Source organism: Electrona antarctica (genome assembly GCF_951216825.1).
Source record: "Electrona antarctica genome assembly, chromosome: 12".
Classification (NCBI taxonomy): Eukaryota; Metazoa; Chordata; class Actinopteri; order Myctophiformes; family Myctophidae; genus Electrona; species Electrona antarctica.
Window position 1 is genome coordinate 23057324 of NC_136793.1, and position 143483 is coordinate 23200806.

A 143483-nucleotide genomic window follows, 5' to 3' on the forward strand; every position below is an offset into this window, starting at 1 on the left:
AATCTGTATGACAAAAGTCTTGACCATGAAACCATCTAAAAGCTGAACTAGCCTACCGATATATATTTTTGGGGGGCTGAGGACTGCATACGACAGTAGAATCCAGTTCACATTTCTGAAATACATGCAGGAACTATTCCTGTTCTAACCATAACACTTTAGAATGGCTGGGTTCAGTGGGTTAGTTTTGAAGGGAGAGAAGATGTCTCCCTCCCAGCAGAAAGGACCACCCACTTTCACGCGTTTTAGAGACCATTGCTCCTCCACAGCACGAGGGGGAGCCAGCTTCTCCTCAGCGCCTCTCCATTGACAACAGCAACAACAACAACAACCGGGTTGGCAGTTAGGAAACCAAGGGAACATTGTCAAAACAGTTCTAAGATTCTAGGTGCTCTAGTCTATAACAGGTAAGCAGTTTATGAAAGGATTATGGAGTCGTTAGAATACCATGCAAACACGCTACCCGGCGTTATTTGGGGGAGCTGGTTAGTATAGTTAGCCATTGAAGTGTAATCCGTTGACAGGTGTATTTATTTGTCAGTGTAACGTTAGTCCTATATTATCTCTCTAAACAGACAGGATCCTTATGTTTGTGTGTGGTGTGCCAGACGTTTTGTGTTCGTTATTAGCATAACAAAGTTATAAACCTTTACTTGGGAATGGGATACTACTGTGATCATGTGATGGGATACTAGTTGTGTGTGTGTGTGTTTGTGTGTGTGTTATAAATAATATAATTATTAGGGATGCTCCGATCAGGTTTTTTGGGACCGATAGAGATCACTGATTGTTTTTCTCATGATCCGCCGATACCGATACGGATACTGATCTTGTGAAATGCTGCAAATTTATAATATTTCCAAAATGATTATATGTCAAAACCCACGTCAAAACTGTTCCTGTGTGTGGAGAGTTAGGGGAGAATGTTTAGGCAGGTCACAAAAATGCATCTGATTGATATTTATTCCACTTAAATAGTGTAAAAGATCAGTTAAATTGCCGTTCACATATAGGGTAAATGCCGATTACCGATCAGAGTGAATATCGGCCGATGTGGCCGATCACCGATCGCTGGCCGATTATCGGAGCATCTCTAATAATTATAGAACATTCAACTTTTACTGCAAATATCAAGATTATAAAGAAAAGTAATACATTGCTGTATGTTCACAATTTGTGATATTGTCTGTATCTTTCTGCTAGATCTAAAATGATCCAAGACAGTGCACAGATTCGACGGCGTGGTGCCCAGGACTTCAAAGCGTATTATGACTACGCCTGTGCCAGACAGGACTCTGTACCGCTCCCAGCAGTAAATGTGAATCTGACTAAAGGCATACTGGACCTCAGTGGTGACAGAGTCAAAGTGACAGACTGGCTGCCCATACTCGGCTCTATCTCTATCAACAAACACCTGCACCACATTGCAATCCACAGCACATACCAAGCTGCTCTAAATGCTGGAGACGTAGGTAAGGAAGGAACGACAACAATAAACTAAAAATGTATTTGTTTTACGATTTATATTTATATCATAATTGCTATCAGCCGTGTTAACTGTTAAGTGGTCAGATGGGTGTTCCTCGTGCATTTTCAGAGCATGTTTATTTTCAGTTGCATTGTACAAAAAGGAAAATGGTTTGTGACTTACTTGGCCATCTCTTCCTCTCAGATAGCAGGTGCTACAAGTCCAGCTACAGGAAGAAGATCCCTGCTATCTGCTGCAAGGACACGATACTGAAGTTGTGTAAGGCACTAAGAGATTGTCTTGCTGTCTCTCCCAGCCTTAAGACTCTGCAGCTTAATGGACTTCCACTGAGAGAAAGGGACCTCATCACTTTAACAAAGGTACAACATAGGCTAAGTACTAAGTAGAGTAGCAATAAAGCTTGACTGACACTGTGCTGATTCATCACGGTCTCTTCTCTGTTCTATTCCTTTATATTCTGTCTAGGGTTTGGGAAAAAGTAATTCCTTGGAAAACCTGTCTCTGGCTAACTGTCCAATTGGTGATGATGGGTTAGAGGGTATGTGTATTTAGTTTGTACTTTGTATAACTTTTCTCTTCATTGTAACAACTGTGCAAGTCTCTAAACAGTGAGTTATTGTTACACTACAGTATCCAAGGTTGTTTTCTGTCTAACTTTTAGTGATTTGCCAAAGTGTGAAGTACTCTGCAAGTATTAAGACAGTGGATTTTACGGGATGTAATCTCACCTGGAGAGGGGCTGAGCACATGGCCAACATAATCAAGGTATAATATCTTGCAACTAAAGCTAAAATGTATATTTAAAAATATATTACTTTTTGTATGAACAATTTCGCAATAGTTACATTTCTCCAAGGCAGCATAGTGTATGCTGAGACTGGAAAGAAATCACAGCCTCTTTCTGCTCTTTCTGTGAATGCCATAGAGATGAGAATGGTACTGTCGCCATCTAGTGGCATGTTTGAATGTGGACCTAAAGGTGCTGTAACTAAGTGTTTTGTTCAAATATTTAAATGTGTATTCTGATAGTACTTACTTTTTGCTATAGTGTTTGTTCAGTCTCTCCAGCTCTTTATTAAACAGAAAAGACATTTTCCGGTGGGACACTTATTTCATCCAGTCAGGAGAGAGAAACTCCTGTTACCAAACTAACACTATAGTGATGATTAGGAATATAGAGCTATTTAACAGGTATTTTAACAAACAAATATCATTTACAGCACCGTTAAAAACAGAAGAGACTATTAAATGTGGACTCATGCTCTTATGATGTTCACTGAACAATTTGATAATAATTATTTTTGATTAACATTGACACGTGTGGCATTATTCAAAACGTTTTGTGTACATGAATTTCCCCCAAATTCCAGTCTCTTCATTCGATGTGGTGTTTTCCTGCTGTCCCTAATGTTTTTGCAATCGCATTCCCACCTGCAGCACCAGGGAATGCGGCGGCATGGTGAAGGGTGGGCTCAGTCGCTGAGGTATCGCCAACCACAATTTGAGGGAATGGCAGGTCTCCGGCGAGTCACCCTCAACTGTAACCTTCTCATAGGGGACCTGGGGGCTGCAGCCCTTGCACACGAACTGGCTGAGGACCTTTGGGTTAAAGGTGTGTGTGTGTGTGTGTGTGTGTGTGTGTGTGTGTGTGTGTGTGTGTGTGTGTGTGTGTGTGTGTGTGTGTGTGTGTGTGTGTGTGTGTGTGTGTGTGTGTGTGTGTGTGTGTGGTGTGGTGTGGTGTGGTGTGGTGTGGTGTGTGTGTGACACTATTGCCAAATTTGCCACCAGTCTGTGTACATGGCTTATCATATATTATTATGTATCCAACAGCTGTGGACCTACAGAAGTGTGGTCTGTCCAACAAGGGAGCTCAGTGTCTATTGGAGTCCTTGAAGACTAACTCTACTCTGTGTGTGCTGGATATCAGAAGTAACCCTTTAGTCGGTGAGGAGCCACACGCCAGAATTCACTGGGGTTTCTTTTCTCAGGATGCTCAAGCTAATACAATGTGTCCAGTCCATATCAAATAATGGTCAACAAACCATTCCAGTAGATTGTTTGTCTATGTGTTGTTTTGTTCTCCTGCCTCCAACAGACAAGGTGCTCATAAAAACTATAATAGAGAAGATCCTGATGAACGCTGATGGACAGTCATCAGAGGTAATCTTTTGTGGTTAATGTTCAAGCAAACATTGTGAACGTGAATGAGGAGGTCTGTTCATGTAAATGTGTTTTGTAGACATACTGAATTAATGATTCACAGTTTTAGTTTTTTTTCTCTTTTATTTATTTTTCATAGCGTGAATGTTGACTGTTCTTTATTGCAGTACAACTGGATCAAACCACCCACCCACAAAGAGTCACCGAAACCTGCTGGCCCTAAAAGAAGACCGTTGTCCAATTCAGCCAGAGGGAAAGCTGCATTCAGGATAGGTAAATATATATATATATATTGTATATTCAACATACCTGTATATAATGTACAATCATAATTGTCCAATTTTATTCATAGGAACATCATAGAATTGTAGCAGTCATAATGCTAAATCACAACACATAACAGTGTAATTACAATTATAACTGCTGCATGATTTAATCCATTTGTAGTGGTGTGCCCTTTTGCTAGAATTTGACAATGATAAGTACTAAACCCTTTTGGACAACTAATTATTGGGTCAAAAACTATTTTGAACAACACTTGTTGAAAGAGTTGTGTGAAGTATAAATTAGCCTTTAAACTCATGGTATAGTACTGGAGTGAAAGATTGTACATTCCAAGCTCTTTCTAGATAAAAAAAAAACAACAACATTTTGAAAAGATACTTTATAGCAAGATAGTGTAATGTCAGCTTCCAAGTGGACGTGCATCCAGTTTTGGCACTGACTAACTCCATAGCCTGCACGATTATAGTCGGGGTACAGAAGCTAGCACTCTGCAGGAAGGCAGCTGAGCCTCTGGCTTCAGCAGGAGTATTGAGGACGGCTACGATACTGTGGCCTGAACACAGATTGGCTAATTGAATTAGTGAGAGGAGAGACACTGAACCTTTGTGGAACGCATTGATAGATAGGCTTATCGTCGGACTTAAAGGGGTATTCCACTCATTTTCAACATTTTACTATGTCATTAATATACCTTAGAGCTGTTGTGTGGAAATAATAAAAACGTCCCCACATTCTGTGTTTGCTAGAACTAGAGGTCTGAAAAAAATCATTAACATGGTGAAACACATCTTGATGATGTCATCAAGATGTGTTTCACCATGTTAATGATTTTTTCCATAATTACAGTTCTAGGAAACACAGAATGGGGGGACTTTTTTATTATTTCCACACAACAGCTCTAAGGTATATTAATGACATAGTAAAATGTTGACTGTTTACTTTTACAATTCTGTGTTAAATCCATGTTTATTTTCTCACTGATTTCTGTTTTTAACCATCCATGGTCCTGTCCTAGCCCCTCGGAGAGGGACCTCAGCTGGCAGGTGGAGTCCAGGAGTTGTCCAGCAACAGAGGCCCCCATGTCGCTCCAGAGGTGTGCCTTGGCGCACTGCTGCACGTTCCCAACGCCAGAGGTGAGGACATACACTGATCAGTTCAGTCAAAGGGATTCATATATTTGCAGCATAGTGTTCGATTCAGGCTGATCTAAATGAAGCAAAAACATCAAGAAAAGAAAAACACATCATTATAATTATTATATAATACCAATATAAAGTATGCTGTCAACATTTTATGTTCAACTTGATCATAAATGTTGATAAATGTGTTTATTTATTAAATGTACTAAAGTTACCTTTTAGGAACTCTAATCCTAGCTTTAAAATGATTTACTAACCTTTTTGTTTTACTTAATTTGCAAGTGACTGTAATGTTGACATATCTAATGTATGGCAACATTCCCATGCCAAAAAAATAAATTTGGCCCTGAGGCCTTTCATCAGGTTGTCTAAAACCTAAGACAACTCCATGAAGGTTTCGGGACCGAAACTTTGTGTAAACAAATTATTGCATTTGAAGACTATGTGACTATTTTCTTCTAAGTTTGTCAACCCTAGCTTGGTGTTCTCTGGTGTATTTTTTGTTTTATATTATGAAGGTGTGCAAAAGTCTTGCTTGTGATGTTGAACATTCCAAATTCCCATGCCAAAACACTGTCATAATTTAAATTGGGAAGACAATTAACTCCCAAATCTCCCGTGGAGTGTGTACGTATGTGCTTAAGTAGAACAAAGTAGTCTGAAATGTAGTTTTGTTTCAGTGGTCTGTCTCCTGGTCTTACCATGGTGGAGCAGAGCTTTCAGGTATGGAAAAGCTTTTTGTTCTACTTTGCTTTATCTGAGTTGTGAACAGAATGTCCACCATTGCCTACACATGATGAACATTAATATGGTCTGACATCCAGATCTGCTGCCACTACTAATTGCATGGATCAACGTCGCCACGACTGATTTCAGTCATTTGGATTCCGGGGAAGCCAGCATGTCTTCTATGAAAGCATGTTGTGCAGAGAAAATAGTCTACACGCTATCAAGCTCTCAATGTGTCGCAGATGCTTTGAGAGCTTGTAGATAGGTTATTTCATATACAAGCAAAGGTTAAAGCCTCAATCTGTGATTTCTTCACCTGGTTGGTAGTATGCAGAACAGCAGGAACAGTATTACTAAAAACATCATAATTTAATTTGACATATTGTGTTATTTGGTCAGGAGTCAATGCTAGTGTGGAGGGCTCCTTTCATACTGTTTCACAAATCGCACAGTAGGACTTTATTTGGCTTTAGTTAAATCCATGTAATTGTGTGTTGAGTTGAGTTATTTGTATCATTCTCTATAGTGTTGAAGCATTCATAGTCTTACTGCACAACACTACTATACAGTAAAACACTACTATACGGTCTTCAACAGGGTGCAGCCTCTGTGAAAGTTACCTTGGAATCGGAGTTGGACGAAGAGGAGGAAGAGGAGGAGGTAGAGGAGGTGGTGGTTGAAGTTGAGCCAACTCCATCTGCTGTCAGCCTTCGACGTATGCAGGTAAGATCTGTGTGTGAACAGGACTGTTATTACTGGTTATTTCGGATCTTGCCATTTACTTTTATACTGGTTTAAATTAAACTCACGCACGCACAGACTACACACACCGATTTTGACCCGTTTCAAGCATTCACATTGTGTGTGCGTGTGCGTGTGTGTGTCTCTGACTCCTGCAGATGGAGCTAGAGGATTGTCGTATGAGACTGGCGGAAGAGCGCAGAGCCAGACTGAAAGCTGAGTCCAGCGTCATGGAGGTACTGATACTCTTCCAGAGTTTTCACATTGCTACTGCAGCAGTGTTAGCTGATCTCAGTGGTTGGTATTAAACTGAGGACCAGTTGATAGCAGCATCAGACAAAGTCAAGTATTTGAGTGTGGCGTGCTTGATTTACTTTGTGAGTTTCGCAGTCTTATGCACACCTGATCGTCTCAGAGACGGGTGCGTAGGCAGGGATCAACACAGAATAATCATGAAGTGACCCACAGTCCACACACCGTCTGCACTTGCCCAATAGGAACACTTTTATTCAAGTGTAGTTTACTCTTCTTCAAAGGTCTAGTTTTGACCAAAACGTTTGCATAATAGTGCTGACAGTGTTCGGGTCACTTTATTCTAATTCATGACTTTAAAATGTGTTCAGCCAGCTCCAGCCAATATTCTGAAAGGAGTTTCATGTTGTCAAACATTGGAAATGCAACATAACTTAACTGCACCAAATGTATTTAGCACCGAGTAGTGACAGATTTAAAACCATTCAATACCCTATTTTGCTGACATAGAAACTGCCCATGTATGACAAAGAAAAGGCTGCCAAATAAAGGTGTCAAATAAAAATGACACATCTCAATGACATTATATGCTTAACAATAGATCCTGTTTTAAGTTCACAGTGTTTCTCAGTGTTGTCATAATGTTCTGCTGTAAAGAACATGGACGCCACATAATGTATGTGACATCTCTGCTTATCTTGTAAACAACAGATCATTTTTACTCATGAGTTCCTAAGCCTAAGGAATCCCTTCTGACCATGTGTGACAGGCCTTCCTATGTGTCAGACTTCATCAAAAATTGTGACTAACCAGCAGAGCTACTGTAGAGATTTATTAGTCAAATGTTAGAAAACTTCTAAAGTGTAAAAAGAAATTCAGTGTATAATCCCATGTTATGCTATGTATTTATTGTAAGTATGTAATCATATTAGGGGAGTGAAATTATGCTAATACAGTACATGTACAGTACATGTACTCAAATGTGTTCCTGTTGAATTCCAGCCAGTGATATAGGCAGTTTTCTACTATTGATTTGTATCCAACCTTGAAGATGTTGTGATCTACTATTGATTTTATCCGACCTTGAAGATGTTGTGATCTACTATTGATTTTATCCGACCTTATTGTATTATATTATATTATATTGTGATAACCAGGAGACAAATGGGGTTGGGTGTTTAAACATTGACTCCAATTTATGTCCTGCTGGCAAATGTTCAAATATGACATTCTCTCCTAACACTGCTGCATCATTGTGCCTCGTTGCCTATGTCCTAAGCTAAGCTAATCAGAATGGTTGTTACATTCCAAAGTCAGTTTCTGCCTAAGTCAAAGAGATGACTTGGGCTGATGGGCCCTCATTTATCAATGTAGTATAAAATCTGCCTCAAATTTGAGTGTCTGTTTTGGAGTACACTGACGTCGGCACGGCATTTTATTTATGAAGTGATCGCAAACAGCTGATCCTTCCTTAATTTCGTTCCGAGCGTTAATAAATGTGACGGCTGAAATCAATCTGGCACGCCCTATGAAATCAAGCCTTGCCCTTGTTTTTGCGACATGAACAACTGCAATACGATCAAACAACGTATTAAAAGTCTTTATTCATTTAATATACAACAAGATATATTGGTGAACGAAAACCTGAACCTGTGAACCATGAATTAAATAACAATTATGTTCTGCGTGGAGTTTGCATGTTCTCCCCATGTCCCCTAGGGTAGGTACCCTCACAAAAAACATGCAGTAATCCTGGTCTCTAAACTGCCTCCCCCTGGCCAGCCGGGGCGCCTGATGGAGGGGAAAGGAACTGGTTGGAATAACGTGTTCCTTCCATGCGCTACGTCCAACCAGGGAAACTCCCCCCTATCATGTGTAAAGGAGCAACTTGGACGATCAGGCATGAAGGAAGCATGAGTTCAAGTCCGTTGCTCTCCCTATGTCCCCCATATATGGGGACTAGGTTGGCAGAGGGTGTGTAGAGCCTAGGATCACATTAGATAATTGAGGGTGAAAAATGGGTGAAAAATGGGTTACAAAATCGTGGGATAAAAAAAAACAATTATGATCTCACATATGTCATTGGAAATGAGTTTGGACGTGCACAGCCTGTGACAACCGCGCATACACTCGCTGCTGTTTTGCTGCATCTCCTCCTGTCCTGTCTGTCTCTATGGTCCGTGACACCGTGACCATGCACGTTTATGACAGTCTATATTAGATTTCCTGCTGCAGTGGCTGGGCTGTCAATGAATGCGCAGCCTAAACCTTATGTGGTACAGTGGTAGCCTACTGGTGGTGGTGGGCTGGCTGGGTTAGCCTTCCTATAGATGCGGATGCGGTCCCCACTTGCACTGGCTCGGCATTCGAGCGACGCGTCGGGTTTATCTTTAAACGAGGACGAGACGAGCTGCTAGGAGATTGCACATATCGTAACTCGAAAAAGACATGGGCCTGCAGTAGATTGCAGTAGCCTACCCATTGGGAGACTTGACTCTAGCTGCCTGCAGCACTGCAGTCTCTCCCAGCACAGGCAGCGCAAATCCTCGCATGTATCAGGCCTATGCGCTAATTTTAATTGGCTTAAGCATCTAACTTGCAACATTGTTTTTAATTGCTTGTACACTTGGAAATATGATAAATATCCTACCAATTTTATTAGCCTTTACAAAATACATTATTTTCACATATGTATTAGTTTTATATACATTTTAGAAGTGAAAACATATGTTTTAGATGCCTGTGACAGCCTGTCAGCTGGTCAGACGATGCTGCTCCGCTTTTCTACAACAGAAAAACGGGTGAGGATATTTGGCCGGGCGCAGGTTCAAGTTCAAGTTCATGCGGGAATGATAAATGCTGATAAACGTTGATAAATGAGGGCCAAAGTGTTTTAAGAATGTAACAAGCAATCTGAGGACAGGCAATAAGGCAAGGTGAAGCTGGGCAGATATAAATAAAGGCAGATAAAATATCATAAGATAAAATATGAGTCAATATCTTTGACTAGTATAGGCCTAATAAAAAATTAAAACATTGACACAAGTAGAACTTTGAGAGCAAGCAAGAGATCACATTTACAATCTTTTCTTCTTTCCTGTTCAGTATGAGATGGCGAATGCACGTCTTCGCAGCGTCAATCTTTCTATGTCTGAGGCGCTTGTGGCCCCTAACTATCGGTCAGTGGCAACTGCCTCCAGTGCCCTTGAGGACGAGGCAGTCCTGGATAGTATTGAGAACTCATTTACCAAGTTCCACGCCTTCCTGGACCTCCTGAAGGATGCTGGGTAGGTAATATTATAAGACAATAGAAACACATCTTTCCTCAAAACCTTAAACTTACCTGTTGCTTTAATACTTGCAACAGCACCTAACCTTTTAGAATTTAAAAGAACCCCAGGTTCACCTCTAGGCACATCCCTGTTTCTGTGTGTGGCATATGCTAGGGAGAACCCCTTTTTCATTCCTTAAACAGCCTCAATAAGTTCCTGTATTGCCGTGTATAGCTGGGTGGCTATAGCTGAATGGTTCCTGCTTTTCCATGAGCAAGACACTTAACCCCTAACTGCTCTCTCTGAGCAGCCTTCAGCTGGCTGAAGCTGAAACAGAGATTTCCCCACCAAAGGTCTCCCCTTTCTATCTTTATAATTTAGTTCAGTGGCCATCAACATCAGCTGATCCAGACTCGGACAAGGAGAGTTCAAAAATGAAAGGGTCTTTTTGTTTTTGTCAGTCTCAAAACGAAACTCAGCCGATGAAGTATAGATGTGAGGGCGACAGCTGACCATGCCCGGAAACACAGATGTCATTGTGTTACTCACTCAGACTGTGCCAGTTGGCATATCCATAGATATGCCATATCCACACATATGCCAACTGGTCCAAACTGGAACATAGTGGATAGAGGTGAAATTAAAATGAAAGTGACCTATTTCTAATGAGCAACAAGAGCAAACTTGAATACTGATGGCAATTGAGCTCATGCTGTCCTCCCAGAGGCCATTATGTTTGGTCATGGGTCAAGTATTGGTCAATACTACCCATTTAATGAGTTAATTTGCCGACCAAATTTTGGTCGGCAAATGCGGAAGTGCAATGTTAAACCCCAGCAGCGCTAAATGCATGGGCCCTCCTGCAGTTCCAGCTCTGACCACTATGTCTTGCGGCTTCAACGTTGGCCAGCCATTCTGGGGGCTTGGTCTATACTTGGCTCCCTCGTTTTTTCTCTATACCAAATCTCTTCACCGAAAGTAGCCAATCTACAAGCTTCAGTGTTGCAATGTGATGCATTGTAAGCCTGTTGATAGGCTATTTTTGCAAAATGTTTGCCTGTTTTCGAATGTTTATCTATTATAACATGCCCAGAACAAGGCATTAGCAAGATAAGTGAATGCAAATGACATATATGCTAGTCGGGGCCAAACGAACGTCTTATAAGGAGCATCATTTGCAACCCACCCAGAGCAATCAATGGGATAGTGTGCACAACTCTGATTTGAAGTGGAATTGCAATACTTAATGGTTTAATCTTAGATTAAATGTACGTACAGTATTATGTAGTTACGTACAGATAATTCACTTCAAAGTCAGGTTTTTGAAAAATATTGATTTGCGAAGGATAAATGCATATTTATCGGCCATTTTTTGTGTGTGGTTACAGAAACCTATACGTTTCTAGCTTTAGCTACACCATTGTGTAAATGGATCAATTTGACTCTTTATTGAATTACTATTTTAGAGATCCAGCAATGAGCTGGATTTGGCCATAACACTGGTAATCAAGTTGAATGGGCAGATTTGATTTCTACAGTAGAAACCTTGTTGATCCCCGAGTGAACCAGCACACCCCTCAATCCCCCACTTATTTTGGCAAGCATGGCTGCATGTTTGGTGGTGTTTGGATTGGAACGGTTAGTTAGTGGTTACTGTCATTTTCACCCTACTATTTTGACCATACTAGTGTTCCAGTTTGGGAATTTTCAAACATGGATATGTTCTGCTTCTGCTGTCTGTGTTTTGTAAGCTACCGGTCAGCCGTCCTCCTAAAATATATTTCCCAGCAGTAGCTTCATTATCTAAAGCCCCTTCAGTTAAGTTTTGTTTTGAGACATTTTCACATTTTCGTTAATTGGGCAACAGGCTTTCCCAGCAGTAGCTTCATTATCAAAAGGCCCTTCAGTTAAGTTTTGTTTTGAGACACTTTCACTTTCTCGTTAAGGGCCTTTCTCTGCCCCACCCCGGTCCCATTGTTTACATTGTGTTTAGGATCCAAGATGGCCGCAGCACCAGGAGGGGGTGAGGAAGAGGGGAGCGGGGCAGGGTCGACATATGCCCTTACTGGGCTGCATTCACACATTCAAGACACATGTCTTGTGTTTTGTATGTGTTTTAATGGCCGCTCCAATGCATTTCCAGTGGAAGCTCAATGGTTTGACCAAACATTTGTTTGATGGGGGGAGGGGGGCAGAACACATCCATCAAAGCTGTGTTCAGACACAAGACAGGTGTGTTGAATGTGTGAACGCAGCCCAGTAAGAGCATATGTCGACCCCGCCCCGCTCCCCTCTGCCCCACCCCCTCCTGGTGCTGCGGCCATCTTGGATCCTAAACACATTATAAACAATGGGAGCGAGGCGGGGCCGAGAAAGGCGAGAGAAAGTGGTCACCGAACGCCGAACGCAGCCCAGTAAGCCCAGTAATCGGAAGGATCCAGCTCCTTTTGACATCATGACCAAGTGTCCTTGAGTAAGACGCTGAACCCCTAACTGCTGGACACTGTGTTATTTAACTGCTAGTCAATAACTTTGTATTAAATGTATTTGTTTATATTTATTTATTTCATAGGGAAAGAGCATGTTAATGAACATCAAATATAAGCAAAAATGCTACTACCTATGTTAGGCAGGTAACAAAAACAGACATTACAAGTGGTATACTGTATAAACATAATTCAAACACACAATACATGTATACACAAATAGAAAACAAAATGCATTGTATAACATGTATTACAGGTTAAAAGTGATTACTGTTTTGGTTTGCTTTGAGCAGATGGTTCTTTCTTAACACATTGAGAGCCCACGCAAAACTGCCCAAAATCACTTTCACCTAGAAAATCCATTCACATTTTTTATAATTCAGCTGACTGTGGAGACACATGCTGGAACTTTTTCCTTTGAAATGTTTTATAGTTTCTGAGTTATTTAATTTAAACGCCAAATGCATTCTCAATGGCGAAAACACAAACTTTGGCACCACGTGTTAAAAAAAAAAAAAAAAAAGTGTTTTGATTTTTCGGATTTTTTTTAATAAAAAAAAATAAAAATGTATATATATATATTTTTTTTTCAAAGACGTCCACAGACGTCTTGGGCTATGCACGTGCGGTAATACCCAGGACGTCCACAGACGTTTTGGGCACAAAATGTGTTAAAAGTGACACATGTTGTACTGTACTGTAGGGCACTTCTCTTATTGCAAGTGGTTATTAATTACTTACTTACATTATACTTATGGTACATTATTTCCAAACATGACGCCTGATAGTCTCCTCTAGTGGTGGTCCTGGTGCCAATGCTACTGCCAGCCTACATTTAAACTTCGCCATAATAATATAATAATAATATTTCTTCCAGAATGTGACAGTGATTTGCAAAATTAATGTACTAATGATGAAACATTGAACTTTACAGGGCCTTAACAGGGCCTTGCTCTAGAGCAGGGGCTTCCCAAACTGGCGGTCAGGAATTTAACAACATGATATCATTGGTGTTATAAGCCAGGTCACCTGTCCTCCTAAAATATATTTCCCATCAGTAGCTTCATTATAAAAAGCTCCTTCAGTTAAGTTTTGTTTTGAGACACTATCACTTTCTCGTTAATTCAGGTATCATTTCGATACTCAAAAGCCCCTTTCGTTTTCTCTCCCATCGTCTGGATTGGTTGAGTGTCTGGGCTGATCAGTTGATAGCTATTAACATGGGACATCGGTACAGTTTTGTTTTGAGACAATTTCACTTTCTCGTTAGTTGGGCAGCAGGCCAGGGGCTCAGGAGAGAGAGTGGGCACCTCAGAATCTGAAGGATCCAGCTCCTTTTGACATCATGACAAAGTGTCCTAGATTAAGAGACAGAAGTGACAGAACCTCTAACTGCTCCCTGGGTGCTGTTCAATACCTTTTTTTTTTAAATTAAATTTATTTGTTTATATAAACACCCCAGGGGGGTCCCCAAATTATTTTGGGGGGACCCCAGATGATTAGCTTAATGTGCAACATTGTTTTCTCATCAGAGTATACAAACTTTGTGTCAGGGTACAGTATCTGCACATTTCTAAAGCGACAATTTAATTACTTTTAAGACCTTTTTAATGCCTCTAAAATGAAGAGGGAAAAAGAGACCATTAGGCTACTGCATCAAAAGTAACCAACAAACGGGATGCACACACAGATCCGACACACCAAAGGTCGGACATGCGGAAACAACGGTCGGACAAGCGGTCGAACATGCGCTGCTCCCGTGCTTGTAGTTAAGGTTAGGTTAGGGTTTGAGGTAGGTTGTTGGACGTTGGTCTAATGACAGTCGGACCAATAGTATGTTGGAACTAAAGCCCCAACAAACTATACTAGACCTGAGGCCGATTGTAAAAATGCCTTCTAAATCCTGACCTAAGTTTTTGAAAAACTTAGGTCAGGAAAAATGTAACTGACTGATTTTTAAGACTTTGCTATTTAACTCACTTTCTCTAATAGATGAACATTCTCATAAAAAAAACAACAACATCCAATTGATTCTTTGTTCCTTCTAGACTAGGTCAGCTAGCCTCCATCGCTGGGATTGACCAATCAGACTTCAGCTCTCTGGGGAAACCTCAGCTCTCCTCTTCCACTGTACAACCTCTGGCGCCTGTAGATGACAGAGGTTTTCAGAATATTGAGGCAGAAGCAGATGCTGCATATACAGTAAGTCTATTGGAATGTTTAGCAAACGAGCAATATAAATGTATGTCATATCGCTATTGGTTGAATGCTTGATGTAATCTCTTAGCTCTGTGTCCTCAGTACAAGTGAGTAAATAGTCAAGATGTCCAAGGTCAGCATGTCCCCGGTTCGATATTGTGTGTCATTTGCTGTTTCATTTCCATACTAGCACGCCACATTTCTTGTCTATATCCACTATGTTAAGTAAAAGCTCACAGCGGTATATCTTGCACCCAGGTTGGTAATCCCCAGCTTGCTGCCTCAAGGGACCCAGCTGCCAGCCTTGACCACAGACCACCAGTCTCGCCCCGGGGCTTCTCGCCTGCGGATAAACCAACTGAGCTGCCTCTCAGCCAGCCTAGTGGACCTGCTATAGACCCCCATGTGGATCTGGAGGGTGGTGGACAGGGGCCCGATGAGTACTCTAAACCTGAAGTGCAGCATGACTCTGGGTCAGAGCGCAGTTTCCGTAGCCACAAATCTTACGGCAGTGGATCCCATAGCAACAAAAGTTTCCTTGTAAGTAGCTCTCATGGAAAGGCATCTAAACCAATCTCCCTCGGACACAGTAACAGCAACTCCCACCATAGCAACGGTTCCCATGGATCCAGCTTCAAGAACCGCAATGTTTACAGCTCCATCCACAGTGACGGGTCCCTCAGTGATTTGTCCGTCAGGTCAAGCGTAAGTGACATCATGAGTGAGAAGGCAGCGTCAGTGGCCTCCTCGGGGTCAAAGGGGAGTGGTGTTAGAAGGCGACGTACGGCAGGGTGTTCAGGGTCAGAGGGGTCAGAGGTGAAAGCTTACATGGGGCTGGACACTATGGCACAGATCAGATCTCTGGGCAGTCTGGGTGGACAGTCAGACGATGACCGATCCTTCTGATTAGCTGACCAAGGGAAATATTAACCAACCTGATGTCAACTCTTTCTGCCTCCTTTTCTCCTGACTCAAGTTCCCTGTATAGTTGTTTGTGGAGTCAACAACCTTGTTGACTTAATAGTTCCATCCTATGAAAGCATTTCCCTTTGTTTTTTCTTGTTTTGTTCTTTGACGTTCTAAAAGCTGAGTGGTTAGTGGTCATGAGGTTTTAGTAAAGGCCAACCCAACAGTGAAATAGGTTAGCCAAAGTTCTTTTTGTAAAAACAAACAAACAAAAAAACAAAACAATACTACTCTTGCTGAGAATAACGCTAATTTATTTTCATGTTACATTTTTGGTACAAGTTTTACAATTAGTTTTTATGGGAGTTTTTTTAATGTATTTTTCGTTTTTGTTGAGACGTTGAATGACAAATTATTTTCGTAATTTTTGTACAAAGTATGTTTCTATTCCTTTTTTATAACTCCCACCTTCCCCCAAATGTATTTTTGCAATAAACATTTAAACGTTACTTCTATTTAGTCTAATGGGGCTCCATTGTACTGCCAGTGCTGTGAAATGTTACATGTTGTTTTGAGCTTTCAGAGATGAGTTGTAACCAGGAATGTCTGTTGGATAGACAGTGTTTTCTTGGCCTGTAGACATTGGTAAGTACTCACATTTTTGAGTGGTGCACACTGCTCCAATGACTGGCTGCATGTGATTGGCTATTTTCAAATGGCCAAAATGTATATACAGCTGAAGTGGTTAATGTATGTTTTGCAATAATCTATATCAACAAAGTAACTAGTAACTAGTTTTCAAATCACTGTAGTGGAGAAAAAGTGTAATATTTGCCTGTAAAAGTACTGAAAATTGGAAACACTCCAGTATAGTAAAAACATCTCAAAAGTTAAGTACAGTACAAGTTAAGTAAGTACATCTACTTAGTTACTTTACACCATTGCCTGTAGAGAGGGAAGTCTCATCATGGACTCTTTCAATGTGTGTGTGTGTGTGTGTGTGTGTGTGTGTGTGTGTGTGTGTGTGTGTGTGTGTGTGTGTGTGTGTGTGTGTGTGTGTGTGTGTGTGTGTGTGTGTGTGTGTGTGTGTGTGTGTGTGTGTGTGTGTGTGTGTGTGTGTGTGTGTGTGTGTGTGTGTGTGTGTGTGTGTGTGTGTGTGTGTGTGTGTGTGGGCACACACATAAACAGGTTACACTTACTAAGCAGATTTGTTCAAAGGTAGCAGTTTGCATCCTCCTATCACATTTAATCACAAAATCCAGACTGCCCTAGTTTAAGAATAGTAACAGACTACAGAGTATCCCCAAGGGGGATCCGTGTTTATGTTTACTGCATATTCTTGTTTACTATCTTTTCTGGTGCCGTTGTGTCCCTGAGTGACACAAGGTAATGGGAACGAGGCAAGATTTGTAGTTGTCAGTCGGACCTTGGAAGAAGTGTTCCGACTGAAGACAAAACACCAGCCAGTAAAAAACCAAAACTATTTAGTCTCTACAACGGTGGCAACAAGTATAGATCATGAACCATGTGGTCATCTCCAGTGTCTACTTCTGATTCACTTAAGAATGCTGACAGTGCTGCTAGTAATCATTTTGTGTATACATCAATGATCTCTGGTGTCGAGCCTACTCTGTCAAAGTTAGGATATGTGACGATCCTAATGTAGAGATCCTGGGCATGACTTTAAGACCATTTTACCTGCCCCGCGAATTTGGTTGCATTCTACTGTTTGTCGTTTATGTGCCCCCAAAAGGGCCAGGAAGAGCTAAACAAGCAGCAAAAACCATTGCTGACTGTGTACATGAACTTCAACTGCAGTACCCAGAGGCACCAGCCATCGTGCTTGGAGATCTGAACCAGTGTTATTTGGACACTGTGTTGCCTGGATTCGAACAATATGTAAAGGATGCAACAAGGGAAAATAACATTCTGGACAAGTGCTATGTGAACATTGCAAATGCTTTTGTAGCCAAGGTTGGGCCACCTATAGAGACCTCTGATCATAATGTTGTGTGCTTAACTCCAGTTTACAAGTCAAAACTAAAGAGGGGGAAGCTGGAAAAGAAAATAGTTAGGACATGGACAAACGAAAGCAGGGAACAACTAAAAGCATGCCTGGACTTGACCGACTGGGAGACTTTTGGAAATGGTTCATTGGATGAAATCACTATGGTCACAAATGATTACATTAATTTCTGTGTCGATTTGGTTGTTCCGAAAAAGGAGATAAAAATCTACCCAAATAATAAATCATATGTGACCAAGGATATAAAAGAGGTAATAAATGAAAGGAAAACAGCCTTCATAAACAAAGATCTTAGTGCACTGAAAGTAACAGAAAAAAAGCTAAAAAACAAAATGAGGCAGGCAAAATTGGCACATGGCCAGCGTCTAGAGAATGTGTTCAGGACTAATAATCATAAAAAGGTATGGGACACAATGAAATCTATGACAGGAATGTCAGCCCCAACCAAACCTATCACGACAGACAATGAACCTGGCCTTGCTGACGACCTAAACACTTTCTTTGCCAGATTCGAATCACTGGACAATTCTTATAAGTGCACTGATATACTTAAGGCTATAACACCTGCCCCCTCAGACAGAATCATCATCACAGAGGAGGATGTCAGGAAAGTGTTCCAGTGTACTAACACAAGGAAAGCCAGTGGGCCGGATGAGTGCAGTGCCTTCCTCCTTAAGAATTTTGCATCTGAGTTGGCTCCAGTGTGGCAACCAATATTTCAAACCTCTGTAGACACACACACAATTCCTCTGTCTTGGAAAACCTCACATATAAAGCCATTACCCAAAATCCAATGTCCAAAAGAACATAAGGATTATAGACCCATAGCCCTCACTTCAGTGATTATGAAATCACTCGAAAGAATACTTTTACAACATCTTGTTAGTATAACCAAAGATAAATTCGACCCCTGTCAGTTTGCTTATAAAAAGGGTTGCGGCACAGAGGATGCGGTTGTCACACTGGTCCACCTAATTACGAAACACCTAGATAAGTCAAATAAGAATTATGCAAGGGTGCTGTTCTTAGACTTCTCTTCAGCTTTCAATACAATACAGTCTGACATACTAGTGTCAAAGATGGTACAGTTGGAACTGAATCCATACTTAATTCACTGGTATGCTTCCTTTCTTACTAACAGAGTACAGAGGGTGAAAGTGAACACAAGCCTCTCTTCAGCATTAACTACAAATGTTGGGGCCCCCCAGGGGTGTGTAAGCTCAGCTGTACTTTTCACCCTTTATACTGACAGCTGTCGTACTGAGGAATGTCTGTCTGATTGTCGCACCGACACACTAGATCAGTACATTCTAAAGTACTCAGATGATACAACTTTAATTTCTCTTCTAGATAGTTCCAGTGATCCTGGACTGCACCAACACAGAGTAAATAAAGTGGTTGAATGGAGTGATAACAACGCTCTCATCATTAACACAAAAAAGACAGAAGAGATTATTTTTGGTGCACCTCTAGAGACACACAGATCCCCCATCACTATTCATAGTGAACAGATCAACCAGGTATGTTCATATAAATATCTAGGAGTAGAAATAGATCACCTACTGTCGTGGAAAGATCAGACTGAATCAGTGTGTAAGAAAACAAAGCAAAGAATCTATTTCCTTCGCCGTTTAAGATCCTTTGGTGCTAGTAGACGGATTCTTCTTTTGTTTTTCACTTCTGTTATTATGAGTGTTCTTCAGTACTGTAGTACCACCTGGTATGGATGCTTGTCTGTAGCCTTAAAGTCACAGATGCTGCAACAACTAAACATTTGTTCAAAGATTGTTGGACAACCACTTCAGAGGCTCTATACAGCCACATATGATAACAGCATCCTAAGGTTAGCAAGGAATATTACCTCTAATACTAGCCATGTCTTGTATGGAGAGTATAGGTTGCTGCCTTCAGGAAGGAGATATGGTGTTCCAGCATACAATAAGGTCAGACTGAAGAGGTCTTTTGTCCATCAATCAACTCTGAGGCTTAATCAGGATTTTGGCCAGAACTAGACTGAGCTGTGGACATTGCTTTCTGCCCTTATGTTCTCTATGTATGTAACTGTATTTTATTTCTTTTTTTTTTGTCCTGTGTTATGTCAAATGTGTATATGTATTGCATACAAGGCCGCTGGGTCGCAAAACGAATTTCAGTGCGAACTGACAATAAAGTAATATATCATATCATATCATTTTACCAGTTTGCTCAGCATGTTAATAGATTTTCCAGCTCTACAGTTATTACAGAATTCAGTGGAGAAAAAGGGGAACAGTTACATCATCATGGAATAGCTACAGTACATGCTATCTGCCTTAGTAGTTGTGTTGAAAGTGGGGACAATGCAATGTGTGCAAATGAAGTATATGGCTAAAATTAGAATTACTCAAATAAGTAATTTTGTAAGAGAAGGGAGCTTTCTTCTCACTCCCATGTTTGAGCAAGGATTAGAGAATGGACAAATTAGAGTACCTGGTTGGATGAGGGTAAAACATAATAAATAGTTTATAGTTGAAGGCCAGGCTCAATGGTATTGAGCCAAGCCATTGAATGGTATTCAATGGCTTGAATGCTAACTTGATGAGCTGGATCTGGTCCTCACAAGGAAATAAAAGCAGTGTGCTATCCCCTCAAGCACCCCAGCTCGTGGGACTTTTGACCAAACTTAAACTATATATACAGGGTACAGTAGCTTGTGTTTGTGTGTACAATGCACATTTGTGTTCAATATATATTATTTATTTTTTCTTTCTTTGACTTACAAACTTCTGCTTTTCTCCTTGGATATTGTATCATAAATGTTATATTTTTAGGTAGGCTATGTCATCACCTCCTCCCCCCATGATTTTTGGGTAGGTGGGACAGCCTTCTTTCAACTTAACAGAAAATAATGATGTCTAGTAATGAAAAGAATGCTTTGGTCTTTAATTGACGAAGGTCTCTGGTAAAACCAGAACCTAGGGTAAAAAATCACACCTGTGTGAAGTGAGGGCACTCTTATCATTGTACATCATCATGACGTAACGTGTCGATTTGCTCGTCCACATATGACGTACATTCTCCATTCATTGTCTATAGGAATTTAATGTTTGTATGGGACAAAAATAGCCAATTTGCTCGTCCACATATGATGTAAATTCTCCATTCATTATCAATTGGAATTTAATGTTTAAGACGAAAATCTACACTAATAGCTGAATATAGGAGGGGCTAAATAAAGTAAAACGGTTATTGGATGAGGTTTAGAATGAAGAGACTGCAGGAAGAAAGCAAAGGTGACATTGGTTAATGTTTATATCTGTTAAGCTTCTACTATTAGAGTACGCACAAAAGTCATGCAGTGTTGATAATTCTGTATAGTATATACAGATGATAATGTATGGGACTGACCCCAGTCAATGTATAGTATGCAGGCAGCCTATATAGGCAAACTACTGTGGATAGCAAGGCATTGAAGTTTGCCGTTAAGTCTGTGTCAATTGATTTCCACTTCAAGTTTTACTTTGTAGTTCATAGCAATCTGTGCCCCAACCAGAACAAAGGAAGGGCTTAAGTAAAGATCATAAATCTTTAAATTTATATTTTACGAGTATTGTCACAGCTGGTTGTATTAAAGATATGATACTGGTGGGGGTGGGGGGGCAACATTACATTCTGTGAGGAAGAGTGGGCTGAGAAATCCAGGACGGGTTGAATATTACAAAATACAAGCAGCAGAACTGTTTACATTTAACCTGTTTAGCAAGCTGACAAAGCATGAACAACAACTTTTTTTATCACTTTGCTTCATGACGGGATCCAAGGAACAATAAAGCCTGGCTGCTTTAATTATATAGCATTCCTTTAACGTGGAATCTTTCAGTAGCTTTTTGATCCTGTGGCTGAATTTTATGGTTTTCATTTGAATGTTGCAGTGAATTGTGTCCATATGTTGCCCAGAAAAGCCAGGGTAATGCCTTAGGATAACTAAATAAAATCAAATGGGACATTATAGTACACTAGGAACAAACTTAGTTTCACAGCTGAAATGTACCACCAGGTATGAAAAATATTTCATGGCATTGATGCCTGGGATTGATTTAAATGATACAATGTCAAGAATAAGAATAAAATGTCTTAAATTGCATTACATAAGAGCATTTATCTATAATATCAAACTTGTAGCTAAATTTTGTTTTGTTTTTTTACTGTGGAGGGACTACACACTACAGCAATGACATAGCATTTTATGATTTCACTGTTTTGTTTTGGTGTTTTGAAGGCATGCAATTTCACTGGGGGGCATTTTATAAGCTTCTCCCTTCTGCTTTACTTCGATAACGACAGTAAGAGAGACACATGAAAGGCGTACAGAGAGGGAAGGAATGAGCCACAGGAAACAATCCTGGAGTCCAACTGATGGGCATACTGTATGCTGAAGAAGGCATTTTGCACCAATGTGGTTTGGGCCCTATTAAACTATCACATTAACTGAATCTAGGCTAAATTGCTTACTTTGAGATGTTTACTGCTTACCCAGTAAATTTGTCTCAGTGATTTAAAACTTGTCTCCCAGTGACTGTGGCATATTATCACCATCGCCTCTTATAAAAAGGGGAAATGTAGAAGTAAGCCCATGCTGTGCCTTCATGACTTTTGCCCATCATGGCCAGTATTATAACTGGCCATGGGCTGGCATGGTTACAACCTGAAAAAGGTTTATATGACACACACTGTTCTTTCATCAAAGGGAACTGGCAATGTTCTGATGACGCATATTTGTTTTTTGGTCAATAAGTGCAAAACAAACTGGAGCCCTTATCTCAGCGGAAATGTAAATGTCCCAGGAAAAGGTACAAGACCAGTGCAGTGTGGAGTAGCAGTGCGAAACCATGGTCAACCCTGACCGACGGACGCCTATGATGACACTGACAGGTCAAGTAAATAGTGTATTAGTTGCCTTCATCTGATTTTAAAACACAAGTTCGAAACCGGCCCCCGTAAAATCTGAAATCCCCCCCACCCCCCCTTTTTCCTCTCACTGTTTAAGTTTATTTTCCCTTTTACCTCCTTTATCATGAATTCCTGCTCTGTTCTTTGGCTATATAGAAGTGTCTATTTGTATGTCTCTAAATGTTTTGATGAATTGAACAAGGTGGACCCTCTTGTAAACAAGTGTAATGCTTTATTGGGTCATCCACTCACAGTTAACAGTCTTTGTATTGAGTTGTGCTTGAAATGTACTGTAATTCTGCACACTGTTAATAAATATTTCAATCAATCAATCAAAGTTGCCACATTCCTGCAGGTAGTTGCAGTACTATTAGATCATTGGGTTGTGACACCAGTGTTTCTAAAAAAAGATATGATTATTTAAATGTTCACTTATTTAACACATTTTGCACTTGAAGTTAATTCTTAAAGATACATTAGATGATTAGACTGAACTCATTCATTGTGATATTTGGCCCTTGGACTTGTAACATATTAGGAGTATACCCAACTCCTGATCTTTGTGTTTGCATTATCCTCATTTAAAGTATAATAAAGTATAACAGGAGGAACGGAGTAAAGTATAAAGTTGAAATGCTCTATCCATTGTCTATAGAGAGTATGCGCATGCTTAAAGTGAATGGCACATCGAGTGGCAAAGCAACAGGCAAAGTGAGTTTAACATTGTTTAATGTTATTTAATGCAATCAGATATGACTTTTCTGTGTGGATGTATGGGCTGTCAAGGCCAGAAAGTAGTTTTTTGCCACTCAGTAGGCGTTCCCGCATAACTTCCTGGTTTGATGATGATGTCACGCGCATACCCTCTATTGACTCGATCATGGTAATTAAGGTCATTACACACACATTTTTCTTACCCATACAGTATACACAGTTTACACACACTATTAGCCAATAGTTGCTTGCCAGTCTGTTGACAAGCAAGTGCAAGGTGGACAAACATAATGGGCTAATAACTGGTACCATAATACTACTAATAGCACATCATAAAACCATAATGTATTGATTGGTCAAGATAACGTATGCTGAAAAAACAAGATTTTTTGCACGTACACTTCCATGTAATCCCAACAGCTCCCTCCTCACAAACACACTCCATTGTTATTGATCAACCAATATGACTGCATGACATTAAGTTGGCATGCTAAACTGGTGCCATGCTCTGCCATAAAAGTCTTGCTTGTCTGCATTGCCATCATTATGGTACACATCATTATCCACCATCCAATGATGAATCAACATATGTTGATTCTACATCAATAAACTACTCAAGAAGATCCAGGACAAAATGTATTTTAAAAGTTTATTATTATTATTATTACCATTATTATTATTATTATTAAGTTTAGTTCATACAGATTCCTCGATCAATGGTTATTAACCAATGTTGGGTACTGTTCTGTGTAAAATATATTATTATTTTTAAACCATAAGGGACACAGACATAACTAGAAATGCACTCTATCGAGATGCCAATTTGCGCCTTGCACACAAGTAGACCATGTATGTATGGCCTTACTCCATATTTGGGCATGCCTGACAATGAACTCCATATATGGGCATAAAAGGGGCACAGACATTATATCTGGGTGGGGCATTCATTTCCAACTTGCATCGTTCCAAGTAGGCCAGTGCCCCAAAGGGCACCGCTCTAGTATAAATAAAGAAAGCAACTGGAAACATTGGTTATGACATAGGTAAAAGTGTTTAATGGTCTACAGTCAGGGCCAGATTTGTCATTTGACATATCATAGAAATCATGCATGCAAATTACATTCCTATAGTAGGTGCTATGTTGCAAAACTACAAAGTATATAAATACAGCTATAATTAAAACAAAGGGCCAAAATCCTGAGCAAAAGTAAGAGCTGTGCCCTAAAGACATGTCTGCATAGAAAACTAAATCTCCCCTCCCCCAGACTCGTCTAATAACAATTGCATTCAAACAATTGGAATGACATTAAAGTAGCCTGCCGATTAAAACACTTGTCAAAGCCCTATCAACAGAATAGTTCGCAAATAAATTACAGGCATAGCATTTACAAAAAATAACACATCTATAAAGCTTTAACTTTTTGTCAAAATAATGCAAAAAAGAAGCTCACTTTCATCCGCTGTTACATTTCATCACAATCTTCAACAGGTGTTAAGACAAATTTCGAGTGGCATGAATCAACAGTAAATAAGGCTATAAAAGTGCTCCATAGACTGTTTATCACAGAATGCTTTTCCTCTCTAAAGTGGCTTTTATGTGACTGAAGAGAAATACTATAAAGTAACATTTCCCCTCTGAAATTCTAACACCCTTCCCTTCAACTACAGGCGTAACAGTACAGAAGTGTGGTTGTACAGGTCATGGAAACACAGGAATGTTGTTATTGGAAAAGGGTCTCCTCTGGCCCAACAAACAAAGGGCAGATTCAATCCGTGGCCGAGCCTATTCATGCATTCGTCCTGTGCTCATCAGTATTTGCCAAGCTCGCACTGGGCAGTGATAAAGCCATTCTAATTACTGGCATGTCCTTTTGAACTGGCCTGCTCCTGATTTTAAATGGGTTGCTTAGTCATAGTACAGGTCCACATTTCGCCTCCTCTGCAGTTTCCCTTACTCTCAATTTACAACATTGTCACTTTAGATGTAAGCCATCTTCTGCTTCCTTCAGTGGGCTTAGTTGTTCTCCTGTGACGATGTGATCGCCTATGGAAATAGTAAAAGAAACGAAAAAACAGTTAACACCTAGCACCATGACTCTGTTCATTTACTGTACTAATTTGCATGCACTCCTGTTCGTTATGCCAGCACTGCAAGTGTACATAGAAAAACACACGCACGCGCACGCACGCACGCACGCACACACGCACGCACGCACGCACACACACACACACACAATGAACTTCAATAACACTATTAGAGCGTAGAAGTGATGTGTGTTGAGGTAAGCAGGTGGAGTTCATTATGTACTAATACTATCTTATCTTATCTCTTGTGTTGTAATATGATGCGCAAACTAGACGTAACTGTGGTCAAGGTATACTTATGCAATTGGTAGATTTCTGATAAGGCCAGTGCTGTTGGCACATGACCAATCTACAGTAGGCGTTTTCAACTGCAAAAGGGCACCTTAGTCCAAGAATACAAAAACAAAAATTAGACCTACTGTAACATCCTACATTCTAAAAAACATAAGATAAGAAATGCTCCATGTATTAAGTCATTTGCCTTGTGGAATGTTATGTTCCAGTTGAAACATCTGGCAACAACTGGAAACAGATTCCCAGCATGAGTATGAAATGGAAACTTTCCATTTGTCCAGTAAATGTTCACTGTGTCTTAAAATACTCTAGGGGGGCTACCAAATTTGCTTATAGAGCAGTGCTTAATGAGGTTGGAAAGACTTAATGATAACCACAGATTTCCTGGCATAATAAAGCCTTTTTAAAGTTTTTATGCTGAAGTTATTATTTCAGCATATATTATTGTTCATATTGAGTTAGATTAAAGGTTTGGCTTTAGCATGGATAAAGTAAGCTAATTTAAAGTTTAGAATAACTAGATGATTTTGCTTTATCAATGCAAAGTTGATTGGGTGAATAGACTCAACTCCAGCTTCTTATCTCAGCTTACCTCTAAACATTAACTTTAAACACTGAAGATTGCTGTGAAATGTACAATTTCATGTCAGCCAATGAAAGCTGTGGCATAATGTTTTACAACTTTAAAAAATACTTTGCCTTTGTTACTACTGTCTGAAACTATCAAGATAAGCTCACTGTCATATAGTCTGAAGCCACATTTATTTTTAGTTCCATGCCTGTGTTGTGCGCTACAAAGTACATCAAGCTCTTAAATACATTCTCATTTGAGAAAAGGTTAATGAATTAAAGGTCCCTGCACATTTCTGCGTTTTCGGACCTGAATATTGGAACGAATCTCAGAGCCGCTGTTTTTTCCACCGTCTTTCCAAAAACGCACCAGTTTGCAATGACCTAATCTGAAAAACGCATCAGTGTGCAAGCTCCTTAAATGACAGGTGATATAGGTGATTTGATCAATTCAATGTGCTCTTAAGTCTGTCTCAGCTTTTAGCCTGCACTCTCCACACTATGGACTTTTGAACAGAGAGACTTGTCAAGTGGCTATGTGAAAAGAGTTTATGATTTGCACGGGATATCATCAATTGCATCACTTGTCCCCTTAAAGATGAAATTTGATTATACATCATGTCATATCTATTCTGTACTCAGCCATGAAACCTATGTACCTATGTTTAAACTACATAGGTACATTAGTCCGACCCATACTAACCCCATCCCAAACCCTAACCATAACCACACGTGGAAGCCACAGGGTGAGTCTTAACCGGCCACGTAGTCGGACTAACGGGATGTCGGACTAATGTGCAATATAATGTGTAATACTGCAGGAAATATCTCCAACATGATCGGCACTCAGAGAAGCTTGTTAAATCACAACAACCTGTTCAAAACTTAAGTCAAGCCAAATTACTACTAGTAGTGTTTGGAGCCCACTTTCCTAAGACAGCATGAGAACAGAAGAAATAACAAGGTCGAACATATCCAACGTCTTAATGCTGTTTTCGGTTGTCTACAACGATGGATTTAGGAGGTCAGTTAACATGTTGGAGCCAGGTGTTACATAAGGGAGGGAGGTTAGTGGTTGATTGTGTTAATGCTCAGGTCATCTAGAGTTTCTGACTTCATCACTTCGGTTTGCTCCATGACTGTGCCGTTATGATATATTTTGTCCTCTTGGTAAAAAGCAATGCACCCTGCTGAGCATGATAATTTATAGTGCAGCAATTTGCGGGCGGACTGTACCATTATCACAAAAGGTCGGCATCCACTGAACAATACAATTCGAATAAACTTTGAGATATGCACAATACTTTAATTAATATTGGTAATTATTTCCATATACCTAATCATAGCAGATATTTTACAAAGAAATTGGTTATGCTTTAATTAAATGAGAGTCGTTGTTTATCTCACACATTAAGGACTAATCCTCTTTGTGCCCAATTCCTTTCACCACATTCTCACTAAAACATTTCCTTCTGTGGGATTCTATTACATGGCATTTCACCCCCAATGTTTTATATATTGTGATAGATATTGTAACTTGGACTTCTTATTACGATATTAACATGTTGTGAGTATTCTATATATCATTTGTTACATACATAAGGAAGATGGACGAACACGGAAGTAGGGTGCTTATGACCTATCTCTACTACGACTGTGGGTAATCCTAAATTGGCCCCTTGAGTTTTGAAGTAGAGAGAATGTCTGTGACTGGTAAAATTTCACAAAGGTTTCTTACAAATGGAGTCCTTTCTCCATATTTGCTCCAGAAGGTCATCTTGACGGTGTTCTTGTGTCCTGTCCGCTGGTCAAAGGTCTGGCAGTTCTCGAACGGGGGACTGTACAGGTGCAAACTGGCGGCGCAATCTGTATGGCTGGCATTTTCCACCCGATGCAAGCCCATGGAGTCTAAGACACACACACACACACACACACACACACACACACACACACACACACACACACACACACACACACACACACACACACACACACACACACACACACACACACACACACACACACACGCACACATTTATACACTGCAAATGCTACAGGAATGTAAAGTATTGACATGTCGAATAGCTGTGAGATGGGGGTCAGGGGCTTCGGGTCAACAGTCAGTTACTGACCATGCCCTCACCAAAGACAACACTAGGGTTCTGTCAGCTTTGGGCTAAATAGTTGGTCATCCAAACCTGAAGAATACAAGACAACTCACCCCGGTGCTTGCCCGTTTTTCCTCCCGGAATTTTCCCCAGTGAGGGGGATAACTTTGTAATATGCTATTGGCTGTTTGTATTCTTTTTGGACAAATATAAAAAGATACTCCTGTGGAAAGGCTATATTATTTTACTTATATTGACCCTATAAACAATTTAGTATTATTTAGTATATGTAAGATTTTTCCCACTCAAATGGTACCTCGTCAGATAATCCCCACATAGCCTACAACAACTTCTGTGAACAGACTTCACTGTAGTAGCTTTTCATAAATTATATTTGTACTTAGGCTGTCTGCTGCCGTGAAAGTTTATAGTTAGATAAATTCAAAGTCCAGCCGTCTGCTGTCCAGCCTCTCCCACCCCTCACTGGGGAAAATTCCGGGAGGAAAACAGAAAAGGGGTGAGTTGTCTTGTTACCAACCTGAATACCTTTCAATGCATTGGATCAGTGACGACGACTACGTGGGGGCTGCGGGGCTCGAGCCCCCTTGATGATTTTAGGGGATTTCTAGTTTTTCTACATTCCTAACACCTCGGCCAGTCTGGGGGCGGGGGCGTGCCCCTACGAAGATTATAAGAACATTTCGTCCCTGCATTGGATAGATTAGTGGCTGAGAACGTCAGTGGTAGTAAGTACCAAGTATTCATTGCTAGAACCGTGACTGGACTGGATTCAATTCCTGTTTTAATTTTAGAGCAATTCTGCACATGTACGTCTTGAGAGACAGATCAATTGAAGCCAGTTGTTTCCTATGGCCAAATCAGAACCAATTCAGAATTCTCACATGATCTGCAGCACTTTTCAAAGGTGTCATTGAGATTTCATTTGAATCTGAACAACTTTGTATTGAAAACAGCCTTGGATTCTGACTTTTGTTTTTTGTGTGGCGGTTGTGATGGGCCGGGTTGGGCCAAATATCAGGGACAAATTTTGACGCAGTATACAGCCCTGTTCTAAGTCCATGTACAAAAATAACAAAGTGTTGAGTCTGACCCTGTTGCCATGGATGTTAACTCGACTTTAGGAACCTCTGTGCACTATTAGTCCGTATTTTTCAATAGATTTGTGTTTTAATGTTGTTTGTGCCTGAGTGCCATTATTTTATTTCCTCGTCTACATCCTGTTTACATCGAGTGACGAGTGTAATACCGGCTTTCACCTGATGCAACCCTCCACTACCTCCCATCTATTATTACATGTCAGAGAATTCCACGCACAATGCAAATAAGCACAATGAAAAATTTAGTGCAGCTTTGTGCACAGTTCTGGTCGCCTAGTCATAGACCATGATGTATGCAGAGTATGCAGAAGTGCCGGTTACGCCTGTGCTTTCTGGCCATGATACATCACTGACGTTACCTCTGTGTCTTCAACCCAGCTGGGTGGGTTTGCGACTGCTGGCCTTTCCTGCAAGCAGCAGTTTGTTGCTCCGTGTTGAAAGTGAAAGTAAAATTTGAGTCCTATTCTGTATCGCATCGAACAAGGGAAAGCAATAACACCACGGACCCACTTGGATTATCTCTGTCTCTCTCTCTTATTAAAAGAAAACAACACGGAACAACACGGTCAGTGGCCAAATACACAACGTCTACCTTCGTTCAATATGTACGGTTTGTGTGTGGGTCTCACTCGGACACACGATATTCATGGTAAAACAACAACAACACAGACCACGTGGTGTAAGACGTGAGCGCACCACAGACGCGCAAGATTCTAGTTGAGGTACGTATATAGGGAACTTCCGACAGAATCCGACATCGGTTAAAACCCATATGTATTGAGAATTACGGACTGATACAGTGCACACAGGTTCCGAATGTCAAGTTCACATCTGTGGCTACAGGGTCAGCAACTCAACACTTTTTTGTGCGGATGTCCAGTGACTGTTAAGCCCTAACCACACCAACGGGTCACCATGCAACTCCTTGGGTCAAAACGAGGAGTTAACGCTAAAACCGTCTCGACCCTTTGGTGTGGTTTGGGCCATTGAATTCCATGCGTTGAATCACTAGGGTAAATGTGGGTCAACGTGCAACAAGACATATCACACCACAGGGACAACGCTAAAACCGCCTTGACCCTTTGGTGTAGTTAGGGCTTTAGAGGGGTAGATACAAGACTATCATAGATATACTGTAGATACGAAAGCAAAAGTCGGACTTGATAAAATACAATACATCTATGATAGTCTTGATCCAAGGCTAATTGAAAAACAACAATTGAAACAAGTGTTGCATCATACCCCCCCCCCCCCCCCCCCCACACACACACACACTCACCAAACAGGGAAACAAATACAATGTTTTAGTTTCTCACCGTTGATGTAAGCCACAGAGTTTTCCTGTAGGATTCTCTGTGATTTCTGCACCATGTTGTTTTCATGCTCGGGCCACTCAAAAAGCGTCTCTTTCAGTTGGCCCTGCAGCAGCTTCATGAAACAGTGGGAGTCTGTGTGGTCATGGATACTACTGCAAAGTGTACAACACACACATGCACGCAGGCACGCACGCACGCACGCACGCAGGCACGCAGGCACGCACGCACGCAGGCACGCACGCACGCAGGCACGCACGCACGCACACACGCACGCACACACACACACACACACACACACACACACACACACACACACACACACACACACACACACACACACACACACACACACACACACACACACACACACACACAGTGATACAGTGTCAGAGCTTGTGCTTTACCTGAGTTTCCCTCTGGGGATTAATACAGGTTCATTCTAAGGCATCTCACCTTACAGCATTGTTGCTGTTAAGAAATGCATTGATATCCAGATCTGTAGTCTAGGTTTTTTCAGATGGTATACCATAATTATTCCCTGTGCGACATGCACACGTATATAGGCTATGCACGTTGTCAATGGATGAAATGATTTGCAGATAATACAAACTTTTCCCAAAGACTTTGGCACAGTATTATAGCATATAACAGTAGACTACAACATAGTGGATATCAGTCTAAAGATTAGGTATTTTCAAGATTATGTAAGCATGTTTGTATTAGTCTGACAGACAGGAAACCTGGCTAATTTTATGTCTGGCTGGCCCTTTTTCAAACAAGACAGGCCAGGCCATGCACAAATGCAACTGGAAGGTTATCAACCATGCTCAGAACCATTCTTTGTGGGATCATGTCTTAAAGGGCCTTTAAGACATGATCATCTGCAGGCATTTTGCAGGTACTACTACTTTATGTCTTAATAACAACAATAACCAATACAAAACTACTAGTGACCAATATACTCTGTTCAAATCATTTTAATTAGGGTTTTGTGTCAACATCAACATCTCACCTGCCATGACCCTCTCCCCAGCACAGAATCATGAGATTGAACTTCCCATTCCCTTCATCCACCAAGTTCCTTGTGTACCTGCAAAACACAAAGATTTCTATAATAATGCAGCATATAGTGCAGTTTACAGTAAGGGAAAACAAAAACTGTGTGTACAGAAAATACAATTTAAAGCACAGGGACCTCCATATATCCATGTCTACTTCAAGATGTAACACTATTTCAAGCTTAATACATTTATAATGAATTGTGATGAGTGAGAATCTTGAAGTCACATTAGCTAAACAAAGTAACCCAGGTTGTGGAAGAACACATAAGAATAGCTCTGCCTCTTTGGAACGTTTTCAGGTAGCCAGAACTACCAGGATATTTCTAAGTAATTGCTTCCCCCCCCACCGCCCCCCCCTTTTTCCCCTCACTGTATATGTTTCTTTTCCCTTTTTACCTCCATTATGATGAATTCCTGTACTGTTCTTTGTCTATATAGAAGTGTCTATTTGTACGTCTCTAAATGTTTTGATGAATTGAACATGGTGGACCCTGTTGTAAACAAGTGTAATGCTTAATTGGGTCGTCCACTCACAGTTAACAGCCTTTGTATTGAGTTTGTGCTTGAAATGTACTGTAATTCTGCAAACTGCAAATGTCTAACACATTACATGTAATAACAAGTCATGTGTAAAGATACTGACTGAGAGTATAAGGAAAAGCTGTTAGGCCTACTATAAATAATAACAATCAAAAGGAAATATCCAAATATCTATTAAAAACGTGTAATCCCTGCTTGTATTATTTGGTCACAAAATTGTTTAAATTACCCTACACTTTTAATTCCTGCATCTATAGTAGGCGCCCAATTATTGTTTTTCTCGCATTACTTAATTCATTGCATTAATTGGCGGGTTCCCTTCGTCCACTGCATTTGCGTGTTTGTATCATCACATCAGTTTCGTACTCTAAAAACAATTATTTTCGAGCCGAGCCCGCTGCAGCTCCCTGGAGGGCGATAATCCCAGCACATCAGCGGGTGTGTCTGTCTCTAAATGCTGATTGGATAACCCAGTCAGTCAGTCAGCCACCCACCTTCCTCTGTACTCCTCCTCTCTCATCAAAACACTTGGATTGGTGAAGCAAGCGAGGTTGTTTTTTTTCTTTCGAATTTTTGAAAAACATTTTGCAAAGTAGCCTACCACACTTTACAGAAAAAATAAATGTGCATAAACACCACGACTGAAATGCTGGGATTTGGTGTTGTGGAATGGAATGTAGCTAAATTATCAACTAAGTTTTACACAGAATTTGCTAGGCATGGCTTGGAATATTAATTATGTAAACAACAACAACATTATGCAACATCAAGATCTTAATAAATCAAACATGATACGTTCACACACACCATTAAAAACATTATCTCATGGAGTCTACTATCTAACAAATGAATGAACAGAAGACATGTAGACATGCATATTTCAAGAATTTTACATAGGTTTATTAAGTGGAATGCGTGCAACAGTTTGCGATTGCATAGACAGAATAAGTTTATTTTATTCATTTTCACGGTAATAGTTAAAGACCTATAGCCTATACAATTAGAAATCCCAAAGTGGATTTTATAATCACTGATCAACCATGCAATGTGAGCTAGACTTAATTAAAATTAAAAGTGTTTACCTGTACTGGTCGGATTTGGCGTATTTCTTCCATTCCTGTGGCTTGCTCTCATATGATTCCATTACGTGCTGAACCTCTTCGACATTTACATTGTCACTTTCAAAAATAGCATGCAAAATCTTGATCAGGTCATCCAGAGTTTCTGGCTTCATCACTTCGGTATGCTCCATGACTGCGCCGTTCTGATGTATTTTGTCCTCTTGGTAAAAGAAAAAAAGCTTATGCACCCTAGAGCGTGGTATACTTTTATAGCGCAGCAATTTGGGGGCGAACTTGTGTTGGACTGTACCATTATGACAAAACGTGCTCGCCCACCAAACAATATAATTCTAATAAACTTTGAGTTATGATTGCACAATACTTTAAACAATGTTGGTAATTAATTCCATACCTAATCATAGCCAAAAAAAATCTGTTGTTTTAAATGAAATGGGTTGTTTATATTTCACACATTAAGAACTTGGACTAATCCTCTGTGCCCAATTCCTTCCACCCATAGCTTCCAGCCTTCCACCACGTTGTCACTACAGCGTCACTACAACATTCCCTCCCTGTGGGATTCTATTACTTTGCCATTTCACTCACAATAGAGCTGCTGCTTCGTTTTGTGCTCCTTCATACACTGAATCGGACAATAGAGTAGCCTAGCCTATATGTTGGCCCTGAGCCACAACAACAATAGTAGCAGTTTCAACAATGAAAGAAAGACCATAGAAAATAGAGATAAGAATAGAATGCAGCTGTTTAGAGATAGTTAGGCCTAGTCGACCTCTCATATTAAAAGAGTGTCCATTAAGGATTGTTTAAAAGTCACATTAGGCCTACTAAGGAATGCTTGTCAATGTCTTACATTTAAATTACAATTTAGGCATTTAGCATAATAATCCACTAAATCCAGAGAGATTTACAGTCAGCAAGAACATGTAGGCTACATTTTAGTATAGTGCTATATCTGGCATTGCAGGAAAATAAATATAGTAAATGACCATATAGTTCTGTGGAAGAGGATGTGTTTTAATATACATAAAGTGGTTATCCATAAAAATGATTAAGATATGAGTCTTGGTTGAGTGGTTTTGTTAAAAAACTGTTGAGATAGTCAAGCCCAGCCTACAAGTTCTGTTTTTATTTGGCAAGTTGGTGCCAGGTTTTGGTCTGGGCTGCCACATCATCAGTACCAGATGTACTTTTGCTCCACCTTGTGGCTGATTTCCATTGGGACATCTTTCACTGTAGTAATTATGGATGAGATGGACCCTAAACAAAACAAAAAAGAAAACATTCTATTCATTCTATTTTGTAATGATATCGTGATATTTCTCACTCAAAACAAAAAACAGAAAACAATATATCTCTCCCAAGCAGGTTCTTTGAAAGGTATGAGGGAAAAAAACTACTCTCTCTCTCTCTCTCTCTCTCTCTCTCTCTCTTCCCTTTTTACCTCCATTATGATGAATTCCTGTTCTGTTCTTTGTCTATATAGAAGTGTCTATTTGTACGTATCTAAATGTTTTGATGAATTGAACATGGTGGACCCTATTGTAAACAAGTGTAATGTTTAATTGGGTCGTCCACTCACAGTTAACAGCCTTTGTATTGAGTTTGTGCTTGAAATGTACTGTAATTCTGCAAACTGTATACATATTTCAATCAATCAATCAAAACTCTCAATTCAATTCAATTCAATTCAATTCAATTCAATTCAATTCAATTCAATTCAATTCAATTCAATTCAATTCAATTCAATTCAATTCAATTCAATTCAAAGGAGCTTTATTGGCATGAGAAAACGTACGTTTACATTGCCAAAGCAGAAGTGGAACAAGACAATCAAAACAGAACAATGTATTTACAAATAAATATTGGATATAAATAGGAATTAAATAAAGGTGTAAACAGAGCTGTGTTATATTAGCACTTTGGGTAATACTATCTTGTGAAACTATAAAAAGCATTTTCTGTCAGAGATAGTTATACAATATACATCCATATAGAATACGTTAGCTTTATACTTGATAAACAGTGTACACATATGGTTTGTATTCCTTAAGGTGCTTGTATTCCATTTTACATCCTTCTCCTGTCACAGCAGCTCACAAATCTCACTGCTGTGTTTGCACATTGTTGTACTTCACCCAACAGATATGGGAGTTTTTTGTCATTAGTCATGTTTTCAAACTCTCTTTGGGTGATTGTAATCCGTGGAAAGTATATGTCTCTGATGTCTTGGTACAGTGGACAGACGGTTAGGAAGTGTAGCTCAGTCTCTACCTCGTTTTGTGTGCAGTGGGTGCACAGTCTGCTTTTCTCAATCGCAAGACTGTGTTCACTGAGTCTATATCGAGTTAATGTTTTCCTTAGTTTTGGGTGAGTTACTGTGCTCAAGTATTCTAGCCTGGCTAATAAGCCAGACTAATATCACACAACACTGTCGCGGTAGGTAGGCAACTTCTTTTTGCCAACGGCTGATTCGGTCTGGTTTATTAACCAGGCTACAAGTATTCTGCTACTGTGTATTCTCTGTTTAGAGCTAAATAATAGCATTCCATTTTGCTCTGGTTTTGAGTAGATCTTTTCCAGTGTGTGAAATAGCTTTCTCTCTCTCTCTCTCTCTCTCTCTCTCACACACACACACACACGCACACGCACACGCACACACACACACAGACACACGCACACACACACACACACACACACACACACACACACACACGCACACGCACACGCACACACACACGCACACACGCACACACACACACACACACACACACACACACACACGCACACACACACACACACACACGCACACACTTTTCAGGAAGCTTGCTTCGCATTCTTCTCAGCCGTTCAGTTTGTTCCAGTGCGGCAGCTGTAGATGGTGGAAATGAATGGTCGTTTGACGTGGAGGATTGTTTCCGAGGACAGAGGATGGAGCAGTAGCCTGTAGCTCGGAGCTAACTGACCGTATTAATCCTCAAATCGAGATCTGGTACCGAATTCCAGATAGATTTGGGTTCACGGGGGTTGACATACACCAGTCTTTAATAGACTGATCCCGTTGTGCTTCCCCGCCTCCATCCGACTACAATCATCATGATAAAAGCCATTCTAATATTCAACAACCATGGGAAACCAAGGCTTTCTAAATTCTACGAGTACTATGTGAGTAACATTGAGATTATGTGTTTCAGCCACGCATGTTTATGCGATATTACACGCGCGTAATCTGGATTGATACCGTGATACGCCGAATCGCCGATATTAGATTAGCTAAAACATTCTGTAATGTTTTTGGTCTCTAGAGTAAGCTTACATGTACATCAATCACATACACTAATAGTAATACCATATGTAATCAATTGAACAAGCTTTTATATAAAAAAGAAGCAATCTGAGACATTGCATGGGTAGAACTTTATTGCATCCATGGTGTGCATATTTTTGCATGGCGTCATTGATACTATTGTATAAGATGTCAGTCTCCACCGCACAGTCCATTCAGCGATGAATAATTAAACATGTGCAAGACAAAGCTGGCCTATATTATTTCCTAGACGGCGCGTGCAGACGTTTCATTTTTTTGTTGTTGCTCTGCTCAGTAGAATATGAAGTTGAGAGCTATCATGCAGACATGCATATCAGTGCAGTCAGTTCAGTCTGTTTATGTCACATGACTTAATGATGCCCTTGTGATTGACTCGTGGTTCCACATTGATTCAACGATATGCGGATCCTACGTACCGTATATTTATATAATACCTGTTGTGTAAAAAGAAAAAAATCGAATGAATCTTATGTTACATAATGGATCTACCGTATCTTGCCTGGTAATTGGCTGCGTTGGTTTATTTTTGTAATTGGAATTATTGCCCCGGCGTCCTTACAGTACCACAGGGAGTGTTACTTTATTTGTAGCTGACAGGAAATGTACCCAGCTGTTCTCTAGCAACTGAATTACACCGACGATGTCAATATAGAAATTAATTTATTTTTAAATTGGCCTGCCTACATCTATAGTACCTACCCACCACCTGGGGGCTTTGTGGTGAAACCTGATGGATATCAGACATACAGTATGACATGTGTGAAGTATGATTCATTTCACACATGTATTAGTATTACAGTCCAGATATAGGGTACTGACACTGTATGTATTATAATTCAGGTTTAGGTATTTCTATTGATTACTTTTTGATTGATCAAAAAGGCTAATTGTGAAGCACATAATTAACTGCTACTAAATAATTGTGGCACCCCTAAGGTGTAAGTCTGTGGTTTCCCACATTGTCGCACATGCATACATTGTCTGTATGTGTATAGACAGAATCAAGGATGCTTCTGTGCTTTTTGCAGGTTCTATCGATCTATCTATCTATCGCACGCATTCACACACACAGTCACACAATATGCACTCACTTACCTATTACCCAAGAGGAGAATTAGCAAGAGAGGCCAACTTTGCTTACTTCCTGTATCTGCGTGAGGTGGGCGGTAACATTATTAGGAGACAGGAAGAATGTTGGAGTCTATTCATTTCCAATGGGAGAGTGAACGTGAACACAGCTTCTGAACCATTCCTTAACTCCATGGTCACTGAACTAAATACTGGACCAAATCATCACAAGGCACACAATATTGACAAGATATTCATAGTAAAATGGCTTCTTTTAGCGAGACAAAACAGGAGAAAATCTACTTTGTTAATGACATTTCTTTATCCCAGCAACAAACTCTCGCGAGATTTGAGATGAGTCCGGAAGCCTCTCTCTGTCCATCTGCAATTTCACGGACAACACATAGGGGGCTCTGACCCCATATTTAAGATGATAATATGTGAATATTATAATGTGAAATGAATGGACATATTTAAAACGATTAGAAATGATCCTTATGTGCCCAAATTAGAGCTGGCATACTTGGTCTGCATATTGAGACAGGCAGATATGTAGGCACGGTTGAGGAGGATAGATTATGTAGTCTGTGTGATCTAAAGGACATTTTTATTGTCCATTCTACAACTTCTACAATTCTTGGAGGACTTCGAGAAACTAAAACGACTATTTCAAAAGTACACCTTGTCAGTTGTTTTCAATGTACTTTGTTAAATGACTTGTCAGTGTTGTTGTCTTCTTCTTCTATCGGGTTTCATGGCGGTCGGCAAACCTAAATGGTGCATTACTGCCACCTACTAGACTGAGTGTGGAAACAGTGTTGTTGTCAGGGGTGGAGGTCGGGGAGAAGCAAACCACGCCTACTATATTTAGGAGACCATTTGTAGGCTTTGTGTACCATTTCGCCTCTAGTGGCTCCAATGAAGTTGGCCCATCTTCATACATAAACCATCTTTGCTATTACTGACTCCGAGGCAAGATAACACCCTTTGGGTGCGTTCGGAAATGCGCACCGGGAGCGCACTTGCCTATAGGGCAGGAGGAGTTTCGCTCAGAACAGGTTATTCTGGTTGCCATTTTCCTGCCTACCAGTAGGCTAGTAGGCTATAGTAGTAGGCTGCTGCTTAATTATCAAATAATTAAATACATGCTGTATGGTTTCTTTGATTTGGGTGTCAGCTGACAAAATAACAACCTTCAGCAACATTCCCAAACAGCTCTGCTCTATACCTTTCCTCAAACGAGCATGACAGTGTAATTACCATATAGTTATACGATATATTATACCAAATAAGCCAAAATCCTACCGAACGCGTCACTACGCTCTCCCCCTATTAGTTTGCATTGCACAGTGCGCTCAGTGCGTTGGATAATTAAATGCAGATGCATAGTACATGATTTTAAACAGATGTATTGTTTGTACTCAATCCCCTGTGTATTGTTTTCAATCCTGTGTAATGATAGGCGTTGTACAAATTATCTGACAGCAGCTTGCCTCATAAATATATGGTTACAGTGAGGTGTGCGACAACCTGTATTACTAGGCTAGTTTTCACATATATAGTCTCTGACTCAATAACTCTACTGGCACTGGCAGTGGACAGTTTGTTTAAATACGACAAGGGTAATGGGAAGGATAAAGGATATGGCTTTCCTCCTTCTAAAACAAAGCCTTAGAAACCCTTAGAAGCCAAGTTGCTGTCACATGTTGGCTCACTTTTTCTACTTTACATTGGTTGGATTCTATCACAACATCTATATATTCTGTTTGTCTGTTGTTCTATTGTTCTCATTCTGGCCAGGGGGGAATAAATGCTCCACTGTCGAATGAGGTGTATATTGTTGTATCATGCCTTCTCCTGCCTATTGTCCTCATCCATTCCACAGAGCGAAGACACAGAACAACAAATCATCAGGGAAACATTCCACCTGGTCTCGAAGAGAGACGAGAATGTCTGCAACTTCCTAGAAGGAGGAATGTAAGTGTTGGGGATATGTACGTTTTATCAGGCCTGTCCGGTGCATCCTCATCACTGAAAAAGTATGTTTTCTGTAGTGGTTCAGCCTGACTAAAATCTTAAGAGGGAGGCTTAGGCTGCAATTTACAGTGTTCTGAGAATATTATGGCATTATTTCTTACAGTAGACTTTACATTCTGTGATGCAGCATCAAAGAGTTTTAAAAAGTATCTAAGGAAATTGGCATCAATGGCAGTAGTAGTTTGATATTCATTTATCATTAATGAATATGGTCCCAGGTGTTAGATTACCAGCAAAACTATCCGTCCTCTCTCTCGCTCCGTCTGTACTCTGTACACCTGATACACTGCAGTAATTAATTAGGTGTTAGTACAAACTCTGTCTAAAGCATTTAATTTAACATAATGATAACACCACAGCCACATTATTTGTAATACAAGGTAACACAAATTATAGCTTGGTGACATGTCCATGGTCCAAGTGGAAAAATGTCAGCGACTTCATTATGGTATGACACACCTGCCTTTAGAAGTATGCTACTGTAAGTACTGGTTTCTTTAAAACCACCTTCAGAAAGCTACACAGGGTGCTGAAAGAACTTTGTCTTCTTTGAGTTTTCCTGTTTGCTTGTTTGGTGTTCTGCTTGTTTGTTTGCGTGCAACGTACAAGGTTCAAGGTTGTACTTTATTGTTACATCTTGTGTACAGGTACGTAAGAGTAAAACTTATTCCTTACAGACAATGCAACAGCATATAGATAGCATAACATTCAAACAACAAAACACAGCAAGCACAGCAAACAGAGGGATAGAATGAGTGCAAGAAAGAGCATTCAAAAAGTAAAAATAAAATAAAATGGTATTATGTACATGTGCATGTTTTCCCTTAGCAAAAGTTAGGTAAACTTTATGTGAACAGCTTCACTGTGGGAAAGCACCTTCTGCAAGTGGACTGTGTGATAAGACTAAGGCCAGTGTGGTCTTATCGTACCTAGTCCTAAATAGGTTAGTCAGGGGTGATGTCTCCATACCTCAACCGTGTTACCATATCATGTGCCCTATCTTTACACGTGAATATGCTGTGACTGAAAACATTCTGTTGTTTAGGCCTATCTAAGTATCTCTGGATGTTTTTGTCTGTGCCTTGGCTATAAAACACGCTGCCTATGTTAGGTAATGCACTGCGTAGACTCCTGATAACGCTGTCATGTCTGTCACGATCATGAAATCTTACTTGAATAACCATTCATTCAGGGCAGTTATAAGAATTAACTTAAAATTCAAATAAATATAGTCCATATCTATATATGTATAGAGGGTATGCATGCTTAATGTGAATGGCAAATCGAGTGGCAAAGCAACATGCAAAGTGAGTTTAACATTGTTTAACATTGTTTAATGCAATCAGATAGGACTTTTCTGTTTGGATGCATGGGTTGTCAAGGCCAGAAAGTAGTTTTTTGACACTCAGTAGGCATTCCTGCGTAACTTCCGGGTTTGATGATGATGTCACGCGCATACCCTCTATTACAAAATTGTGGAAATAGCCAATCTACAAGCTCACAATGAGTCACATCACATATTTCAACATGGAAACGATTCGGATTCTGATGATATTATGAAGAACAAAACATACTCTCCCCATGGCATGCCTTCGACTGGTGGAGACAATAATTTTGATCAAATAATTGTGATTGTGTAATAAATGTGACAGGCCTAATGGGTTATTGTTTGGGGGATTCATTTTCACAGCTTCTTACATTCTTCTTACATTCTACTTTACGGAACAACTTAAATTGACTTGATAGTTTATAGTTCATCCATCCATCTTCAAGTGTGAAGATATAATCCCCCCCATCTGGTCCTTGGTCTCCCACAGGGTCTCCCAGTGGGACATGCAGCAATATAGTGTTATAGCAAAATAACTTTTATGTTTTTGTGCACTTTTTAGTTTTTACCTCTACTCTATCTTATCTATTACTTTAGGTTAATTGGTGGCTCTGAGAACAAGTTGATCTACAGACACTACGCCACACTGTACTTCGTGTTTTGTGTAGACTCCTCGGAGAGCGAACTGGGAATATTAGACCTAATCCAGGTAAGAGGTCCAGCAGTTATTGTATGTTATGATTATTTATTTGGCATGGACATCACAATCACATTGCATATTGCACAATAACACTATAGTTTAAAATCCAATCAAGTACAAAAAAATAATATATCGTTGCTGTCCAGAGGATACCTCATTACTCCAAAATGTTGATTTTTCAGGAAATGAAAAATGTAAATTTTTAAGGAAATGAAGAAAACCTTATATTTTTTAAACAATGCAATACTGTCTCATAAAAGTTGGTGTTGTGACTTTAGATATTGTCAATTACTTGCATGAGAAGGAGAGAGGTGGCGGAGTTTATTGGGAGTTAGCTCTTTTAGCAGACAGTTTGAGGGTCCAATGGAGTTAAGAGGTTTTGTCCAATGAGTTTACTACTTTCCATTGGTTAAATATTTTCGAAACAACACACAGACGTAAAGGGTGTTCAATAGCATTGATTTATGGAGAAAAACAAAAACCTCAAAAATTGAGTTATGAGGTTTCCTCCGGACAGCAACGATATACTATTAATATTTTACAACATCAAAATCACACCCATTACATTAACTTGTGAAACAAAACAAGATTAGACATAATCATTCAGGTAACCAGTCAGAAACTATACATGTTAGCACCATTGATTTAATTTCAACCATAGTTTGAGTCCTCTGTAAAACACATTACCATCCGTATATATTACTATATACGCTCCTGGCTGGTGACTCCTCATGCATCGGAGGAGGCATGTGGTTGTCAGGGTTGCCAAGTCCGCTTGTTTCCCACCAATGTTGGCTCGTTTTTTTCCAGAGTTGCGTTCTTTTTCCATTTCGGGTTGCAGGTTTTTGGGCTTGTTTAAAAAAATCGGTGGCTTGTTTTGAATATCAAACAAGCCAACATTTCTTTGATGTATAAATACCCATAGGTTTGGGGGAGTGTGAATCACATTGAGTGACAGAATCAGCCTGGTGTCTCTACTATTTGTGTAATAGTATAATAAATGACCAAAACATTCATATGGTAATTATAGACATACATATTATTCATAATGATGAATGCATGAAATTTGTATTTATTAGTATTATATGGCTATATTATATTATTATGTTTCTCTCGCCAAGAGTTGGCTTGTTTTGGGCTTGTTTTTGGAGGTGGGTTGGCTTATTTCTCTCACAAGAGTTGGCAACACTGGTGGTTGTTCACAGTTCACACCTTCCCCAGACAAATAGTGGAGCCTGGCAGCAACAGAGACTGTCAATGCAGTGCTCAATGGAAAATTGACATTGAGTGAATTGTAAAATATTATAGCTAATAAAAAGGTACCTTCTTTGTAAAGTCTACTGTGATCAAAACAATGACTTATATGCAATTTATCCATTTACAGGTATTTGTGGAAACGCTGGACAAATGTTTCGAGAATGTCTGTGAACTTGACTTAATTTTCCACGTAGACAAGGTAGGTAATTCCATTTTATTTAGACCTTCCCTGTGAGCAATTGTGATGAACAGATCGGTTGTGAAATGTTCTGAATTCAGGAACCCGCCCGGTTGGAGTGTAGCAAGTAATAGTGTAATTGTGTATCTACAGTATATTTGGTATAAAGCTAAACATAGCCTGGCTTGTGTTACCAGATAACTCACATTAGCAGAATATTACTACACTGACTGCATTGGGTTGTTGTATATTAAGATGTATCTATGGTGCAACCATAACATTGAAAGTTAACAAGAAGTTCACTTCACTTGAAATAAAAACTAAAACTGAACTTTGTTCGTCGTTTGTGTATACCTGATTGCCTTTTTCTTTAGCCTTTTTTTCTTCTAAAAAGTATATTTTCAACTGCATTCTTTACCTTCTTTGCTGATTTGGCAGGTCCACAACATTCTGGCAGAGATGGTGATGGGTGGCATGGTGTTGGAGACTAACATGAATGAAATCATAACACAGGTGGATGCCCAGAACAAGATGGAGAAATCAGAGGTAAGTGTGACCAAGTGTGGTCCATCATATATGTATGACCTCATGGTATTGTATATGCAGGCATGTGTGAATGCTGCATCCTGCATGCTATTCTCCAGTGCCCGTGTGGATGCACCTGAACCCACTCTTGACTGTTTGTGCCTTCTCTGACCCTACCTCTTGCTACCGCACTGCTGACTGCTCTCAGCACAGAATACACAATATCCAATGCTATTGTCTCCCTTGTACACTGGAAAGTCCTTATAAGAGGAAACAAATTTAACCAACATTTGTACAGTCTCTGATTTACAAATGTATAAATTAACACTCAGGATTTTACTGTGTACTGCTCAGTGTATATACTGTACATAGTTTACAGTATCAATGTCACCAAGTTGTCATTTCTGTGGTGGGTGCATTCGCCCATATGTTATCCAATGCCTCTGGAATCTCGATCAAAAGTCTCCCGATCACAGTCTTATATTTTATACATTGTCCAATGTCCATCTCACTTTGACATGTTATGGGCTTGGAAGTGGGTTGTATGTTTCTTTTGTGAGATGGTAATGTTGTAATTGCTAGCAAATATGGTAATCTAATATAAATATATCTAAATATTATGTTAATTCAATAAGCCTTCAGTTTCATGGTCAACCAGACCACAAATGTGATTTTTAACATCAATGAGCTGATATCTCGCTGTGGAGTCGACCATGCATTAGATATGTGGTACTGTATCTAAACTAAAGAAGGATGTCGCTTTGCTTTCCATACAGCTTCTGTTAGTGGATAAGTCTTGAATTCATTACCATTTGTTTCTGAGCATCCAGTGCTCAGAAACACTGTAACAGCCAGAGACAATTTCATGAAGTCATTTCTATTTTTCATACTATGGATTTTGAAAACCAAAAAGCGTAGCTGTGCTGATGAATTGGCGCTTTTTGTTTCTTTCTTTATTTTTATTTTTGCTATTTACTAACAATGTTAGCACTCTTGAATTGTGGGCTTAGTATAGAAATGGTGAACTACAGTATAACCACTAATCGGTTTGGGGGTTAATACCGCTTTCTCAGTGACTATCCTATGCATCGAAAGGAAGCCACAACGTCGTAACACGTGTAATTGTTTCTTTCAGGGTTAATTTTCTTGGCCTGTCTAATGTTAAAAGTGCTGAACATAAGGGTTAACTCGTGAGAATGATGAATGATCAAAGTATCTTTGATTTCCTAACTGGCTCATTTATGACCAACGCATCTGCTCAGTTTTCAACATGAATGACTACAGAAACTGTACACTGCAGAGTAGTGGAGCATCTGAGCTGTCCTGTGTGTTTCTTCTTTTTTCTGTCTTTTTTTCTTTTTTTAATAAACATAACCTCCTCTATGATCGACATGGTGTAAGACAAGGCTTTTATTGTTCAACAAAACATCAGAACTGCTCTGTCTCTTTCCTCTTGAACCTACCCTAGACCGCAATGTGTGCTTTACAACTCACTGATGCTAATTCCAAGTTCCAAGATGTTGACCAATTTTAGAGCAATCATGCAATACATAATAATAAATATAGCTGTTCTTCCCATTTAGTGAGGACTGATATTTAATATTTGTTAATGAACATAAATTAACTTTTTCATAGTTCAAATTGTGGTTGAAGAGTGTTAAGATCACATATCTTTTCTATAAGTGCGGTTTATGGTAGGTTCCATCACTACTTCTGTGGAGAAAAACTGTGATTATTTTTATCTGCTTTTTTTAACATTCCTCATTCCTCTCTTTTTTCCTGACCCTTTCTAGTTCTTTCCATTCTTCTCTCTTTTTGCAGACGTTTATCTTTCAGTCTACCAGACAGGACAGGTAGACACAGGTACTGCTAAATTTACAACCGAGTACTGTAACTTCAACTAAGTTTACTCCCTCCCCCTGAGCGGCTGAGCCTTACTGTTGTACAGTATCCTACCACGTAATGGCAAAACAATGTCACTAACATATTAGGAATCTTTCAGGTCAGACCCAAAAATGTATCTCAATGCTTTTGTTCCATCAAATATTAACATTTTTCATGACCAGTGTTAAAAAAATAGTTGGAAAACACATACTTAAATGGTACAACAACTAGATGTAGACATACAGTATGTACTATGTACTAACTCATATGTACTAACTAGGTAGACCTATTTACGGTGTTGAACCAACAGTGTTTCCAAAGTCGTGCCTTGGTGTAGCAATTGAGAAAAACCTGAACGCTATTATCTGCTAGTTCAGCAATGTATTAAGTCAGTTTGCTGCAGTTGTTTTTACTTAATTATCACTTCCTGTGCTATGCATTGCCATTTGTTTACCATAGTTAATCGCATCGGTAGGCAAAACATGCTCAGAACTTCCAATATTTTCACCGTTGTGATGTTTTTTGTCATATAATTAATTATATTACAGCTATTGGCCAAATATTACAGCTGGACTTTTTTCTTCTTCCTGTGATTACACAAAAGTTGCACATGAGATTATGTCTGAGACAGTGATTTCTATTGCGCTATTTTACTGACTGATAAGCTGCATAATGTACTACATCTAATGGTGGTAGCATTAAGAACCGGTCATCTCTAACCTGAGAAGAAATTGTGAAGCTCCCCACTTTAGAATGAACTACATGAGCAATGTGATCCTAAACCAGCGTAGGCTCAAGGATTACAGAGCCTTATTGTCAATTTTATACCAAGCAGCCCTAAATAATATATAGGTGCTCTGACTTTATATACAGTAGAGAACCAGAGACCTGTTGCAATGTGTTACAGGTGTTAGCATGGTGTGATTGTTTACACAGCCATGAGTCAGTCTGCGCTTTACCGGAAAATCTCACCAAGAAGCAAAAGGGAAACCCATTAACCTCAGTCTGACACTTGAACATTGAGCCCATGTGCAGGATCAACATCCACATCACAGTGGTCTCTCTGTCTAACTCCACTCACTAGATACAGGATTCAGTGAGAGGAATTCCCAAAACACAGAGAGTCTATTGAAATACACAAGGGGAAAATAACTCATGCCGATAAATGAAGATCATGTGCCTTTTCTCCCTTTTTTTTGTCATTGTATAGACCAGCAATTGTATATCGTCAGAAATATGGCCCACTGCCAGAGCTACCATGAATTGGTTGTGGTATGTCCACACATCTAATTAGTTTTCTTACAATCGTGTGTTAAACGAGAACACCGGAAACTACTGTACACAGCTCCCTGGATTAAGCTACCTACTTATCATTTTTGGGTCTGTCTGCTAAAGATTCATGTGGGAGATCTCTAACTGCAGTGATTCTCAAATGTCCTCTTATTTTAGGCAACAAGTAAAACAAATCGTCTAATTGTATTAACTGTACAGAAAAATACCAATGGGCTTCATTGGAAATCCTATACGTGTGTAATACGTTGAGATTCACTGTGTTAGAGTGAGCTACCTCCATTGTCCCTCAGAATAGATGTCCTGTTGTAGCGCAGTGTTAGGCATTCAAACTTCTCATTGTTAGAAGTTAACACCTAAACATAGTTACTTGTGTCCCTGCAGTAAACGTATGTGTACTGTAGACGGCTAAATTGTAGAAGAATTTCATTCTAGTAGGTTAGTGACCCATTCCACCCCACTAGAGGTCTATTAATGTTCTAATCAATGAAGAATGCAAGCCTAAATATCTTTCCTTATCTTTTTGCCATTGAGGTTTTCTGAATCTATACAAACATTCTATGCTGTCTATCTAAAACATCATTTCCCTTTCCACACTCAAACCCATTTTTTCTGCTTTACCCGGTTCTCTCCATTTTTACCCCCATCGGTCCTCAAGAGTCCAGTGGGTTCCAAGCAATGTTCCATATGCCTTTTGATAAAAGGTCCACTACTCCTGAATACGCCAACAATAATAATGTCCTTGATTCATAATTGGCTCTGGTTGTGATGCAAACCATTATAGAAGCCAAATGCATGTGCATACAAAGCTACATAGGCATCTGAATGTACATTTGCACATCGTCTCTTCTAGTAGTTGTCGATGCTTTTGCATTATGTCAGTTGTTGATTGTTATCTGTTTAGTATGTTTGATGTGTTGTGTGCGTGCGTGCATCTGTCCAATGTGAACGTCACATCTGCCTTGTGTGATTCATGACATACGTAATTTAAGTGTGATGTACTGCATGTTTGTTTGACTGTTCATGTGACCCTTGGTAACCCCGCTTGTGTGTTTTGTTTCGTGTGTGTCTGTATAGGCCGGTATTGCAGGAGCACCTGCTCGTGCTGTATCAGCCGTTAAGAACATGAACCTCCCGGAAATGCCCAGAAACATCAACATTGGTGACATCAGCATAAAAGTGCCAAACTTACCCTCCTTCAAATAGTGGCAGCAAGATTCTGAACCTGCAGACGTCAGCCAATGTTTACTGCGATGCAATCTGTTTACCAAAACCTGCAAAGACAAAGTTTTGTCAAAAGTATTTAATCTCAATGGTACTGTGTGAAGTAAAACTCCTTCCTTTTTGGGCGTTCTCTCTCTTCTTCCTGTTTTGAAATGAATGTCTTACATGTGTCTTTTTTCTGTTTGAGAGAAAAATATTAGTATTTATTTTTCAGTGGTACATTCCTCGTGCCTCAGCTGGAGGCATGCCCTTAACGTTGAGCTGCTACAGTGCAGACCTGGCTCAGTTTTGAATGGAAATCCTTTCAGTTCGAGTGTTTAGGTTGTGAATTTCTGGACAGGTTGATTGGTTCTGATGCACCAGGCAAGAGCAATGATTGGCGTGTAAGTGAATCCATTTCAACAAGCAATTTGAAACTGGTCTGCTTACAGTGTTGGAAAGTCATCCCTACAAGTGGTTTGTGAAAGGTATACCTACGATGCAGGAAATTGTGTTCTAGCAAATATGCTGTTTGATGAAATTATATATGCTGAAATTGTATTTTTTTTCCTTTCTTATCTGTATGCAAAACAAATATTTTAAAAGAATGTCTTATAAAATTATTTTCTTTTGATTTTAATCTGTATCTGTTCCTCCTTTTGCAACATATAATAAAGTATTGAATGTTTGTGTGGGGTCTATTGTCCGTTTATTGGATGATGCCCTACATTATGATGTCTACATTATATAAGCTATATTTGAGACATATTTCCTATGCACATAATATGAACCTGAATGACAGAATAGCCTACGCAGCATTTATTTTATTCTGCATATCAGATATTGGAATGGAATATGTTCATATTGTCTAAAGAACTAAACACAGAATATCTGTCTGGTCAAGCAGTAGATGTACGATTTGGCATTTGTTAGTAATATGATTATGTCTAAAAAGTCATTGCCGCAAATTGGCGTGACAAGTGTCAAAGTGCTCATTATGCGCAGCTTTTGTGCAGCCATGACTCCGGGTATTTTTTTTTTTTTACAGAAGCATTTTTTTTAATTCATTCACAACAATTAATAATAATGATATGCTGATAGACTCGCGTCACCAAGCTTTACATTTACAGTTTAGAGTGCACTGACTGCTTAGTCTTTAGAACGTCTACTTACTATATCCGGTAAATTACACTTACGTGCACTGCGCCCAAGCAGGCACTGTTCTTTTGGCAAATCTAGTGAGCAAATATAAGACTTCCGGTGGACGATCTCTTCAAAATAAGAGTACCCTCTAGAGTATTGAAAAAAAGTTTAATTTGCACATTAAAACTACAAATGAAGCATTTAAATGATGCTATATGATGCTATAAGACACACATTATGTTTCTGTGTAAAAAATAAGTAATTAAAAAGTTATCTAAATGGATAAATGCTATTCACTGGAGTGCATGGACTTTATAAAGTGGACACTGGACAAAAATCCCTGCTATGTATCGACTAGTGTGACATATGCACATGTCCGGGGAGACCTCCTCTACAACACCACACTGTCCGCTAAGCAGCAGAGGTGTAAAACAAAAATTGGCACGCCATACAGCGAGGTGAAACATAAAAGAATGTCCCATTTCCAGACTAAAGTCACCTAAAGTGGACACTGGACAAAAATCCCTGCTATGTATCGACTAGTGTGACATACGCACATGTCCGGGGAGACCTCCTCTACAACACCACACTGTCCGCTAAGCAGCAGAGGTGTAAAACAAAAATTGGCACGCCATACAGCGAGGTGAAACATAAAAAAATGTCCCATTTCTAGACTAAAGTCAACTAAAGTGGACACTGGACAAAAATCCCTGCTATGTATCGACTAGTGTGACATACGCACATGTCCGGGGAGACCTCCTCTACAACACCACACTGTCCGCTAAGCAGCAGAGGTGTAAAACAAAAATTGGCACGCCATACAGCGAGGTGAAAGGTCAAAAACTATCCCATTTCCAGACTAAAGTCAACTAAAGTGGACACTGGACAAAAATCCCTGCTATGTATCGACTAGTGTGACATACGCACATGTCCGGGGAGACCTCCTCTACAACACCACACTGTCCGCTAAGCAGCAGAGGTGTAAAACAAAAATTGGCACGCCATACAGCGAGGTGAAACATAAAAAAATGTCCCATTTCCAGACTAAAGTCAACTAAAGTGGACACTGGACAAAAATCCCTGCTATGTATCGACTAGTGTGACATACGCACATGTCCGTGGAGACCTCCTCTACAACACCACACTGTCCGCTAAGCAGCAGAGGTGTAAAACAAAAATTGGCACGCCATACAGCGAGGTGAAACATAAAAAATGTCCATTTCCAGACTAAAGTGGACACTGGACAAAAATCCCTGCTATGTATCGACTAGTGTGACATACGCACATGTCCGGGGAGACCTCCTCTACAACACCACACTGTCCGCTAAGCAGCAGAGGTGTAAAACAAAAATTGGCACGCCATACAGCGAGGTGAAAGGTCAAAAACTATCCCATTTCCAGACTAAAGTTAACTAAAGTGGACACTGGACAAAAATCCCTGCTATGTATCGACTAGTGTGACATATGCACATGTCCGGGGAGACCTCCTCTACAACACCACACTGTCCGCTAAGCAGCAGAGGTGTAAAACAAAAATTGGCACGCCATACAGCGAGGTGAAAGGTCAAAAACTATCCCATTTCCAGACTAAAGTCAACTAAAGTGGACACTGGACAAAAATCCCTGCTATGTATCGACTAGTGTGACATACGCACATGTCCGGGGAAACCTCCTCTACAACACCACACTGTCCGCTAAGCAGCAGAGGTGTAAAACAAAAATTGGCACGCCATACAGTGAGGTGAAAGGTCAAAAACTATCCCATTTCCAGACTAAAGTCAACTAAAGTGGACACTGGACAAAAATCCCTGCTATGTATCGACTAGTGTGACATACGCACATGTCCGGGGAGACCTCCTCTACAACACCACACTGTCCGCTAAGCAGCAGAGGTGTATGGCGTGCCAATTTTTGTTTTACACCTCTGCTGCTTAGCGGACAGTGTGGTGTTGTAGAGGAGGTCTCCCCGGACATGTGCATATGTCACACTAGTCGATACATAGCAGGGATTTTTGTCCAGTGTCCACTTTAGTTGACTTTAGTCTGGAAATGGGATATTTTTTTACCTTTCACCTCGCTGTATGGTGTGCCAATTACATTTTTACACCTCTGGTGCTTCGCGGACAGTGTGGTGTTGTAGAGGAGGTCTCCCCGGACATGTGCGTATGTCACACTAGTCGATACATAGCAGGGATTTTTGTCCAGTGTCCACTTTATAAAGTCCATGCACTCCAGTGAATGGATTTGGGCACTCCAGTGCATGGACTTGGGCATTTATCCATTTAGATAACTTTTTTACGTTATTTAATTACTTATTTTTACACAGAAACATAATGTGTGTCTTCACAATAACTGTAATGTAATAACAATACTAATAATGTAATGTAATAATTATTTAATTAACCACGCTTTTATTCTGAAAGCAACCGGATGTCTTAAATTTGCTAGCTCTCAAACAGGAAGTTCTAGATTTGCCAAAAGAACGGAGCTTGCTGCAAGCACACAACTCGTTTCCATATCCGCTCCAGACCGGATCTTCAGGCAGAAGAATACAAAGCGAGTACATTAAATGAGCGTATGTTTTACGCAGCTTTGACGCTCACGTGCATTGTCTTGTGACAGCAACAGGAAATACTGTCTGTAGCTTTATGAGGATGCTCTGACAAAATTAAACATTGTTTTAAAGTAACTGAAGACACTAAGTGGCAACAATGGCAGCTGTTATTAAAGAAACACAAAGGTAGGATGAAAATGAATCGCATATTCTACACTCTACAGCTAGCTCCACGTCAATGACAGCACTCTAGTATGCTATATTGCAGGACTGCATAGTGTAACTGTAACATCCATCCTGCATAGTTTTTCTCTTTCTCCTGTTATCGGTTTGTAGGCTATATATATAATACTTGGGACCCAAATCTGAGTCGCTACTCGCAGGTCTTGGTGGCCAACTGGCCATTCTCTCTTAAAAAGCATTAGCCCTGACTGTATTGAGTTGTACTTGAAATGTACTGTAATTCTGCAAACTGTTAATAAATCAATCAATCAATCATGTGAACCATGGCTAAAAAAAGCATCTGGAAAAGCCCTTAGCTCGCTGATAAACTATCATTAGTTACACCTGGGCAAAACTGAACCCATTCTTTTTGTGTCCAGAATTAACCTCTAAAGCCAAAGACGAAATTACCTACCTGGGTTGTATTTTAGAGGACAATCTTTCCAGTGAAACAAAGGCAACAAAAAGTAATCAGAGGAAAGTCAACCAAAGAACAAGATTTTTTTGCAGGGTTGGTCAGTAGGAATACACTGAGGGCACACAAAGGCATTACAAAATAAGCCCAGACCTCTCAAAAAAACTGGTCAGGTTTTCTTGGCCAGTCACACCTAGAACTCACCTAACCCCTGCTCATTATGCTAGGGTGGGATGGCTCAACTAATTGTGAACCAGGGACCACCACCCTGACTAAGAATCAACCTGGGGACCACTATTGTGTTGGGTGGGGATATGGGGTAAGATTTTTTTGTCAGGTGAAACCTTTATACTCTATGGGTGAAACCTGACTAGTGAAAGCTCATGAAATGTAGATGACATCCAGTGTAAGCACACCTAAGATTCCATGCGCAGACAAAATAAACTGTCTGCCGCTGCTGCCAGACTTACTAAAGAGCCGCGGACGTTTTCGGCTGTCGGACATCTTCTTTTCCGGGTTTTTAGACAGCTGGTGGATGGAAATTAAGCTCCACCTCCGCGGACGACTGCTGCGACGGCCAGATTCCCGGAAACGCTCTCCTCCGCGGCAGTCATCCGCGGAGGTGTAGCTTCTTTTCCATCCACCAGCTGTCTAAAAACTCGGAAAAGAAGCTGCGGACAGCTTCTTCTGTCCGCGGCTGTCGGCCGTTTTCCGCTTAGGTGTGGAAACACTGCTTCTGGGTTTTTAGACAGCTGGTGGATGGAAATGAAGCTCCACCCACGCGGCAGATTGGCCAGATTCCCGAAAAAGCTTGCCCCAGCGGCATTCATGCCGCGTGGGTGGAGCTTCATTTCCATCCACCAGCTGTCTAAAAACCCGGAAGAGACGCCGGCAGACAGCTTCTTTTGGCCATGCATGGAAGTTCAGGTGTGCCCAGGCTGTGTGTCAGATTCATCACCCTAGTCATACTGACGTGGTGACATTTTGTTGACAAAGTTGTAAATGTCAACAGTATGTATATCCATAACATAAGCAAGCAGCACGCTAGCAGACAATACACGTCTAGTATCATTTTATTATTATTATTTTCACAATTACATTACCTGATCATCTTCTTAATTAAATACACTTAATTAAATACACTTAATTAAATACACTCATTACATGAAACTCTATACCGTCATATGCATACATCTGTCGCACAAATTATCAAAACATTAGAAAGTAGCTGGCGTATCTGTGTATCAGATTGTGAAAATGTAATAATAATAACAATAATAATAATACAATGAGTGAAAGACAGAACTAGTGTATTATTGACCTGAAATATGCTAGTGGTCCAGAGCTCAGAAAAGGTAAGGAACCACTGATCTATTCTTATCCCTCGGTTACCATAATTCCATTCTTACTTTATCCAACCTTCCATATTAATCACATGTTATATGAACTGATACTTATTGTATAGAGTCGAGCACACACATGCAATATATATTTCCTAATAATGATGACTGAACTTCCCCTTCTTGACATTCAAACTCTCCTTTTCTGTGGAATTTCTTCACCTCCAACTTCCAAGTAAATTACAACATTGAGGCCTCATCATAGGGCACCAGGTCATTTAATTTCTCAAGAAAAAAATAAAGAAAATGAAAAAACTTCACTTTCCTATGGCCAACAGTTGAAAACCTCTGTTGCATATGATTGTATGTCTTTAAATGTCTTGATGAATTGAATACACAGGGCCACAAAGGAAACAAGCCCTTAGGGCTTTTTGTGTTGATGATTGATTGATTTTAGCATCATTGTATAATCGTACCACTGTACTATTTGCTGACTGTTAATAAAGTATTCAATCAATCTAATTCTAGCATTTGACATGATAAGCCTGGACCTCAGAGTAGCATAATTAATACACCAGAGTGGCAATACAATACATTATTTATTATATACAATATTTTATGTGTCTCTAGGCAGTGGTGTTATCTGTTGCGTTGGGATTCATGTAGCTAAACAATGTTTAATCCAAACAGTATAAAAGAAGCAGTGACGTTCATCAACACGATTGATGTGAACAAGCTCTCCAGACTCATCTCCCGCATCATTCAGAAGCTTCATCTGAAGGTGTGTTATTATGCGTCTTCAAAAACACAACTTTTTCAGAAATGGTAGTATCATGAATATAACCCAGACCAAAAATATATTTGTAAAGAAAGGTAGGCTAAGTGATATATTTTTGTTAAAACTAAACGTTTTTTGTTAAAATATGAAAGCACTATTCTGATAGTAATCATTGCTATATAGTTATCATTGCATACATAATTAGGTAATTAGGTAGGTGACACATTTTCAGCCAATCAGCTTAATTGATCAGCTAAATTCTTTATAGGTGGTGTTCCAGTTCCCATTTTGTCTGCTCATTTCTTTGTGTCATTACTTTCACTTGTTTGATCTGTATCCTGACTGAGTTTTCTATCCTGATTGGATAAAATTGGTATCCCAACCTGAAAATATATTTTCTGTTTAATGAAGAGCTGGAGAGACATGGAGACTCCTGTTACTGAACAAAAACTCTATAGCAATATGTACCATCCGAATATAGAGCTATTTAACATTTATTTTAACCAAAGAAAATCACGTACCCAACCTTTAACTGAAAAGTATGCTTTAAAATGTTGTTCTCGTTGTTGACATTTTGAGCTGGTCATGCCAGCATCTTTACTTGAACTGAATGTAAACCAAGCAAAAGCAACCTATTTTAAAATGTATGCTTAATCTTCTTCCAGGGTGAGCGTGTGTTCAGTGAGGAGGAAGAGAATAAACTGCAGACTGCTCTATCTTTGGACAAACAAGCTCTGAATCTAGTCCTGGAGACATCAGCCTTTATCCTGGAACAGGTAAGGAGGGTCTGCATTTCTATAGCGCTTTTTTCTAAAGAGCTTTGCAATGTGTGTGTTGAGCACACACACATTTGTCATACAAATAATTGCTATTAACGATTTAATTGTTTTTGGCATTGCATATTGGAACATAAAGAATGAATAATACATTTCTGTTTGCCTGGTAATACATAAATAGTGTAGATTGCTGATCAACAAGCTTATAATGCGTCATGAAGCATAACCCGAGCACACAGCAATAATCAGAAGAGGGAATTATGCTGCTGTAAGGAAAATATTGAAATTTGATGGGGCCAGTGGCCACCTGGTGTCACTGTTGTGTTTTGTATTGTATTTTGAAGGTTTGACTGCAGTTCTGAGGAGCTGAATGTTATACCACCTCACACTTGCCAGGTGCCACACAGTCACATTTCTATTTAAAGGATTTTTACATTCTATAGACAATTAGACATACACACTATCATCATCATCATCACACACAAACAAACAACCAATCATTTCCCCACCTTATTCCTACACAACCATTATCCATGTTTGTGGGAAATATCTTTTGCAAGACAAAAACAATTTGGCCCAGTGACAGCTATCCATGTTGTAATTGGTTTCAAGACAGGAAAAGTCCAACAGTGGTCTTATCTTGTAGTATTTAAATGACCCATGATATCCCAAACTGGAGTAGATTGTATATCAGCAGTAATAAGAGCCCCTAGAGAGCAATGGATTCTTGGATGGATTTTTAAATCTTTAATATGATATATAGCAGATTACAAGAAAAGCAAAAATGATAACAATAAGGTTCTTGATCTTATTGGCATCCCCATGGACTGCTTTGTTCTGTCCTACCAGTGATAATACACTCTCCTCTCCTCTCCTGTATTGTCTCCAGGCAGTGTATCATAATGTGAAGCCGGCATCTCTTCAACAGCAGCTAGAGGCAGTGCATCTGAGTCCAGACAAAGCAGAAGTGTTCTCCCAGACTTGGGCCACTGCTGGCCCTGAGATGGTGGAGAGGCTAAGGCAGAACATCTTTGCCCCAAAGAAGGTGAGGCTGATAAGCATACACTATAAAATCTTGTCTTAATAGGGTGTGTGTTATTTTTGAACACAATGAGTGCCACCTGGTGGACAAAAGGGAAGGAGCTTGGGGCCACCGGATCAGAGTCTGTTTTAGTATGACTCCTGAATGTAGTGCCTGGTGCTGGGAGTCTGGTGCAACGCACAGGTCCTGGGCCTGGTGAGAGCAGGAGTGGACCTGGTTGAGACGTAGGAGGGGCCCGGACATGAGTCAACCCACAGAGCCTAGTCCTTCCACGTGCCAGAATTTGGTTCTCCCAGTCCCGGCAGAGTAGTTCCGGAGCAAGGGATTGTGCGGCCTTGCTCATTCCCTGATGGACTGATCGAGGGTAGCTACTGGGACGTAAAACGTGGATTTGGATTTTGGGGGGGGGGGGGGGGGGGGGTTCTCTCTCTTGATTGGATGCAATCGGTATTCCGACATGAAAATGTATTTTCTGTTTACTAAAGACCTGAGGATCAGGTGTGCGACTCTCTACCACTGACAGCCGTGTACACATCGGACAGGCTACAACCGATTTCCGTTCACAGATGCTTATCGACCGATGGCCTTTCTTAAAGGGCCATTCACACTAGGGTTTAATATTCTTCCCGGATTTTGCTCATTTTAAATCCCAGGAATTTCCCAACCTTTTCCCGGGAATTCCCGGGTAGCCCGGGAAAAGGTTGAGAAGTGGGGGAAAAAGTGCCCCCTAAAATGCATTTATGTAGCTACTGTACATCCAATAAATTGATCTTTGCGTCTATATTTGAATATCAATCAAATCAAAGCCAATTGCGCACTGCATCGACATACCCTGCTGTCACCATGCATAGCCAGTTTCAGGAGGAAAGGCACAATGGGCCTCATGCGCCAATAAGTTCCTAACTTTTCCTCTTACATTTCTTCCTAAGTGAATTCCTAAGAGAAGTCCAGTCAGATTCATGAAACGTTCTTAAGTAGGCAGAATTGTTCATAAGCATGTTCTTATGATGATGAATCAAAATCATCGTAACTTGAAGGGGTGTGCCAGTTCGTTCAAATTATCATAGGTAGACGCCCCATATATCCTAATTAGCATCCTAATTACCATAGGGAACCACCCCACCAATCCCATATAAGGCATTGGGAATTCACTTTCCTACCTGTGTTCACCCAGGTGGGTGTGGTTTTGCATGACTCCATGGCCTTGCCTGCAGTCACACCCATAGACATATATACATAGACGCCTCATTTGCCGCTGCAGTTCATTGGAGCGACGTGTATCCCAATGAAGGCGGAAGTGCAGTGCTGAAGGCTTTTTTTTTTTAAACAAATCTTTATAACAGTCATGACAATATACATTACAAGACAAGACAAGACAAACAAACAAACACAAACAACAACGTTATTAACAATACAACATCAGAGCTAGGGGGGATTAGATTACTAACAGAAAACATTAAAGAGTGAACACAAAGCAACAGTTCTCCGCAACTTTCTTATTTAGAAGTGCTGAAGGCATTTGCTGAAGGCGACTGCGTCGCTGCCCAAGTTACGTCACTCATGTGACTCCCCATGTCTCTCGCTGTCACTCAAGTGACTACTGGCCAATCACAGCACGTATTTTCCGGGACTTATGTTACGCACGTGGAAGCTTGACAAGCTTCCGCTTTGCTTCCGCTATTCTTCGCAAGGAATGTCGGGAAAATAGTGCCTTAAATTTTGACACACGCCTCAGAGCCGGAAGGGGCGTCTATGTATATATGTCTATGGTCACACCTGTGTGTGATTGCAGCACACAGAAATCACAGGACCTCACACATAGAAATAAAGTTGAGTGAAGTCAAGAATACCTAAACTAAAGTCTAAAGATGGTGGAACACCAAACTCCAAACATTAAAAATCAATGATACTGTGGAGGTACTGAACTGAACAGAAATTTTCATATTTTCAATATTTTCAATATTCATGAATGTATTTTATTATTTATCTCACAATAGTCAACTTGGGGGGGGGTAATGGCGGGTGGGGTGGGGGTTATGTGGTGGGTATGGTGCATTTGTTTGGGTTGGGTTGTAAACTCTAAACCAGTGATTCTCAAACATTTTCATGTCAAGGACCCCCAAATTGACATGCATTCTGCAGACCCCCATATGAAAATATTTTCTGCTAGGGAAATGCTTTGAAGATTTATCAAAAAAAAAATCAGAAAATAGCCGATCTAGGGATCGATTGAGGGATCCCAAAACCTTCTTAAAAATGTCCTAAGAACGGTTGGCGCATGAGGCCCAATGTACTACTCATGTTCCGTTGGCTGAACAAAGTTCCAACCTTCTCATGGTTCCATTTCCAGGACAGGAGTCTGATTAAGTATATCTCCATTTAGTTTTCTGTCCAAGTAGTCTCCGTTCAAAAAGTTTACCTTTTTCATTCATCTTATTCGTGCAATGTTCCAAAACAGAGCTACAGCTGTATATCGTTGTGACAACTGACAACTTTAAATAGGCTATTCAATATCTAATACTGTAAGTTTACGGTTTACATCAATCAGCTTCATGATGGCTTGTTCCAATGTTTAACGTGTGTCGGGTCGGCTACCCCCCAAAAAACAGACATACAAGCTGTCGACACGCCGTTTCAATGCGTGTTGACAGCTTGCAGATCTGTTATTTTTCAGGCATTTCATTCATTAATGTGGCTCCAAAAATACCGTAATGTGTGTGTGTGTGTGTGAGTGAGATTGATCAACGGGCTGACGACATTGCAGACCGGAAAATAGCAACCGGGATTAAACCCTAATTCACACTGAGTACTATAATTATAAAAATATAGTTTTAAAAATTGTGGACAGCAGAGTTCCCACCAACTATAAAAGAAAATGTGAATGATATAGTTATAGTTATCCCGTAGTTATAGTGCTCAGTGTGAACGGCCCTTAACTTTTTCTGCCATCTACGAACATATTCGGACCCCCTATGGTACAGCAGGCGCCAACTACGAACATGTTTGTAGATCCCTGTATACTCCATATACAGGGGTGTTACTAGCGCTACGCAGACAACGTGACTGCGTTGGGGCCCAGAGGCAAGGGGGGCACATGGTCGCCCACCTGTGCCGTCTGTAAAATAAAACTAGAATTGGTTGCCAGCTGTCTGAGGCTGACACATCTGCGGACAAGTGAAACCTGTCTAGACCTGCCCGGTCACACAAATACCAATTATGCCGAATGTTTTGTTTTGTCTTTATTCCGAATTTCTCCTGTCAGTTGTGGGGTGTCTCTGGCTGCCTTTTCTGAACCTGTGCCTGAGCAGAGCTCAGATTGCGAACAAAAGTTCCCGTTAAAACTTTACGTGCGAGGCCTGGGCCGTGGCTCAGCGGTCCAGGCACCTTGGCTGGTAATCCCATCTGGTAGTGTGCCGCGGGTTCGACTCCCGATCCCGACGGCCTTTACTGCATGTCACCCCCCCATCTCGCTCCCCATTTCCTGTCAGCCTACTGTGATTCTATCTCTCTACAAAAAAATAAAATAAAGGCGAAAGCCACAAAAAATATCTTAAAAAAAAAAAAACTTTAGGTGTGAGTGCATTATGATCCTTAAGTCACGTCTCCCCATGCTGCATGTTCATCATCAGTGCTCGTGTAAGTCTAAAAATCTTGTTCTTCAAAGTGGCCGATGCGATGCCAAGTCATATCGTGAGAAACGAGTAATTTCATTCAAGTCAAATAAACTGCCTCAAGCTTGCGTTCGATTCATTTTGGTCAGTTTGTGTGCAAGCGTACTTATTGTCAGATCTTGTATCTCCAAGTTGTGAGTTTACCCTCAATTATTGCTTACTTACTAATTGCCTGCCATGTTCTTGTTTTGTTCTCTGTGTATTATGTTCCATCTTAGACTTCATTAGGCTTGCTGCAGTGCAACTGCTTCTGAAGGTTCATCGATGGTCGGTGTATAGTATGTGATGGTTTTAGGTCCACATTTAGGATGTTTGAACCCACTAGTAGTAAGTCCTCATAGCAGCCTTAAGCCCTAACCACACCAAAGGGTCAAGACTGTTTTAGCGTTGTCCCTGCGGTCTTGTTGCACGTTGATCCACATTGACCCACGTTGACCCTAGTGATTCAACACATTGAATTCAATGGCCCAAACCACACCAAAGGGTCTAGATGGTTTTAGCATTAACTCCTTGCAACCGTTTAGACTAGAGTCTAAACGGTTGCAACTCCTATGGGTCTAAACTTTAGACCCATAGGAGTTGCATGGTGACCCTTTGAGGCTTGCTGTGTTTTGCTACAGACTAAAGTTTTGACAACTCAACTTCAAACAGTAGTAGTGGTATTGTGGCGCCTGCTTTTTGTAACTGCTAACTTTTGCTTAGAGTAGTTGAATTAGAATTCAATTGTCACTTTTTATTTTATGTTAGGTAAGTAAAAGCAAAATTCTAAAAGAACCTAAACAAAAGAAGGTCATTAATAAAACACATTTTACTTTCCAACACTATGTCACAATCCTTCTTCCCCCAGACTAAAGGTACTAGTAAAACAATTTATTCCAGGTAGTAAGGGGGATCAGTGATACTCATTGTGATTAAGTATGCATCGTGTTATCATTTTGATCATTTTGAATCATATAATCCCACAGAGATGCCTTACCTTAGTCATGGCCACCGAATGCTGTGTCCTTCTTGTGGAAGGAATTCAAACACCCAGAGCCACAGACTGAGTTAGCATGCTATAGACAAACTGCCTCACATTTTCACAGTTTCATTCTTTCTGTTCAGTTGCTACTTGCTAATCAAAACATATACAATACTATTAATTCTGCTGGACTGTTTTCTGTTTGACAGACACTCATTTCTAAATTAATGTAATTCAGCATTCCATCAAAACCATTTTGTACAAAAAAGCTGCAGTTCTAAGGTCTTCAAGCTGCAGCTAAAGTTGTTGTAAATAATGTGTTACAATCCCTTCCTGGTAGTCTGGTACCTGTCTACCGATGCATGGTTTATTAATACAGCCTCTCTCGCATCATAAAACACTTAACTGCCTTACCTCAGCTCAGTGCTTCTAATCTATCGGTGCTACAGCTGACTGGTGTGGAAGCACATGGTAAATCAGCCTGCCAGTCAGTAAATCGGCAAGGAATACTTGTAGCCTACACATATCTTAGCCACAGTAAGCAGCAATTAATGCTGATTCACAAGTTTAGACATGAAGCTGTTATTTCTCAGCAATGCCTCTGCCTTGTGTTCACTTTGAGTAATTATTTTGGACAATGGCTATTGGGGTTGTAGCTTAAGAAATCTTGCGTGCGTCCATCAGAGGCGTATCTACAATAAGGCGAGGGCAGGCGTCCGCCTGTCCAAATCCATTTCTGGCCTGGCCAAAATCCATACAATGAGAAAAAAAGAAGACAAAAACAAGACCTGAGAACTATTAATGGACAGTTGATTGGCCGTTGCGGTAGAACGCGACCCTCAATCACCCATTGGAATGTAAATGCATGCCTTTCAGCCTTTGTATCCTACTCGTCTGGCAGGTATATCTCTTTGAAAACCTTTAGTGCTACGATTGTGCGTGGGGAGACGACAATTAACACATGATCTTGCCTGCCCAAAACGTAATTCCTGGATACGCCACTGGCGTCCATGTGTGTACTAGTTGGGCTTGTTGGACCAAATGTCCCACGTCTGTGGCTCAGTAGGTAGAGCAGGTCGTCCAATGATCCGTGGGTCGGCGGTTCGAATCCCAGCTCCTCCTGTCAAAGTATCCTTGGGCAAGACACCGAACCTTACATTGCCTCCAATGACTCGGTTGGTGCTAGCTTGCCACCATTGGTGTGTGAACGTGGAAAGTGAGGATGCAGGTGTCGACTTCACCTCCATGTATGAATGAATGAACCATTGTATAGTGCTAGTACTTAGAAAAGCGCTATAAAAATGCAATTCATTATTTGTTAATGCATCAATATCAACAAGCTGAAAATAGTCCTTTGAAGTTCAATGGAGAAGTGGCGCCCTGTTCTATTCGCTTCCTTAAGCTATTAGGGTTAGGGTTAAAAATGGAAAAAAACAGTTGAAAATGGCATTGTTAAAATTGGCGTCGTAAAAATGTGATGTCCTCTCAAGTAAGGTGTGTGTGTGTGTGTGTGTGTGTGTGTGTGTGTGTGTGTGTGTGTGTGTGTGTGTGTGTGTGTGTGTGTGTGTGTGTGTGTGTGTGTGTGTGTGTGTGTGTGTGTGTGTGTGTGTGTGTGTGTGTGTGTGTGTGTGTGTGTGTGTGTGTGTGTGTGTGTGTGTGTGTGTGTGTGTGTGTGTGTGTGTGTGTGTGTGTGTGTGTGTGTGTGTGTGTGTGTGTGTGTGTGTGTGTGTGTTCGTGTGTTCGTTCCAGCTGGAGCATGTTGGTTGGCAGTTGAACCTGCAGATGGCCCAGTCTAGTCGAGCCAAGCTGAAGTCTCCCAGCGCCGTCCTTCAGCTGGGACTTTCCACTGAAGATTCTGAGGTATGCACACACACACACACACACACACTGATCTGGCCAGAACGGACTTGGCAGACGCTTAGTTGTTAGCAACTCTATCCAGAGATGTCTTTAGTGTTTTATGCTTCCTGGAAGGAGCGCTCCGGTCCTTCACTTCATGCTGCAGTCCAACCCCTCCAGTGGTGTATCTATCTGTTGATGTGTAGGTGAACACTGGTCCAGAGTCCTGTCCAGAGACCTGTTATCCAAAGCCCCAGGGCCCTCTACTCTCTGCAGCCAGGGCACTATTGGACTAGTTGTGTGTGTTTGAAGGGCTTTATTCTATTCGCTACCTTTTAAATACTAGGGATTCTGGCCAATACGCGGCCTTCACATACTGTGTAGACTAGAGTGTGGAGCTGTTTGCGCCCGATGCCATGACTACACATTGAGGTTAGACAACACAATCTGCGTAGCTGCATTGGGAACTCCTTATGGTTATGACAACTCCGTATTTATCCGTACCCCCACCCCCCTTTACACCATATACGCCTCCGTCACTGGTGGAAAGACAAAAAAAGAAACAAACTGCATTTGAGACAAGAACCCCCTAGAGGCTCAGCATGGTATTAAAAGAGGTTAAAAGAAAAAACAGCTTATGCAACAAACAATTTCCTTGGACCCAACTGTATTGTATTCCTCTCCACCCCCCCCCCCCCCCCCCCTACACAGATTATGAATAGCAACCAGGACGTGTGTTTTTTAGCATAGATAATACAGAGAGTTATCTCAGGCAACTGACTAGTCTTCCATGGAAGATTTTCATCACCAACCATACTGTAGATCAGGGTTCCCCAATTAATTTTCCTCGAGGGCCATATTTTGACTAGGGTACCAGGCTGGGGGCCGAGTCCGCACGCGTGAGGTCGAGGTCTTGCCCTGAAAATTCATTTTCAGGGCAGGACCCCATTTGAAAAGGATGCCCAGTTTGACATGCATAGGCTACTGACCCCCATTTAATGCCATTTATATCTAGGACCCCCCCTCCGCGGGCCGCAAATGGCCCGTGGGCCGCCTATTGGGGAACCCTGCTGTAGATGCCTGTCTACAACGTTTAGCATATTAGCACTTTGCCCACAGACGGGGCCAACTCAGACATGCAATATAATTTTGGAATGACACATTTAAATGAATGCCGTCCCCAAGTTTGGCCTGTAGGCTTAAGCTAGAGAAAACCTTTATCTTTTTGTGCATGTCAGTGGGAGGATATTCTTGGTTGTTTTTTACCACTATGTTCTCTTCAGGCTAATGACAGAGGAATTAATTAATTGAAATCCACATACATGATCCCCCTGGTGGGCGGAGATGGAGATAGCTGGTGGGGGCTCCTAAACGTCTGGTTTATCGTGCAGCGAGAGCAGCTACAGTTCACCAACAAATCATTTTACCAAACACAGTGGAGGTACCTTTGGTAAACAGCAGGGGTCATTGTTGCCTCACAGGAGGAACTGGCTCTCAGAGCTAGTAGACAGAAGAACTGGAGAGAAAAACAATCTGATTTATCTTTGTATTCAGAGAGTTTGAAATTACCAAGAGGTTTTCCTTTCCATCTGAGTTTCATGATTAGTTAAGTTTGCTTTCTGTCACAACTGTTTGTGAATTGCACAGTGCATGGTGCGCTGTTATTTCCAGAATGCCAAAACATTGTGATGACTGAGAAGTAAATAAATCCATAATAGCAATGAAAAACAACTGCCCGTGTTGGTCTCATTACAATGCAGAGTCATCACACCATCTCTGCTAAGTTGGATAAGAGCGGAAAAAGGAGAGGAAGGAAAAAGAGGGAAAAGGAGGCAACCAAAGTGCAAGTTGAAAGAAGAATAAGGAAAGGAAACGAGGAGAGAAAGGCGACATGGTGCCATCTCTATTCTGTATATTTTTGATTGTGTGGAACCCAAGCAGAAAGGAGTCTCTCCCATCTGACCATCCTCCTGCTTCCTTAACACTCTCCCTCAGGTGGATGAGAGACAATACTTCCTTCATTAAATCGTATGGGACGTATCGCTACAGCATGTTAGAGGAGATCTATTCTTATTTAGTTATCTCGTTCTATTCCTTTTGACCTTTCATCAAAAACTTCTCCCAATTTAAGGTGGGCCCACACTACAGGAGTTTTAAAATCCTAACCAATTTTGAAAATGGGTTGCATCATCAACATAATGATAATCTTATAAGATTGTTTTCTCTATTACTATGAAAACGTGAAACTTTAGTTAGTCTGTCACCCCCAGGCATGACCATATATGGTCATGCCTGCCTCGTGACATCACGTGACATCAGGGATGGAGATCCCTGATGACATCAATATTAAGCTCATATATGGGATTGCCCATATATGGAGATCCCTGATGTCATCAATATTGGCCAGCAACTCTACATCTGACCTCAAACCCATAGATCTCCATATATGGAGCTGACCTGTTCTGACATTCCATATGTTGATCCTTCCCCATCCATCCTTCCTTCCTCTTCGATGTCTCCCTTTTGACTGATAACTGTCCATTTAAACTCTAGACGGGCCTGCCCCAAAGTTATTAGTGCAGCCGTGCCCGGCAGCCGTAGAGTTCTCAACAGGCCGGGAAATGAAGGCCCGGCCTTACCTGGGCCCTCATCAAACCCTGTACACTCAAGACACTGCCCCCACTGCCACCCTTAGATCTCCATATATGGAGCTAAAGGCTCTGTAGAGTGGACCTATCATTTGCTATTTACCACTGCAGAAGCAAGCCTAAATAAGCCAGAGATGGTCATATTGCCTGTCACACATTTGAACTAGATACCTGTAGCCCCGGCCAATCCAGTCGGGGGCCTAATTGAAGTATTCAGTCAAACACTGAGTGTCTATTTCTAGCTATTTCTAAGGTTGGTTCTTGAACAGGATGGATGAGATATCAATCTTGAGCCTTGTCGTGGCAACAATACCTATTGTCAATCTTAACTCTCAATTCCTATACCAATCGATCAACTCCAAAGCAAAGCTAGCGCAAAGATTCCCTGTGTTTTTGAGGGGCGCTAGCACCTCCTATGTCCATCTTTTGGACAATTGTGATTGGCCGGAATGTGTTGATTTATTGTGATGATTTCATTGGTTGAGCACGGAATGTGATGTGTATGATGATAAGACCGCCCCTCACTTCACATGGGTGTGATTATTTTTGTCGTCCGAGCTTTGACTGGCGGCTCCAGTGTTGCCAGATTCTGTCAGTGAAACAAGTGAACAGGACTGTGATCGACCAGCTTCACAGCTTGAGCCCTGTTACATCGGCTATTTCTTTTAAAAAATAATCAAAAAATAAGTTGAAAGTAAGCCCAAATACGCAATTACACTTCAGAAACGAGCCCAAACAAAAGCAAACAACAACTATGAATATTTGCAAGCGACTTTACAGGAAAACAAGCCCAAAGTCGCTTATAATGAGCATACCTGGCAACACTGGCAGGTTGTTGCAGACCAGCGCTGCAAACTACTGCCGCCTCCTGGTGTTTATAGAGTTATGTTATAGTCTGTTTGGTGGAGAGTCACCTTAAGATTATCGTGCCTAACTGCAACGTAGCACCTCATCTCAAGTGATCACATGCTGAAGCAGATGTAAACAATGGAGCTGGGTAAACTTGCTGTGGCAAAGGACAAACGATTGTAATGCGTCTGGGAAGACAGAAACATTGTATTGTTGAGTTGAGTTCTTGCAACATATTGACAAGCCTCAGCATTCCAACAGGTTGTTTCGACCGGTCGCCATATCAAAAGCCTTCTCATTCACTTCACGTTTGTCTCATTGTAGAATTGTCTCTCTCAGTCGCTTGCCACTCCTGCCCTCTGACTCGGACAGTAGTGATGTAATCATCCAGACAAACAGGTTTTGGATCTTTGAAGCCCTCACAGTACAGGACAATCTGGCCAGATTGTCTGTTAAAATCAGCCTCGAACAGGGCATGACCCCCTATTGTCGGGAGGGGCGTTTCTAATCTCGCCAATTTATCCTAGGCTGTAGTGTTAGTTCAGCATTAGTCTTTCTGTCAATGACCAAGTCTCCTTGTACTGTAGTTCCTTACGGCTGCTGATCCCTACTGGTTGGTCTTAAGGAGAGTGCCAGTGAGCACATATGTCTCCTCCAATACATGTGATACCCCTTGCCCGCTCCTTTTCACTCGACAGAAAAGAGTTTCACTGGGAGCATGCAATGCGTGCGGTGGTACACGCTATTCCCTGACCTGAATGTAGGAGTCACTAGTGCAGCAACAGAGTCTAGTCTCTGTGTTGGGGTGGGCAGGAACTTTTCTCCTGCACCACCCGAGCGCCCCCTTGGAGGAGATTATAAGGAGACCATGCCATGTGAAGCGTGCACGCTTGCTTCTTTAGCAGAACACATTTCCATTTTTTGCCGTTACAATTTAATTTCTCTTCCTTTTCAAACTTTCCATTTTCCACCCCAGGTGTCTGAACCAAGAATACAGAATGGGAATTAAAGGATCAATACACCTGTGTTTCCCCAACCATGCAATAGGTTTACGGGAGCTGCTGCTCTCCCTGAATTCATTTTTATATTGGTTCCATTGAAGAGTCATGGTGTATTTAGTTTTTCTGCCGTTGCACCATTTTGTGCCTCTTCACACTTGAAGAAAAAACTGAAAAATGCTGTGAGGGAATACTGCAGTGAGTGCACACAGAACAGTAAATATCCTCAACCCCAGCCCTTAATGGGATGAGAATGACCTATATTAACCTTTGGCAACAGACGTGAGACAGCCCTCTTTTAAGTGCAGAAGTACAGTATACAACGTGTCTGCGTGCATCACACAAGGGACCCTGTCTCCTGGTTTACAATATAGCCACTTCTGCCCAAAGTAGCAGATCTATAAACTCACAACGCATAAATCAGGCTTACTGTATAATGATTAGCCACTGCGATAGGCTCCCGTATCCTTCCTATCGGCGTCTATTGAGGAAGATGAGATTGAGATGCAGTAGAAAAAGAGCATGGATCTGAGGAACCAGTAGGGGTAAAATGGATGAAGAGTTGATTGATTGAATACTTTATTAACAGTACAGCAAGTACAATTACGCAAGCAATATTAAAAGGATAACGACAAAATCCCAGAGGGCTAGTTTCCGTTGTGGTCCTAAGAAGAGGAAATAGTCGTTAAGGGAGGAGGTGCAGGACAATTAGGGCAGAGGGACTTCACTGTTCATTGTGGGACATTATATACCCCATTACATAGGGTCCATTCTCACTGTATTAAATTAAAAACACAGATGATTTTACTGTTTACAGTATGGGGGCGTTCCATTAGCACAGACGAACACAGGATGCATTCACAATGACATGCAGAGCGTGGCGAGATGGCATATCCAGTCCACTATCCACAGACGAAGCATAAAACTGTGTGCTGTGTAGAATTTTGAGACTGTGTTTCTGTTTGCTGCACCTGTCAGATGGAATGACAGAAACCTTACTTTGCCCACAAATTAGCAGATTGTAGCCGTTTCCAGTTCTATGCTCTGCCTTCCCAAGCAGAACAACAACACAGACTGTGGCAGTCCGCCTTATGCCTTTAAACGGTGCACTGTCTTTTCTTATTTTGGCTTTTGGGCATGTATTAAGTTGAGCTAAAATGAAGAATGTGTTTTAACCCTTTTAGAGCATACCCCCAGTCATATCTGGCACCTATTTAACAACATATGCCCAAAAAAATAATTCCATTTATTTACTTTTAATCCGATCTTGATTACTTCCTGTACAACTAAATATGACACTTGCTTACAAATGGTAGGTTCCATTTGTACACTCTGAGTTACAAATGGAGGCTTTTTCTTTTCGCCCATAAACCATGTATAATCACCACCATCGCTGCATTGTACTTTTTGTGGTATATCGGCTCCGATATGTCCAAATATGGGCATGCCCATGATGTATGGGCATGATGAAAGAGGGGATCTCCATATGGTGGCATAATAAAAGGGAGACAGACAGACAGACAGACACACAGACAGACAGGTTCAACGGGTACTCTTGACAAGGGGTATTACAAAACCACACATTCAACGGGCACCAGTAAAATGTTCCTAAATTAAGCATCTTTGTCATAGGCCGCTGCTGCTGCTGTTCATTGGAGTGTGATGCGTCATTGCAGCCGCCATATTTTGTATGGACAGCCATGCCTCCTTCAAGCCATTGAAGCAGGAGATCTCTTCACAATTAAAATGGATGGTCAGATTGGGCTGAAACTTTGCTCAAATATGGAAACGTCACAGACTGGCCACAGGAAGTCTGAGAGCTATACGCCGTTATTTGTCTTGTTTGTAGTCTATGGCTACAACAACATGCTAACACGATTGACGCTTCTAGTGAACATTTGTCAGTAACCGTTGCAGCGATTTAAAAAAAGGGGTTTCAACTATTTGACCAATACCTCATCAAATACAATTTTGGTGCCTCAAACCTGGATCATCACACTCACAAGGACCATATACTGTCCTTAACTGGCTGAGCTACATGATCAGTTTTAAATCAATACTGATAATGTGAGTAATTACAAATGGGAAATGGAACAAAATTGCTATATCCTCAGACTCTGCAGTAGAATGACTTTAGTAAATATTTTCACTTCTGCTTGCCTTCATTGACTTTTAGTGTCCTGAATGTTTAATGATGCAGCCTGTGTCTAAAAGAAACCCGTATGATACTGGCATGCACTGGACCTTGAGGACTGATGACAAGGCATAATGAGTTGTAGCCAATGAGGAATTAATTCCTACAAGCATCCATCTTGCATTATAGTGCCACCCGGTTTGGCAAATAATGATGTGAACTACACTTGTGTACACTGTACAGACAAACCTTTTGCCTTATTTATACTTGGTTGTGCATTGCCAATCTATAAGCTCACAATGAGGTATGTGGTCTCTACTAGCAATCTATAAGCTCACAATGAGGTATGTGGTCTCTACTAGCAATCTCCTCTGTGTGTACAAAATGGACGAACACCTTGAAGCACTCGATGTATTGTTGATTCTCTCAGTTCCCCTCTTTATGTCAGTCAGTGTCATTCTGTTTGAGTCCTTCAATAGCCTGCTATCTCTCTCTCTCTCTCTCTCTCTCTCTCTCTCTCTCTCTCTCTCTCTCTCTCTGCTGTGCAGTTACAGTTTTGCCCTCTCTCTTCTCTGTCCTATAACATAAAACGGAGTGGCTGTTCCGTCCCTAAGGGACACTGACATTCATAATGCAGTACATCAATATCAGTATTTATTATAGACATGCTAGCCTCAAAAGCCCAAGATAATGACTACTGGGATAATGTTTGCCCATCTATGGGCCGGGGCCAGACATCAAAGAACGTCCTCAGTTGATAGTCTCAGACAAGCTTGATAACAGTTGATGAGGCCCTTTCTAGTTTTGAATTGCAATCAAGATAAAATTGACTCCGAATGATTATTTTTTTAACAGGAAGATAAAGTAATTTATGTTCCTTTGATCGAACAGGCATTACTGTTAGTACTAGTAATACAAATATGGAGACTTGAAGAAAACTTGTTCCTATGGAAGTCATTGGAGAGAGTTGGGGGGGGGGGGTGTTATACTTTGATACCCAGATGGATATCATGCAAACCTGTCAATGTGTGCGCATCACATCACCCTGGGTGCTGTTACTGTGTCTGTGGCGACAGGTTGGCATGTGAGAGTTGCTATCAATGGTGCAGCACCAGATCTCGCTAATGATATTCAGTGACAGTCGTGTCCCTCCTGTTCAGAGAAATGTGTTCACGTTGCCAACATAGACAACAGACCATCCAGTGTATATAGTCTTAGACAGAGTTTGTATAGTACTGTATGTTTGGGTTATGGCTGTGTCATTCATGCTGGTGTGAACCATAACTTTATCTGGCTTTAGGCACCACCTTGTCTGCTGACCTGAGTTCCATATACCTGCCACTGTGACAGATGGCTGCACTGTTGGTGGTGTTCATCTAAATGTGTCACTGAATTATCTGTGAGATCAGTGTGTAAAGTACAACTTGTTTGACACGGTTTCATTCGGATCCCTCCACCTCCGCATTGTTTCTCCTCCTGGTGTCTTTTCCACAGATCCTAAAAATATATAACACCAAATATAAACGCCATCTTCCTTTCCCCTCATTTGTGACTTATTCATGAGAGAATGTTCCATTTGGTTGGGTGCGATTTCCATGTCAACTTGTCCCCAGCTATATAGTGTAGACTTTGAAGGCAACTAATTCCAGTTAGCAGAGACCTGCTTTTTTTCTCTTTAGTTTTTTGTTATCAAAGCATCAGACATGAAAGTCTTCTTTTCTTGTTATTCTAATTTATTTTCTCTGTTCTGGCTTTCGGCTTCTGTGCTGTAATCACTGAGGAGCAGAAGCTCCTTGTTTGAGCACACAGATGCACACATGTATGCATGCCTGTGTACACACACGCACGCACGCACGCGTGCACACACACACACACACACACACACACACACACACACACACACACACACACACACACACACACACACACCACGTGCGGCTATTGAGCCCTCCCAACGAAGGCTGCGACCTCATTTACCAACACCAGGATATGAAGACTGCAATTAAACTCCACATTGTGACTTGTGCGAGGAGGTGCTGTGATCAGCGCCTCCCCAAACACTTCCCTGCTCCCCTCTTCCTCACGTGTCTCTGCCGACTCCGAGCCAGCATCACAAACAGCCGGGGAATCTTTGAACACGAGCAAAGCCTTACTGCAAAGTTACATAAAGCCCTTCTCATTCTCCTTTCTTCTCTTCGTAGGCCTCTGTGCTGTCATGCAGCCCTGATAAACAAGGCTTCCAAAGCAGATCAAATCTTTTTTGGTGCTTTTTTCACCCGCGGAATTACATGGCCAGATCAATATATCGGGGGAGCTCCGATGTGAACGAGGCGGGCGGTTAAATCCCTCACATGGTGCCACCCACTGGTCTGACAGGACAAAGACTGCTCTGTTTCAAATTCTCAATTCGCCTTTGCTGTACATGGCCCGAGATGCTTTGTTGCATTGTGCACCCATCTATTTAAGGGTCTCTCTCTCCCTCTCTCTTTTTCTCCCTCTCTCCTGTGGGATTTTGGATCCCATTCATTGAGAGGTTATTGTTTAGTCCTTATCCGTTCCTTGGGATGGGCCCCGGGAGGCAGGATGGCTGGCTGTTGGTCCTCTGCACATTCTCTCTCTCTCGCTCTCGCTCTCGCTCTCTCTCTCTCTCTCTCTCTCTCTCTCTCTCTCTCTGTCTTCTCTGTGTGTGTCTCTGTCTCTCTCTCTCTCTTCGCCCCCTCTCTCTCTTCCTTCTCTGGGTCTTTGCGACTCCTCTTCTCATTCTGTGCCATACAATGATGTCATGGCTTTTATTTGCTCCAAGCGTAGCCTACCTATTGAACCCCCCCCCTCTCTCTAGCTCTCTCTCACTCACTCTCTTCTCTTCTCTCCAGCTCTCTCTCCCCCTCTCTCTCTCTCTCTCTCTCTCTCTCTCTCTCTATTCCCCTTCCTTGTTTTCTTCAGTCCATTCTCTCCTAGATTCCTTTGCCTTTCAAAAGGCGCCTGGGGGATTTGGGGATGTTTGGATGTTGTTTAGCACACCCACGGTACATGTTTGACACCCAGATAGGGAAGCCATCAGCCTGGCAGATACAAATCCCCCCCCCCCCCCCCCCCCCATTTAAATTCCATTGAGTTAACATCTCCCCCTGTTTTTATGCTCAAATCTCCTGATCCTGTGATCAGCTTTTGTTTATTTTATTTAGCTCATTCTGTTTCACACCGTTTGTGAGTAACCCCCCCCCCCCCACACACACACACACACACACACGCACACACACACACACACACACACACACACACACACATCATTGTTGTTTAATGTATGTTTACTGTACAGTATGTAGTTTTTCTTCAGACCAGATCTTTTTTGCTGATATTTTGTAGCTTGGCATTGCATTGCCTGTTGGCTGATCTATGCAGGAGAGTGAAATGTATTTCAGCTGAAACAAGGCTCACTGATTACAGCGCAGTAGAGCCAAATCACTTCCATTCATTTCATTCCTCCGCAGGTCAGCTGTTAGCTTCAAATGAAAAAAATAAATAAATGCATTCTCCACCATAAAAGGGAAATGAATAAACAGAGATCTGCGTTAATGGAGACATATTCAATGCTGTGGGCATTTATTCATGAGATGTTCAGCTGGGTTAATGCCATTTTGTTTAAGACATCCCACATTTCATGCTGTGCAGAATTGTTTTTCTCTGCTTGTATTGCCCTGTGATGATATACATGTAATGTAATCATATATCCTCTAATGGTAGTGAGAGCTGAGAGGGATACTCCGCTCATCCTCTCATCATTTATCAATGGAGTGTAAATTCTGCCTTAAATTCGAGCATTTATCAAGTGATCGTAAATACTGGCGTAGATTTGATCTGAGCTTTGATAAATGTCACGGGTGAAACCTAACGTCATTTAAATAACACGCCCTTAAATATTTCTTGAAATGCCCTGATTTTACGACATGAACAACTAGAATACGAGCAAACAACATATCTGGAAAGCCAATAAGAAAAGAGTTTCCAAACACCTCCCGCCTTGCTGCCTGGTATGTCTATCCCCCTTAGGCAAGTTAAGCATTGATCTAACTAACTTGTAATTGTAATTGCTTGTATATATTCTACCAATTTCATGTCTTTACAAAATATATATTTTTCACATTATTTATTCGTTTTATTATAGCTAAACATTTTACATAATGTTTAGATGCCTGTGACAACCTGTCAGCTGGTCAGACAATGTTGCTCCGCTTGTCTATATGACGGAAAACCGGCATACAACAGCTCAAGACCAGATGTGAGTTTTCGCGTGGCGTACGTCAAAGTTCAAAGTCATGCTGTAATGATAAATGCCAAAAATTGCGGTGATTTCGATGTACGCCCATTTTTGGGTGTAAATCGCGTTGATAAATGAGGCTCTTAGAGTGTATGGTTCCATTGGTCCAATTGACGTGATGTGTTTATCAAAATCTGATACGATTTGATTATTAATTATTATAATAATCATGCTCTGAGAATGCTCTGATTGACTACCTGATTGATTGATTGATTCTTTATTTAAGTGTCATGCTTCCGAAGAAGCCCAGCCCATATGGACTTACAGGACACTTTTTACAGTTTACATGAACAATTACAATAAACCGACATGACGGTTTGCAAACAATGATCAATTGAATACCAAACTGACACTCCTTACGAGCAGATTACATAATATATAACATAAAATAAAATACACCATTAGGCCTGTGACAGGAGACACATGTACCTACTTGAAGAGCTGGGATTGTCTTCTACTCCAGGCTCTAGAAACAAACTGGGCTGTCCTAAATACTTCATAATTAAATAACCAGTCTAACTTCTGTCCATCATCTTCCCAGAATAGATCAGGATTTCTTTGTTGCATTACCTCAAACAGTGGAACCCTCAAATCATCATACAGGGTACAATAAAACATAAAATGAAATTCATTTAACACATCATTTAGGTCACATACAATGCATAATCTATTCTATTCCGCTGAAAACCGCCCTACCTCAATAGCCAGAGGCAGGATACCAGTTCTCAGCTGGGCACACAATGACCGCTGGTTTCTGGTCAGAAAGGATTTGACATACAGTTCAGTACCAAAACACTGCTTCATCTGGACATAATGATCTAAGTTTTGGTTTAGACCATATGTCATTTGACCATTTATCTTTGTAAATACTAAATAGTTTTTGTTTCAACCTATTGATATTACCACAAAGCATATTTTGAAAGATATACGACAGATCTGCCTCTCTAAAAATTGAAAAAACCTCCTTCATCCAGGGGCCATTGTGTGCCTTATCCCAATTGAATACCTTTTTTGTTAACCTATCTTCTGGCAGATTAATAAGACGGTTCCACAAGCGGATCACTTCTCCCTTTTGCCTAGTCTCCATCGGTTCCCAACCCATGTCTCCCTGGATTGCAAAAGAAGGGGCAAATGCATGTACCCCAAGGAAACACCTTATGGCTCTATTCTGGATAGAATTAACATTCTTATCATCCTTAAAACCCCAAACACCAGCTGCATACGTGAGTATTGGACAGACACATGCATCATAGAGCTGTGAGTATGTGGAATAACCTAGATCTTTACAAAATTTCATTTTACTAATTATTGACAGCTCTACCAGCAGAGTCCGCCAATGTTCCAATTCCAAGATCATAGGACATGAATTCATCCAGCATAAAACCCAAGTACTTATATGCTTCAGTATAGTCCAGAGGCAGAGTACCAAATGAGAAATTCAGAGAAGATCTTTCTGTACCTTTTTTTTCTAAAGTGCATAACCTGAGTTTTACTCTGGTTAATCATAAGCCTCCATTTTGAGCACCAGGATTGAACAATATCCAGCATCTTCTGTAGAGCGTCTCCGGACTCTGCCAGGAGGACTATGTCATCTGCATAAAGTAAACAGCTTACAGCAACATCATCCAACATTACCCCTACACCTGAATGTTTGATTTCTTGGACTAGATCGTTAACGAAGATAGCAAATAAAGTGGGAGATAAAACATCTCCCTGTTTCACCCCAAATGGTGTTGAAAACCAACCAGTAGTGAAATCATTCACTTGAACAGATGCTACTGGAACCTGATATAATGATTTAATAGCTTGATAAAATCTACCATCAACACCACTCTGGATTAGTTTAAAGAAAAGCAAATCTCTATTGACCCAATCAAAAGCCTTCTGAAAGTCTATAAAACATGAATAAGTAGATTTTCCCTCTTCAATTCTTGTTCTAATTACTGTGGTAACAGTATATATGTGATCAATGTAGGCCCTATGCTTCCTGAATCCATTCTGCTCATCAGCCAGTGTATCAGATACCTCCAAATAATAGGAGAGCCTGCTGTTCAGGATACTTGAATATAGTTTGTAAACCGTACTCATGAGACTAATACCCCTATAATTTAAAGGGACCCTTGGGTCATTCTTAGCAGACTTAGGAATGGGTTTAATGATAGACTTATACCAACGGGAGGGGATAATACTATATTTGAAACATCTGAAATAAACTAAACAAAATACTCTATCTTGGGAGTTTTAATAACTTCATTATAAAGGCCCTCTACTCCAGCTGCTTTTCCCTTTTTTGCTTTATCAATGGCCCTCATAACTTCTTCTAAGGTAAGATTACCATTTAAGGGTTGGTTTACAACATATCTATCCTGATCCATCGCCCTCTCAAGAACATCTTTGGAGTTACTGATGCTGGCCAGAAAGCTCTCATCAAAGATGGGTGGGATACAGTGCCCTGAATACAAATTAGCAAATTCGCTTTCCCACATTTTCAGAACACTTTCAGTCCTATCCTCCAAGTCACCATTAGGTAATCTTACCTCCATAGGTATTTTAACAGTTTTCTTAGGGCCCAATCGGTTGATTTCACTCCAGAATTTTTGAGGATTGTTGGACTGAAGCTGTTCCAAATGCATTGCTTGACCTCTATTAAATCTCCGCTTAAAGAAACGTAATCTTTTATCAAAAATATGCTGACATCTTTTAAACTCATCCCTTAAATGCCTTTTCTGCAATATTTCAGCCTTTCTTACATCAGCCCATAATGCTTTCAATTCATGATTCCAAAAGGATTTTCCTTTAGGCTGACGTTCTAGATTTTTACCTGCGGTAGTAGGGGTCTTGGTGGAAGAGTGTCTATCCATCTCCGCATACAGCACACTACACAATGATTTGTAGCAGAGATCCACATCCTCCTGATTACTCCGACACGCCTCTATGTTACTTATTCATTATTATAATAATCATGCTCTGAGAATGCTCTGATTGACTACCATGTTAAGTGGTCAGGTGGGTGTGCTGACTGGGCTCCAAACACTTTTCAGATTGTCAACTGAGCCCTTATCCAGAAAAGGTTGGGAACTGCTGCGCTAGAGCCAACCTTAGGCCAAACTCACTAGCACATAATGTAAGTCATCTCAGTCAAAATCGAATGGGCAGAATGCCTTGAAACTTGCTGAGTGCATTCATGGTTCCTGGAAGATGAACTATAGGGTTAATTTACCCTGTCCACAGACAACAGACCTTCAGTGATAAAGCATGGGGAGCTTTCTCACACCTATTAACAATTGTCAGCAGCATTTCAGCAAACATATTGCTGTAGTTTAAGAATACTGTCTCCTCCTCCAGTGTGGTGTGTTTGCTCCACAGGAGCACATACTGTAGCACCATAGCCACCAGTAAACAAAATTCCTACATTTTGGCCTCAGCCAGAGCTGCTAACTACATCTCCTTAACCCATTCAGAACGGGAACCTCAACCCCTTTTGGTGTTTTACACCTTGTGGACGGGAATCCCTTTTGGGATCCCTTTTTCTTGTTGCTATGTACAGGATATAGCAAAATAAAAATTTCGAAACGTTTGAATAAATATTAGAAATCTTTCAGAATGTCAGTATTTAGAAGGCATTTAGTTAAGTTAAGTAAATCTGTTGTTGTGTATATTCATTACATTTGGAGTTGACCTCCCATCTGTTGGATGCAATGTATCTGTTGAAGGGCTTATGCTGTGTCAGGTCAGGTTTTATCTTCCATAAACACTACTGTAAACTGGAGGTCTCTCTCTTTTTCTCTCACTTACTCACACATGTCACTCACACATGCCCCCCTACCCAGTTTCTCACTCCGTGTGGATGCCACAGTGTCTACATACCATAGGGCACAGGCTGGCTACCTTGGCAATCTTCTAGGGTTGCCACATACTGGAGAGGAGGACTGCTACAGTTATGAATGCAACCACCACCCGTCCCCCTCTCCCATGCCCACTTACTTGTACACACACACACACACACACACACACACACACACACACACACACACACACACACACACACACACACACACACACACACACACACACACACACACACACACACACACACACACACACACACACACACACACACAGAGAGAGAAAGAGCCCCAGTGCCAGGGCCCATACATTAAAATGCACACTGTTTCAAAATGGGCGTCTTCTTGGCCGAAAGCTCTTGAATGCCACTTATCCAGAAACCTGGCACATTGCTACTTTAGTTAGGGCAGAAACACTCTACAAGACTTCAGCCAGCTTTAGCACTAATTAAGTTGCCACATACCCTTAAACATTGGGGCAAAAGTCCTGTATCACCACTTTTCCCAGAGGCTTTCTCAGACTCAACTCCTAAGCACACGCTTTGCCTAAAATGTCTGGGAAAGTATTATGAAACCAGTTATCTTGGAGTCTGCGACAAGGTTGTTAACCTGGTAGTTTAGTGATTGAGATGCAACGCAGGCTTAAATGTGACATTACCTGTGTCTCCTGACTTGAAAATATTTCAGATATTTCACTATTTAGATTGAAACAATTTAGACCTTTAAACTTATAAAATATTTTAACCACCCTTAAATACTGTTAACCCCTAGAAAACAATGCATAAATGTAAGTATTAACATAACCGAACAAATCATAATTTAAGGCATAGAGCATCGGGTTTCTCTGCCATTTCAAATGTCAAATTTCAGTACTATCAAATTAAGGAAGTCTTGCTTCCCTGACTGGCTCCAGGATACTTTGATACTGAAAGTTTGACGGGGGAGGTAAATTCTGTGCTTGATCAGTTTGACAACTCCTGTAGCGTGGGTCCACTTGTTGCTCTCCCATTTTGCTATACTACATGGCTTCTATTTCCAGCTTCACTCTGGCATACAGCTAGTCTGTGCTATTCATCTGCAGCACACTGTCTGTTCTCCCCAACTCCATTAGAAGGCAGACACAACTCCTCTCCTTGGCAGCGGTGGCTGGTATATGACTCGCCGCCTTCTCTATCTTTGTATCAGACAACGCTAGCTAGAGGATACCACCATAATCGTCTTGTTTTGGCTCATGCTCACACAATGCCCGACGTACGTACCCGTGTTCCTCTGCCTGTTTATCTTGGCGTGTGGGTGGATTGTCTCCAAATTTCTTCCTGCTCTGCAGTGTCTAACCTCTTGATTTAAAAGCACATATAGGTATTGCGCATATAGTGTACTGTACATAAAACTGGATCGAGTGCTGTCATCAGTGACAGTTTGAAAAATATCCCAGCTGGGGTTACCAAGATGGCCAGGAATGCTCTCTGATTTGGAATCGACAAATACAGAGATGTCCATACATGGCCATAAAAGGGACAAGGTCTGACAGACACACATATCTCCATGTATGGGTATATCGGTCAGATCTGCGGTGGCACGTAGGTGTCGAACTGTATATGTGAGGGTCACGTAGTGGCCCGAACTTCTATTATATAACAACCCCCCAGGGTAAACCCTAAGGGAAAGCAGAGCCCAATGGTGCTTGGGTGTTGGTGGGAGCAAAGTGGATTTGATAAACTTGAGGTTGCCTGAACTAGCTCACATACGCATCTTTGATGAAAAGCTGATCCTTCGGCTTTTCTTTATCTCCTCATCTCCACAATCACACATTTTTCTAATTTATTTCACCCAATCTGTTGGCTTTGCTCTACTTTATTAATTTACTTACCCATTTTTTAGGTCTTTCATGTGTTTCTCACTGTCCCCACCATCGTCACCATTCCGCCCTCCTTCCATCTGGTTCATTTTGGGTGAGAGTTAAAGACAGACATCACGTTGAGCACACGGTAGTGTGTGACACATTATGCTGTTAAAAGTGCCACGTGTGTCTGATGCCATCAAGCCCTTGCAGTATTTTAATAAGAGGCCACGTGCATGTCCCAACAATGACAGTAATGGAGATAGAAATCAAGGCAAATGACACCAGATGCAATCTAGCACTTATGATGGATTTCTTAAATTTGTCCCGTTACAGTGAATGAATTGAATTAATGTGCTTTCTGTCACATGAAAAGAAAAAGCCCATGTGATGCCGGTAAGAGCAAGAAAATGAGTCGGACTATTGCCGTTGTTGGCCAACAGCTCCATTGTTCTGTACAGTCCTCTTTAAGTGGAAGTCTACAGAAAGCCTGTCTATCAACAAGTACAAGGATATACTAAACTGAGCTTGTCTAGCAGGATCCTCATAATGTAGGCCAGATATCCATCAATTGACAGACATACAGGCACACACACACAATCTTCCTGTCTGGCAATATTCAGTGTCTGAGAGAGACACAAATGGACGTGTAAGAAAAGGGAGGCTTATGTTAGGAAATGTCCATGCAACTTTCTTACCCATCGCGTGCGTGCGTGTGTGTGCGTGCGTGCGTGTGCGTGTGTGTGTGTGTGTGTGTGTGTCATTCACACCTTGTAATACTTGTTAGTGGTTGCGGGTCTGAGCTAGCCCGCTATAGGAGGAATAGAGGGATTCGTGTTTTTGCCATGCGAGGCGAAGACTCAGTCCTTTGTTTGGAACCTGCATCATGAATTATAGATACAGGAAGCAACAGACATGATGCTTTTTAGGCACTGTCTGCAGAATACGCTTAAATGCATAGACGAGCGGATCGGATGTGTCCTAAACTGTATGTAAATGCAAACCAATTCACCAACAAATGCAGACCTAAATACAGCTAAAGGCATACACACTGCTGTCTACAAGCACATGCAAGCAAACGCACACAAACGCGTGTGTGTGTGTGTGTGTGTGTGTGTGTGTGTGTGTGTGTGTGTGTGTGTGTGTGTGTGTGTGTGTGTGTGTGTGTGTGTGTGTGTGTGTGTGTGTGTGTGTGTGTGCGTGTGCGCACACATATGAGAGGACGTGTGCTGCGTATCGGGCAAGCTCGATATAATCTTAATTACAATCCTGTGTGTGATATATGTTGTAGTGTGTGCATGTTTAAACTAATCTTATAAGAGAATCTTATAATAATAATAAGATTATCGTGTGGTGTAGGATGCTCCAGATTTTAAAAGTCTTTGTCTGTAGTCTGGGCCAAACTTTAGTCTACCAGAAATTTGTGATGAGAGGTGAAAAAGCAGTGCTATTCGGAAGCACCACCCTTTCCAGTCATTAATACAAAAGAATTGTCATTCCTCATATATATTATAATATTCAACACTCAGCACTCATTCATCATAAATTGCTTACATAGCGCAGTGCATTGAACTGTGTCACTAATTCTTCCACTACTGCAACATTTATTTTTGAATTGAGTTCCATTTCCACCATCAACATCTGCAGTTTGAGTAATGGCAGGCGTTGCTCGCTGTGGCGTTGTCACACCATTCGCTGGCGGTGATTCCGTTTTTGCACTGCGACTGTTTTCTCCAAGTGATATGGGAGGTGAGCCACGAAGAACGCAGGAGTAAGCAGTACGTATCATCTCCTTGTCAGAGCCTCCGCCACACTAGAACTCCATTACACGGCTAATAATAGAGACCCGTCTCATCGTTTGCCCAATCCCAGATCATACAGGGACCCAGAGACAGACCGAGGGAACGGCAACGACAGTAAATGACTAGAGAGACGGACAGACGGATGAATAGAGAGAGACAGAGGCTGATGCCTGAGGTCTAAAAGCAACACGTTGCCATGCATTTTTGACTGGCACCTGGCATGGAAAAATATAAACAATGTCTTCTATACATGTGTATATCTGTACGCATTCTGGCTATGCTTTTGACATGTGTATGTACCAGAGTTTTTAGATTTCAGAGCTATGTACTATACAGTACACAGTTTTTAATTGATTGATTGGTTGACATCTTTATGGACAAAATGCGTATGCAACTATGCATATACTTACTGTAAATGTGTACATATCTGCCACAAGAATTAGACAGCTTAATGTGATCCATTGACTGTTGGGTGGGCAATTGGCAGATATTTGTTACAGAAAGAACTGAGCAATTATAAATATATTTCTAGTACAATTTCAATGTACAAGACAACTAAAGTTACAAAGAAAACATGGGTGAATGGAACCTGTCACAACTCACTTCATTTATGGTATTAGGTCCGGCTGCTATTCAGCCAGCTCTTTATGGAGGGCGGCTGTGGCTCAGGAGGTAGAGCAGGTCATCCAATGATCCCTGGGTTGGCGGTTCGAATCCCGGCTCCACCTGTCCACATGTCGAAGTGTCCTTGGGCAAGACACTGAACCGAACCCTACATTGCCTCCAATGAGTTGGTCGGTGTGAGCTTGCCACCATTGGTGTGTGTGAATGTGGGAAGTGAGGACGCTGGCGTCGACTGTTCACCACTTCACCTCCCAATGTACTGTATGAATGAATGAACCATTGTAAAGCGATTTGCGCACTTGGAAAAGCGCTATAAAAATGCAAAAAAATGCAATTCATTAAAAGTTAACAATAGAGCTAATGGACTTGGAGTTTGTCACCCATTCCACATAACTGCAGCAGAGTATAAAACACGAGTAATTTCCCATATGGTACAAAGTATGTGGAAGCTCCCTCTGGTGGAAAATACCATGTGTTAATTTAACTCTGAGCAGGTACGAAGTTGTACACTCTTGTAGTTAATCGGTTAAAGTCGGGAAAGGGAAAGCATCTGTGTCATTTTACATTTTAGCTGGGGTCCGCGGCCATATATATATACAGGGGTCCTTGACATGAAAGTACTCATTTAGAAGGCATTTGTAGAACCGGCCTCAGGTCTTAATTTGTTAACGCAGATGATTTTAGTGTGTATGTTCCCTACTTGTGTCCGCTGGGATCGGATATAGTCCAGCACCAGAGTATTGTGGTCTATTGATAGTCTGTAGTAATCTGGGAACCCATAAAAAAATGGGGTAGGTCTAAATAATGCCCCCCCCCCAAAAAAAAAACCCAGTGAAAACGCTTTGTTGTTAAATCTCGGGGAGGTGTGTCTTGAAAACTAAGGCCTTTTTTGAAGACTTGGTGCTAGACTAATCAGAGATGGATTTCAATAACACAGGAAAAGGGGAGTGGAGATTTGAGCAGATTTATTCTATCAAGCCCATCTCTCCTCATATCAATGCCAGATTGCATCTGATCCCCATGAAGCCTCGGAGGCAGGCTTGATATCGAGGTAGCACAGATAAGCTAGGTGGCGACACAGATATTTGTTTGGTCAAAACAAAACCTCCCATATTGAAAGATGATTACCGGTGGATAAATGGAACGAGGGAAAAGCACTTGTTTTGTTGCCTTTGTTGTGGGTATTGTTGTGACTTCAGAGGGTAGATCTTGACGTGAAAGGGGCAGATTGTTTTGTAAAGATGTTTGAAGTTTTGAGGGAATTTGTTATGAAATTGGAGACGCCAGACTGCATAGCAGCGTTTTGTTCTATACTGTATAGTTTAAATTTAATCTAATATAGCCTGTTTCCATGAATGACCTTTGACAGATACTTGTTTCATTGTTTGTAGACTTGCATGCTGTCATAATTGTTCTGCACAGTCTCTCTGCTCTGAGTTCACAATAAGATACACAAAACCACGTGTACACTGTCATTTATGTCAGTCTAACTTTTTTGTTATCCTTGCTCATGCATGCATCAACAAACACACCGTCTTCAACGCCCTCTGGTTTCATATTCTCTTTGCTGTGTTTTGCAACCCTGTGAATACACTGTGTGCCTAGTTTTGTCTGTTGAAAGGGACTGTGTGCGTGCACCGTGCGTGCATGCGTGTGTGTTTGCGCTCACAAAATTCCAAAAAGCATGTATCTGCATGAGAGCGCCCTGACACGTCCCGTATGCGTTTCTATCTGTGTGCGCGTGCGTGAGAGAAGCACGTTGCTCAGAAAGTTTCTCTTTGGGTATAAATAATACAGAGAGCCGAAAGCCCAAAGTTAAAGCAGTCAAACCACCAGTCTGCTCGTTGATGGTGTGGTCCTTTTAAACATTGAAAACCAATTAGCTAGGTCAGGGGCTCAGGGCCCAGAGCCAACACCACCTCACTGTCTGTCACCGGCTTCAAACAACACAAAACAACACATGCACGCACGCACGCACGCACGCACGCACGCACGCACGCACGCACGCTCACACACACACACACACACACACACACACACACACACACACACACACACACACACACACACACACACACACACACACTGACAAGCAGACATCCACGCAGACAGTGTCGATTTAGCAGGAGCCCATATACCTGCTAACAGATCATAACAATAATACAACAACATTAAGTTGATATATATATTTTTAAATAGATAATGCCTAGTCCTATAGTGGCAATGGGTTGGGAGTCTGGGTTTATAGCAATAAGGCATAACATGTATACTTGTGCAATAATGTGAACAATCTGTACAGGAATGATTACAGTTCCAGTAACATTCTTTCGTATTGTTCATTATATTTTGGGTTATAGCAGAGTAGAAGGACTTCAGGATTTGCTTTGATAGCTTGAATTTCCAATGCTCATTCTCTGCACTGGTATGTGTAGGACTAATGCCATTCTTCAGAGAAGTCCACGATCATCTCTTTGGATTTCCTGACTTTCAAGAAGAAGCTGTGTTGGCATCATTGCGATAATTCTAGCACCTCATCTACGTAGGCCCTCTCATCATCATTTGATATCAGTGAGTCCCATCACCACTGTACGTGCTATCAACAATCTGACAATAGTGTTGGAGCTATTTCTGGTCAAACAGTCATGGGTGCAGAGAGTACAGCAGAGGGCTCAGTACACATCCCATGCTGGACTCTGATGCTGAAGGTGATGGTGTTAGTGTGTGACTGCCCACCCTGACTACCTGTGGTCTGGCATTAAAAAACACAATCCATGCCACCTGTTACAATAGAAATGCTGGTTTTACTGCTTAAAACGTAACCTGACGTTCCTGGCACAGATTGTGTTAAGGAACTCCAGTACACAAGCACACATCACGGCGTTCAGACCACTCATCCAGTTTGCTAGCCAGCTTGGTGGGGACTATGATGTTTGAAGACTGAGCTGTACTCAATAAATACCAACCTGGCATATACTGTATCTCTCCTCTTTGTTTTTGTCTAGGTGGGAGAGGTTGGTATGCATTACCATCTCCCAACTAAACACTGTGCACATTCACGGAAGTAACACCTTTGTGGAAGAGTTTCTCTGTTGTCCTCATCTGTCCTCTGTGCACTCGTTATGACAGAGACATCACAGTTGCCAGTGTGACTGTTTGTGTCGCATAACAACTACGATCAAAAGATCTTTATTCCGTCAAGTGATGCTGGGAGTCTGCCTCACCAACAACAACGGGCCTTAACGTGGTTGTCAGGGCTGCTGATGTAGCAAGGTAAGGTCTTGAGCCTTCTGACAGCTAGAGCAAGAACAAAGCTCAATTATGCAAACTCTGCATGTGCAGGTTGGGAGGGGGGTTAAAGGAGTATAATAGTAACACACTCTTGCGTGCTGTGCATGCAATTGCACCTAGAATGCAGGTTGTAGGCCAGTAGGTTGCGTGATCCTGGCCCGATCTTCAATTCAATTTATCCCCCGAGCAAGCAGGCAGGCTTTATTAGCTCAAAAAACATCTTTCAGTGCTTTAACTATATCCACAAGCCTGTCCCCATTTGACCAGTCAGTTAGCTAAAATAATGTGCCAATCTTGTCAAGGTGTCCTGCCTGGCTCTTTTCAATAATTCAGACCCAAATTTGCAGCAGGGGCAATTGAGGTTCGTTCAACAGCTTGCTGTACAGCGGAATGAGCCTTTTAATTAGAGTGACAGGCATTCGCTGCCTGTTTGGTGCTAAATGTCATTAGCTGCGCAGCCAAATACCATGTGTTGTTGGAGGCTAAAGCGGTGTCTGCCGGATTGGAAGTGGCAGCGTACACTATGGCTGACCTGAGAAGGAGGGAACATGATTCCAACTGGAATGTGCACTCAGTACTGCCAGGATCACTTTGCATAGTGTACTGACTCATGCTTAATTCATGCAACGTCGTATGACGGTGTTGCACAGCAAAAATAGCAGCTACGAGCTCACAATATTTGTAGATCGGCTATAATTTAGGCACGTGACACTGGCCGCAAGTGGCGCAACGAGTATTTTTACTGCTCTTGCGCACTCTCTCCCTTTTATCTCATTCATTTCTTGCATTGTTTCTTCACATAAGAAAACACACCGATTCTAATGAAGCAAGACATTCTGAGCACCTATATATTCCTACATCCTCTGCTGCTTAACTAACGCTGTTTTTTGTTTTCCTGGAGCTAATTAGAGACACGCACGCACGCACACACACACACACACACACACACACACACACACACACAGACACACACACACACACACACACACACACTGACGCACATACTGAATACGTGCACTCTTAATACCACGGAGAGGTGTAATTACAAAGTCTAATTCCTGTATCATTTTGCATTATTTATGAAGTAGTGATGTTGGTGTTGCACTGACCTTCTTCTAATGATGCTTCAGTCTATACACACGCGTGTTCACACACACACACACGCACGCACACACGCGTGACACGCGCGCTCACGCACACTCACTCACACTCTCTCTCTCTATTTTTCTTTCTCTCTCTCTCTTTATTCGCAACTGTTTTCGGTATATCTGGCCTGATCTCAAGAGCAACTTGTAAAAGCCATCCAAGTTGCTCCCAGCTGTGTATTGGTTGTATATGTATATGGCAGCTTGAAGGTTGTATTCATTACAGTCTGAATAATGCATTGTTGAAGGCCAACTAAGTGTTATTGCTGCGTTAAGCACAAGTTGCTTTTAAAAAGTGCATAAGCTGTTGGCAAGTTTTCTGGCACTAATATTAGCATTGTAAATTTAGATATGAATGGCGATGGATTAGCTTTTCAGATTTCTAACCGTGCAAACAAAAGCTTTTGGTTATTAAATTAGTATGCTCTGCATCAGGGGCATATGAAGTCATTCATGGTGATGCCTGTAACCATCATCAACAATGAAGGTGTACAGTATGTTCACCAGCCTCTGCACAATGTTCTCACCTGTCACCTTGTCTCTCTGAACACTCAAACTGGTAGATGTGAAGTGTAGGAAGAAATTGTCTATACCAGGGGTGGGCAACTGGCGGCCCGGGGGCCACATGCGGCCCCCACCTTCACTTAATGTGGCCCTCAGGTTAATGTCAGAATACTGATATAATATTGGTTTCAGCTGTTTACAATTCCACAACATGCAAACATGACCCGCTTTAATTACTTCAGTCTAAATTAGTAGCTCATTGCTCAACACAAGAAATTACATAAAAATGTAAATTTTCAGGATTCCAATTCAAAAATAGAAAAAGATTATTCAATGTTTCAAGCAAAAATCGCTGATCTACAAGCTCAAGACGTATATATGGCCCTATAGGGAGTGAGTGTGTGGAAATATAGTGGCCCTCTCCATCGTCAAAGTTGCCCACCCCTGGTCTATACCCACTGTCAGCCAGTAGGATGGAGATGAGGAATGTCCAGGTACTGCCTATGTCAGGGGTGTTCAACCAGATTAGGCAGCGGGCCACAATTGTAAAATGAGTTGAAGTCGGGGGCCGCCCACAAGACCATGTTCCTTGGCATGGAAGTGTCTTTGTGAGAATATTGGAGGCAGGCTGGCATGGTGAAGTGTTTACAGTGTTTATTAAGGACATGTTTTTGCTTTCTTTCTGAGCATCCAGCTGATAAGGGCACACGCTCTTATGATGGAGACTGAGAGTTAGACCTTGAGGATGAATGAATCATATTGTGTTAACCTTGTAACCTATAAGCAAACCACTCTAAACTCAGAAATAGCTAAAAAAAAGAAATAAAAAAAGAAAACTGAACGACTTGAATTATTATGAAAGCACAGAGAAGTACACAACATTTATTTATTTTACGTAGATGGCTGCTGCATGCTTGGCTCCTTGAGCAAGACGCTGAACACATATTTAGTGTTGTGTTCATAATGGATGACCCATCACATTTCCGGGTATATAAAATAAAATGCTTGATAGCACCCATAAAGCTAAGCTACCACTGGTGAAATGCTATCACATATTTTCTAACTCTACACATGTATACCTTCACAAAAATCACTATGAGCATTATTCCCCCAGATGGTACCGACCAACCTCCCTGGCCCACGGTCTAAAGGTAGGCGGGACATGAAAAGGGTGAAATGGACCCGTGGCTTCTGATTGGTCTGTGCCTGGTGCGGGTTGGGGAAAAAACACCAGTTTGACGTTGTATCAATGCACACCGCGCAGCTACTGCTGTTGCCCTGCAACGTCCCCTTGACTGAACTCACTTCACACAGCCGTCAGTTTTTTTGTACTACTGCATCTGACAGTGGACTACTGAATCTACTGAGTAAACGTTTACTTTTTACCGTAGGTTTAGTCTCGAACTGGCGCTATTTATTTCAGCAGTGAGAAGCATGGATAGAGTGGCGCTGGCTGATGACGTATCAGCAACAACGTGGCTACGTAACAGGTGAAATGCAAGTTTGCTGCCTGCTGGCCAGACTGAGTAGCGAAGTGACAAAACAAATCCACGGAACGCAACGAATCAGGCTGGAACCCAGGCTAAAAGTTATGGCTGAAAGAGCCGAGTGTGGACAATGGCTTTTTCCCAAACTTTATTTCACAACATAGCCACATTCAAAAAGCAAGTAACAACTAAAAGCATGAACATGTTTTTTTTTATTTTTTATAGTTTTCTTTCTTTTAGCATGTACCTACAAGACGAACAAGAAAGTCTCATCAACTTGGAGTGCCACTTTGACAGCTGCTGTCAGATATGTTAATCCTATGACCTCATTCAGTTCTGTCTCACATTTCTTTTGATGACATCACTGACTCATAACCTAGTTGGCAGTGGCACATTGGAGGTGTTGCATGCCTTCGTATTTAACCCTATACATAGTTGACCCACATCACCCAGGGCTCTGTACTACTGCTGGTCCCATGAGGATGGTGGTACAGTTGGGTGCCACCGATATTGTCCCTTATCATTTGACCCATTTAGGCCTGACCTCAACATTTAAAAAAATCCTTCTAAATCCTCCAGTTTTCTGAAATAAATATTTTCACCATTTTTCAAAAATAGCAGACCTACAAGCTCGTAGCGCGCCACTCGGTGGCGCGCTATGAGCTTGTAGATCTGCTATTTTTCAATAGCTAAATTATAACAATGTTTAAAACACCAAAAGGGGTTCCCGCCCAAAATGGGTTAACTGTCCTTTTGCGCAGATCACGCAAACCTCAGCAAAAAGAAAAGGACAATATCGATGGCCTCCAACTGTACGTGGTGGTATATCATTCTCACTTCAGTGCAGCTTAAATGTGATTAAATATATTCATTCATGTACAGTTTACTTACATTCTCCTTATTTTCTTTTCACGTCCTCCAATCCCCACCCCTACTGTACACAACACGCACGCATGCACCGGCACCCCTCAGGTTTCTAACCCCAACCCAAACAGGATAGCCAGAGGACATTTTCCTGTCATAGCATGTTATGTTCACCAGTCACCGCAGCTGTGTGTGTGTGTGTGTGTGTGTGTGTGTGTGTGTGTGTGTGTGTGTGTGTGTGCGTGTGCGTGTGCGCATTGTCATTAGTCATTGTCATTAGTCTTACAATAGATGTAATGTTCTAAAGTTTCCAACACACTACGGGTGACATTTCTTTCCCGTGACATGGCTCCGAAATCTTTCTCCGGTGTTGCCGATACTCGGTTTAAGCCGCTATGCAATAATAAACATACCACTACAATGTACTCTAATGTTTGAATAACAACAATAGTCGTTGGCTGAGCAATGGTTGGGAAGGAAGAATGAAAACACAAATACAATGATTCATACAAGAACTTGGTGATGGCTTGATATGCCGTCTGCGTCAATATTTATGTGACTTCGAAAGACATTAACCAGTTTTCTTTAAGAGAGCATCACTGGATGCCTGCCACCATCTTATGATCACTTCTCGCCTAAAAATAAACTGCTTGGCGGTAATGAAATTCATGTGAATCCCTCTCACCGCCTGGTTAGGATTTGGATGTGTTTAGCCTCTTATTTAAATAAGCTGTCAGTTTGTTGTGAGCTTCACCCAGACTCTATTTACTGTGCCGCTTTCTCGTGACACTTTGCATAAAGCATTTTACAATTATGTCCATTAAGCACAATTTTTCTTTCTGCTGAAGTCCTGTTGGAATATTACTCGAGTCGCCACCAAGCTTTTGTTTGGAGCTGATAAACATGCGCGTGTGCGCGTGTGTTCACTTTCGCATGCCTGCTTGAGTGTGTATGTCGGCTTCATTGTGACTGCTAAGGGAGTGATAGGAGAGAACAGGGTTTGACAGCAGCTTCTCTTCAGACAGGCCCAGAGACCTGGGAAGCCTTGATAAGACGCCTAGGCTCTGAAGCCTTTAAGCAGACACATCGCCGTGGAGAGCAGAGTGGAGAAATAGGACGGCGTGGAAGAGCAGACGAAGACGAAGAGCAGAGGGTGGAAAAAAATCCTCCTTCGCCTTTGGGCAATTACTCCCGACGAGGCAGTCCCCACCACACACCCCTCGGTGCCATTACGTCAAAACCTCCCAATCCATTTAGTCACAGCTGCGATGGAAGAAACACTCAAAGGGAGACAATTACACATGCACACACTTTTCCGAGGTTCCTCCTCATCTGTGACGCTTTTGAAACTTTTTCACTAATTCTGTCCACAGGCGACCGACGGTCTTGCCATCGGCTGTGGCGTATAAGATGTCTCCAACTCCAGACAACCATGCCATTGAATATCTCGGTGTCGTCTCGTGGAGTTTGGGTGCTTACAGTGTCAGGCTGAGGTGTTAGATTACACCCATGCGACATGGGAATACAAGTTGTCAACACATGAACTAGTTTGACTTTTAAACTGTAATGCTGTAGCGCCACATGGATAAATGGACAAACTGAACTCTGGAATTACATCCACATCCACCAGGGTTGACTGAAATCACCCATTTTCTTCTCCAGCAGGGGAAGTCCTCAGTGTCTCACTCTGAGACAAGTCAAAGCATTGCAGAAACACAACTCATGCATATCTGGCGGCATCTTGGCAGCAGTGGATTCAAGATTCCTCTCAAACTGTCATAACTTGAATACAAAGACAAGGTGTGTGTGTGTGTGTGTGTGTGTGTGTGTGTGTGTGTGTGTGTGTGTGTGTGTGTGTGTGTGTGTGTGTGTGTGTGTGTGTGTGTGTGTGTGTGTGTGTGTGTGTGTGTGTGTGTGTGTGTGCATTGATGTTTAAGGGTGCTATAGCTGGGTTTGAAGACAGAATGGGGTTAAAGGGGTACAATGCATGTGTGCACATATGCTTGTATTTGTGCATGCATTCATGCGTGCCTATAGAGGAATGGTAAAGGAGTGTATTTGGTTGGCTATACAGAGGATAGCCTGTATGATTTCTGGTCTAGAGGGTGGGTGCCAGTCGAAAACAGGCGGTGGATCCTATTGGTTTCACCGATCTGAGCACCTGCCTCCACCCCCTCCTCCCCTCCCCGGTAGAAAACAGCGGAGAACACTGACGTCACCAAATTTGGAGGGACGCGCCTCTTATTATTGGTTATTGGTTAGCGAGATACAAGGAAGTGGGCTTACTATGCCAGGTTTTCCGATGCGATTCTCAAGGCTTTCATTTTTGAGCCGAATAAATCTGCGTACCAAGACTATACAGAGGAGGACAGACATTGGATCTGTTTTGAATGATGCGTTCATAAGATACTAAAGGGTGGTGGGAAAGCTGGGAAATCAAGTTGACACCTGAAGCTTCTGTTCCACGGTTGACATCCTCTTTGCTTCAGCTCCATAAAGTACAATCACTTTTTTTTCCCAGTGTTTTTTAATTTTTTGAAGAATGTCAAGAGCGCGAGCGCACAATCTACTTTGGGCTGGGACGGAATCAGGAGGAATTATGCCCGATTTATACTTTCTTGTGCATCGTGTCGCACACCGGAAATAGACGATCCACTTACAATAAGTCGCTTGTGAGTTTGTGAGTTTGTAGCATGGCATTGGCACACCACAAAGTATAATGAGGTTTTTAGGTCTCTGAAGTTATTTTGCCACGGTAGGGTTATTACTTCAGGCCTGCATCGCTTTAGTGCACACAGATATGACTTTATTGTAATTTGTGGCTCATCTTGTTTGCTGTGACACACCACACTCGTTGCTCGTGTTGCACTGCATTGCAGAGGGACGGGTGATAATGGCACACTTATCATGAAAACACACTCAAAAGCATCGTAATTCAGTCATTGTAAATTTGTAATACAAGTACAACTTACAGACAACTACTGTATGTCTACTACCTTTAGCTTGCTCAATGATTGATCTGCACCACATATATTGTACATCAAACAGGGCTGATTTTCAACTGTGACTGAGCTTCACGGCACAGGATAAGTTCATAATACTGTCTCAATGCTCTCACCATCAACAGGAGGCTAGGTCTGGTCTGAATTGCACATCCATTATTTTCCCTTCTATTATCTTTAAACATGAAAGAGTTAGAGTAATATTAAATATGTGTTTGTTCATTCATCCAAGGAGTGTTGGAACCATTTATAATTCATGCGCATGTTACATTGGGTGCGAGTTGATAAGCAAAATAAATGAACCGTAGACAAATGACAGTGTAAATATTTACCCTGTCATTTGTTGACTAGGGTCCCTGCTTTCGCACACAAGTGAAGTGTAATATTTGACACTGTAAATGATCACATATGTACATATGTGACTATTTAAACTCTCGTTGTTGGCTAGGATTCATGCCATTTACTCTGATTTCATACATGTAGAGGCCTAAGTGAAGTGCAAGATTTGATTAAAGGGGAATTCCGGCAATTAAAGGAGTACCCGTTTTCATTTAAAGGTGTAGGGAAACGAAAATGGTGGGCATTTTGAAGTTTCATGAAACGCTGGCTCTGAAGTTTCTGAACCAATCAGAGCGTTGCATCCCTTCAGGCGATGGGACGGTAGCTAGGGACGGTAGCTATGCTACACGCAGGGCGCATGGAGTGTTTGTTTACAAGTCAGATAGTCGGTCAGCTGTACCAGTTTACTGATATGTGGCTTATTTCTACCCTATAATGTTTTCAGATACATATTTTAGCGTGATGATTAAGTTGAAACCGAGTAATGCACTGTCTGGATGTTATCTTGAATGGGAATAAAAACGGAGGATTTCTGTAATCAGTAGCAGCTGTGTTGGACAGTGTTGGACGGACGCGCAGATATGGGGAATAAAACGGGTGAGCTTCATTTTTATTGGCTTTTATCGATGTGAGCCTCGACACGTCATCACGCAGTACGTTTTCGTTTTCAGGAAGTAATTAAAATTCGATTTTTATGGACTTTTGATATAAAAATACACAAAACACCCCAAAACTCCATTTAAAGGGCAATCCGCTACAACAGGCATTGGTCTCAATTCCTTCCTGGACTACATACTGTCTGAGCAAGACAGCCCTCCCCCTCTCCACAAAGAGGAGCAGTGCACCAAAGCAGTATGGTCATTGTAGGAATTCAGCATTCCAGTCAAACCCTAGTCAAACACACAGACTACATTATTTTTCTGGCCATAGGGGGCCAAATTGTGCTACTGTCATCTATGCAAATACTAACATTGAGTGACTGCAGTTTCCAACGGTGAAATGTCCCTTTAAAGAGCATATTCCTGTAAAACAGAGAAACTTTGACCAAATAAAGTTTCATCCTGGTGTAAAAGAACTATTTTTTATTTTTTTTAAGCTGACGGGCTGCAGTGCGCCTGGGTTCATGGCATTGTGTTTAACACAGGCTATAGAAGGAATCACACCTCATTAGCCTACAGCACCGTGTTCACACTCTGAGGGGCTCCAGGCCAAAGTCACCCCAGTCTGTGTAGGTAATGACCCTGCCAACCTTTAGATAATCATCTCCCCACTGCAGGAGCCCAGGAAGTGGAGAGAGCAGGTGTCAGTGGAGATCAGTTATAGACTGAGGAGAAAAGGAGGGCACAGTATTTGACTAACAGCCAGAGAACTACAGTATATTATTTAACTATAGCAGCAGGACGGTGATGAAACGTGGAAGTTCATGTGCAACCTTTCCATATCGGTCTCCTATATCTGGGAGATTCCATTGGAAGGTAATTTAACTAATTAGGCCTCACGCATAGTTTAGAACAGTTTTTAAAGCTGTTCTGGGATCAGTTGGGATACCAGAGGAAGGAGGTTGGAGGAGATGAAAAGTTCAAATCTCCTTTGTTGTACTCTATCTTGCTAGTGCTGCTAGTGCAGTGGAAGGTAGCCTCACCAATAGAGTTTTAATTAATTGGTTGGACAATTCTAAAGGTTAAAAATAATACAGTATGTGGAATGTAATACTTAAGTAATACGTAAGTAACTCTTAACTTCTGTTCTTCTTTTTTTCCTATATATTTTTTATCCCACGATTTTGTAACCCATTTTTCACCCCTGTGTCAATTATCTAATGTGATCCTGGGCTCTACACACCCTCCGCCAACCTAGTCCCCATATATGGGGGACATGGGGAGAGCAACGGACTTGAACTCATGCTTCCTTCATGCCTGAGTGTCCAGGTTTCTCCTTTACACCTGACAGGGTGGAGTTTCCCTGGTTGGACGTAGCGCGGAAGGAACACGTTATTCCAAACAGTTCCTTTCCCTCCCATCAGGCGCCCCGGCTGGCAGTTTAGAGACCAGGATTACTGCATGTTTTTTTGTGAGGGTACCTACCCTAGGGGACACGGGGAGAACATGCAAACTCCACACAGAAAGGCCCTTTCACCAACCCCGCCTCGGGTATGGGCACTGATGACGCGGAGGAGGAAACACGCCGCCAGCACCCACAGCTTCCCGAGCGGGAATCGAACCCAGGACCTTCTAGCTGTGAGGTGACAGCACTACCAACTGTGCCACCGTGCCCCCTTAACTTCTGTTCTTAAAAATGTGGGTGAATGGTAACTCACACTATAAGACTGCGTCCTAATTAGGCTGTCCACAAATGGACAGATGGCGGCCATATAGATGAATCTAGAATAGACCTCCTGGGAAACAGAAGGTTCACATCCCGGCACTGGCTTATTGGTCAAAGTGTCCCTGAGTAAGACACTTAACCCCTACCTGCACCCACTGCTCCTGTTGGGTTAAATGCAGAGGACACATTTCACCGTATATGCAAATATACAGTGGCAAATATCCCAAAGGAGTGGGGACCAATTTATTATCATGATATTATCACCCACAGCCACTGTAAAAAGTTAGCCGCGGCTAATTAGATGTTCCCATGCCGGTGCACCTGTGCCTACCTTTCTTCCTGAACTTTGTGTTTTGAATATGGATGAACAGAAGGCTACCGGAACCACCTTATCACAGAAAACAGGGTTGAATAAACATGAACTTGCTCACGGTTGCCCATTCAAAGCTCTGCACATGGTTTAGCGAAGCACAGCGGGTCTAAGGGGCTGACTGGAGATATAGTGGCCTTTGGGGAGTTTGCTCTGGCCTACAGGTCATTGTATTGTTCACAACACTGTCCCACTGAGCCTGCTTCCTTTTTTTAGCATGGGGCTAATTAGGAATAGGGGAAGTTGGCCTTTCCTGATGTGGGTGGTACTCGGGTCATTAAAAACAAGAACCAGTCCGGGCCAGACCAACTCCCCTAGCCTCCCTTGACAACACTAATGAAATTCAGTGACACCTCTCGTGTGTGTGTGCGTGTGCGTGTGCGTGCGTGTGTGTGTGTGTGTGTGTGTGTGTGTTTTGGGGGGCATTTAGGATGTCATGATAGCAAATTTTATGCCGTGCATCGATTTTATCTTCCACCAAATTGAGTCCATCTCCAATGCCGCAACCCCTACTTATCTTTAACTTGTGTCTCTGCCTGCCTTTCAGACTGTGAAATGGAGAGTGGTAATTTTGCCCTTCTTCTCTCTGTATGTTAATGAAGCACTAATCTGTTCCTGAGCGAGTGCCTTAATGAGGGCGACGTGCCCCTCGCTCTGCCGACTAGCTCCTGCGTTAAGTCACCATTATGGAAAATAGTTTGGCACCGCGTATCGTCCTGGGACGAGGCTGAAATGTATGCCTTATTTCCACTTTTAAAGCTTTCTTCTCCCTCCTTAACAAGGCTGGGTCGCTCCTCTGAGAGCGCGAGCGGCAGATAAACAAACATGGTAATGACTAGCGCAGGGAGAGAGAGTCTTCGCACGGTTTGAGGTCTGCCGCTCTTCAGATGCCAGAACGTTGGATGGGCTAAATAGGCCACACAGGACACAGATTGTTGGGGAACGGGAGCGTAGCATGGGCTCAGCATCAAAACCCACCCACTAGTTCAGATGCACACTAAAGGGGGGGGGGGGAGTATTTGGGGCTCGTTTCTCAGGTGCTGTAGTATATCCTGTAGTATTCCCTCGTGCTGTAGAATGTAAATGCTGACATGCATACATTATGTGTGCGAGAAATTGAATTAATTGGGGATTAATGATATTATTTTCTGCTAAATTAGCCTGTTCCATTGAAGGTGTCATATCCCCCTATGCGTAACGCCTGCTGATGACGATCACACTTGGCTGTATGTAGAGAACTACCCTAACCAGATTAAAACCAGGAACAGATGCAGCTTTAAGCTGTATGTGTTTCAAAGACTTGTATCAAAGGATATTATGGCTTTATTCATTTTGCATGTATCTAGGCCAGCCCCAGCCCCTGCCACTCCCACAGACCACATATGAAGGCTGCTGTGGTGGGTGACTATGAAATGGATTAACTATTCCCCCTCTCTTCTGTCATGAAGTGAAAATTCTTGTCTTTGGCATTCCAACTCTAACTCCCTCACTAAATTCACTCACCCCCTGTCTCTTCTCTTCTCTTCTCTTCTCTTCTCTTCTCTTCTCTTCTCTTCTCTTCTCTTCTCTTCTCTTCTCTTCTCTTCTCTTCTTCAAATATTTGGTATTACAGTAAGTGTTCTCAGAGAGCAGTATTCCTCAGTTCTGTGCCTCATTCTTTGAGATGTGTTGCATTATAGTATGTCGGGACTGAAACCTTGTTTCTCCTTGTGGAAAGGAATCACAGCACTCTGCCGTGTTTGATTAAAAGTAGCACCTCTTGTGATGTTGCTGGAGCATCTTTCCAGTTCTCCATCTGCGCCTTTCCTGTCCTCCAGCACCCCTTGGCTCAGAGCTCAAACACATACCAGATTGCAGCTCCAATTACTAGTTAACTTATCTAGAGCAACTGAACGATGCATGCAAGATTACTGGACAGCAATAAAACACGGGTCAAGAATACAAGGCTAGAAGTATTTCAGGTTTTTAAGGAAGTATGCTGGACTGATCACGTTACACAATCATAATAGGTTGCCGGGGTATCAAGATTCCTTTTGAAAATATGTTTATAACTTTTCCCAGGTGAAACCTGCTTAGTTTTAAAGACTAGAGTCGAGAGGTTCTTTAAAGGACCACTTCACCACTTTTCAACCTATCTTCATATAATAGGTCCTCACTAATAATCATGATAAAATGGCGCAATTTTTTTCCTACTCGGTCTGTGTCTCATAGGAGGGCTGTGGGCAGTTTAGAAACCGTCCTCCAGTGACATCATTGATGGGGAATACAAGCTAATAGAAACTGCAGGCTTTCTAGTCCTGAAAAGTTGCAATGCGAAAATGGAAGCCATCATTCTCGATAATGACAATCAACATTTTTGTTAAAAAAAATCTTGTTTAAAAAAAAACTGCCTATGTTGATGTCACTGGAGGACGGTTTCTAAACTGGGCAGTTTAGAAACCAGCCCTCCTATGAGACACAGACTGAGTAGGAAAAAATTGTGCCATTTTATCATGATTATTAGTGAGGACCTATTATATGAAGATAGGTTGAAAAGTGGTGAAGTGGTCCTTTAACAAGTTATGAAGTCTATACAGTATTCATATTCATAAATGTAAATGGTGTGGTCATGAAGCAGTTTATGAGAGAAAAGATGGTGATGGTTTGGAAGCGAGGGAGCTGATTTGGTGTCGGCTACGCTTGATGGCTCACTCCTTCCTCCCTTCATCCCATATGGAAAGGTTTTATAAGAAAGCTGGGGGATTCTTGCACGTGTGATATGGATTATAAATGCGTATTAAGAATCATGCGCTGCGTTTTAAATAGAGAAAGATTACAAAATTCTCTGGTATGTCATAATAACAATGAAATGTAATTGAAAACACACAGGACACATTATTGTATGTATAATGTACGTATACTGTATTTAGCACATACAGGTATGTCTTGTAAAGCATCAATACCAAAGTGACCATGTGCTCTATAAAACATCAATAAGACACTGTACAGTACAGTGCACAATAAGTGCACTGTATTCAGGCATTTCAGTACCGTATAAAAGAATGCCTAGTGCCTATAAGGCTTAGTACTGATATTTAAGTAATAATACCAACATGCTCTGTTTGGTTCTAGTTAGAGACCTGTGTTCTTGTCTAAATAATAATGCAAAAATTGAAAAATAACAAACTAGCCTAAGATTGATTGATGTATCTATCTAGATAGATTCATCTATCTATTTATTAATGGAAACAACCTTGATTGATGATTTCTTCACATTTTGAACAACTAACACATGGCTGGGGACGTGATCTCCAAGTGTCAATACGATTTGAATGTATGAATCATCAATGCCAGGAAAGAAAACTAAATAGAAATGCAATATTGGCAGATGATCTGTCGTCATACATGGATATGGCCTTATAGTCTTAAAGGGCACGGAAAGAGCAGCGACCACAGCACATTTCAGATGACGCACTGTAGTCGTGTGGGCTAGAGCAGGCTGATCAGAACCAGACTGGTCTGTATTCTCTATTCACCACAGAGCAGAGGGGGGAAAAGGAGCTACCTCACCCGGGGGGACGGGGGGGACGGGACGGGTGTCCCCATGTGGTTGAATGGCTGCTTCACCTCCACAGAGAGGGAGAAAGAGGAGGGCAATCTGTCATGGAAGACCCGCCATTGAAGTTCAGAAGCATCAGAGTTGCACCACAAAAGCTCCAAAGCTTAGTGGCCCTGATGAAACCGGGGCGCGTGTGTGCACGCTGGCTCTGCACGCTTGCACGCGAGTGTTTCCGATTAAAATTCGATACATGAGTGGCGTCCGCCTTCAGAGCTGCTAAGTGTTACGAGGCCGGCGCGGCGGATGTGGTGGTGGTGCAGCAGTCTGTGTCATCACCAGTTAGCACATAGAAGACGTTGAAGAGCACAGATGTCCAACACGCTGCCTCACTGTGGAAGCACACGATGGATGTCTTTGACCCACTTTTAGCCCCAATTTAAGCATGGCAAATATGTAATTAACTCAAAAGGTTTGAGTACTGAGATGGTGAGCGTAACCCTTATTTTATGACGTTTTGGTCCCACTGGTGTCGTTGTTTTAAAGAGGGTGGTTTGACGTGGAGGACACCGAGGAGCCCATTACCCACCTCGTGTTCATCTTTTGAGGTGCAATCCATATTCAGCAGCGAGAAAGAGAAGCTTTAACTCATTATACCAAAACCAATCCTTTTGAGGGTGGATAACCTCATTAAGAAGATTGTAGAAGTGCCTCAGTCCCTGTGAGTCTGCTCCAGACTAGTTTAGTCTAGCCTGAGTTGGACTGCTTTTTGAAGCTTCAAAGTTCGTTTGATCAGCAGACTTTAAGTATAGGCTTTGACACAGATAGATTAAGAATGAATCACCGTTGTCTGATAGCATATCAGCTCTGCTGAATAGAGAGACCTTTTGACGCCGCCATACACATTGTAGTGTGTATTGTGTCTAATTGGCAGCAGTCAGAGAATAGAAAGCAGCCAGGTCTGACAAAATGCGTTCACATTGTTTGTGAACTGGTCCGGAATTCTCCTTTAAATTATAATGACTAGAACTACATGTTCTGCTGCTGGACAGAGGAAGATGGATATGATATCGTGTAGCTCCAAAACCACCAAAAGAACGTGTTCCAGTGGATCCAATGTAGAAATAATTGAATCCCAAGCTCTTTCTAATACTTTTTATTGGTTAAATATTCATAAAACCCACAGACTGACTTAACTACATTAACTTTCTCTTTCAACATTTTAAAAAAGGTTGTGAAAATAGCACACCTACAAGCTACACAGTACAACAAAGTAATGAAAAAGTTTTATTGAATAAGCAGTTACAAGGTTTCTGCCTGACAGCGACGATGTGGCTCTTTGGGCTGTTTATCCATTGTTTGGATCTAATTGCTATGCATTCCAGTAAATAATTCAAATTAAATTAGCAGCCAGTAATAGTTTTATTTCCAGTCAGGCTGGTTAATCTTACATAGAAAAGCTCTGGGTTCTCTTGAATTGAAACTACAGAACACTAACGTGCCTTTGCCTTGCCTCTCTAGAGGCTGCAGTGTCTACACCATAATATATAGAACTTACAAACAAACAAACAATAAAATGAAACCCTGGTTTATTTGGGCCAGAGTACATGCATGCATACAGTAAGAACACAATGGCAATAAAAAAAATTGAGCGGTGCCTACTGTGCCTAGCCGTTCCAATATGCAGCTGTGTGTGTGTGTGTGTGTGTGTGTGTGTGTGTGTGTGTGTGTGTGTGTGTGTGTGTGTGTGCGCCCAAAAGTGCCACCGTCCGTGCTGAAATGGAGCTGTGTGACCTGGGGTTTGCACTTGAGTTCAGTACTTATATAATAATATAGTACAATTATATAATAATATAATAACAATATCAGCATAGTTGCCCCACTCAGTTCACACAGGTGTGATTTCTTTTAAATAAAATAATAATGCAAGATATTCCGATATGCAAAAGACAATTGGGAGGTAATAAAACCAGTTTAGAAAGGTTTATTATGTTTTGCTTGATGTACTGGGTGGAGGATGTTAAGTGTTTAACAGTCGTATATAGCCTCTGGCAAGAAGCTGTTGCACATTCTTGTTGTTTTTGATCTTATGGAGTGTCTTATAACGCAGGGGCTTTCCTCTTACATCTATCCGTATAGATGTACTGAATGGAGACGAGCAAGACTCCAATGACCTCCTCAGCCATCCTCATCATTCTCTGCAGGGTGTTTTGGCCAGTTGTGCTGCACCTGCCATAGCACGAAGTGATGCTGCAACTGGTTAGGTACTAGGTAACTGGATAGGTAAATCAGTTTGTTCATGGGAACATAAGCAATACTAAATGTTGAGCCTGATTTATACGTAGTCGTACAACAGTGTATAATTAAGGCTTCAGAGTCTGTAGACCTCTGCTATGTAGATGAGGCCCGATTGTCCGGATACAGAATGTGTGTGTGGTGGGTGTCGCGTACTCATAGTGGCATGTGTATGTCCCCTCCATTCTAGGTCAGTAAGTGGCCCAGTGCACCCAGACAATCCCAGCCTTTGTGTGTGTTGCTGCCAGGCAGTGTACAGTACTGAATGGATGTGTGGGGACAGAGGCGTGTGAAAATCCCACCCTGGCCCACCTAGGGACAGTCAACTGTGTGTGTGATGGTGACAAAGACAGAGAGAGTGAATGAGTAAATTAGTGTGTGTGTGTGTGTGTGTGTGTGTGTGTGTGTGTGTGTGTGTGTGTGTGTGTGTGTGTGTGTGTGTGTGTGTGTGTGTGTGTGCGTGTGCGTGTGCGTGTGCGTGTGTCCGTGCGTGCGCTCTTGCCTTTGTGTTCTTATGAGGATATTTGGGGTAGAAAGTTGGGGGAATAGAGTGAAAAGTGAGTACATGTTGGTGCCCCTTTCCAATTAATTTGTGGATTAAAGGTGCAGTAAGTTATATTCTTTGTTAGTGTTAGATGGCTCTATATTCCAATGTCAGTTAATGGAGGATAGGTTCAGAGTAACTGGACATAGTTGCACACTAAAATCTAAAGTGTAAATGTAACTCTGAGTGTGTGTGAATTCAATTTAATTAACTTTTTTGATGTTGTTACTTTAAATAACAATTTGATGTTACTTTTTACGATTAGAGTTGATATGGAAGAGTGAATGTGGAAAGTCCTCACTTAGTTGTATAATTGTGTGTGTGTGTGTGTGTGTGTGTGTGTGTGTGTGTGTGTGTGTGTGTGTGTGTGTGTGTGTGTGTGTGTGTGTGTGTGTGTGTGTGTGTGTGTGTGTGTGTGTGTGTGTGTGTGTGTGTGTGTGTGTGTGTGTGTGTGCAGTGTGTGCGCATGCGTGCGTGCGAGGACACAGTGGCTTAGCAGGGAAACACCACACTGTTCTCTGTGTTGGAACACAAAGTTCTTTGTATGTTTTTAATTTCATTAACCTGGGAACTGACTGGCCTGACCCTGAGTGGGTCAGTGTCTGACTGTCTGTCCTAACTGTATCTCTGTATTGTATATATTACGTATGTCTTGACATTGTATTGTCTTGTGTGTGTCGGATGTCCTATGATTTTGTGTTGCACTGTACACAATGTCCGTTGTGCTCTCGTGTATGATGATCGCTTGTATCCCGTAGGGTGATCGATGAACATAATTTGAGGTGCTGTGTCATAACTGTGTCATCTCATCTTGTGTGTAGTGTTGATCGATGGACATAATGTGTCGCGCTGCTGCTGTGTCATGTCATGTACTTGGAGTGTCACCTCATCTCGCGCATCCTGTTGTGTAAATGATGCATGTCATATCATAGAGTCATATTGTAGACCACGTGAGGACGTCAGGAGTCGGATGTGGAAGCCACATGCTGTGGTCGAACCCCAGCCGTGGTCCCATTGTTCCCCACCACAACACAGGATGTGGTGTGTGGTGTGTTAATCTGGGAGGTAGATGCACAGAAACACACGCGCCCACAACCACAGGACGCAATGTGTCCTCCTCATCCACGAGAGATAAAACCCCGTAGGCAAAATGGTCATTGTGCTATTCTGCTGACCGACGAGGATGTTATTTGTTTAGCCGGATCAACTGCCTCCTGTTGCTAAATAGAAAAAAGTCATGCTATAGTTCTTCAGGTACAATATTAATAACATTTCTATGAGACTCTGTAAGGTCTTTGTACTGGTTGGCTGTTAAATAAAGGCACTGTCTGTTTAGTAAAGACTTTATACAGGCACTATTATCCACCCAAGAAGTTGTTAAGTTACAGAATTCTTTCATTAGCGTTGTTGAACCCAGTATATAGTCTGTCTTTCTCTTTCTTAGAAAAGCCCACTGTTAATAAACTGCCTAGTTAAAGGACCATCCTTCTCCACTCCTCTATTCTGTGCTCTTCTCCATCTCTCTTCCCTCTCTCTCTCTCTCGTTCTCTTTCTCCCTCTCCCTCCAGCCCTCATCTGTGGGTCTGTGGCCCAGACTTTCCAGAGCATGTAGACATATGCCCCGCTCCTCTCTTAATTGGCTCTCTGTATTCATGTGGGGATGCAGAGAGAGGGAGAGAGAGAGAGAGACTGCAGGCAGCCCTTCTCTTAAAATGCCGATCCACAGCCAAGGAAATGGATGGATGGTTTGCTGATGGGCTGTTTATAACGCGGGGGTGTCACTGGATGCAAAGAGACCCTGAGCCATTGCAATACTGGAATAGGGGCAGAGACCCTGCCAGAGAGAGAGAGAGAGAGAGAGTGAGAGCCTTGTGGGGTTGGTGGGGGGCTGGGGGACAATAGAAAGAGAGACAGAAGGGGTGAAACGGGGAGCAAAAAGGAGGGAGCTGAGAGGACAAGAACGAGACAGGCAGATGGGATCATCTTGCCAGAAAGGAGACATGGAGACACCTCCCCTCCATTCTGTTTCAACCTGCAGGCAAAACCTCTGAAACAAACAGCAGAGCAGACTGTGTGAGAGGTCACAGAAGGTACACGTGCGTGTTACTCACAAACCCCTCCTGTCAGGCTTAAAACCTGCGTCCTCCCAGCTTCTATCTCTAGTCTACACAAAGCAAAACAAAAGCCCCGCTTTGTTTACTGCTTTTGCCTGCCTAGTTTTTCTTTTGATTGTTCTCATGGTCTCCCCTGGTGTACACTCATAACTACCACGCCTCTATTTTCATTCTATTTATGTATTTTTTATTTTCATTTGCTCCCTGCGGTTTGTTTATTGGACATTTTAGAATTAGAACGGCATCCAAAACACGGAACAAAATGACAGGATGTTAGAAATGTTAGAATGATGGAATGTTCTAGGTCGCCTCCCTCTCAGGTGGTTTGCCAATCAATGGAGATCAGAGTGGCTCAGTGACGTATTGGGCCCATGCGTAGATCCGCAGGTGGCCCCTTAGCAGAGGGGAAGAGTTTCCAAGGTACCGTTCCATGGATGCTGTGATTCTGATGGCAGCCTGGAAACATGCTGAGAACTTTGTTTTATTCTCTATTCTTTAGCTCTCCCCTCCTCTCCTTCTGTTATTATCTTTTCTCTAGCTCGCCTCTCCTCTGCATATGCTTATTTCCGTTACAAATATGGGTAGGTGATTGGCAGGATCCAGTGTTTGAGTGTGACAGCTCTTGTTCATTGTAGTCGCCAGGCCCTCGGTGAGCGGCTGATGTTTAAGGGCCACAGGGCACTGCGGTGGCAATGGGGCCCGGTTCTCTGTGGATCCTTTTAGTGTTGACATCACTGCACAATGTATGGATGAGCTCCACAGACCAGTGTTCCTCAGAAACTGTTGCAGGTCTCACATTAAGGGTCATGGGAAGATTAAACGTGTGTGTGTGTGTGTGTGTGTGTGTGTGTGTATGTGTGTGTGTATGTGTGTGTGTGTGTGTGTGTGTGTGTGTGTGTGTGTGTGTGTGTGTGTGTGTGTGTGTGTGTGTGTGTGTGTGTGTGTGTGTGTGTGTGTGTGTGTGTGTGTGTGTGTGTGTGTGTGTGTGTGTGTGTGTGAGAGATGGGGGGGGGGGGGGTAAATTACCAATTAACCTATCACTTTAATATTATTCAATTCATGACAAATAAAATGACCAGTGGGAGGAGCAGAGTAGTAAAAGAACCCCCACGTCTGCCTTTGTAGCTGACAGAATGTGAAAACAATAATAGAAAGGATATATATCAGCACAACCTGAAACTAAAATCAAACTAAACAACCGCTGAGGATAGAGGCACCAGCACGGAAATACAGCAGTCCTATAGTGCTGAAAATTGGGATTGGTGATTAATTAACGTGTGTGTGCGCGTGCGGGCATGTGTGTGTGTGTGTGTGTGTGTGTGTGTGTGTGTGTGTGTGTGTGTGTGTGAGAGAGAGAGATAATTCTTTGGCAAACAGCTTCCTAGCTCACTCCCTCTCGAACATCATGTCACTCTCATGGACTCGTGGCACCCACATACAGTCTAAAAATTGTCTAGACTGTTACAATTGTTTCATTTAACTAACATTAAACAAACGGCAGCTCTCTCCCTTGCTCTTTCTAGATAATGAGAACATACCAAAAACATACCAATTACCCTCCCCCCTCCCCATGTCCGTCTCTAACTAGCACAGGGACCGCTCAGCAACATCTCGGTTTTGACAAATACAAGTACTAATGGGTTGTGTCATCCTAAATGTATACAGCACATGCTGCATTTGCTTTTAGTATTGCACTAAACTCTAAACTGTGTTCAGAGACATACGGCTCATTTTATGACATGTTTCATTTCCAATAACGGGTGAATGATGTTAGTTACAGGCATACATATACAGCACATTGGATCCCCACAAGGATCCTGTTCCTTCCTCGGAACCAGTGAGGTAACGCACAGACCATACTCTGTGTGAGCTGCAAGGACCAGAGTTCGAATCCGACTCCCTTCTTATCTCGCCTCTTGTATAGATGCAATGAAGACAAATGGACACAAACCAACAGAGACGGCCACGGAGGTGGCTGCACATTAGTGACTTATGGCTAACTTACTTTTTATGACAAATACAATTTTGTAACCCATTTATCACCTGATGCCAATTGCCTATTTAAAGCTGTAATCCTGGGCACTACTCTCCCTCTGCCAACCCCAACTGAGCTCATGCACGCTTCCTTCAATGCATGAGGAGTGAGCAGGCCGCTTCTTATTACCTAACAGGGGGGTTTCCCCGGTAGGACATGTGGAAGGAACGCGTTATTCAAACCAGTTCCTTTCCCCTCCATCAGCCTGACCGACCAGGGAGAGGCAGTATCGAGAGTAGAATAGGATTACTACATGTTTTTATGAAGTTACCTACCCTAGGGGACACGGGGAGAACATGAAAACTCCACACAGAAAGGCCATTTCGCCAACCCCACCTAGGGTCTGGGTGCTGATGACGCCGAGGAGAGAACACGCCCACAGTGTCCTCAGCGAGACCTTCTAGCTGTGAGGCGACGGCTCTACCGACTGCGCCATCGTGCCGCCCCAGCTGGAAAAAGTGTTGACACTTTTTTTTTGTGCACATCAACTACTACTTGCACACAAACCACACTCATGTAACAGACAAACATTCACATATTTGCCAGTTTCAAACATCTACCCTATGAGGTGACATTTCTTATTTTGTTCCAAATTTATAGCTGCTAGCAACGCTTCCGTCAATAAAAATAAATAAACCAGAGACTGTTTCCCCTCATCTCTCTCTCATTTAACGGTGAATGACACTGATAAGGTAACGTCAATTTGATTAGATTGTTTTCTTGCATGAGTATGCAGCGAAAAACAAAACGCCAACACTGATTTAAAATATGTGCCGTCATCCACATTCCTGCTGATTGATGGACAAATGAAACTTGAGCAAACAACCTCCTACTGAGTGCCTCTTGATAAATCAGCAGAATGTAGCATAGATGGATGGAACGCAGCTGCAAGGTTGGCATATATATGGAATGTCTGAAATGTAGGCAGGTACATGTAAGCAGACAGGCCCCTAGCTAGACCGGAAGGCAGAAGAAACATAATGCCAAAGGGAGAAAGGATACATACAGTTAAGTTGACAGAATGACAGATTGGCTGCATGGCACTGATAGATCAAACAACATACAGTTAGCCAGAAAGTAGGCATTGGTATTTGATTACAATTTCTATACAGTCAGACAAGAGGTGTGTGTGTGTGTGTGTGTGTGTGTGTGTGTGTGTGTGTGTGTGTGTGTGTGTGTGTGTGTGTGTGTGTGTGTGTGTGTGTGTGTGTGTGTGTGTGTGTGTGTGTGTGTGTGTGTGTGTGTGTGTGTGTGTGCGCGTGCACTCTGCGCGTGCACTCTGCACGTAGATAGGAAAGATGTATGGAGTGTTGGGGAGGGTGACAAACTCCAGCTGCTCAGCCTCTTAAGCTCATCTCCTTTTTCTCAAGAGGCAATCTCAAAGAACACTCCAATTGGATAGCCAAACTGTCCAATAACTCAGCCTAACAGAAGACATGTTATTTATAATGTTCTTTTTTCTATTTTTGCAGAGCACTCATTCCTGAAAAAAATATTAGATATTTTTTACAGTGCATACATTTCTTTATTGAGGAGGTGAACTGTATAAAAGGCCTGACCCTGCTCTCAACCCAGTACAAAGGTGTAAAATAAAGCCATGGCACTGGTCACACAAACCGAAATTAATGCTGCATGAATGATGACACAAGCACATCTGTGAAAAAGTACCACCAAGGACCAAGCTGTATCTCGTCTTGTCTTGTCTTTAAACAGGATCTGCAATGTACTAAGGGCTTAGGATTTCTATAAGACTGTACTGTAGTCCTACTATGGTATACTATGTGTAACCAAATGGCCAAAATAGGAGTTACTAAAATGCATTTAACACTACGCCAGTTGGAATTTCACCAACAACCATTTAAGGCTTAAACAGGTTCGTAAAACAGAGCTTAAAACTGGGATGAGGAGCTGAGTGAAGTTTACAAAAGGTTGACATTTACTTCAGATTAATTTAGTTACAAATAATACCACAGCAATATACAATAAGGCAGTTCAACACTGTAGAACACAAGGATTAACTCAAGTAGGTTAGTTTCACTGCAACAAAAACACACAATTAGTTTGACTACTCATTATGTCTAAACATGCCAACAGTGAAGAGGGTTAAGCCTTACAGTGGGTTAAAAACTACAACATGAATCAATACATGACAATAATAATGAGGAAACAATAACATTATGTGCACATAATATACCTTAACACAGGGCAAGCAGAGTGGAAGCGCACCTCTGGCAGAAAGCTGCCTCGCAGCTACTGGCCCAACTTGCATTGTAACCCACCAATTGGATAAACTTAATTAATCACATAGGTGAAGACGAACTGGTACTCATAGTCACATAGGGGAAGACGGACATTTCTGTTCTTTGGAGTGGTTGCACCACTCAAAAACATTAAAAGACCATACCATGGTAGCGCTGAGAACCACTCTGCTCGCCTGTGGAGAACAAGGGGCCAGTGAGGCTATTCAACGTTGAAGCTCTGGGTCCTAGTGGTAGGAGGAGGGACTACAGGCGGACCCGTGGATTCATGACCGGGAAACCCCGTGCAGCTGGGCTTTAACGTTGAGCGTTCGGTTGCCCTACGTCACCCAGGACCTCAAAGTTGAGGTCCGGGGAGGGACTTCCGGCAGTCTTCCGGGTGCTTCAAAACGCCACTGAGCAACTTCCACTGACATGAATAGCTGGGGGGGCGGAGCTTCGCGCCAGTTCAGACTCTATTATATATATACTCTATGGTGGAGAATCAGTCAGATCTGCTATTGCACTAGGACTTCCTGCTTTTGAAAGGAGTACTGCAATCATGATTGGCTGGTCTGGATCCACTTGCACCTGCACTCAATGACACAATCATTGGTGTCAGTGACACAAACACACCATAGGGGAAATGAGAGAAACTGCATTAAAGTCCACCTGGTTACATATGCTTGACTATAATAATATATCTAATTTATATTGCACTTATCCAAACAAAGTTACAAAGTGATTTACATAAGCAAACAGCAACAGAATGTATAGTATATTTTATAATACTCTACTTATTACTAGAATGCATTGTAGTGGTTGTATACTGTAATATGCTATATTATACTTTGCAGTTGCTAAACAGTATGGAGGATTGATTGACACTAGTGAGACCCGTATGGGCCTAATTTGTGGAACATTCTTGTTATGCATCTATTATGGACTTTGACATGTATATTTTAGATTTTGCCCTGTGGCGAAGTGCCTCAGAGAGGAAGAATTCGTATTACTGATAGAAAGTGAGTACGGGAGGGTGGGGAAAGGGGAGATGGGATAAAGCAATGGAGAAGGAGAGAGAGACAACTATAAGCCAGGAGTCCTTTTAGCGCCATATATACATTATAATGCACCTCGACCGTCCTCACCATCAGGCTCAATAAAACACTTGTGGATTGTCAGAATGCTGGAGTCTACATCTCCAGAAGAACATTGTATAATGAGAGAGGGAGGGAGGGAGAGATGGAGTTACGGAGTAGGGTGGAGTGGAGAAAGAGACAGCAAGCAGCTTTATCTGTGCTATAATACTATTATACTGTTGGACACAAACACAAATTATTGATGAGGAGTTCCTTTTTATGTCCACCCCCACCTCAGTCCATCCTGTTCCACTCACGCGCGCTATCCGTGCTTTGGGAATTCCAGTTACCTGATGGAACACAGCGGGGTCTGATAAATCTGACGTTAATGATGATGTTTAATTTACAGCAGCAGGCCTGGAGCTCCTGTGTTCAGTAACCTCTCGAGGGGCAAGAAGGAGGAATGCCTGTTGATGATGCCATCTTAAATAACTGTCATATAGTCTGTACCCATGCAGCGTTACTGTTAATGTATATACCTGTATGCAGTGGTGGAAAAATAACTCATGGTTTACTTAAGTAAAAGTACCAATACTGCGATATAGAAATACTCTGTTACAAGTAAAAGTCTGTCATTCAAAAATGACTTGAGTAATAGTCCAAAAGTATTGGCATCAAAATGTACTTAAAGTACCAAAAGCAGAAGTACTCATTGTGCAGAATGTCCCATTTAAAGTTTTCAAATAGCAGATCTACAAGCTCACAATGCGTCGCATTGTGAGCTTGTAGATCGGCTATTTTCAAATGGCTGAAATATATATAGGGCTGAAGTAGTTAATGTATGCTACAGGGTTTGATTGAGAGATGAGGGCCCAGGTAGGGCTGGGCATAGATATATATAAAGGCTAGATGGCTCAAGGCGGAATCTCTGACGTAGTTCACCCGGCGGCCAGTACAGTATGTTCAATGGCAGCTCAGAGTACGTCCACTTACTCCACTAAGGAAAGTAGTCTTTCTAATTACATAACCCGACTTTGTATTGGTGAGTAGGTAAAACGTTCTTTATATTCCCGCTACAGAAGAGAGGCTGATCTGCATTTCATGCGAGAGCTAGACGCCATCGGTTCCATAGCCTAACTGCGACCTTCGGTCGCAACAATATTAAGTATTGGAAATTGGAAATACTCAAATATGGTACAAATTCCACAAAATTGTACTTAAGTACAGTGCTTGAGTAAATGTACTTAGTTACTTTCCTCCACTGCCTGTACTGTATGTGATACCTGACTTCATGTCTGAACAACCATACTGATACTAAAACTCACACACACTGTATTCAGAACATAGATCAAAGAGGGAGTTGTGACTTGTGCGAGCTCTGAATGGTTCAGTGTTTCCTCTGAAGTATGATGCCCCAAAGTCGTATGGCCCACCTTGTCAGTGGATCTGGGGAGTTCTGCTGGAGATCCTCTCACTGAACTCACTTTGTCAAATTAGATGCCGTCAACCTCCTGCCAAGAGATGTAACAGAATATTTAGGGCTGTGTTTCATACATTTTTGACGTCTAGAATTAGATTGGGCCAATCTTGTTTTGTGTATTGTCTCCCGTGTGAGCTTGGTCTCCCTCTAGTATTCATAACTATATGACTGTATGATTATGTGCAGTGGTAGCGTGTATGTGAGCAAAATGCGAATCTGTGATTATCTTTGAGTTAAGCCTGTGCTGAGTGTATCCCTTGAGGTGTGTGTGTGTGTGTGTGTGTGTGTGTGTGTGTGTGTGTGTGTGTGTGTGTGTGTGTGTGTGTGTGTGTGTGTGTGTGTGTGTGTGTGTGTGTGTGTGTGTGTGTGTGTGTGTGTTTGTGCGCGCACACGTGCGTGCGTGCGCACTGTTAGTTGTGATGATGGTGGTGATACAGCCTATCCCCATTAGTGTTAGCCTAGATCTGTCAGAGCCCTGTCTGGTTGCTTGGCAGGCCCTCAGAACTGCTACGGCTAATGCTGCCTGCCGGTGGAACAATGGGATGGACCTAACACACACACACAATGCATATCCTCCCTAGCAGCATACCTGTCTCTCATACATTGATACCGTGCGTACGCACCTCACCTCAGTGCCTGTAATAACACATTGATCTAAACGTACTCGTATTGTACATCCATACATCATCATCATCATCATCATCATCATCATCACACACACAGTCAGTCGGCAGAGGTTTCTTTATTGTGGTTTCATGTTGATAACTAGGCTGATGTTATAGCTGTGACCCTAGTAAACGGAGGAGCATTAACTATTTAGGATGACCCAAATAACCAGTCATGTAGCACTGCTCTAGCCTCCTTGGTTTGTCGTTTCTTTTGCTTCCTCGGAACGAGAATCATGAGCTGAGTCTCCAACCCATGATGTCAGATTACAGATTTAGCATGGTACCCAGTTCCTTTATGGAATTGCATTTGTTTTGTATGTACTGGATTTCTTTCACTTTGACACATTTTTCATGCTGGATGATTACATAACAGCATTTATACTCAATTATACTGCTTATTGGGCTGTACAGTACTTGTGTCTCAAAATAACCACACAAAATGGTGTTATTTTTGTGTGTATGGCTTTTCATTTACACCAGGGAAAAATTGGAAAAGACGTAGGCCTGTCCTGTGCACAGAGGCTGCATTTGTAGTGGCAGAAATGTTTGCTTTTTCTTCAGTCGCATTTTTATTTCAAGGCCTTGCCCCACATTCTCCTTGAGTTCTGGAGCTGTAAGCAGGGGCATGGACAAGGGATAACATTCCCCCTCTCCGCTCTCTCCATTATGAATGATAACGTTGCTTCTAATTATTATCTCCGCCATTAATTTGCTGTGACACATGGCCTCACTCCATACACCCACCCATCCAAGCAGCCAGCCTGCCAGTTGGCTTCCAGCTCTAAGCCCTGTGCAGTGCCCAAGCGCCAAACTGCCTCACAGTAAAGCAACTGTGGTGAGGGGAATATTGAGCTAGATTCTGACGCCCTGACAACTCAAATTTGTTATTATTTTACAAATTAACTTCCTTTCTGCTTTACTTCCTTCCTTCACCCTTGGTTTGTTTTTCCTCTAGCTCTCCTTCTTTTTTCCTTCTTTCCTTGGTTCGTACCCTTGCCCCCCTGTCTCCTGATGATTCATGGTGGTGCAGCTGGACCAGTAGCTGTTAATTTGTGCCATTCCAACATTCAGCATGATGGCACTGAGTGTCTTTGCTGCAAGGCTCATCCCTTCAGTCCGGGTTGTCCTGCCATTCAGCCTCTGCCGCCGATGGCGTGACAGCATTATGATGTTAATAGCGATCCAGTGACGGCTGCCCTTCATGGTTTCTCTGTTTAATCTTCACCAACTTGAGTGTTAAGAGAGAAGAGTGAAAACGTAAGAGTGAATGTGTCATAAAAATGGAAAATCTCAAACGGAGCTGATTTTTAGGGCATGACTCTGAAAGAGGTAGCCATCTACAGTATAAGAAGGTCTCTGTGTCTGTCAGGAGCTACAGTAATCAAACAAACGGCCAGACATATACATGCCAGATTGCCAAATTCTTGTCCTCACTGTCACAAGGTTAATGTAATCTCACTAATTCCTTTCCACATACAATATATTTGAATACATTTAGAAATCCGGAACTTTTATTTTATACATGAAGCCACACTGTCACATATTATGCAAACAGGAGGTAGCCTATTATATATTTATATGCCCGTAAGCAAGTACTGCATGCAATTGACTTTACTGAGAGGTCTGCCGTGGTTCCTGTGATAAAATGTTAACCTTACAGAGAGTGGAAGGGTTTGCTTATTTTTTCCCCCTTTTTTGTTGTTGTTATTTTTGAGGGGCGCTAGCCCCTCCTATATACACGTTTAATGTTTGATTTTTAGTTCAATGTTTGTTTTAAAAATGACATTGACAATGAAGGGAAAATGTACGTCATATTGTCCCTCATTACGTCATATTGTCTCTTTATTGTTAACGGCATTGGTTTGTGTTGGCACCATTTTTTTTACATCACCATTACATCACCTAATCAACATGAGTTAGACTTTAATATATTAGCGCCCCTCACTTCACACGTGTGTGATTTTTGCCTTTTTTCTGCCTTTATTTGATAGTGTTGACAGGAAATGGGGAGAGAGATGGGGAGTGAGTGGCTCAGGGGTATAGTGACCGGATGGGAACCGCAAGGTTCTCAGTTCGAACAAGGGCTCCCCCAGAGTTAGTGTCGAAGTGTCCTTGAGCAAGACTGAATCCCAAATTGTTCCCGATGTGCAAGTCGATGCTTTGCATGGTTTCCTCTGTCATCGGTGTATGAACGTGTGTATGAATAGGTGAATGTAATGCACAATCTCTGTAAAGCGCCTTTGATAAAGGCGCTATATAAATGCACCATTTACCATTTACGAGTGACACCCAGCAAAGGTCGTCGGCATTCGGAGTCGAACCCGCAACACGCTGTCAGGTTGGATTAGCAGCCTAGGTGCCCGGACCGCTAGGCCGGCCCGAGCCAGTGGAAGGGTTTTCTCACTGGGTTGTTGCCTGCTGCTGATGGATCCGTCTCAGTGACTGGTACTATACATTATGACTGGACTGCAGAGCAGGAACCATTGGTGAAAGCAGACCAGAAGCTGCCTGCATGGCGTGTTGTGGGATGAGGCTCACACTGTGCTCTCATCTCTGCTCGTCTCCTTTGCTCTATGCATGTCCATTTTGACCTCCTGGTTTGTTGAATGTCTCTCTCTCTCTCTCTCTCTCTCTCTCTCTCTCTCTCTCTCTCTCTCTCTCTCTCTCTCTCTCCCTCTCTCTCCCTCTCTCCTGTACTACTTTAAACTTTTCCCCATCTCTGTCACTACAGGCTCGGGAGAATGTCTTTGTTGAGTTCAGCCACCAGGAGCTGCTTGACTTCTACAACAAGGTATTTTGTGTGTGTGTGTGTGTGTGTGTGTGTGTGTGTGACTTCTACAACAAGGTATTTTGTGTGTGTGTGTGTGTGTGTGTGTGTGTGTGTGTGTGTGTGTGTGTGTGTGTGTGTGTGTGTGTGTGTGTGTGTGTGTGTGTGTGTGTGTGTGTGTGTGTGTGTGTGTGTGTGTGTGTGTGTGTGTGTGTGTGTCCTCGTGCGGGCTCATCGTCCAGTGGTGTCATCATCGTCCAGGCGTGCCATAGTTCAGGGGACATTATAAAGCCAGTCCTCTCTGAGTCTGCAGGCAGAGCCTTAGGAGGAGTAATTGGTAAAATCAAGGTACTTAGAGATGTTGGGTTCCGCACCTATACAACACTTTATCAGGCATGTGTTTGCCCAGTTCTAGATTATGGTGCTGGAGTCTGGGGTCATGGGAGATTCCCTAAGAGTGTAGCTGTACATAACCGAGCCCTCCGATACTTCCTGGGTGTACATAAATATGCACCAATGGCAGCAGTCTCAGGAGATATGGGATGGGAACCTTGTGAGGTCCGGTGGAAGGTCTGCACTGCTAGGTTGTGGAACAGATTAGTAAATATGAATGATAATAGACTAACAAAAAAAGTATTTAACTGGGACAAACAACAGAATGGACCATGGATAGAGGACATGCGTAATATGTTCTGTGAATATGGAATTGAGGATGTGTTTCTTGGATCGGAGCAGGTTAATATTGTGGGGCTAAGGGAGATACTTTTTGATAAGATCAAACGTACTTGGACAGAAGAGATCTGGAGTAAACCAAAATTACGTACATATAGAGAAATCAAACATGACTATTATACTGAAAACTATGTTTTATTTAATCTGCCAAAGAAAAAAAGATCACTTTGTGCCCAGATTAGAGGAGGTATACTGCCACTTTATATTGAAACGGGTCGTTATGTTGGGCTAGATGAAGAAGATCGAATCTGCCAAATGTGTGATCTCAATGAAATAGAGAATGAGTGTCACTTTGTGTTGTACTGTCCTTTTTATGGTGCGGTGAGAGAAGTGTTGTTTAATAATATAAACTATGTTAATATGATGGATATGAATGATGCACAACTTATTAACCGTCTATTTGAAAAATACTTATTTAAATTGGCAAATTATCTAGAGAAAGCATGGGACCTGAGGAAAAAGGCCATGTACAGCCAGTAAGAAATACGTATGCTAGTTACGGTGTTTTGTTTTGTTTTATGTTTTGTTTTGTTTTGATTTGATTTATTGTATTTATGCTGTATGCAATCAGTAACATGCGATCAGCAGTATAAGTAAAGAACTATAAGTGTATAACTGTTTATTGTAACTTGTGTGAAAAGGTGTCATATAATCCCATGAGGGATGGGCCACAAGGTGGCATGACACTTAAATAAATAAAATCATTAAAAAATCATTAATTCATAATATGTATTCGGGTTGAAAATGTACATTACCTCCTCTGGGACACAGACGGGAGATACTGTCAAACTCATGGCACGATACCACTGCAGGAGACTTGTGCTTAATAAACGTACGCAGTACTGATCAAACTTTATTACACTCAGGGGGTCCATAGAGTAGACCAGGGTGATATAATAATATAGCAGCGGGTATTTAAGGGCCAGTCAACTGTCATCCGTGAGAACGTGTTTTGGTACAATGATGCGCGACGCAAACCTTCCCCCACCCCCCGTGCCGGTCCGCGAACATTTTATGAACTGTCAGCCGGTCCGTGACAATAGAAAGGTTGGGAACCCCTGTAGTAACGGATGGCTACACATCGTTGACAAACGCACAGTCGCACACCCTGGGTAAATATGTGTAGTGCGCGCACGCACACACGCGCACACACACACACACACTCACTCGCTCACTCGCTTGTAAGTCCCCCCGCGATGCGATACAAAAATCCTCCACAGTGTACTGTGAACCCATGTGTCTGCACTGCAGCGACACTTATGCAAGGTTACTATATGAGTCCGTGGTGGGACTGGGAAATAACGCTCGGAAGAACTTGGCATCCGACTATGCGTGTTGTCGTGTGCACTCTGGTTGTGGCGATGACATGTGTGTGGCTGGCGTTGCTGTGTTGTGCCGTCACGGGGCGCGGCATGTGACCGGGCTAGCCAATAAGGTGTCTGTGTTGCGGGTGGAGACTTGTGTAGGTTAGTGTGTGTGGTGTAGCCGCAATGCATGGTGAGAACATGAGGGGGATGTTGCACAGCAATCGGTGACCCCTACATTAATCTGTGTCCTTCCCAACATGCAGTGCGGGGGCTATGGCGGGGCTATGTGTGTGTTTTGGGATAAATGTATTAAATGTGTGTTTTTCGCGGCATTTCGCGGCATGTCTGGCGCGCACATTGGTGCGGGATCGGAGGGTGTGTTTTCACGAGGTCCCGGGAGGCTGGCCGTGGGCCATGGTGTGTGATCCTGGCGGCCGAAGTGTGCAGCATTGTTGCTAAACAGCAATCCTGCCCTGAGCTAATGTGATGAGGTCGATTTCTGCTAAACACATTGCTTATGTTAGTCGCACAGATTTCATCCAAATATCACGCAAATCGGTACACACGATCTCTGTAGTCATGTGATCAAGACGAGTCTGTTGGATTTCTCAGATTCTACACTGATTGGCTAACATTGCCTTCCAAACAGTGGCCTGTTTCGTTCAAAATGCTGCACATGTCCTGCTCATCCAGAATTCTATCCTCAGAGATGCTATGAGTGATCTGGCTCTGCATTTCCTCAACAAAATGAAGAAAATTGTTGCAAAAAACAAACGAACAAAAAAACATGTTTATATTACTCCTAAACATTTTGCCAAACATCTCACACAGTCCTATCCTCCTGGTGGAGACCTGTGCCCAGAAGGGCACTTTTTCTAGTTTACCATAATCCTTAATTATACTGTATTCTATCATATTCAAAAGCTTTTGGAGATAAATGAGACTCCAGTCACTTTACTGCAGGAGAGGGGTGTGGGGTGTGTGCACGCTTTATATCAAATATGAAACGGTTTACGTTACACGACTGATCCACCCAGCTGATGGCAATAATACTAATCACCGCAGTCTTCCCGTGCATTACATGAAAACTCCTGTCAGGCAGTTGTAAGTTGATTCAGGAAAGTCTGCATGGCAACCGAGGAAGGTCGGAGATGCTGGAGAGACAGCTGACCTCTAGGAAAGACTGGCGGGGTAGCGGGGGCCAACGCAACCCCTGTTGCAGCACTCGCAAGAGGGCACCAAGCAAGCTACAGAATGTACAAATGAGCAATACCCCCTGTCTCCAGAGAGATGGGGAGGAAGAGAGACTCGATAGGACAGATTCAACGACATCAACGGCAGTGACACAGACGCAGAGAAGGCTCCCTTGACTCAAATACACCAGAGTAAGGCCAAGTGTGGACAATGTCCGCGGTGCCCTGTTGGGCGGGTGTGGCTGATGCAATAGCTGGTGCTGGTTGCCACCTCGGTGATGGCTGCCCAATCCGTGGATTCATCTATAGCTGGAAGACTGGAGGAGAGGGGCAGTGATGGAGGAGGGCCCAAAGGGCTTATACGAGGCCTCAACCTGTGTACAATTTGTTCAATCAGTGCGCGACCCGCCAACTGGAGAAGGTTAGAACTCTAAGAAGGTTGGAGCCCACCTGATGACCTCTCTTTCAGGCCAAGGCTTCATCCATTAGAAATGGATTATAATCGCAACTTTGGATATGATTTCTCTCTCTAACATTTCCTCGTATTTCTACCTTTTATTGAAATAATGTCATCCAGTGCATAGCCTACTACTGTATTCCTGGTTGACTAGATTTAGAAGACATTTTTAAGCTCTTGCTACTGATTATTTATATGGAGAAATCCCTTCATTTAACATGCATCTCAATGGGTGAGAAGGACAGCTTGCCATCGCAGCATGGAGTGGGTGGGGCTTAACGAAGGGCTAATTTCCTGTCATAAGAGGACTGTCACACAAGTAAAAAATTGGTATTAAGACCAATTTCTTGTCCTTGTGGCTTCTCACTATCATGACACTACTCTTTGCATTGTACAGTATGATGTCATGGTTTGAGCACACTTTCAATAGCTGCTGTACCCCTGCACTGATTCAGAACAACAAGGTCATCAGCATACATAAGGTGATTGATGATAGTTACCTACTGTATAAGACAACCGTATTGCACGTACAGCATCATTCTCCTAGGGTAGAGCGTCGCTACAAACATGTTTTGCTATTAGAGGAGCATAAACTCAGCAGAACGAGATGGAGAACACGGTGTCACACTGCGAACTCTGACACTATAACCAAAAATTGCTGATCCACAAGCTCTGGCAGTGATTAACTACAAACCTTGGCTGTCTCCTTTCCATGGATCAACGCCTCTCAACGAGAGGCTCTCATCTACATTCACCGAAATGTTCCTCTGCCCTTCATAGCGTAGTTAATGTTATGGTTATGATTTGAACTGTGATATTGAAGAGAAAATAATAATGTTAATTGGAACATGATGCTGTGATATTGTCGCACCAAGGCTAGCACAGACAGACTTTTACAAGGGAGCTGTTGTGTGAATGGAGGAGACATTGTTGATTAATCGATTGTTTTAATGTTTCAACTTTGGCATCTGGATAAAAGCCATAATTTTCCCAAGAGTTTTTTTTTTACACTAAAGCCTATCGTCCATGCTGGCAGAGATCTGTGTTATGACGTAACTCCCCCAGTGAAAGAAGATGATGGGACAGAGGCTTTTACTTCAATAATGGTCTTTTATTAAACTCTAGTCTAAATAACAGAACTCATAAAATAAATCTCTTCATCTCTGCAAACCACACAAAGACAATTATGCAGGCACTTTCCATTGTTGTAATTGCTCTCTCGTGCATGGTAAATCTGATCATAGATGGCACTACTTCCCCTGGCAATCAAGATTTCTTGTGGCCACAATTCACAATATGAAAATAGGAATTATCGAAGCATATTTCACCAGCATAAATAATGATACAAATAGAAATAAAAAATATGAATTAATACATTTGTCACGTTTTTAGGACAGGTCTGAGGTCCCTGGGAGCCCTGGTGCATGCGTACATGCGTACATGTATGCGTGTTGGTGGGGAGGTTTAACTTGCATGTTTTATTGCATGACATTAGATGTCTCCAAAGGCTAATTTCTGCCTGACTGCTACTGTGACATCCCTGTGTGTGTGTGTGTGTGTGTGTGTGTGTGTGTGTGTGTGTGTGTGTGTGTGTGTGTGTGTGTGTGTGTGTGTGTGTGTGTGTGTGTGTGTGTGTGTGTGTGTGTGTGTGTGTGTGTGTGTGTGTGTGTGTGTGCATGCGCGCGTGCGTGCGTGCGTGCGTGCACGTCTTTTCTCTTAACACAATCTCAACCTCTGTGTTTTCTTCCAGCTCGAGATCGTGCAAGGGCAGTTGGATTCCCTCACTTGATGCCTGGTGCTCATTGTACACGTACACGTACACACATGCACACGCACGCACACACACATGCACGCACACACGCATAACATGCTCTAATTGTGTTGCTGACAGCTATGCCAGCTGCTGAAAGAGTCCTGTGACACTGTAAACATTCTTTGAGGAACCGATTTATAAAAGAAGTCACAAAGAAGCCATCTACATAATTAATTGCGAGGCAGCAACTTCATGGCAACATGAGCTCCTTTTGATGTGCCGTCTGTCTTCATAATGGGAACATCTCAACTGGAGGAATATGAGCATAATTTCAGCTTTCCTGATGGATCACAAAGCTTGATCTCTACTTGATTCATATGACTGTGTCCAGTGCCAACAAATAGCTGATCTACAAGCTCACAATACTGTTGCCTTGTGAGACATGACATAATGTGTGGGACACCATCACGTGACAGAGTATAAATTAGCCATCATTGTCTGTGTCTTAAATTAGTCAGAATGCAGTGAGATTTTAATATAGACCGTGCTATACTACCTGTCCATTTGAAATGTAATTTACTCTTACGAAACTGTTCGTCTCTACCATAGAGCAGGGGTTCTCAACGTTTTTGGCTGGGGACACCCGGAAATGCTTTGGCCATGTATCGCAACCCACGCCCCGCCGCACACCCCACCCCAATACAAACTGACTGCAGAAATAACCTAAATAATAAAGAAAATATATCATACATGAATACTGAAACCAGATATTATCATTAAGGAAATGTATGCATGTACTATGTAAACGCTTCATTTCCATTTTCCAGCCATTCAATTGCAAAAAAATAATAATTTGGCGACCCCCCGAGGGGTCGGGACCCACTGGTTGAGAATCCCTGCCATAGAGGACAGAAGCATCTTGCATACTGGTGGCCCCAATGAAACTATACTAGAGCCTGAAATGTATTAGCTTCTCTGACAATTGTGAGACTTAACCGTTTGCCTACGCCCAAGGAAATGTCAATGAGACCATAATGAAATGTCAATATGCCACTCAGGATGAAAATAAATCGGTCCACTTTGTAGCCCCGAGAACGAATTGAATGTCTGCGAGATTTCAATAAAGTTTTGAGGTGGAGGTGAAATCGGTCCATGTTGTTATGTTGTGAAGGCTCATTATTTCTCATCAGCGCCAACCTGGTCCACTGGTTCACCAGATGGGATTTCTTGGAGGCACAGAGCACCTCCAGTTTGCTTGTAGGAGTGTGTGTAGTGTATGACTGTGTGCATCCTTGTGCATGTCTCTCCTCCATCCATGTGTACTATACAGTATACAGTGTCTATTGCGCATCTGTACTGTATTTATATGTGCATGCTAGCTTTGTGTGTGTATGTGTGTCTGTCTGTCGGCAACTCGGCATGCTTTGTTGTGTGTGGGTTGGTGTGCGTCTCTGTTCGTGATTGCGTGCGTGCGTCCATGCGTGTGTGTGTGTGGGCGTGTGTGTGTGTTGTTTCTCAGTTGCTCAGTCTCTGTAGAGCAGAAAAGAAAGGTTAACAGATTCCCAGCTACACCTCATTCTACCTGGTACTGTTGCTGAACCCAGCACCATTCAGTATTATCCCCTAACTGGATCTCCTCTCTGATTGTATCTATCAGTGCTATTGAAGCTGTAACATTATTATAGGATTTCAAGCTTCACTCAGTGTAGCTAATTTTTTCCCACCCTTGAAACCTGCGATTTATATTCACTGGTAAGCATTAGCCTTGATATGGAGTTCAGCGGTTAGTAACATTTGATATAACCAAATGTTTGCTTAGCATTGTTGGCGGCTCTCCCAATAAACCTGTTACTGATGATGCTGTGGTTTAACCAATTAAATAAGGTTTCTGTGGGCCCATTAATATTCAGCTTTGGTTTGGAGCTCTAAAAATGTTATATCAGACTATATTTTGGTCACTATGAGTATGCTAAACTTGTTGTAACCTCAGTATACATGTCTTGGTCGGTAGACTGGCAGCACTACACTTATGACGCTGATCAATCACAATGTTTTTAGTTTAGTTTATTTGATCATCTTCACAGTAACAAAACAGCTTATTTGTTAACACACGGTTACATAACCAAAAGGAACTGGAGGTGATCAAAAGGAATAGGCTGAAGCTGAAAGCTTATAAATGCCTATCCTACGAACATCAAAATAAAAAATCCTCACGTGGTTACAGCAATTGAAGGAATTACAATAAACAATCCAAACAATTTAACACCACCGTCAAGAAGATTCACAAGGGGATGTTGCATGAGTTTCACCTCCAATCATTTTATTTCTGCATTTCTTTATTCTAATAGGCATTAGGGATGGGAATTATCGATTAATTCATTAATTGATTATAAGTTTTGATAACCTTATCGTTCGATTAACCGGTTAGTTGATAAGCAGCGTTTTTTTACAATAAATCTGAGAATCCTAATTTTCCTCGATGTGTAACACAAAAATCTACATTTTGCTGATATACAGAAAGAATACAAAAGGCATATTATATTCCTTAATCAAATATTTATTTGTTCATTTTGAGATACAGCCAGGGCCAGGTGGTAATGACATATGACCTCATTGTATGAGGAATAAAATGAAATGAAATGTGTCTGTCACATCACATGCAAAAGCAGAGGCGTTTCTGTGGTTACCAAGGTGTGGTGGGGGAGGGGACTTTTTGTAAACTGGCCCACATGTGCATTCCTCTGCCTACATTCACAGAAAACTGCCCAATGATAGAACCGCAGAATTAGCAGAATTATTCGATTTAATAAGACTTGTTAATCCATTTAGACCCGAGGCTGATTAAAATAAAGGCTTCTAAATCCACAGTTTTCTGAAAAACCTATGTTTCTATGTCGGCGGTTCTCAATCTATTTCATGTCAAGGACCCCCAGAATTACATGTAACTAGTCCTTACCCGTTCTGAATATATGAACAGCAAATGATGTTCAGTGTGGGTAATGCAATGTAATAGATCACATTACTGATAGTGGGGGAATTGTTTACAGATGGTCTAACAACAACAGGGTTTATGTCCACCCGGACGGGGAATTGCCTTGGCAACAGTTACAATCCTGTGCACTTTTATATCTGTTGGATGATCATAACATTATGAATACTTGTGATGGTGATGTTCAGTGTGTCACGCTGGGTGCGTGCAGGGCTGTAACCTGTCGTAGTCAGTGTCCAGGCTTTCAGCATGCATGTAGCCTATATGGCACGGTGGTTGAGGAGGGAGCGGACAGTGTGGTGTCGAAACAGCGCGTGTGTTCACGTTAACATGTCCCCGTCCAACTGTCAGAGCTGGCTTTCAGGTGCCTGTGCCACGCAATGCTGCGATGCTTCCCCAAAGAAGAAGTTCTGTCGACTGACGCAAGAGTAGCTATAGTATCAGGGTCCGAGTTGTTTTCCCCGTGTGGGTCTGTTACGCGAAAAGTGTGTCCCAGTATTAATCTGTGTCCGTCCCAACATGCATTTCACTGGTGACCCGGAAGTTGTCCGTCCCAACATGCATTTCACTGGTGACCCGGAAGTGGACAGACAGACAGACAGCAGTTCTTGAATTTAATAATGATTGGCCGCCGACCTCCATCTGAAAATATGTTGTTCCAGGGTTCCCCCAGATGCAAATATTCAAGTTAAAAACGTTCGCTCTGAAAGAATATATATTAAAAGATTTGAGCCACATTTTCACGATTTTTCAAAAATAGCAGATCTACAAGCTGATAGTGCGCTATAAGCTTGTAGATCTGGGATCTAGGAAGATTTTTTTCAAAAAAGTGTACAGTATTTGTTTTTTGTTTTTTTCATGTGGACACATGGTGATGGGTGGTGATTCACCTGAACTGAAGCCGCACCCACAGCTGTTGTTGTATGATAAAGGGGGAAGGGTTAGGGATGGGGGTGATATTGTGATTTCACTATATCACTGTTTATTTCATTGGCATGTTTGACCGTCAAGGTTTCAGCCCCCAAGAAGAGACCCTAAATACAAAGGGAAGACATCATTGCACATAACAACCCGTACACTAGGGTTTAATATTTTCCCGGATTTGGCTCATTTTAATTCCCGGGAATTTGCGGACCTTTTCCCGGGCTCCCGCGGGAATTCCCGTCAGAAAAAAAAGAAAAAAAGTGCCCACCAAAACTTCATAATTATGTTCAATAGAATAGTGATATTTTTTGGTTTAAAACGTTTTATTTGAACGAAATATGAACATATAGCCTACAATAAAAGCATTACATTCAAATATTAATAATGTTATAGGCCACTACGCTATTCAGAAAAAGGGACACAGGAGTTTGCACTAATGTGACCCCCGAAGCACGGGGTAAAAACGACCTCCCGTCTTTCACATAGATAGGCTACCTAACGGCCGGGCTCCACCGGGCGCGTCAGCGTCGCGTCTCCGTCACCGTCAGGGAATGTTCCCTTTTGAATCAATGAAGGGTGGCTCCACTGCCCGCGTTGACGGCGACGCGACGCGTGCATTAAAATTGAACCGGTGCGTTTTTTGACGCGACGCAGACGCAACGCAACGCGTCCGGTGGAGCCCTGGCGTTAGCCATGGTCTTTCACCCTTTGAGCATGCAGAGAATGTGATCATCCCGCTTTGTACTTTATGAAAAGTCCGATTGGGTGTTAAATTAGCCAGCACGTCCAGTGCACAGCACACTGATTATTAGAGAGAGAGAGCGAGAGAGAGAGAGAGAGAGAGAGAGGGGGAGGGAGAGAGGGAGAGAGAGAGAGAGAGAGACGCTGCGTGCTGGTGGTTATTATAAAACAAATTGTAGCCTACTCATCTTTGTTTGTGTTCCGTTTCACGTTATTGCTGTACACATGCAGGCAAAAGCAAAAAGGGGTTTAGAAGTGACAATGTCCATCACAGGGAAAGGAAACTCCTCGCTCCGTCCGTAATACACACAATTCTCTTCTCACAGAGTGACTGATTAGGCTAATGATTGACAGGTGCAGCAGCTTTGGGAGCGTGCCTGAAGATGTCTGTCAGACATTCATATTTTGCTAAAGTGTATATAAACTCTGTAGGCCTATCTGATTAATTGCGGGAGGATGCAGGATTCGCGGGGTCCCACTGATTTCATCTTGACCGGCCGGCGGCCGTGCCCGCCCGCCCGCAGGTAGGCTATTTAAATACAGCCCGCGCCGCCAACATTTACGTTGGGTCCCGCTGGCTCCAGTTCCCGTTGCAGGCTTGCAGCCCTCGAGTGTAATCCATAATTCCATATAAATATCATCAAACATGTTTGAAAATGATGGGAGGGTTCAGATTGGACATTTGATCACTCATAGATAAGGGGAAAGAACGCGCACTGTGTGAAAACTCCTTTAGTGTAATTTCCCTACAAGAAAAAAAAAACTCCGGGACAACGGGTCCCGAAGAAATTTCCGGGCGGGAAATTGCGTGCCCTATTCCCGGGAGGCCCGAAATCCCGGGATCCCGGCATTAAACCCTACCGTACACCAAGGGGTCTAATGAAGTACTGTCACCTCATAAACACATAAAAAAACTGGAAAAAATCACAGCACTTCATCTTTAAGTTTAATTGAAGAAATTCTTAACTGTGATTAATCGATTAACTATTAACATCCCTACTAGGCACAACTACACACCAGCTTGTCTGTGCTGCTACTTGGGAATGATACCTACAGTAGCATAGGTTCCAGCTACTCACTGGTTTTCTGAACCGCCTCTGCTATTTCTTTTTTGGTCAATCATAGTACTCCTTCAAAGAAGTCTCAAAAAGGCAGGGATGTTGCCATAGTTCAACACACTTTTCCTCTGTTTCGGAGGTCCACCTGACAGCAGAAGGAGCCTACCTCTTTCTCTTCGCCTTCGGCAAGTTTATTGTGTGCACCTGGGTAGTGGGCACCATGCCATCTTTTGGTTATTCTTTTGGTCAACAAAATGAACAAAGTATAGCAGTTCTCACAGCAGGCAGAAAAACAATCTGACTTTATAGACTTTTCGTTGTGGTGCTGTGGGGCGACATGTTCGTTGTTCCCGACATTCATGTTCGGGCCTGGTGCTAGAAATTTGTCAGCAATGGTAAAATAGGGCTGATATCGGGCTGAATTTGTGTAGTTAGTATGATGCCAGCATTACAGTACAGTAGAGAACAATATAACAGACACTTCCACATTTGTGCCCCCTAGCAAGGTGGTAATGTGCCATTGCTCCGACTCCGACTGCTCATTAGTCCGATCATTTCTAACCCTTACCTAACCATAACCGCACGTGGAAGCCACAGGGTAAGTCTTAACCGGCCACGTAGTCGGACTAACGGGATGTCGGACTAATGCGCAGTCCCCAGCGAGGTAGCCTATACTTCATTCCTAATGACAGTGTTCACTAGCAAAATGCTGTGGGTGTTCTGTGATCCCAAGTATGAAAATGAACATGCTTTGTGGGCCTTCCACCATGTTCACAAAGTCAGCGTTTAGTAGAAACATCTCTCATTTAGCTGAATCTTGGCAAACAACTTTCCATATGGCTTTGCTGCTGTTACTTTGTACCTAGCAGCTGTGTTAATAGTATAGTAGGTACACACACACACACACACACACACACACCGGGGCGCCTGATGGAGTGGAAAGGAACTGGTTGGAATAACATGTTCCTTCCATGCGCTACGTCCAACCAGGGAAACTCCCCCCTGTCAGGTGTAAAGGAGCAACTTGGACACTCAGGCATGAATGAAGCATGAGTTCAAGTCCGTTGCTCTCCCCATGTCCCCCATATATGGGGACTAGGTTGGCGGAGGGTGTGTAGAGCCCAGGATCACATTAGATACTTGACACGGGTGAAAATGGGTTACAAAATCGTGGGATAAAAATTATAGTAAAAAAAAAAAAACATCCACGTGAACCTTGCAGCAGTACACATGCAAACAAACAGACATACTCAAGTTGGAACATTTGGAGATGGTAAGCAGTGATCACACTCGTCCATTTTAAATCGAAATCTCTCCTCACTTTATGAAATGCCCTTCTCCTGGCTTTTGTGTGTATATTTTTTGTTTCAAGCCTGAAGGGCCCTCTTGATTTTGTTCTTATGAACCCAGTGGGCTTGATGGGAGTGATATAATGAATTTGTGAAATTGAAAAGTTACAACTCTTACTCTGAGTCTGACACCTGCTACAGACCATCTATCCTAACGAATTTTTGGAAAAACATTTTGTTGATATTTTATTTGGTTTACAAGGGTTCTCAACATTTTCCACATTAAGGCCCACCTTTTCATCAATACAACTTATCAATATACCCTTTTGGTGTACCAATTAATTTATTAAACGTTTAACCAAACTTTAATGTGTGAAGTCCTTAAATTGAATCACTGGTGCTTTGTAAACGCTGCTCTGGGGTCTCAATGTGGCCATAAATCAACCACTGTTTGCCCAAACATTACCAAACTTGCTGCATATCTTTTGATTAATCTGTTAAATGTGTTTGAAACTGAATAGTAAGGGCGGGGGGTGGCCTTGTTGCAAAAGAGTGGCACTGTACAGATTTGGACATGAATGAGTGTGTCCGATCGTCATAAAATCTTTAATACAGGTGTGAGAAACTGATAAAAGTCTAGAAGACCTTTCTAGAGCTTTCAACTTCTAACACTTTGTGTTGGCTTGCATGCCATGAATCACTGCTTTGTGGAAGTTTCTTTTTTCCTCTTTCTAGTCAATTGACTTTTTTCCTTTCCACCACGTGAAGACGCCTGCAGCCAGACGGAGTGCCGTGTTCCGCAGCATGGTGAACAGATGGCAATGCCGAGCAGAGCCCCCCCCCCTTCTCTCTCACACACACACACACATACACAGCAACACACACACACACACAGCAACACAAAGACACTGGGAGACTCACACTGAGACCAGGCACAACACAGTACACTGAGTCCCAATGAGAGAAAATTACTCCATGTGTACTTGTCAGAACTGTGCGTGCGTGCGTTCGTGCGAGAGAGACAGACACATACGTAGACGCAGCCGCTCACATCAACAGTAGCCAGCAGGTTTCACAGGATGGCTGCTGGTCAGTGTTACTGTGCCCTATCCAGCTCTAACTGGTGTCTAATGGACTAACGTCAATACAAGGCTGAAGTCCCAAAGGACTCAGAGTGCTGGGCTGCAGAGAACACATTAATTCATATACATAATTGGCACACGCACGCACGCACGCATGCATTTACACGTAAACCAAAATAAGCTGACAAGAAAATGAATTCACTTAACGCTTCACAGACATGCCTACGTATATGACAGTAATTGTGTGTGTGTGCGCTCTCTTTTTGATCTCCAACCAAGGATAAGTACAAGGATGTAATTGTACATATATTTATTTTTGATAGTTTTATTTGACACTCGCGTTGGCAAACTTGGCAATGTAAACATGCATGCCAATATAGCATCTTTGAATTGAATTGATAGAAACATGGGGAAAATGTGAGGACATTTTTCTGGTCCTTATCATGAGTTTGATTTAGGGTTTTAGTTTAAGAACTGGTTCTCCTCAGGCTGTATTTGATCCCCTTACTGCATGCTGACAGTTGAGGAGAGCCTGTAAGAGAATATATTCCAGTGACTGTTATCGTCAGTCTGCTTCACAACAATGAGTCTGCACTCAGGAAGGTCTTCGATTGTATTGACTGGTGTGAAGCTTCTCATGTAAAGATCAATATAAGCAAAACGAAGGACATGCTGATTGATTTTAGGGGAAAAAAGCCACCCACTCCATCTCAGACCGCCATAGTAGCCAACACAGTCGCCATTTAAAATACCTACAAATACCTGGAAACAAAACACTGTGTTTTTATAGATATTTTATTGAATCAACATGGAATAGTTATTACTGTTATTCAAACAGTTTAAATATTTTACATAGGTTGGCGTTTGTTTCCAGTGCAGGTTTGAGCCGCCCCTCTATGCCAAGAAAAGCTTGGGTACTTTCAGGCAAACAGGGGTGTCCCAGCTCAGTCACCGCTCTGTAGGACAGACACTTGGTCAGGAAGGCCACTTCCATCCTATCCAACCCATCCCACTCCTTATAACAGGAGTTCCACCTTAGCCCTCTATGGCAGAGGTACATGGTCCCTACTAGACTCAGTGCTCCAGAGCTCAAAGCTCCTTCATTCCTAAGGCACTTTATTGTTGCACGATGTATAGTGTCATATACTTATTGCACTTTTTAAATCATTGTACTTCAATACTTGTTAATTGTTATCTAGTGTGTTTAGTTGTTGTTGTATGTGCATTATGTTTATCCCATGAGTTTTATTTGCTTGCTTTTTGCTGCTCTAGAATTACCGTCTGGGGACAAAAGACTTATTGAATTTATTGTAATTCAATTTTGTCAATGGAAATCACTTTAAAGTCCTCATAAGTGCAGTACTGTATAGCTGTGTGTGTGTGTGTGTGTGTGTGTGTGTGTGTGTGTGTGTGTGTGTGTGTGTGTGTGTGTGTGTGTGTGTGTGTGTGTGTGTGTGTGTGTGTGTGTGTGTGTGTGTGCGTGCGTGCGTGCGTGCGTGCGTGCGTGCGTGCGTGCGTGCGTGCGTGCGTGCGTGCGTGCGTGCGTGCGTGCGTGCGTGCGTGCGTGCGTGCGTGCGTGCGTGCGTGCGTGCGTGCGTGCGTGCGTGCGTGCGTGCGTGCGTGCGAGCGAGCGAGCGAGCGAGCGAGCGAGAGAGTGCGATGGGTGGTTCTCATATAGCTGTTCTGTATGTGCTCGTGCCTGACAATCACCACTTCTCAAGGCATGGAGTGTCTGTAAAAGATAAACAATAGTGAAGAGTCACAATAATGTTCCTAAGTGGAATAGATGGTACGAGTCTGCTTTCATATGCACCAGCTCTTCACAAGAGACAAGCCAAGCTGACCACCCACGAGAGAGAAGCTAATAAATAATGGACAACAGCAGCACAGAGGCAGTCAGGAGAAATCTGTCTGGAGTCAAAAACAAATGTGTCCTTCAGTACCACTATATTAGCATCACGTTTTTTATTACAGTCTATGAGCTTTTGAGTGGGTACTGAAAGGCAAACACAGAGAGAGACATATTACCAACCTCTGCCCAGTATTTTACACGCTGGCTCATGAAATCCACTCAGAATTTGAATGTGAACTAATTGAGAGCCAAAACAGCCAAATGACCCAATGACCAAAAAAGCTTCAGTTCCATTATGTGGTGCAGTCAGGTGTAATATTATTATACTGTACAACAACTGTCTGGCGTGTCCAGAATAGACAAGCGTATAGTCAGCAATATGCACCCCATCATATGATGAATGTGTTGCACAGCATAATTGCAGGTGATTGTTTGTGGCACAGATCAGCATGTTGCAGAAATACAGTAGGTGGATTCCCTGAGGTATGCTAAAGCATGTTGATGCAGCAAACCCAATGCAAAATACCCCCAAGAGATTGCAGTTGTGAACAGTGTACTTCTGACAGATATTATTCAGGGCCATGTACTGTAGTAGGTCCACAGACCACTAGTGGTCTATCTATCGTATATTAGAAGTAGTACATGGGAAAATGTTTACATTTCTTACTTTTATTGATAGTAACAGTGTCGAGACCGAGACAGAAAGACAGTCAGCGAGTGCTCCCCTATCTATTGGTCCATCACATTTAAAAACAAATATTTTGATCTAAAAAACCTAAAATTAAATTTGAACTGTTAAAGGCATAATTGTATTTCTTTGCTCGATGCCGAGCACCGCAAAAACATCTGCAAGCTCAGATCATAGTGCAACGTATTCTGACCCACTTAAGATAATTAATGTTACATATTTATTAAAATATTTCATATTTCCTAGAAATAACTGTTAGGCATTCTTATATACAACATTATTATTCATATAATTATTGAGTTTTCAGTAATATACATACAATAGCTACAGGAGGTGGTGTGGGTGGTCCTTGAGGACTGTTTGAAATATGCTAGTAGAGTAAAGTTGAGAACCACAGCTATAGTAGACTATATTGCAAGAACAGTTTTTCCACCACACATGATGTATATCTAGGACTCTGCCCCTACAGCAGGCTCTATTGCCTATCTAGATTAGTTCAAAATGTGCACCACGGCCTCTAGACTATGCAGCACCACTAAATGGTACCAGCAGTAGCTGGTCTTGATGACAAGCACATTTCTAAAGCCTAAGTATCTCTTGGGGCAATAATTGTACCGAAGGAGACGGCAGCCTCTCACATCAGCACCACCATTATCTAGGGACAATGCTCTGTCAGAGTCTGATAATAGGCTACATTAGTTTGACAAGTGGTTAATTCATGTTTAACAAAGAAACCTCGCTGAGGGAGAACAAGCATTAGGACATGTCCAATGGCAAGACTTCTAAAACTCATTTTGATAGATTTTTTTTTCACAATTCCGAACCGCCGTTCAATAATTTATTCCAGATCAATAAATTAATCAGCCAAACAGTTTATTGCTCCATAATCCTGAACTGATTTACAGTCTGACCTATTGCCAGATTTGAAAAGTGGGAGTCATGGGAGTTAGAAAGTACAGTATGTTCCAGATGTACTGAAGAGTAGAATATTTCAGTGTTTAGTTTAACGACTTTGCATAAGTCTGCATAACTGTTAAATGACACCTGTGACACTAATAACTTCTCCTTTTCTACACTCCACCAGATACACCCGTGGAGTTACAGCATTGTGACTCATGCTGGTGTGTCATGGTGGTAATAGCTTTCTGTACGCCTGAAGGCCAATTTACCCTTTATCATTTCACTTCGCTAAAATGATGGTGGACTTCGACTCGAAAATCCGTCACAAGGGTTGTGCGTCATGAAATGTAAATTGGCTTCAAGACAATTGTTACAGAAAGTTATAATGCTGCCCTGGGAATGACGGATTTTAGTTATAGCAGGATTTTAGTTATAGCAGCATAACTACCAGCAGCAGGGAAAAGGCATTGTATATATTTTGACTGAAATAAAATTAACCCACCCCAAAAAGACTATAGCGTGTGAAAACGTGTACGTCACCAAGAGGGGGGCGGCGTCTGAAAAGCTAGGGACGGCCCTCTCGTGGGCTTTAAATTCTAGCCCACATCACTCAGAATAGAGTGACGGTGGTATGTTTTTGTAAATATTGAGCTCGTTCTTGGCGACAACATAGTGAACCAACACCAGGATGGATAGAAAGAACGTTGGGCCCAAATACATTACAAGGACAAGGAAAATGTTGTGAACAAACATGCCTGTGCTTAGATACTTTGTTGAACGTTATGTCTCTGCGCCCGTGCGCCGTACAGCTGAGATCCAAGCCATTCTACGTATTTGTGTAAACTCGTCAATCTGGGTTCCTTGATGCTGTCTCCATACTGGAAAGCTGAAAATCTAATTCCGTTTTCTGGCTCATTCCCTCGACGTGACCTGCTGTGGCACTTATTTACTGAGCAAGTCTGCACCATTGTGAGGTCAGTTTAAAAAAAGAACGTATACAAGCACACCGGATGGTCGCTCAATGTAAACAAACCAGACAAGCCAACAAGTATGGCGGCCGCTACCACGTGACACATATGTTGACGCCCCCTCCAGGAGATTTTGGTACACACTATAGGTTTTAGTTATTTTGAATGTTGTAGTTATTTTGAATAGTTATTCTGAGCTTGAATGTTGGAGCAAAAGCATGTCATTGGGAGTTACCAGTGGGCAACTCACATCACATGTTTACTTGAACAACACCTACAGGCGCCTTCAAGGCTTAGGCTCTGTAGTACCCAATGTTTATTTCCAGGACAAAATACTATGGCTGTTGTCTAAATCATCATTCTGCTTTCGACCCCTCTGACTCATTCATCCCCATGACAAAACAGTTTGTTGTGTCTGCTATTCTGAATGCTTATTCAATATTCATCCGTAGCTTACTATCTATTTTTGGCTTTGTTTTTTCTGTATTTCTTTATAAAGACCTAGCCTTGCCACATGGGCACACGAAGGATACAACACCCATAAAGACATAATATCATTGTCCCCTCCATGTTTATTAAGATTGTTGAATTCATATTTTGTTTTTGTTTTCACCCTGCTCCACTGCAAAGTTTGTCCTTTCTTCTTCCAGCTTTATGATCCTATAGACACTCCACAACTTCTCAACTTTATTATCTGTTCTAGCCAGCCATTTCCTTCCACTAGACTCTGCCATCTCCAGTCCCAAGTGCCTATCCACTTATAGACACATCTTCCCTGTTCTACGAAAGCCTCTTTTCTCTTCTGTACCTCTGTGACCAATATGTCTCAATGGGCCGCGTTAGTATCTATCACATTTTTACTCTATCCCTTCCTGTGTGTTTTTTTTGGGACACTCAACTCTGTGAGTGTGTCTTTGAGTTCTACCATTTTCTGTGGTTTCTGGAGATTCTTACAATGTGCCATGTGCTTAACTAAGACACCTGTCAACATCAAGTATAATCATTTATTACGGTAAAATCAAAATCATCTAAAGTCAGGAGACTCAGGACTGTTTTTCATTTGCTCTTGGTTTTACTCAGTCATGCAATATGTTTATGATTAGCCTAACACCCTTATTGCTTACAGTAGTCACTTCTCTGTTCACAAATCATCCACAGAAAGGCTTTCATGAGCCCAAATTATACTTAGACTGTAACATCAAACTCTGATGTGTCTCTCTGTGTCTCTCTGTGAGTCTGTCTCTCTCTCTCTCTCTCTGTGTGTACACTCATGCGTGAGCATCATGCTGTAGGTGCACTGGGTCTGTTGGTGTCCAATGCCCGTGCATGCATGAACATGACATTACAATAATACATTGAAATGTGTGCGCAACCCTCCCAGCTCCAATGTCACTATAGATTCAGCATGTATACCGAATAGATTTTTGTCATTCAACCAAACTACACAAGAACACTGATATCAGAATCAGTTTTATTGTCACATCACTGGTTTACAGGTGTAAATCAGTGCGGTGAAATGTATTTTTATGTTGTTTTCAGGGAGATTAGTCATAAGGTGCAAAGAGTGGTAACACATTGGTAGATCCACATAAGAAGATAAGGCGAATATTTCACAGCTAAAGAATCCACGTGGTAGATCAGCAAAGTTAAGTATTCAGCATATAGGGGAACAAACCACATAGAAAAAAACAGTCCATCAAAGGAAAGTTTGCCAGTGCTGCAAGCCAGCGTGGTGACAGGCCGTTTTCAGGCATTGTTCAACAGTCTGGTAGCCAGGTGGAAGCTGTTCAGAAATCTGGTGTTCTTGCCTTTGATACTGCGGTAGACCTTCTTGCCTGGCCGACGTTGTAGTAGCGGGATGAACAGTTCTTGACTGGGGTGGTGAATGTCCTTGACGATACAGTGAGCTTGCAACTAAGAGATTTGCAGATTTTTTTGTTTTACATGCTGCGTACTTCAACTACAAAGCTAATGCCTTAGCAGCTAAGGCTTGTGGTGGGGCATTGCATGCGTGCATTTGACTAGCGCTGGTAAAGTACATCCCATGAGCCACACGTACAGGAGTGTTGTAATTCGCTAGTTATTAGTACAGATTCCATAAGGCGGATGCACAGATCGTGCCAAATTGCCTAGTTCTAGTCCATAGCCTCACGGAATGCGTATCTCATAGCCTGGAGGGACTATTTATTCACCTAAAATATATTGTTGTCATAGACCGTTTTGAAAAATATTTGGGTATTGATTTCCTTGGCCTGCTTGCAGTGTGCACAAGAAATATGATGCTAATATAGTTTGCGAAAATAGCTATGGAAAGTCACTAAACTAAATATCTATCTAGCAATATCTACACCTGGTGGAGATGACTGTTAAATTGATGAATCTAGATATGCAATGTTTGTTAATGTTTTTACTTGGCTCATTCCTCTTAGTGTTACTGTAAATTACCACATTTAGCAGCTCAGCTTCTTGACACATACTGTACACTGTACATTGAACTCTCTCTCTCTTTATACTATAGCTCTCCCTCCCTCCCTCCCTTCCTCTCTCTCTCCATGCAGTCAGTGCCTATCTGGCAGTGCAGGGAGCTGAAATAAATGGGCAGGCACACAGAAAATTGTTGCTTCTTTTTTTGGTCCTCTGGCCCGGGTGGCGATGCTGGGCATTTAGCCTGGTAGTCTCCACTACCAGACCCCAAACAGGGCTGGCCAGGGCTTTACTCATTATTCATACCCCTCCACCCCCCATTTCAGCTGCATCATCTGTGAGCTGCTTCACATCTCCTTGCCAAAATATATGCTTAGCCAGCTGCATGGGCATATTTTAAAATAAACAAGTGATTGTATTAATCTTGTGTTATGATATTATTTAGCTGACCAGACCCTCGTAAGTCTTAGAAATTGTTTTTTGTCCTGACTTATGGCAATTTCTGGTCTAACTCCCTCCCCAGCCTTCTCATATGTCGCCATTTGACTTTGATGTAAACTTATTTTTTCTTTTTTTTGCTTACATCTTTGTACTGTATGTATGGTACTGTCTCAGGAGGTTACATGCAGGGAAAAAGCATGTTAGCTGTAAGCAGACTTTCTTTCTTTCTTTCTTTCTTTCTTTCTTTCTTTCTTTCTTTCTTTCTTTTCTCCTCTTCTGTCTGTCAGGTCAGTTGGTCTGTGGATCTGCTGAGTGTCTGCCGAAGACGTCTCCACTGGCACCACCAAGATGTGACAGCACTGTCAGCACGCACTAGCTTCTCTCTCTCTCTCTCTCTCTCTCTCCATCACTGGTCTGTCCTCTTTTGCCACCCCAGAGGTCTCTCCTCACCAGCTTTATCTTGCCCCTCGTCATCTTCTCTCTCATTACATATGACATCACTGCTCATGTTGTTTGTTCTTTGTTTGGTCTTTGCTCTCTCTCTCTCTCTCTCTCTCTCTCTCTCTCTCTCTCTCTCTCTCTCTCTCTCTCTCTCTCTCTCTCTCTCTGTGTCTCTGTCTTTGTGTGCAACGTACGGCTGCAGAGATGACAAGCACATTGTCGTTGGCCTGTTGTGTGAGACTGTCAGGTCGTGACGGAGTGGGATTTGGTTATGATCGCTCTTTTGTGTGTCATGTGGGCTGTGTGAAGTTCAGGCAACAGCTGTTGGTGATGTTTAGGGATTGGTAGTATTTTGCTATGTTGTCTAGAGTAAGATCTTTGTGTGTGTGTGTGTGTGTGTGTGTGTGTGTGTGTGTGTGTGTGTGTGTGTGTGCGTGTGTGTGTGTGCGTGTGCGTGTGCGTGTGCGCGTGCGTGCGCAGAGCACGGGCGTAGGCGGTGCTTCCGCATACTGTATGCTCCGCATGCGTCATGGCCTATGACTTGCACAACTGAACTGTGCACAATTGTGCGCTCAAAGCTTTTACCATCTCAAATATATGAATAGATTGTTTCTTTTATTGTCCTTTTCCTTTAGATTAATATACATGTGTTCTGACCTTTCCCAGTGATTATTGTTGTATACTGTACATGCAAAGCTGAGTGTCGCCCCACCTTCCAAAAAACCCCACTGCAGTATCAGTGCACAGCAGTACTATGGATGACATTGCTTGTACCCTGTCATTCATTTTGTTACTTGTACCATTGCGGTTGTTGGCAGCGTGTATGACTGCCCCACTCTGTGATGTCCTTACCAAGGTGGTACCATGGTGTGCGTGCGTGCGTGCGTGCGTGCGTGCGTGCGTGCGTGCGTGCGTGCGTGCGTGCGTGCGTGCGTGGAAGCAGCGGTGTGGCAGGTAAACAGTCTCTTGACACAGATGGAGCAGGGTGGCTACACCCAGTTGCCTGCCTGCCTGCCTGCCTGCCTGCCTGCCTGCCTGCCTGCCTCTGCCTGCCTGCCTGCCTGCCTGCCTGCCTGCCTGCCTGCCTGCCTGCCTCTGCCTGCCTGCCTGCCTGCCTGCCTGCCTGCCTGCCTCTGCCTGCCTGCCTGCCTGCCTGCCTGCCTGCATCTCTGTGTCTCTCAGTTTTACACCCTGCTCTGTGTGAGTTAAATCGACACTCAGGAATTTATCGTATATATACGGTTGTCTGACTGCATCTCTGTCTGTCTGGCAATCCCCTGACGGCCTCTATACGGCACCATCGCTTTCCATGACTTTATTTATTCATTCATTCATTTAGCTTTTTCTGCCCATATACTTTTTGTCTTAGACCAATTTCACACTCTATAGAGCTGGGCCAGCAACTTCAAAGTTGAATAGACTCAGAAATGAAAAAAGGATAAGAGAATGCAGGAAACTTCTGTACCATCATCAAAGGAACAAAATTAAATTCAGCCAATGAAAAAGTTTAAAATACGTCTTCTAGAAAGTTTTGTCTTCCAAATAATACTGACTGCTTACTGATTTCAATTTACTGCCTGTTTGTTTGCAGAGATGAGGGAATTGTTTGGGTAACCCTTAAATTCAAACTGAAATCCAACCAAATATCAGCTTTTGGTTTCATAAACTTTATTTGGTTAACTAGGCACATAATAAAAAGCCCAAATATGATTAAAAATTATTATTTCTTAAAATTAGTTTTATTTTTTCCGCCTTTCCAACCTTTGTGAGCTTGTAGGTCTGTTATTTTTAGTAAAGAGATTTGATGTCGAGAGAAAACAGAGGACCCTTTGGGGACACCGATCAACAAATTAGGGTTTAAGTGGTTAAGTGCTATTTCATACCGGCTGCAGATCTACACCATCAAATTAAAATTCTGCAATTGAATAGAAATAGATGATAATAGTTAAAACAGACAATAGCTTCCCTCTCTGATGGAGGATATTATTCAATATTGGCTGAAGCCAGATCGGTCAGTGCAGGGCAGGCTCCCATCTGCCCGCCCCATGCAGTGTTCAGATTGGCCCGAGGAAGTGGTGGACTGTATTTATATTTGATCGATAGCACTCGAGAGCTATAAGCCCAGCACTTCTATTTTTTCCTGGCTACGATGGCAGAGTGAGATGGAAGGATTGGAAGTGGATGGTAGGAGGATATGAGAGGAGGGGGAGGATGAAAAGGAGAAAAGTAGGACAGAGGGATATGACTGGCAGCCACAGGCCTGCTTGGTAATTTGTAGCAGTAGCCACTAGCCAGCCTTGTTTAGGGAAGATGATAAAGCAGTTCTTCTGCTCCATACAAAAACATGTTCTGCTGAAGGCAGGGATAGCACATCAAAATGTATCTCGTAACAAAATACAATTACCTTACCACCAATAAATACAAAACATACAACATTTCTTCACGCCTGTCAATTAGAAATGACAAAATACGTATTTCAAATCTATGGTAAAATACTCCCCATCTCTGGCTGAAGGCGTGGATGGAACATAAAATTCTGTGGCATGGCTGAGAATTAGTAACGGCTTCTGCCCAAAGCGTCCCAACAAGCCTGAAGTCACAAGCGCACAAGATTAAAAACCACAAAACCATTTTATTACCCAAGAGAAAGTTTTTTCTAAAACTCTGTAAAAGCTCGGTGCAGAAAACATGTGTACATCACGCACGCACGCACGCACGCACGCACGCACGCACGCACGCACGCACGCACGCACGCACACACACACACACACACACACACACACACACACACACACACACATACAAAAGTTTATATTAACCACATGAAACCGTACCTTACCTGGCATCCCTATTTTGGCCAAATGTTCAAATGCTAAACAAGTAGTGGAAAAGCTCACAACACATTGCATGTGTGACTGTGAGCTTGTAGATCGGCTATTTTCACTGTGTCGTGCATAGGACTTACAGAGACACTATGACACTTTTTGTATGGATAACATCTCATTTTGTACAATCTGTATGGTTGAGTACAGTTGGAGGCCATCGATATTGTCCTTTTCTTTTTGCTGAGTTTTGCGTGATCTGCGCAAAAGGACAGTTAACCCATTTTGGGCGGGAACCCCTTTTGGTGTTTTAAACATTATGTTGTAATTTAGCTATTGAAAAATAGCAGATCTACAAGCTCATAGCGCGCCACCGAGTGGCGCGCTACGAGCTTGTAGGTCTGCTATTTTTGAAAAATCGTGAAAATATTTATTTCAGAAAACTGGAGGATTTAGAAGGATTTTTTAAAATTTTGAGGTCAGGCCTAAATGGGTCAAATAATAAGGGACAATATCGGTGGCACCCAACTGTATATAATCGGGGTGGTTGTATTTGTTCTCCCTGCTCTTCTATTGAGACATTTAGATCGTGTCAAAGGTCACGTCTCACCTAGACAAAGGAACCTGGTAAGAATTTCAGCACTGAATTTCAGAAACCAGGTTCAACTCCCGGGTAGAGGAAAGTTACATAATAATGCAGCTTTGAGTGGTTAATATTATGTATTATATCACAGAAATTAGCAAACAAGCACTTGACAGACTGTCCAATTCCATAATGTCTGTGAAGAAGTGCACCGTGAGGCGTGAGCAGCCACTGCAGTAATCCAAGAAATGAGTTACATTTCACTTTAATGAAGTAAAAAATCACACCCGTGTGAACTGAGTGGTGTAAGGTCTTATATAGACTGATCAGCTGTGGTCTGACGTAATGTCTGACGTAATGAAATCACACCCGGGTGAACTGGGTGACTGTATAGCAGGGGTGCCCAAAAGGTAGATCGCGATCTACCAGTAGATCACAAAGGCTGTGCAGGTAGATCACATGATATGCCCCTAAAGAGTATTTCATTTAAATATATTGAAGAAAAAAAACGATAAAAAAAAAGCATTTCTCCCCCTCTATTTCCCATTCCAAGTGCATTTGTCTTATACTGTACAGAATGTAACACAAACTCTACTATTCCGAAGCCCCCTCATGTACATATTTAAACTATTTTCAGCAATGGTATAATATTTGATTTGGTGGGTAGATCTTGCCGAGCTGGTCATTTTGAAAGTAGCTCTCAAGTCAAAAAGTGTGGGCACCCCTGCTGTATAGCAACCATGCTCATTTTTTGAGCACAGACAGACAGACAGACAGACAGACAGACAGACAGACAGACAGACTAACAAAGCCAGTTGTAGGAGTGGTTTACACCACTCAAAAAAAAAAGAATAGTGAAGAATAGCAGCACGGAAATGAGCTGGCAGGTCAGAGGTCACAACAGAGAGCAGTGAGGGGGGAAGTACTCTCCTGCTAACCATCTCACATCTGCGCTCCTGTTACCGCCGGACAACACTACAGTGCACACTGTGCAGTCCTGAGTGTCAAATTAACTCAATGGACCCCTATAGAGCGTCGCAGTCCCACCCCCTACCATGGACCAGGAAATGATTCTCCGTTCATTTTCCTCATAGACATTTCAGAAAGTATTTATTTAAAGACGTTTACGCCGCGGACAAAGCCAACTCGAGTCGTGACAAATCATGACAACAAACACAATTGTTGGGGCCGAAAAAATAATCAGAAAGAAGAAAAAAAAGGCAGGTTACAACACTTTTTTTGTTGTTTTTCTTCTTTGTAATTATTTGTTTGGTCCAAAATATTGTTTGTGTTGTCATGAGTTGTCACGACTCGAGTTGGCTTTGTCCGTGGCGTAACCGTCTTTAAATAAATACTTTATGAAATGTCTATGGGAAAAATGCATTGGAATTCATTTCCTGGTCCATGGTAGGGGGAGGGACTGCGACGCTCTATATGGAGCTGGGATTTCACACAGTGCACCAAACATCCAGCATGCTAAACTCTACCACTCTCTTACTACAACTGTATATTCATAAATGGTCTACAAATAAACATGATATACATTACATTTTGCATCTGACCATGTGCTGCATATAAATAACTTTTGAATGAATTGGCTGAATGTAGAGTTCAGACATACAATGTTTAAATTAATTCCATGACAATACAACGGAAAGCAGTTGCAGCTAAGGCTTGTTGTATACTTTATTTATACAGTAAGAGTGTGTAGTCTAATACACAGGCTTGGGTTGCCACTTTAATGGCATCTGTTTGCTGTAGTGATGCACGATGGCAGTGTCGTGGATCTAAAATATAGGAATAACATTGCATCTCCTTTTCTCATTTCATTCTAATGTGACCACACACTGGTAAACAGAAATAAATAAGCTGTGTCTCAGAAATATGACATTTCTTCTTTATTGGATCCAGTGCTGAGCAGTAAGAATGTAATGCTTAATTTATAGCCTATCTAAGCTCACAACTCATCGTGCTGCAGCTTTACCTTGTAGATTGCCTACTTTATTTTGATTTATTTATGTTTTTCACCCCCTTTTCTCCGGAATTTAGATGTACAGACAGTGTCCCTGCATGTCATTCTTTGATGTGTGGTTTTAAATAAATAAGAGGACCTGTTAGGTTGAAACGCGTCCCATGCTCTGTCAGTGGAGAGGTCAAATAAATGTGAAATGTCCATTTGCAGTGTGTTGCTGTTTTCTCAGTTTCATGGTTTAAATGAAGAACCTAACTGAGAATGAGCACGTGAATATTAAGTTGATACATTAAGATATCACAATGTCTCTAAGACGTAAATGAGGCATTAGAGCAGGAAGACATGGTTCTGAACTGCAAGCCCCAAGCCAGCAGCAGCACATCCATATGGGTACATGGTCCACTTCAAGTTTTCAGAGCTTTTGTGTCTCCTGACATTATTATATCACATTATTAATGCTGTTCCCGTAGAATAGATGGTTGCACGCTTTCAATTCGCACATGAGCTAATCCATTTCTTCAGCATAAAATCAGTCATGTCTCCAACTTGCCAAATCTGCTATTTAAAAAGCAATGCACCAGATGCAGCAGGTGCACCTGGCTTTTAAAGAGAATGGGAGATGACTCTGATTGGTTTAATAACATTACACCCAAAACACACCCATGACTAATTCAGAGGTTAATTACAATCCATTTGCAATTTGTGCCCACATTATCTGCTGTCTAACAACCAGAATGCCATGCACTTTAAATTTTTCTTTAACAAGTTTGAGTGACACAGACTGCTTTCAGTATTATAATAGATAAGAAAAAAAGATGTGTCAAATTCCATAATGTGTCTGGCAAGCAGACACATTATGTCAGACCCCGTAGGAGTGTAGGCCTATAATTTTAGCACATATTCCATACTCTGCATATCACCAAGCAGGTGTTGATACTAAGCTAAAGCTTTGTGCATGCACGCGCACGCGCACATGTGTGTGTGTGTGTGTGCGTGCGTGCGTGCGTGCGTGCGTGCGTGCGTGCGTGCGTGCGTGTTCTTCTCCGGAGGGTCGTCACCTTGTCGTGGTGGAGAAGCTTGTGTGTGCCAAAGATCCCAAGAGCGATGCCGTCGGGAGCTTAGCTCCTGGTAGGGTCACCCATGGCTTTAAGGTCGAGGGGGAGGTGCCAGACAAAGCGCGACCCAGCAAAAGACCTCAACAGTGGAGCAGGCGGAGGATGGTTTCCAACAAATAGATGGATGTCCACAACGGCTGTGAAGGTGGAGGAAGGCTACAGCAGAGGGGGGCCTCCGACTGTCATGGAGTCCATGCCGTTGGCTGCTGGTCCCTCCCTGTCAAGGATCGTGTGGTAGCTGTTTGTGCACCAGTCTCAAGAAGTCTCACCTGTGACAAGAAGTCACGCACAGGCGTCCACCTGTAGGGAAAAATCGACATTGTGGCGTTCAGCAAGTTCAGCAAGTGGCGACGGGATCAGGGTCGAGAAGTCTGGAAGCTCCCAGTCACAAACCGGCACACAGGCGGTGGGTGAAGTTTGAGTCGCTGGATTCTTGGATTGAGGCAGGAGAGTCCTTTGGTACCTTCACCGACGACTGAGAAGTCCTTTTCAGGATCCACACTGCTCACCCCAGTGAGACTAGAAAAGGTTTCCCAAAATGTTTCTGCCTCACCAACTTCCTGGCTGGATTACCACGTGGGATCTCCTTCAATGCGGTCAGAAACAAAAAATAATGAATCTTGGTGCCTGGAATGGCACTCTTCTGGACAGAACTGCCTTTGTAGCAAGGGAATTGCGGCGGTTCAACATAGACATTGCAGCCCTGTCTGAGACCAGACTGGCAGAAGAAGGCCAACTGAGGGAGGAAAAAGGGGGATACACCTTCTTCTGGTAAGGGAAGCCTGCTGGTGAACCCAGGATACATGGGGTCGGCTTTGCCATCAGAAATAACCTGGTTGGCCAGCTCACTGAACTGCCGCAGGGCATCAGCGAACGCCTAATGACGGTCAGGGTAAAACTGGACAACAGCCGGATGGCTGTGTGCATATGCTCCCACAATGGACTCACAAGATGACATCAAGGAAGCCTTCTATGCCAGTCTAGATAACATCCTGTCAGGCATCCCCAAAGAAAACAAAATCATCCTTCTGGGGGACTTCAATGCCAGAGTTGGTAGGGATCACAGAACGTGGACTGGTACCATTGGGAAAGAGGGCGTAGGGAACATCAACTCCAATGGGGTTCTCCTCCTGACCAAGTGTGTCTTATCTTACTATCGCTTACTATCACTTACTATCACTTACTATCACCAACACCCTCTTCAGACAGAAAAACAAATTCAAAACCTCCTGGATGCATCCCCGCTCCAGGCATTGGCATCTGATTGATTATGTCATTGTCAGAACCAGAGACAGGCGTGATGTACATCTGACAAGGGCAATGACCTGTACTGATGGATGCTGGACAGACCACAGTCTCATCTGATCAACTACGGCCATTAGACTGATGCCCAATAGAAGGGGGAAGAAAAAGCAACCTCGCCCCAGCCTCAACATCAGGAACTTGGAAAAGCCTGAGACGCAGGCGCTCCTCCAAGCTGCAATAAATGACAACTTGCCACCTGAGTATCCTGCCGATGTTGAGGCACACTGGAGTTCTTTGAAGACCACCATCCTAAACACTGGCCGAGAAGTCCTTGG

General features: G+C 42.1%; 5 protein-coding genes across 5 annotated transcripts in view; 4 read left to right on the top strand and 1 right to left on the bottom strand.

Annotated features, from left to right (window-relative positions):
* LOC306934348 (UDP-glucuronosyltransferase 3A1-like) overlaps window positions 1–347 on the top strand; it is a gene marked incomplete at its 3' end in the record, with an annotated part of 6646 nt that extends 6299 nt beyond the window's left edge. Inside the window, exon 11 of the mRNA XM_079516917.1 lies at window positions 270–347. Coding sequence (XP_079373043.1) covers window positions 270–347 — 78 coding nt within the window. The remainder of the gene's footprint in view (window positions 1–269) is intronic.
* Window positions 287–16167, top strand: cep78 (centrosomal protein 78). The gene is made up of 16 exons (XM_079516570.1): window positions 287–407; window positions 1204–1472; window positions 1673–1848; window positions 1955–2027; window positions 2151–2254; window positions 2927–3101; window positions 3320–3433; window positions 3585–3649; window positions 3817–3922; window positions 4950–5067; window positions 5754–5796; window positions 6400–6525; window positions 6702–6779; window positions 9901–10082; window positions 14602–14755; window positions 15011–16167. Exons 2-16 carry the CDS (start codon window positions 1211–1213, stop codon window positions 15656–15658), a joined length of 2424 nt encoding a protein of 807 aa, XP_079372696.1. The 5' UTR covers window positions 287–407; window positions 1204–1210; the 3' UTR covers window positions 15659–16167.
* An 8192-nt stretch (window positions 16168–24359) lies between these two features.
* Window positions 24360–33713, bottom strand: cdo1 (cysteine dioxygenase, type I). The gene is made up of 5 exons (XM_079516103.1): window positions 33502–33713; window positions 31831–31908; window positions 30819–30970; window positions 28015–28184; window positions 24360–25371 (listed from the first exon to the last, which is right to left on the bottom strand). The coding sequence occupies exons 1-5, from the start codon at window positions 33669–33671 to the stop codon at window positions 25342–25344; spliced, it is 600 nt and encodes a 199-aa protein (XP_079372229.1). The 5' UTR covers window positions 33672–33713; the 3' UTR covers window positions 24360–25341.
* Window positions 33714–36345: 2632 nt separating this feature from the next.
* On the top strand, window positions 36346–48985 carry ap3s1 (adaptor related protein complex 3 subunit sigma 1). Its single transcript, XM_079515755.1, has 6 exons — window positions 36346–36663; window positions 39780–39871; window positions 41856–41967; window positions 43343–43414; window positions 43832–43939; window positions 48170–48985. Exons 1-6 carry the CDS (start codon window positions 36595–36597, stop codon window positions 48296–48298), a joined length of 582 nt encoding a protein of 193 aa, XP_079371881.1. The 5' UTR covers window positions 36346–36594; the 3' UTR covers window positions 48299–48985.
* A 3055-nt stretch (window positions 48986–52040) lies between these two features.
* commd10 (COMM domain containing 10) lies at window positions 52041–120761 on the top strand. Its single transcript, XM_079515712.1, has 7 exons — window positions 52041–52178; window positions 54660–54750; window positions 55413–55523; window positions 56413–56568; window positions 62947–63057; window positions 114137–114196; window positions 119612–120761. Exons 1-7 carry the CDS (start codon window positions 52150–52152, stop codon window positions 119648–119650), a joined length of 597 nt encoding a protein of 198 aa, XP_079371838.1. The 5' UTR covers window positions 52041–52149; the 3' UTR covers window positions 119651–120761.
* The last annotated feature ends 22722 nt before the right edge of the window (window positions 120762–143483 follow it).

What these genes read in the sequence shown, in the direction of transcription:
- cep78 (XM_079516570.1), top strand. Translation starts at nt 1,211, where the DNA reads ATGATCCAAGACAGTGCACAGATTCGACGGCGTGGTGCCCAGGACTTC. An exon ending in GAAAGCTGCATTCAGGATAG is followed by an intron (nt 3,923 to 4,949) that starts GTAAATATATAT and finishes GTCCTGTCCTAG; the next exon opens with CCCCTCGGAGAGGGACCTCA. An exon ending in GCACGTTCCCAACGCCAGAG is followed by an intron (nt 5,068 to 5,753) that starts GTGAGGACATAC and finishes GTTTTGTTTCAG; the next exon opens with TGGTCTGTCTCCTGGTCTTA.
- cdo1 (XM_079516103.1), bottom strand. Translation starts at nt 33,671, where the DNA reads ATGGAGCATACCGAAGTGATGAAGCCAGAAACTCTGGATGACCTGATC. An exon ending in CTCTGTGGCTTACATCAACG is followed by an intron (nt 28,185 to 30,818) that starts GTGAGAAACTAA and finishes TGTGTGTCTTAG; the next exon opens with ACTCCATGGGCTTGCATCGG. An exon ending in ATGGAGAAAGGACTCCATTT is followed by an intron (nt 25,372 to 28,014) that starts GTAAGAAACCTT and finishes CTATTTCCATAG; the next exon opens with GCGATCACATCGTCACAGGA.
- ap3s1 (XM_079515755.1), top strand. Translation starts at nt 36,595, where the DNA reads ATGATAAAAGCCATTCTAATATTCAACAACCATGGGAAACCAAGGCTT. An exon ending in AACTTCCTAGAAGGAGGAAT is followed by an intron (nt 39,872 to 41,855) that starts GTAAGTGTTGGG and finishes CTATTACTTTAG; the next exon opens with GTTAATTGGTGGCTCTGAGA. An exon ending in ACAAGATGGAGAAATCAGAG is followed by an intron (nt 43,940 to 48,169) that starts GTAAGTGTGACC and finishes GTGTCTGTATAG; the next exon opens with GCCGGTATTGCAGGAGCACC.
- commd10 (XM_079515712.1), top strand. Translation starts at nt 52,150, where the DNA reads ATGGCAGCTGTTATTAAAGAAACACAAAG. An exon ending in TTCAGAAGCTTCATCTGAAG is followed by an intron (nt 54,751 to 55,412) that starts GTGTGTTATTAT and finishes ATCTTCTTCCAG; the next exon opens with GGTGAGCGTGTGTTCAGTGA. An exon ending in TGCTTGACTTCTACAACAAG is followed by an intron (nt 114,197 to 119,611) that starts GTATTTTGTGTG and finishes GTTTTCTTCCAG; the next exon opens with CTCGAGATCGTGCAAGGGCA.